The 141,253-nt window shown below is 53.2% G+C and overlaps 2 protein-coding genes and 1 non-coding gene across 7 annotated transcripts in view; 1 reads left to right on the top strand and 2 right to left on the bottom strand.

Moving 5' to 3' along the window:
• The first annotated feature begins 1,511 nt into the window (after nt 1-1,511).
• Nucleotides 1,512-1,587, top strand: TRNAS-GGA (transfer RNA serine (anticodon GGA)). The gene has a single exon. It is a non-coding gene; the product is annotated as a tRNA-Ser (tRNA).
• Nucleotides 1,588-6,097: 4,510 nt separating this feature from the next.
• Nucleotides 6,098-98,134, bottom strand: PPARD (peroxisome proliferator activated receptor delta). Of its 5 annotated transcripts, none has more exons than XM_066359570.1 (8): nt 97,997-98,134; nt 93,253-93,336; nt 19,933-20,163; nt 11,822-11,976; nt 10,716-10,854; nt 9,368-9,570; nt 8,776-9,226; nt 6,098-8,286 (listed from the first exon to the last, which is right to left on the bottom strand). In XM_066359570.1, exons 3-8 carry the CDS (start codon nt 20,060-20,062, stop codon nt 8,039-8,041), a joined length of 1,326 nt encoding a protein of 441 aa, XP_066215667.1. In that variant the 5' UTR covers nt 20,063-20,163; nt 93,253-93,336; nt 97,997-98,134; the 3' UTR covers nt 6,098-8,038. The 5 variants fall into 5 exon arrangements, with proteins under 5 accessions (XP_066215667.1, XP_066215663.1, XP_066215666.1 ...); XM_066359566.1 differs by having other exon boundaries at nt 10,716-10,960; XM_066359569.1 differs by lacking the exon at nt 93,253-93,336 and having other exon boundaries at nt 10,716-10,960; nt 97,997-98,122.
• Nucleotides 98,135-112,267: 14,133 nt separating this feature from the next.
• DEF6 (DEF6 guanine nucleotide exchange factor) overlaps nt 112,268-141,253 on the bottom strand; it is a 29,146-nt gene continuing 160 nt past the window's right edge. The window contains exons 1-11 of the mRNA XM_066359583.1: nt 141,230-141,253; nt 124,290-124,430; nt 123,023-123,208; nt 120,390-120,626; nt 120,154-120,300; nt 116,345-116,453; nt 115,847-116,145; nt 114,764-114,930; nt 114,454-114,652; nt 113,084-113,174; nt 112,268-112,860 (exon numbers count right to left, since the gene is read on the bottom strand). The exon at nt 141,230-141,253 is cut by the window's right edge and continues 160 nt beyond it. Coding sequence (XP_066215680.1) covers nt 112,637-112,860; nt 113,084-113,174; nt 114,454-114,652; nt 114,764-114,930; nt 115,847-116,145; nt 116,345-116,453; nt 120,154-120,300; nt 120,390-120,626; nt 123,023-123,208; nt 124,290-124,430; nt 141,230-141,253 — 1,824 coding nt within the window. The 3' untranslated portion in view covers nt 112,268-112,636. The remainder of the gene's footprint in view (nt 112,861-113,083; nt 113,175-114,453; nt 114,653-114,763; nt 114,931-115,846; nt 116,146-116,344; nt 116,454-120,153; nt 120,301-120,389; nt 120,627-123,022; nt 123,209-124,289; nt 124,431-141,229) is intronic.

The following is a 141,253-nucleotide window of genomic DNA, read 5'->3' on the forward strand; positions in this document are numbered from 1 at the left end:
CCTCGGTGATTTCTGAAAGAAACTGGGGGGTGGTTGAAAGACCTTAAGCACCCTGGAAGGCAGGGTGACTTGGGAGGGCCCCATGAGGACCAAGGACCTGGGAGGCTGGAGGGCTGAGTCCTGGGGTTGGATTCTCAGGGGAACTTGTAACCGAGCAGGCCAGAGGGGAGCTTCAGCCCACCTCGGGGCCGTGTGAAGCCCACAGGTGGAGCCAAGGTTGGTGGACAGATCCGAGGGCGGGCGGGAGCCTCCAGGAGATGGTGCCAGCCAGCTGAGGACCACAGGGAGGCCTCTCCCAGACTGGCCCTATGCTGGACAGACCCAAGAGGCTCTGGGAACCTGCCTCCAGGCCCAAGACGTTCTTTCTGCAAAGGTCACTGTGGCCTGGTCTGTGTTTGCCAGCTTGCTCTCCTGATGACAAGATATTAGACTAGTGTCCATGACTCCCAGGAGCCCCCCTGAGAGGTGACCAGGAGGCTTGCCTGAGGCTCTATCCAGTGAGGATGTTCCAAACTGAATGACAGCAAGTCAGCCAACCAGAGCCGCTCTCCAGGGAGTGTAAGTGCCGGGTAGAGTCATAGCTCCCCTGGGGAGAACAGTGGGCTGGGCCCTTTGAGGGTGGGGAGGTGGGGGGAGGGGACTGTTACTATCAGAGCCCTTCCAGCTCGGACTACTCAGACCCCCTTCACACCCATGTTACTTCTCTCTCCCCTAGGCACTGTCCCATGAAGGGGGTCAATTAGGAAAGTTAAAAAACAAATAAGAGGAATTTACAATAGTTAAAAGTTCAAGGAGAGATTTTAAAATTGAATGTAAACAACTTCCTAGCCTGACCAGTGGTGTCACAGTGGATAGAGCATGGACCTGGGACACTGAGGTCCCAAGTTCGAAACCCTGAGGCTGCTGGTTTGAGCGTGGACTCCTCCGGCTTGAACGCAGGTTCTCCAGCATGAGCGTGGGATCATGGACATGATCCCAAGGTCCCTGGCTTGAGCCCATGAGTTGCTGGCTTGTAGCCCAAGGTCACTGGCTTGAGCAAGGGGTCACTGGCTCAGCTTGAGTCTCCCCTCAGGGCACACGTGAGAAAACAATCAATGAACAACTGAAGTGAAGCAACAACGAGGTGATGCTTCTCATCTCTCTCCCTTCCTGTCTCTCTCTCAAAGCAAACAGACAAACAAAACAAATTTCCTCTCCATCAGTAAATTGAGATTCTAGATTGGGAAACCAATAGTCTTGGAGACCTAGCTTCTTGTTTTACTTTTGCCAGATCAAAATTATTTCAAAAAAATTTTTTTTCGTGGGTGCTCTCTTCTCGCTCTCCTGCAGGCGGTGCCAGCTGAGACTCCCAGTAGTGGTATAAGTGTGCCTGTTTCTGCAATTAGCCCTTTGTCTGATTATGTGACAGTGTTATTTATTTTTAACATGGTTGATTTAATTTCATTATGTTTTCCCTAGGAAGAAGTTTTAAATGTGTATAGGGTAAAATTTTAGCTTAAATAATTTTATGGGCCCTGGCCGGTTGGCTTAGTGGTAGAGCATCGGCCTGGAGTGCGGAAGTCCTGGGTTCGATTCCCAGCCAGGGCACACAGGAGAAGCGCCCATCTGCTTCTCCACCCTTCCCCCTCTCCTTCCTCTCTGTCTCTCTCTTCCCCTCCCGCAGCCGAGGCTCCATTGGAGCATAGATGGCCCAGGTGCTGAGGATGGCTCCATGGCCTCTGCCTCAGGCGCTAGAGTGGCTCTGGTGGCAACAGAGTGACGCCCCGGATGGGCAGAGCATCGCCCCCTGGTGGGCGTGCCAGGTGGATCCCGGTCGGGCGCATGCAGGAGTCTGACTGCCTCCCCGTTTCCAGCTTTGGAAAAATACAAAAAAAAAAAAAAAAAAAAAAAATTTATGGACTCGAGGTTTCATGATACTGCATAAAATTTAGAAACGGGATAGATAATAGACTTTTGAAAGGTCTATCCACTTGAAGATTATATGAATTTTTCCCAATGTTTTCTTCTTTTTATGTTGTATAAACATATCAAGTTTACCCATTCTCCTGTTGGTAAACATCTTGGTTGTTTCCAAGTTTTTGCTTTTGCTGCAATGCACATACCTACAAGGTGTAATGGGGTGGGTTTCACTCTGGGTACTGTCTTGGGTTGGTTTCTCCAGGGTAGATTTGGGGGTTCACCTGCAGGATACTCGTGTTGGAGTGCTTTTTGGAACAACACCTGCAGGAAACGGAAGGAAGCAGGACTGGGTAGCGAGTAAGGCTGGACTGCAATGTGGTTACAACAGGCACTTCAGTTCGGGGGCTGGGGTGATGCTTCAATTTGTCCCAAGTCAGGGCACGGAGGCTGGTGTGCTCCCCATGTTGGCTCTAGGCTGCCCGGAGGGGGTGTGTGTGCTCATCCTGGGCAGGGCAGCTCCCTCCAAGAAGGGCAGGTTCCTGCGAGAAACGCAGCTGAGGGCTCAGCAGTCCGTTCTCCCAGCAGCCATGGAGATTAGTGCCTGGGTCTTAAGAGGTGAAACCTGGGGGGGTGGCCACAGCTGCCCACCACATATTCTTTTTTTTTTTTAATTTAGTGAGAGGCAGGGAGGCAGACAGACTCCCGCATGCGCCTCAACTGGGATCCCTTTTAGCACATCCACTAAGGGGTGATGCTCTGCCCATCTGAGGTGTTGCTCCGTTGCAACCGGAGCCATTCTAGTACCTGAGACAAAGGCCATGGAGCCATCCTCAGCGCCCAGGCCAACTTTGCTCCAATGGAGCCCTGGTTGCAGGAGAGGCAGAGAGACAAAGGAGAGGGGGAGGGGTGGAGAAACAGACGGGTGCTTATCCTGTGTGCCCTGGCCAGGAATCGAACCCTGGATAGCCACACACCTAGCCGACGCTCTACTGCTGAGCCAACCGGCCAGAGCCCACAGTCATATTCTAACTTACTAGATTTTGCTGAATTGTTTTCAAGTTGTCTCCACTTCTCCCTTCTGCGCTGTATGAGAATTTGTGCACTGTTCTTCCACTCCACGCATCCTATCCGGGTTTTCCCATACTATTTTCTGGATGATTTCTCCAGGTCTTTCTGGATGTGCCAAAATGATCCCTTTGGCTGCTTCTAATCTGTCTTTCTAATTAATTGAGTTTCTTCTTTCTTTTTTCCTGGAAATTCCAGGCATTTCTTTTAAAATATTTGTCTTTTTCTTTTCCCTTAAAGAGCAAATTATTCCTTTCTTATGGTTTCAATTTCTTTGTTTTTACTGCTCTGAAACATCTCCTGTATTATCATCAATGTTTTTTGTTGTTTTTTTCAGAGACAGAGAGAGAGCCAGAGTGAGTGACAGGGACAGACAGACAGGAACGGAGAGAGTTGAGAAGCATCAATCATCAGTTTTTCATGCAACACCTTAGTTGTTCATTGATTGCTTTCTCATATGTGCCTTGACCGTGGGGCTACAGCAGACCGAGTAACCCCTTGCTTGAGCCAGCGACCTTGGGTCCAAGCTGGTGAGCTTTGCTCAAACCAGATGAGGCTGCTCTCGAGCTGGCGGCCTTGGGGTTTCAAACCTGGGCCCTCCGCATCCCAGTCCGAAGCTCTATTCACTGCGCCACCACCTGGTCAGGCCAATGTTTATATTTTTGAAGTCCCAGGGCTCTGATTCCTCTGGTTGGTGTTGTTTTTTTTTTTTTATGAAGTGTCTTTTTTTTTTAACTTTCTTATTATTTTATTTATTCATTCATTTTAGAGAGGAGAGGGAGAGACAGAGAGAGAGAGGAGAGACAGAGAGAGAGAAGGGGGGGAGGAGCTGGAAGCATCAACTCCCATATGTGCCTTGACCAGGCAAGCCCAGGGTTTCGAACCAGCGACCTCAGCATTTCCAGGTCGACGCTTTATCCACTGCGCCACCACAGGTCAGGCTCTTCTCTGGTTGTTTTGTCTCTTTATTGTCATGCGGGCTCGCTTCTCCGCATCTGTAATTTTTTTTTTTATTTTTTTTTTGCTTTCTTCTCCCAATGCCTTCACATGGGTTCTTTCTCTGGATGTGTCTGTGACCTCCGCATCTGTAATTTCATGGGAGTTCTGTACTGCCTGTGTCCATCACGCACTGGAGAAGTTGGCAGCTGCTGCTTAAAGGCTGCCGAGGGCTGTTTTCAGGCTGGGGCCTCATTTCTTTTTCTCTTTCTCTCTTTCTCTTTCTCTTTCCCCTTCCCCTCCCTTCCTTCCCTCCTTCCCTTCCTTCCTTCCCTCCCTCCCTCCCTCCCTCCCTCCCTCCCTCCCTCCCTCCCTCCCTCCTTCCTTCCTTCCTCCCTCCCTCCCTCCCTCCCTCCCTCCCTGCCTTCCTTCTGTTCTTTTTAATTTCAGAAGCAGTTTATAAAATAATTGCAAAGATAGTATCTTCTAATTCTCTTAATGTTGTTTTCTCCATTTTTTTTTCTTTTTAGTCTAAATATTTAATTCATTTGTCCCAAGTATCATTAAAAAGAGACCAGGTGAACAACTGTCATCGCCAAGGTTTTGCTCATGAGTCAGAGCGGAGAGTCTCAGGCCCCGGGTCAGTGCAGTCCTGGGGACACCTCTCCCCCGGCTGAGTGACCCAGGCTCACGTCTGTCGTCTTCCCTCCTCACCTGTACAACGGCAGAGGGGAGTATTTGCCTCGCAGGGTTGTGGCGAGGATTAGAGGTGACCTGCACAGTGCCCAGCAGAAAATAGGTGCTTACTAAAGACTGCCACTGAGTGGCAGCCACGGCAGGGTGCCCGAGGGACACGATGCTCTCCCTTTGCAGCCCCCAGCCCCCAGGTCACAAGAGGAAACTGGCGCGGAGACTTCGCTTCCCCTCTGGCCGAGTCACGCCGTTCTGCACCCCGCATTCTTCCCTCTGGAGGTTGCGAAGAGGACTGGCCTTGCACAGCTGACCACCAGTCCTCGGCTGGGCTTCCCCGTCCGATGGTGTGGGAGCGGGCCGGGAGGGGAGGAAACCAACCAAGCAATCCAGACGATTCCATCGTGGGCATGGCTACCAGTTTCAGAGGTGCCCTTCTCCCCAGCATCCTTCCTCCTCGGCTCCCCTGGGACCGTCCCTCTCCTGGCTGAGATGAACTATAGGAACTTGACAGAGCTCAGATGGCTCCACACAGCCGGCAGGTGTCAGACTTGACTGCTACCTTGATCTGTGAGCCTCCCGGGACGGTCCCCTTGGGCCAGGCTGGGCCGGGAGTGGCCCTTGGCTCTTCCCCTGGCTCCTCTACGCTGGCGGGCTGGGAGTCTGCAGGAGGCTCCCTTGTAGCTTTTTTGTCCGTGGGAGGCAAAAGCAACCGACCGAAGATGGGAAGAGGAAGACTGTCCACTCCCCCCCCCCCCATGGCTCTCTTGGCAGGAGCAGCTGAGTATGAACGAGCTCCAGGCGTCTTGCTCAAGTGCGAGGTCCGGGGGCAGCGGCCACGGGCACCCTGGCTGCCCCAGATGTCCTGCTCACTGAACTCTGCTCCCAGCCAATCAGCAGGTGGCTCTGGGCTCCTGCGTCCTGCAGTGTTGGTGATATTCTAGCCTTGAGGGCCTCTTGGTAGCATTCCCCGTCCAGCCCGGGGGTGAGCGGCTTCCCTAAGTTACCAATGCCGGGATCTTCAGTCCCTTCGATACTTCTGTAACCATCTCCTGGAGTAAACTCCCCACTTTGAAACGTTTAGTAGTCATTGTTTTCTGACCGGAGCCAAAACACACCCTGAACTTGCCTCACAGGCTGCAGCCGAGTGCTGGTTCCCGGAGCCTCTGTGAAGGAGGCACCCTGGGATGCGAAGGAAAAACCGGGGTGTTGGGTAAGGAGAGGAAAACCCCGACCGCTTGTGGGGGCACAAACCTGACAGCGAATGACAACCTTTGGGCTGGCAAGGCCTACCTCCCACTAGAAACCCAGGAGAGCTGCCTCTTGAGGCCCTTCAGGGACCCTCCCGGACCCCCACACCAGGCACGGCTCCACAAGCCCTCGTCAGAGTGTCTCTCCCTCACACCCCAGACTCCCCGCAGCCCTGGCAGACTACCAGCGCTGAGCAGAGGGGGGGGGGGGCCAGGGAGCCCCTACGAAGAACACACAGAGAACTGAGTCAGGCTAATCAACTCTTAAATATTTAATTCCCATTTATTTAAAGTTCCGTCAGTCTGTGTACACTATTTATATTAAAAACACAGGAAACTGGGGCTCCTAGCAAAAATATACATTTCCATTTTGGAGATTGTTCAGACACCAAGAATAGCATCTTCTCAGCACTAGAGCTGGCTGTATGTGTGTGTGTGTGGGGTAGAATGGGGCAGGGGTAGAGGCGGTGGGCCAGGCAGAGCGTCTCCCCCTAGACCCCTAGAGTGCTGCCCAGGGGGGCACCTAGCCCAGGGGGCAGGGCGGGAGAGGGAAGACTCTTGCCAGCAGGGAGTGACCATGGGCTCTCTGGGGAAGGCCACGCTGGCAGGGCACACGCTGGGCTTACCCTTTCTCTAGGGCACTTCCTCCCAGAGCTGCAGTTTTGAAGGACAGGATCCAGGAAGTGGGCTCTGACCCAGGTTCTGAGACCCTAGCCTGTCCCCATGGCTCCAGCCAGCTTCCTCCCCAGAAAGGAGCCCCCCTGCTCAGCACTGAGTGCAGCTGCGGAGGGGAGGGGAAGGCAGGGGAGGGGAGATAAGGGGCCAGAGGAATGAGACTGGCCTGGCCTGGCCAGGTCCCTGTCACTAGGGGCTGTGCAGGGAGAGTTGCAGGTGACCAGCTGAGCTAAGTAGAGGGGAGAGGGAGGGTAGCGGAGCTGCTGGGACAGATGGGTGCCTCCACCAACAGTATCAGTTTATCTCTGGCACCTTCCCCTTTGAGCAGGTGCTGGGCTGACTCAGCAGGACACCCTGCTGACCAGGGACCTGGCCCAGCCCTGCGAACAAGGACACAGCTCTGCCTGTCCCCCTACAGGCGCCGCTGGGCATGCATCCGCCTTGGGGGGTGGGGTGGGGTCGAACCTGCAGATAAAGTGAATTTAGTGCTTGTGGTGTGTGCTGGAGGGGGGCTCCAGGAGTGTGTGGGCACCTGCAGCTCAGGCCAGGGCCTGGTCCCCCGGCTGGAGAGGAACTGGTCGTGAGTCCTGGCCCTGGGGAGCGGGCGTGGAGCCGACAGCACAGGCGCGGTGCCGGCAAGGCTGCGGCAGAGTGGCCGGCGGCGGACAGGGGTGCCCACTGCTGGAGGCCTACCCCGGCCCGCTTGCTGCTTCACCACCAACCTCTGCCTCTCGAGAGGCTCACTCCTCTTCCTGGGGTGTGGGGCCCCCGCCTGCAGGAAACCCACCTCCTTCCAGGCTAGGGGAGGCCCCCAGCAGCCAGCGTGGGGGGCCATCAGCAACCACGGCCTGGGAGACCCGTGGAAACAACAAAAGGACGTTGGTGTGAGTGGGGCTGGGGCCTGTGGCTGGAGTGGGGTCTGCTGGGTCAGGGGTGCCTGCTTCAGCCCGGGGACGATGGTACAGTCCCCGCGAGGCACCATGGCCTTCAGGGGAGGCCCAGTGACTAGGGCCGCTGCCAGCCCAGGTCCTGCGCGGCTTCCCCAGGAACTGGGCCCAGGGTTAGTGTTTCTTTGGATGGCTCAGGTCCGTGCTGTGGAGACAGGAGCAGAACGAGGCCCTCACACCTGCAGGACAGGCCCCACACCCTCCGCGGCAGGGGCAGGGCAAAGCAGAGGTCCTATTCTATGCTGCTGGTGAAATAATACAAACCTCCTCACAAGAAATGGAAGAGGAACAGACGTGGGGATGGGGGAGAGAGAAGGAGGACGAGGGAGGAAGGAAGAGAGAAACCTAGAGAAAGGAAGAGGAAGAGCAGACGTTAGAGAAGAGAAGGGAACCGAGACTGAGGAGAGGGGGGGACCGTGGGAGAGAGGTGTGGGTGTGACGGCACCAGTGCGTCTCGCTGCTCTGCGCGACGCGAGTGTGCGGGGGCGGCGCCGGGGAAGTCCATCCCGTGGCGGGCCCTGTCCCGGCGCAGCCGCCTGCCCCGTCCTTGGCCCGCGGAGGCCCTGGGCCCACACGTCAGTACATGTCCTTGTAGATCTCCTGCAGCAGGGGGTGCAGCGAGGTCTCCGTCTCGGTCTTCTTGATCCGCTGCATCATCTGCGCATGCTCGGTGACCAGCTGCCGCAGGTCCGCCATCTTCTGCAGCAGCTTGGGGAAGAGGTACTGGGCGTCGGGGTGGTTGGCCTGCAGGTGGAACTCGAGGGCACGCAGGATGGTGTCCTGGATGGCCTCCACCTGTGACACGTTCATGAGGCCCGGCCGGTCTGTGGGGACACAGGACCGAGTGTGGACGGGCACGGGCACGCGTGGGCTCTCAGAAGGCCCAGGAGTGTCCATGCGCCCGCCCTGGGGGCACCTGGTCCGGGGTCATGGCGAGGGGCCCACTGCCTGCACTGACACCGGCTCTGCCCGAGGAGTGCTGCCGCCCCCGCACTGTCTCAGCCTCCCTGTGCCTGCGTCCGCCCCGTAACTGAGGAGGATGGAAGGACCCCCACACAGAGCGGTGCCCACCACTGTCAGCATGATTATTACTGTAATTATTGTGTTGGAAAGGAAAAATGTTGCTAAAATACAGAATATTCTCCACCAGCGTAAACGGCCCCCATCGACATGCTGGTCTTGCCCTCTCGGCCTTCTGTCTCGTCCCATGTCTGTAGACAGGGCTGCCGGACGCACAGCCGGTGTCCGCAGTGGAAGCCCAGTCCTGGAGGGCTGGCTCTACTGGCCTGGCCCACTGCCCCACCCACACTCACCCCCGCACAGAATGATGGCAGCTATGAAGAGAGCCAGGTCACTGTCGTCAAGTTCCAGGGCATTGAACTTGACAGCAAACTCGAACTTGGGCTCGATGATATCACTGAAGGGCTTGCGGAGGCTGCGCAGGAACTCCCGGGTGACAAAGCCGGTGCCGTTGGCCACCAGCAGCCCGTCCTTGTTGACAATGGAGGCCAGCATGGCAAAGATGGCCTCGTGCACGCCGTATTTGAGCAGGGTCACCTGGTCGTTGAGGAAGAGGCTGCCGAAGCTGGGGATGCTCTTGGCGAACTCGGTGAGCTCGCGCACGGTCTCCACCGTGGTGCACTGGCAGCGGTAGAAGACGTGCACGCTGATCTCCTTGTAGGGCGGCAGGCCGTTCACCAGCTGCTTCCACACCAGGCCCTTCTCCGCCTGCCACAGTGTCTCGATGTCGTGGATCACAAAGGGCTGCGAAGCAGGCCTGGTCAGAGGCCAGGCCGTGGGGACCCCGCCGGTGCGCTCCCCAAACCCCCGCCTGTACCATGAATTGGGGGAGGGGGCTGGCTCCCCCAGGAGTCAGGGCCCCGCTGTGCCGAGCCCGGCACTCACCGCTGTGTGGCTGGTCTTGCCGGTGAGGATGCCGCGGGCCTTCTTTTTGGTCATGTTGAAGTTCTTCAGGTAGGCGCTGTAGATGTGCTTGGAGAAGGCCCGCAGGTCAGCCACCTGCGGGCTGTGCTGGCTCCCCTCACTTGCCGTCAGCCCTGCCACCAGCTTCCTCTTCTCGGCCTCTGGCATCCGGCCAAAGCGGATGGCTGGGGGTGGGGGGGGAGGCAGTCATGAGGACTCCCCGCAGGAGCCAGAGCCTCTAACCTCCTCGTCTCTCTACAGGCGCATGGGCCAAAATGGAGACCCGTCCTTGGAACCCAGGGCCCTCCCTCAGAAGCTCCGGGACTGCAAGCTGGAGTGTTGGGGAACCCTTCAGAACGTGTGCTCCAGGGCTGTAGGGCTTCTGGACCACCTGGCCGGCAGGTGGCACAGTGTGACAGGCAGGAAAACAGTCTTCGGTGTCAAAGGCCTGAGCCTGAGTTCCAGTGAGCAGCTCACTCGCATGTGACTTCAGGCAGGCTACCTCGTTTTCCATCAGAAAAACGGGGCTGACACTTAAATCTCACTGGATGGTCAGAATAAATAATCCACATTACAGACTGTAGTCATTAGTAAAGGAGCAGGAAACCAATCTGGCTTCTCTCAGAGAAAAAGCAAGACTCACTCAGCCACATAAGGGGCCTGAGCAGACAGACTGAAGGAGAGACCACAGCCGAACCTGCCAGACCCCATCACCTAAAAAGGCTGCAGACGGAGCGCTCAGGCCCTGCCAGCCCCGAGATCCAAGGCAGTTAGGGGACGCACGGGTGAAAAGGGAACCGAGAGGCTTTCCCCAGAGAGGTAAAGAGGGGGCAGGTGGGCTTTTCAAAATCCCCCTCTCTGGGGTCTGAAGAGAGAGCCTGCAGGAGGCCCGGAGCACTGGGCAGGCTGTCCCCTCGGAGTGGCTGGCCTCCAGGGGACTCCTGCCTGGCTCCTGGCATGTGGGGCCACTTGCTGGCTCGGCCCTTGCTCAATAACCAATAAGGGCTGTGGGCCCGGCCTTCGCAGCAGCTTTTCATGCTGTGCCAGACCATTCGGGACAGGCTTGAGGTTCTGGGAGTGGTCTTTCCAACAGCACCAGGGCTGAGGTGATTCCCACTTCCCTTCTGGGCCGGAGGGAAAGCCACAGATAGAGCGCTGACTGCCCCGGTGTCCCATGGTGCAGAGGGCAGACCTTGGGCTAGGCTGTGCCAGCTCCAGGACTCAGGGTCCAGGTCAGCAACTGAGGCGCCCCCTGTCTGGGCTCCCTGGAACTGGCGCTGAGCGGTGCGGCATGCGCAGCGCCAGTGCAGAGCCGGGCGGCAGCGCTCACCGTTGTGGGACATGCCCAGCGCCAGGCACTTCTGGAAGCGGCAGTACTGGCACTTGTTGCGGTTCTTCTTCTGGATCTTGCAGCTGCGCTCGCACTTCTCGTACTCCAGCTTCATGCGGATCGTGCGGCGGAAGAAGCCCTGCGGGACGTGCGCGGAGGAAGCGCAGGGAAGGGACAGGCTTGGGGATCCTGCCGCCCACCAGGTCGTCCTAGGGACCCCGTTGTGCACGAAGATGTACAAACCCCTGGAATTTGGAAGTAGTGGGGGAACTATTTTGGAAGGAAGTGGGAGGAGGGTCAACAACTCCAAAACATTTGAAATAACTAAAATAATATACCATCATTACCCTAAATGTTTCTTTGTTAATTTGGTAACGAAACTGTACCGTGACCAATTGGCTTATTCATAAATATCTGGTTCTGCGTGTTTCCTAGGTGATGATTTAATAAAATAACACAGGCAGTCTCCGGGTTACCGAGATAGATTCTGTAGGTTTGTTCTTAAGTTGAATGTGTACATAAGTTGGAACAGGGACATTTACCTATTGAATGCAACTTAGGTGTTTGTTTTAAGGTAGTATTTATTTTTACCTTTCTGTGTACATAAATACTTAAACATTTTCAAACCAACAGAACCTATCTCGTTCGTGACCTTGGGACTGCCTGTGTGTGATCTGACAGGTGTGCAGTTAGGAGGAAGAACCCAAAATCACTACTGAAAAAAGAGATGTACCATTTGTTTTCTTTTTTCCTCAAAGAGCCCCCCTGTCAGGCTTTGAGGTGCAGGAACCCCTGACCTCAGGAAGGAGCCTCAGCCCAAGACCTCCCTTCTGTCCTGCCTGTCTTTTCCAGCCAAGCCCCCAGGGGGCGCAAACAGCCCAGGTAAGTGGCTGGGTCAGCGCAGCAGGTGCCCAGCAGGGCAGTGTGGACAAGGGATCCCTCCTCTCCAGCAGGACCCAGAGCTGAGGCCTGGACTGGGCCCAGGGCCCTGGCTACTGCCCAGGCAGGAATTCCGCAGTGGGGAGGGGCAGGGAAACCCTAGTTGGCAGGTCACCTCGTCATGTGAGCACGGCTCTAGTGGCCAGCCAGCACCCCCCTGCCCATACCTTGCACCCCTCACACGCATGGACGCCGTAGTGGAAGCCCGATGCCTTGTCCCCGCACACGCGGCACTCCATGTTGAGGCTGCCGCACGAAGCCCCGTCGCAGCCCATCTGCAGCTGGTCCAGAAGAGAGGGTGGGGAGGCGCTCCGGGAGAGGTCTGTGGACAACACAAGTGGCTGCACGTTCCGCTGGGCCAGGCTGCGCACTCACAGCCCTCGGCCACGCCATCTAAGAGTTGTGTGGCCACAGAAGTCAACCTTCCTGAGGATCAGTTTCTTCACCTAGAGCATGGGGTGAGCGACAGCTTCTCTCAGGGGGATGGCGGTTTCCATAGCACCCCCAGACCTGCCACCCAGCAGGCATTTCAAATGGCACCTGGGCTAACTGGGTGAGGCAGAGCCTCCCTGGGGGCGGGGTGCGGGGGGGGGTGTGCAGACAGAATCACTCCAGACTGTCCCTGGGAGGTGGCCACGTGGAGTTCTGCGGGAGGTGTGTGGCAAGGGCAGCAGAAGCGCAGAGCTCCGCAGAGCACCCCTCCACCGGGAAGCGATCCTTGCAGGGACTCGGACGTGCTGTGAAGTGGGAAGGACCTCCCAAGAGGCTCAGGTGCACTCCCACGAAGCTTGCTCACACACAGAGAGCATAGGTATCAGTCACACTGACTGGGCGGCTCATGAATTTTCACAAGCGTTTTTCTATTAAATGTACAGATGTTTGAACCAGGTGCTGAGTGTTAGCAAAGAAAGCAGGTGGCCATGGCAACGACTTCGGGGTATATATACCGTCTGATGAAAGTAAGAACTGCTAGGAGTCTCTTCTGAATCTCTCCCTTGGAGCAGAAAAGAGCCCTTCCCTTGGAAAAGGGACCCACACTGAGTTCAGGTCTCCTGACCCAGCCCAGTGCTGCATGACCCACCTGCCCTGCCCTGCCCTGCCCTGCCCTGCCTGCTAACCTGCCTTTCTCTGCTCTCCTCCTCGATAACTCAGCAACCTCCCTGGGGCCAGGGGCCAACCCCCAAACCAGAGCATCAGCAGTGTAGAGCAGACAGCCCTACGGAGACCCAGACCATGGAATAAGCCCAGACTTAACATTTTCTATCTGCAAAAGATCTAATTCTCGCCTGACCTGTGGTGGCGCAGTGGATAAAGCGTCGACCTGGAAATGCTGAGGTTGCCGGTTCGAAACCCTGGGCTTGCCTGGTCAAGGCACATATGGGAGTTGATGCTTCCAGCTCCTCCCCCCTTCTCTCTCTCCTCTCTCTCTTTCCTCTCTAAAATGAATAAATAAAAGATTAAAAAATTAAAAAAAAAAAATCTAATTCTCTGCACCATGGAGTGACCTCCCAGAGTGCACACCACTCCCCGCCACCTCCTCCACTCCCCGCCACCTCCTCCACTCCCCGCCCCCATCCCAGGGGGACAGGAGGAGAGCCCCTGCCGGCCACATCCTGGACTCAGCGGGGGCACAAGCAGCCCACAGCAGAGGACCCAGCAGCCGGCCACCCTCTGGTTGAGGAGGGCAGAGGTGACACGAGTCCCTGGTCCCTAAGACAGCCTGTCCTGTCCCAGAGCCTTAGCTCCCACCCTTCTCTCACTCCAGAACACGCACCCCCCTGCAGCCCAGACAGAGTGGGGGGCCTCCATCTCCTGGGCAAGGACTGCAGCCTGGCAGGCCGGGCCGCTGGTCTGCTCAGTGGCCTTTGTCACCACCCTCAGTGCGGGGCTCCCCCATGAGGACGTGCGGGCCCCAGGACAGGTGCCCAGAGGCTGTGGGATAGGTGGTCCTAAGGCTGGTGAGGCGTTATAATGGGCGGTAGATGGCGCTCTCCCAGCTGCGGGGAGAAGACCAGTGTGCACCCTCCCCTAGGGACCCGTGCAGACGCTGGTGAGAGGGTTCCGGCACGTCCCCTGATCCGTGTGGTCTGCCTGCGTGTGTGCTTTGTGGCACTTCCTGTGGGCACCAGGGCTGTTCCCGGGGCTCACACGTCTGCCCCTCTGCTAGACCCGGAGCGTCTCAGGTCATGTTCCCTTTAGATCTCCACGCTCCCTCAACAGGGACCAGAGGGACCTCAGAGCATCCACCTCTTGCTGCTTCCTCGTTCTCCCTCGTGGCCCTGGGGGCTCGGCAGGACTGGTCACGTGGTTGCCGTCGGTGCTGCGCGGCGATGCCACCCTCTTCATTCACACACACTGAAGAGCAGGGCAGGACCAGCCCCTGCCCTCCACTAGCGGAGCTGAGAACCGAAAGACACCGGGGCACCACGCGGCGAGGGCAGCGCTGGCCGAGGGGCTGGCCGAGCGGGGCAGGACTGCGGGGAGCCACCACCTGGCGCGAGGTGGTCGGGGAAGGTTACGGCCCCTCTCTCTGGCTCAGATGTGAGTGCTCAGGTGACCTCCAAGTGGCACCAGGTGCTCGGAGACGATGGGCACGGAGGTAAGAATGCAGCTCAGGAGCCGTGCAGCCCAACTTCAGATCAGGGTCCTGTGCTGAAAACCCAGCTGTGTCCCCGGGCCTGTTTCCTCCTCTGTGAAAGGGGGTCACCGTGAGGTGGGCAGGAGGTAACGCAGAGACAGCTCTCGGAGCTGGAGGTGCCGTGTGAACACCAGCCCAGGTCTGGGTGGTGCCCACGAACGCCGCAGTCCTGCGGGTTCCCAGCTCTGTGCCCCGCAGGCAGGGACCATGCCTCTCTCTTCCTTCTTCTGGGTGTCTCTTTCCCCCACAGCTGCACAGAAACCCAAGGTGTGTGTGTGGGGGGGTGTCTCTGCTCATGAGGCCTGGGGAGCCCCTGGAACAAGACCTAACCTCCTCTTGTGGTGCCTGGCCTGTTGCTGGCCTCTGCCTCAGAGGTGACAGGACCACCCCGAACCCTGGAAGCCAAGGTGTCCACCCTATTACCCACGGAGTCAGCCAGAGCTCTGGACTGAAGAGAAACGCTGGATGAGAGTCCGAGAGGGGCCCCGTCAGGAGAAGCTGCAAACTGGGTGGGAAAACAGGCCCAGGGCAGGGGCGACCTGCAGACGTCCTGCCCCGGGCGGCTAACAGGTGCAGGCTGCCGAACCCGAGAGTGGTCGGGGAGGTCTGGCGGCCTCAGCGGACAGGACAACGGCACCCCCTGCCTGTCCGAGGGAACAAGGAACCACAGTAGCTGATACACAGGCAGAGAGGCGCCTGGGTGAGCAGACGTGCACACGTCTCGCGGGGGGCTCTTGTTTTTGTTTTGTCTTTTTGACAGACAGAGCAAGTCGGAGAGAGGGACAGACAGGGAGAGAGATGAGAGGCATCACCTCATAGCTGCGGCTCCTCAGCTGTTCACTGATTGCTTCTCACCTGTGCCTTGACGAGGGAGGGCTACAGCAGAGCCAGGGACCACGAGGTCGTGTCTATGGTCCCACGGTTAAGCAGCGACCCCTTGCTCAAGCTGGTGAGCCCATGTTCAAGCTGGTGACCTCGGGGTTTCGAACCTAGATCCTCCGTGTCCCAGTCCGATGTTCTATGCCCTGCGCCACCACCTTGTCAGGCGGGGGGCGCTTTTGTTGCGGGGTTATCAGGGATACTGCAGTGGTGGCAGCTTGGGGGTGGATTTTCCAAAGATAAAGGTTCTGTTTCCTCTTTGCTGACCACCTGGCTTAAAGGTTTACTCTCAAATCACCATCACGTCCTCCCTGAGAGTACTGATGGCAGGATGCCCCGCCTCTCGGAACAAGTTCTGGAGGTTCCATCACCTCCCAGGACCCCCTGGTGGTCACTGGGTTCCGAGAGGCCCTCCCCCCCCCGAAAACCCCTGCCCTGGCCCCCCCCCAGCACGTCGAGTGAGGAGACCCTGGGCTTGTGTGAGGGCCGTCTGCCCTGGCCCCCCTCAGCATGTCGAGTGAGGAGACCCTGGGCTTGTGTGAGGGCCGCCTGCCCGCACAGCGCTGTCCACCCGGCCCGGCCCATCCTCTGCTCTCCAGAAACACACTTGCTCACCTGGTGGCCACCACGTGGACCTTAAGCCCTGACCCTGAACTTTACTCCAGCCACAGCCTGCCTGGCCCCCCAGGAGGGAGAGGGAAGCAGCATGCATCAGGCCCCACCGAACGCCCAGCATGTCAGTGTCTGCATGCTGTCAGGATCATCTGCACTTCGGGAGACAGTGATGCCACCAGGTAAAGACGGGGAGACTGACACATGGTGGGACCGGCACGTGAACCCCGCCCTGACTCCCCTGGGAAACGGTGTGTCTGCACCAACCGCACCTCTCTTTAGTGCGTGCCCGCTGTGTGCTAGGCACGCCGCGGACCCATCACACCGTTCATCTCGTGAACCTCAGAACCACCCTTCCCGCAGCTCTTCCTGCCCCCATTTTATAGGCGAGAAAACAGGCTCAGAGGCTAATTAACATGCTGACAGGGCTCTGCTGGTTACTTTTACGTGTCCACTTGGCCAGGCCTTGGTACCTGTAGGACCCAACTTCTGGCCAGACATGTCCTGGTGTCCCCGTGAAGGTGTTCTAGACGTGATTAACATTTGAATCACTCCTCTCCATAGGCCTCCCGAAGGGAGAAGGAATCGTCTCCAGGTGGCGTCTAGACTGGAGCTTCAACATCACTGTCCCTGGATGCTTCCAGCCTGCCGGCCTGTCCTACAGGATGTTGACTTGCCAGCCGTCACAATGGCCTGAGCCGAGTCCTTAAAATAACCCCCCACACTCACTCACACACATCCTACTGGTCTGTGTCTCTAGTCTAGAGAACCATCACACTGCAGAAAAGTGAGATCTGTGTCCACTGGGGCTGACTCCCCCTCTCAGCAGCCCAGTCTCCCGTGCATATAAACACACGTTCATTACCGCTGATCAGTCGTTTGTGATCCTGGTGAATGAGACGCGTCACTGCTGAGGCTGACACTGCCATGGTTCACGGCGTGGACTCGGCGCGCACTAGCCCTCTCACCCAGAAGGTATCAGCCGCACCGTCTTTGATTACAAGGTCGGCACACAGACACTGTTGACCTGACTCCCGTCACGCTGTGTGGCTGGGAGCGCTCCTGCATGTCTCGTCTCCCTGGCTCCGAGCATGCCGCTGGGACAGCTGTGAGGGGCCCGGAGAGGCCGGCCCTGTGTCCCCGCTCTGCTGGCAGAACCCCCCAGGCAGACAGCTTCGGAACTCAGGACCAGTTTACCAGGCAGCCTCCTTCCTTCTGCTGTGCTGTTTGCGTGGGCTGTGGGCTCCTCAGGGCAGCCTCCAGCTCGGCCTTCCACTGACCGGCTCAGGACACCCGCCAGGCGCTGGCTGAGACAGCGGAAGCGCCAGGCCAAGAGGAAGGACACTTCTCTTCCTCGGCCCCACACCGAGACCCCGAGCCCTTTCCTCGGTGTGCCTGGGGTGTCCATCACTGACGCAGCAGGGGACGCAGACAGGAGTGGGCTGTGGCACCAGCGGCCGCTGCCCTGCCCCCGCCCAGGGGAGGGACCTGGGCGCTGAGTGTCCCTGTTGCTGTCCCACCTGCCTCCCTGCAGTGGGGGCGGCTGGCAGGGGGGAGCTGTGCAGAGAGGCGGGTCTGCGCGGGACCTCTGGGCGCTTGGGCACGCTATGTAGCCTTCCTGCTGCTGCAGGCTCGAGCTGCACCCCATCCTTGTGGGTCCTGGGGGCCCCGGGGTCAGAGTCACAGACCCGTGGGTGGGGCAGGGAACCAGCAGGTGCTGAGACCTGGGCCGTGTCCGACAGCACCGTCTGCTCCTCGCCTGGCTGGCCGGGCAGGACGCAGCCTTTGAAGGTGAGGGGACTGGCGCGGAGAGCGCGCCACGGCTCCTAGTGGCTGCCCTGGACGCCTGCCCTGGTCTGTGTGGCCCCAAGACAGGATGAGGCTCTGTCTCTGGCACCCCTCACCTGCTGGCCCTTCCTTTAACCTATTCACGAAAAACAATTTAACTGCTTTTCAGCGTAAGTGAGAGCTGCAGGCTTGTTGGGAGAAACGGCGTACGGCAGCTTAGGACAGACCCTCCCGTCCTGGCCCTGCTCCTCGGGGCCCCCCCTCAGCCTGTGTCTGCTCTCCTAGGCTCCTCCTGGGTACAGGTGGTGTTTTAAACAACAGGATCCCCCATCGTGAGAAACGTACTTCCCGTCAGGACATGCAGACCGACCTTCGCCTCTAGTGGCCAGAGCGTTCCCCAGGACGGCTCTACCACAGGGCACACAGCTCGCTCCCCAGACGGCGCGTTCCCGTCCCTGCGTTTACGGCCAGCGCTGCAGTACACAGGCCACAGGCGTGGACATCGCTGTGCCTGCTGAGCGAGCGTGCGCAGGGGCCACACTCCAGGACGGACTGTGGGATCTGACTCTGTTTTCCTGTCGGGCAGCTTGTCTGGTAGACTTTGTGAGACGTTTTTATAAACTAACGCATTTAATATATGGTGATCGTGTTAAACAACCCCCTCCTGTTTCAATTATTGAACAAGGAGGTCTTTCTACCTCCACGTCACTGATTTACTGATAAACGAAATCTATCAAACATGGGGTGGCTGGGCACACTCTTGCCCAAACGTCTCCCTGTGTGCCCAGTGCCCACCCACGGACCTCCGCGAGATGCCGTTACACGCCCACCTCGCCCTGCGGGTGCGGCCAGGCACCACGCTCTGGTCTGCATGTGAACAGCAGTGCACTGGGGATGGGTCCCCACATGGGTATGCAGAAACCTCAGGGCAGGGCATTCGTCTGCAGGCAAGTTCTCTGTGCCAGGGCCCAGAAGACGTAGGGACGGTGGGCCGGGGCAGGAAGTGAGGCCGCGCATCCCATGTCCTCTCTTCCCTGTCACTCTGTCTGGATGTCCTCAGTGACATCACCTGCTCATCCTTAGCCCCCAGTGTCCTCCCTCTGCATCTAGCCCCTCCTCCCGTCTCAAGGTCAGAACAGGATGTGTTGTCAGTGCTGAGTGACCGACCACCCCCGGCTGACCACTCCTCTCTTCTGAGAAAGGCTGGGCTACCGAAGCCATCCCAGCCACCAGCCAACGGGGGCGGGCTTCCCTCGGGATGCACACCTTCTCCTAGGCCCTGAAATACACGAGCCCACTGAGGTCGTCCCTGGGTGTCGGGTGGGGTCCGAGGGCGGGTGCTGGCTCTCCCCACCCCTCCCCCACCACAGGCCCCGAAGAGGAAGAAATTGCAAAGCCCAGGACCTGCTCTGCAGGTCGAGGGTGCGGGGCTCTTGGGGCCAGGCCCAGGTGGAGCCTGTCTCACCTCAGCAGCCCCCCGCGCCCCCTAACTCTTAACTCTGACACGTCCACCTTCTTCTACCCACGCAGGCACAGGGGCCCGAGCCGTCCTTACAATGACGGGACAGGCCCGCTCCTCTGCCCCGGATCATCCCCGGGGGCCAGGCCTCTGTCAGCTGAAACCAGCAGCGAGAACAGGATGTCCCCCGCTCCTGCAGCAGGTCCTGACCGAGTCCCCAAGGGAAGGGCCAGGGTCAGCTGGACACGCGGGCGCTCAGGGGCAGGGGACGGGGGAAGCTGGGAAGAAGCGCTGGGCAGGGGACGCCAGGGGCTGGAGCAGTGGGTGTGGGTGCCCTGGACGGTGGGTACAAGGCCACGACGACGAGGATGGTGATGAAGATGGGGCGGAAGCACAAGAGAACAACGTCTACACTGCTGCTGACAGCGGGCAGTGAAGGGGAGCCGAGAGCAGGGGGCTGAAGCACAACAGCAGTGTCAGTCCGCTAACTGCCCGTGTTTACACCTAACGCCAGTGCACCCAGCGATGTGTGCCATCAGCACCGACTCAGCGGGGCTGTGTTTTGAACGATCCTCACATTCACAGGTGCAGTGATCTTTCTGGCGTGTGGTTACTGCAGACAGATCCCACCCCCGTGGCAGTGGCCGTGGAGAAATGACGACATGCATGGCACGTGCCGGTTCAGGTGGGTCCCACAGAAGTGTGGGTCTGTGTCCCCTGCGATCCCGCTGCTTTAGAGAGAGACGTGATGAACGGGCCCAGGGTCCTGCAGCGGGTGAGCAGCACACGGGCGAGAGCCTGGGCCGTGTGGCTCCAGCCCTCACCCACGCCACGACCCCACGCTCCCACGATGCTGCCTGCAGAAGGCGGCTCTCCGTCCGCCAGCCGCGCCCCCTCCTCACCTGCGTAGCTGCTGGAAGGAAGCTCGTGCTCTGGTCCCCCGTTGAGCCCGGGGGCTCCCTGAGTCTCTGCCACTTCCGCTTTCTCCTCCTCTTCCCGGACCTCAGGGGCTTCCTCCCGCGGCTGCTCCATGGCTGACGTCCCCTCGGCGCCACGCCTGCAGGCCCGGTCATAGCTCTGGCATCATCTGGGTCTGAGCACAGATGGACCTCTACAGGGCAGTTCCTGTCAGCCTGGCGGAGGGGAGACAGGAAGAGGCTGGGGAGGCCATGGAAGGGAGCAGGGGTGCGGCGGGTGGGGCACGGAGGAGGACCCCCGTCTGGGGCAGCCCAGGTGGGGCACGGAGGAGGGCCCCCGTCTGGGGCAGCCCAGGTGGGGCACGGAGGAGGACCCCCGTCTGGGGGTAGCCCAGGTGGGGCACGGAGGAGGACCCCCGTCTGGGGCAGCCCAGGTGGGGCACGGAGGAGGACCCCCGTCTGGGGGTAGCCCAGGTGGGGCACGGAGGAGGACCCCCGTCTGGGGCAGCCCTGGTGGGGCACGGAGGAGGGCCCCCGTCTGGGGGTAGCCCAGGTGGGGCACGGAGGAGGACCCCCGTCTGGGGCAGCCCAGGTGGGGCACGGAGGAGGACCACGTCTGGGGTAGCCCAGGTGGGGCACGGAGGAGGACCCCCGTCTGGGGGCAGCCCAGGTGGGGCACGGAGGAGGACCACGTCTGGGGTAGCCCAGGTGGGGCACGGAGGAGGGCCCCTGTCTGGGGGTAGCCCAGGTGGGGCACGGAGGAGGACCCCCGTCTGGGGCAGCCCAGGTGGGGCACGGAGGAGGACCCCCGTCTGGGGTAGCCCAGGTGGGGCACGGAGGAGGACCCCCGTCTGGGGCAGCCCAGGTGGGGCACGGAGGAGGGCCCCCGTCTGGGGGTAGCCCAGGTGGGGCACGGAGGAGGGCCCCCGTCTGGGGGTAGCCCAGGTGGGGCACGGAGGAGGACCCCCGTCTGGGGCAGCCCAGGTGGGGCACGGAGGAGGACCACGTCTGGGGACAGCCGGGCTCCCCACGCCCCGCAGTGCTACCCCATGGCCTCCACGCCTTACATCAGTCACTTCCCTCCCTCCCGCCCTCCGCCCGCCTGGCTCCTGCGGCAGGCCCGCGGGGTTCAGAGCAGTCCCCATCAGCCAGGCAGGGTGACAGGCCTGTGACACCCTTCCCCGCCTCCTCTGCTGCATCCTGGTTTTTGAGCCCCAGTCGACAGGAGACACAGGAGAACGACCTGAGGGGCTTTTGAAACTTTCTGATGCTCCAGTCCTGACACCCTGACAGGCACCCACGGCCAGCCCCCACGCTGTCCCCACCGGCACACAGGCCCCAGCACCACTGTCTGAAGCAGCCGTTGTGCAGGGCGACTTCAGGTACGCGGAAGAGACACGGCCTCGCCGGCCTCGCTCGCAGCCGGCAGGTCTGCAGCCAGACCCCAGTGAGAGCCATCAGGCGAAGGGGATGCACTGCCCCAAAGGTGGGTAATAGATGGTGACCGCCAGGCCTACATCACCTGGGGGGAGACAGTTCCAGCCTCAACAGCTAAGACATTGTCCACAAATGCCAGCCAGAGGCGGCAAGGTCCAGAGGTGTCATGGGAGCTGTCCGGCAGGGGACAGTGCAGGGAGGCCCTGAGAGTGGGTGGACGCTGGCCAGGGGACACGGCATGGCCCTCCTGTTGGGGATACAGCCCGAGAAGGACTTGGAGGCAGCGCAGTGAAGAGCGGTGTGGAGTCCTGCTGGCTGGGAGTGGGGTGGGGGGGCGGAGGACTTGGAGGGATGCCTGGGAGGGGGCTCTCTCCGGGCACATGCGCTGCCATGCCCCGGCCCTGCGAGGGGGGACGAGGTCTGTGCTACGTCAGTGCAGACCTGCACGATCAGGAGCGGAAGACACCTGCTTCAGGGAGACTGGCATCTGTGGGACCCCTCATCTCTGACGTCCTCCGGGCAGCTCAAACTCGGCCTGTCCCAACAGAGCCCTGCCTCCCCCAAACCCGCCTCCTCTGCAGTCCCTGCCCCAGAGAGCCACACGCCCTGGACCCAGCTATCGAGGCCGGAGGCAGAAGCCCTCTGAGCCCCCCTCCTGCTCCAGCCTGCGAGCTCAGCTGCACTGGAACCACTGGGAGTTTCTGGGCCCTTCCCTAGAGGGCCTCATCTGACTGGTCTGGGGCGTAGCGTGGACATCAGTATTTTTATTTTTCATTCCCCGAGGACTGTAATCGTTCCTTCTCATCAAGCCTTCGTCTTCCTGTTGGACTGGCACAATAACCCGAGCTGGTCTCCTAGAGGCAGTTTGGAAATCAGCCCTAGAGTCTAAGAGCTGGGGAACTGGCACTCTGCAGGGACGGGGGCCTCCTTGGTGATGTGACAGCCACAGGAAGGGATTCAGTTCACCAAAGAGACCATGACACCCCAAGGAAGGAGCACCGAGAGCAACGCACGGCAGTGGCCGGAGGCGGGAGGGACGCAGGACAGCCTGGCGTCTCGGAGCCAAAGGCAGGGCCGTCTTTGGGGGCAGGGGGCCGACCGCTCAGCTGTGGCAGTTTGCGGGGTGATAGACGGAAACCACCGGATTCGGGGACTGTGAGGCCATCCGTGACCTCGTGAGACAAGCTTCAGCCGAGTGCATGTGCGGGGGAGGCTGGGCTCTGAAGAAGCCGTTGCAGCAAGGAGGCTGGGACCGCGGGGGTTAGCCGCTCGGTGACCACGTCAGGGAAGGAAAGGCACACAAGCACGCTAGACCGAGAAACGGCAAAGCCAGGCCGGGGGTTTCAGGATAGAAAGAACTCAGATAAGCTACAGCCGAGGAGAGGTGTGACGAGGGGGTCGGGGAGGTTCAGGGGGAAGCCCGGGCACAGGACTGCTGGGGCCCAGGATACAAAGAAGTATCACAGCAGTGTGTGTGTGTGTGTGTGTGTGTGTGTGTGTGTGTGTGTAGGGGGGGGAAGCACACGTGTGTGTGTGTGTGTGTGTAGGGGGAAGCACACGTGTGTGTGTGTGTGTGTAGGGGGGAAGCACACGTGTGTGTGTGTGTAGGGGGAAGCACACGTGTGTGTGTGTAGGGGGGAAGCACACGTGTGTGTGTGTGTGTGTAGGGGGAAGCATACATGTGTGTGTGTGTGTGTGTAGGGGGAAGCACACGTGTGTGTGTGTGTGTAGGGGGGAAGCACACGTGTGTGTGTGTGTAGGGGGGAAGCACACATGTGTGTGTGTGTGTGTGTAGGGGGGAAGCACACGTGTGTGTGTGTGTGTGTGTGTGTGTGTGTGTGTGTGTGTAGGGGGGAAGCACACGTGTGTGTGTGTGTGTGTGTGTGTGTGTGTGTGTGTGTGTGTAGGGGGGAAGCACACACACGTGGACTGGCCTAGCTCTGAGCACAGAAGACGGGACTTGAAGAAAGCAGAGGGCTGGGTGGAACCACTTTGGCAAACAGGACAGGGAGTTAGCTGGAAAGAACAAGAGCTACAATAATTGAAACAGTGTGGCACTGTCCATGAAGAGACAATAGATGAAAGAGAATACAAAAGTCCTAAGCATGCCAACACATATGGAACTCCTCGAATATGCTGTAAAGACAGCACTTCAATCCAAGGGAAAAGGACCCTTCAATAAATGGTACACGCCGGGACCTGTGAGCAGCTAGCTGTCTAGATACCAAGACAAGGCCCGAATAAATAAAAGATTTTAGAGTTAAAACAAACATACACGAACTATACAAACAGTCTTGAGACGGGGAAAGGACTAAGAATGACTCTAAACCCATAAATCTTTACGGGTTAAAAGATTAAGGGAAACATTAATAAATTTCATTTCAAAAATAACCCCAAACTTTCTACACGATAAAAAAAAAAAACCATTAGAAGAAAAAACAAAGAAACAAACAGGTAATAAATTGAGAAAAATATCTGCGACTCTTATCAGAAAAAGGGTCAATTTCTCCCAAATAGTTCCTAAAAATTAATAAGCAAAAGACCAGCAATCCAACAGTAAAATGGGCCAAGAATATAAAAAACATATATGCAGACCAGGAATACTTTGGCTTCTACGTGTATGAAAAGATGCTCAACATCGTTCATAGATAGGGAACTGCAAATCAAAAAAACACTGAACTACACTTTTCACTGTCAGATGCCAGCACAGCCTCTACAGAGGCTAACCGGGCCACAGCTACCCAAATTCCAGGTACCTGTTCCCTCTGACCCAGAAACACCTCTTCTGGGTGGTTGACCTAAGCCACACTTCCGCTTGCGCAAAACGACACAGCAGATAACACCATGTATCCACACAGATTACTCATAACAGTACTATCTGACTAGTGAGAGGTGGGGAACCAACTAAAGGTTCATTCACAAGGGACTTACTAAATAAACTGTGATACAGAAAACATGGAATTCTATGCAACCCCACAGAGAACGATGCCGTTATGAACTGGGAACAGAAGTCAAATACACACGGAAAAATGCCAAAGGTAGTAAGAGAGCGTAAATAGAATGTACGATTGCCAAATGGCCACAGCAGAACGGGAAGACTTAGGAGAAGCATGTGGAATCCTAGCGCTCTGACCGGCGGCCAACGCAGCCCTGGAAGGCCCACTCCAGGGTCCGTTGGGTGAAAAATTAAAGGCCTGTTTTACCAGGTTCCTAGTGCACACGGCTGCACACGTCCTGAGTGAAAGGCAGTATGAGGACGCTTAGCTAAAGAAGAGAGCGGACTGTGGGGAGGAGGCTGGTGACAACACTGGCAAAGGGATCTGGCAATCACCAGAGCAGTCTGAGACTGTTGTGGCATTTGTTAAACTGGAAAATGAGCTATTATCCAAACAGTGAGGACCAGAGAGACACTGAATCTTCATGTTGCATGGAATGAGAAGTCTGGAGGTGAAGGCGGCATGGGCGGAGGAGGGAAGAGGCACCCAGCCAGGCCGACGGCTGAGGGCCACCGGAGGTTCCCAGGAGTAGGACCAAGAGGACACGCAGCAGGTGACGGGGGTCAGACAATGTGACACCTGAGAGCCAGGCGCACTGGCCACAGGGTACGTGGAATGAGACTGATCAGAACAAACTGTTTGGGGATGCGTGGACCTGGGGTGTCGTGGACATGTGGAGATGCACACCAGGCTGGGTGACGAGAGCCAGTGAGAGGGGACAGGAAGATTTGGGGGTTCCCTTGGCAGACAGAAACTACCACACTGCCTTCTTCTATAGGTACTTGACAAAGTGTTTTCTCACACACCCCCTCCGATGCCCTGAGTGACCCTGGGAGACGGGGCGGAGCTCAGTATCAGGACTGAGTCCTGGAGGGAGGAGCAGGGGGGACTGAGCCCTCACTCCACGCCCGGCACCTGCAGGGCACAGCACACACAGGCTCTGCTCCGTCCTCACATGGCCTCACATGGCCCCACACGGCCCCGCACAGTCAGCCTTGTGAGCTCCCCTGGGCAGCTGAGGGAAGGGACAGGAAGCCCAGGCCTGCCGGGCCGACCTGCTGTCTCTGTGACACACCAGAGGATGAAGCCAATGACCAGGGGTTTTGGACACGACGGAGTACGAGCCTGGCTGGGCCGGGACAAGCCTCAGCGTCTGCTTCCACACTGGCTGGTTGGTGTTTCACCAGGACCTGGGTCACGGTTCTCAGTCTCTGCGGGTGCCCATGGCTTGCTCCCTGGGATCAAATATGGCTCTGGGCTCTGGCTAGAGTTTTGGATTTGGGGTCAGGGTTCCTGGATTCCAGGTGATTGTTCCTCCCCAGCCTGGAGTTGTCTCTTCTGGCTGTGAGCTCTTACAGACAGACACCAGCTGCGGGGCTGGGGGTGCGGGGGCGGGGGGCGTCCCTTGGGATGGTTCACATTTAGACGCCGCCACTGCGCTGCGCCCGTGCCTGCGTTCTGCCAGGAGCCGCCCATGTCCACACAGCCCTGCCTGTTCCCTCCGCGGCCGAGGGCTACCCGCCCCACCACTGTACCAGCCTGTCAGGCCAGGAGCTCCTCGGACACCCCCTTCCCGACTAGGCCCAGTGCACAGGCTGCAACTCCGCAGGGAGCCCACCTGCCATCACCCTCGCAGCGAAGCCTATTCTCCCCCTGCAGGCCTGGCGCCAGGTGTAACTTCCCCGTGGCCGAGAAACCCTGGTTTCACCATGGCCCCCCACCCACCGCACTGGGCAAAGCCAGAAGCTCTGATCAGGCCACAGTTGCGCCCACTTAGGAGGCTGGCGCTGTCCTCAGACAGGACAAGGGTCCTGTGGCCAGCACGAGGACGGCCTGCGCTGCTGCCCCTGGGGGCCAAAGGAGAGTCTCTAGCAAAAGAATTCTTTGCAAAACAGATGCCTGGGCTGCTCTGATTCTGGTGTGCACAAATGCGCACACACGCACGCACAGCACACACGTGCTCAGTGCTCCCAGGCCAAGACCCACTCCCTCACCCTAAGAAGGAACTCAGGCCCTCTGGGAGCCACAGTGGGGGAGGGCCACGACTCCACTCATTCCCACGGGGCAGGGAAGTTTCCCGGGCGGAGCGAGTGCGCAGCTTAACATCTTAACCTCGGTGACCGAGAGCTCTGAGCGGCCCAGGTGGCCGGAGCAACAACGCAACCGGGGCCCTAAACCTTCCCGCCAAGTCCAGCTCAGGAAACGAAGCGCTCCTGACACCTGCACACTGGCCGGTGTGTACCAAGCGGGGTCAGTGATGTGCCAGGGCCCCAGCCGCCACGTGGCGCGGCTGGAGCAGAGCCTCAGACTCGTCACGTCCATCACAGTGGTACCCGCGTCCACGCCAGGGCACACAACACACCAGGCCTGTGTATACACATGCATCTCCTCACCACCACCCTGAGTCAGGTGCTATCCCAGCCCCGTTTAACCGGTGAGGAAACCACGGAGCAGGGCTCGAGCCCACGCAGGTGGGTGAGGCCCTGTCACTGTGCCGCGCACCTCAAGTGCGGTGCCGGTGAAGCCGGACTGGAGGCTGGCACGCCCCGCCCAGCCTGGGCCCCAGGGCTCTAGAAGCTGCTGAGACTCGGTCGAGAGCCATCACCCCTGGAACCTCAGTCCAGCTGCCGGCTGCTACCTGTTTCTGTCAGGAACACCCTGGTCAAAGCCCTCTGGACTGTCCCCGCCAGCAGGGAGCCACCGTGTGCTGAAGACGGCCCTGGGCCCTGGGCCGCGGCACCTTCACCAGCCCGTTTGGCTCACCCATGCTCCCACGTCATGTCACTCCCTGAACAGGGACGCTCAGCTGGCCTCTCCCGGTGGCTGCCCCTCTATGGGCTGAGGCCAACCCCTTCAGGCCCCTGCCCCTCCTCCTCAGGAAGCTCGCCTTCCTTCGCTAGCTCCATCTGCCCCTCCGGCCACAGCCCCGGCCCCGGCCTGCAGCTCCACAGCCCCCGTCACGGGGTTGGAGGTCCCCCGGACGGCGCCCTCCATTCTTGCTGAGGTAGGGCCCCAGCATCTGGCACAGCGCCTGGCATTCAGTGGGTGCTCAACAGACACTTGATGAATGAATAACCAGACTGAAAACAGTAACACCTGCCATGCTGCAATCAGTTGTGGCATCCGCCCCTGGGTCGATTCTCCTGTGTGACTGCCTGCCTTGAGGTGCAGGGCTCCACGGAAGTACTTCACTGCTGCCAGCCCGGCCTGGGCCCCTCCCTCTCGGGGGTCGGGGAAGACACTCACCCCACAGCATCTCTCAGCCCTAAAACTGGGGTGACACTGCCTAACCCGAGGAGCTGTTGTAAGGATTAAATAGCCACACAGCACCTGCTCGCCAGTGCTGGGGACACAGTGTGTCCCACCGAGAGGAACTGTAGCTGCTGCTATTGTCATCGCTGGCGGCTCATTTTATTTTTTATTTATTTATTTTTTTGTGACAGAGACAGAAAGAAACAGAGAGGGACAGATAGGGACAGACAGAAAGGGAGAGAGACGAGAAGCATCAATTCTTTGTTGCGACACCTTAGTTGTTCATTGATTGCTTTCTCATATGTGCCTTGACTGGGGGGCTACAGCAGAGCGAGTGACCCCTTGCTCGAGCCAGCGACCTTAGGCTTCAAGCCAGCGACCTTTGGGCTCAAGGTGGTAAGCCTGCACTCAAACCAGATGAGCCCGCGCTCAAGCTGGTGACCTCGCGGTTTTGAACCTGGGTCCACTGTGTCCCATTCCGATGCTCTGTGCCACCACCTGGTCAGGTGCTGTCAGCTCATTTTAGGGGACTGTGCGCAGCGAGTGCTATTCCAGGTCCAGAAATGCACCAGCCTACTGCATTCCAGGACCAGTACAAACATAATTCCCCAACTTCCTGCCTTACAATCAGCTGTGGCAACAGAGGACGGACAGGGAGCTCCCTACCCAGGCCCAGGCTGCGCTGTTCAGAGAAAGGAGTCCAGATCCTCCTCTGCCTCTCCCTCCCTGCCCCCTCCTCCCTCACCCCCCCATTCTCCTCCATGGCAGGGCAAGAGGGTCAGCAGCCTCCGGATAAAGGGCAGAGCTGTCCCACGTCCCTGGCGGGTGCTTTCAGGCTGGGCAGTGCGGGAGGCCACGAGAGAATGGCCTGGCTGACCCTCTCCCAAGCTTTCCAATCAATCATTAATCCGGGCGCTGACCCAGTGCCCTGGTTTCCCAGACAGGCACCTCCCGGAGCTGTGCTCCCCACTGCTGAGGCAGGCCGCCCCAGTCCCCTCAAGGCACCCCAGAGCCCAATGGCTCCAGCTCCGCAGTGCACCCCCAAGCACGGCCTGGGGGCCAGTTTCCTTCAGAGAGTGCTAGACCCTGAGAAGTGACACCCAGCAGGCCATGCTGCCCCTCACATTCTACAATTCCTCCAATCCCACCCACAGCCAGCCCTGCAGCCCGCTGGAGTGGGGCTGACCCAAACTAAAGGGAAAAGCCTGACCCCAGGGAGCCGCTGAGAACGTGCCCCGAGAGGAGATCGGAGGGGGTGGCCGGCCTTGGCCTCCTGAGAGGGAACGAGACTGACCAGCCCAGGAGAAACAGGACGCGGTTGGAGGGGAAGGGCACACAAGGGGCCTTCAGGGCTGAGTGACTTCTGAGCCCCCTGAGGACAGATGAGACAAAGAAGAACCCTGCAGCCAAGCCAGGGTCACTCAGTTCTGTCTAGGAGAAACTGTCGCTCCTAGATTCAAGCTTCACCTGACAGTGTTCATGTCCTCTGACCTTGTAATTCCCCTCCTAGAAAAATGTACCAGGCTGTTCAATGCAGTGTTATTTATAATCATGAAATAAATTTTTATAATAATGAAGAATAACAGAAATGACTCAATGTTCAATAATAGAGGAATGGTTAAATAAATGAGAGCACCCCTAGAAAACGGAGTATTATCCAGCCATAGACTGTTTCCCTAGACTATTTATTTTCCATAGACTATTCAGTAAACTTAAATGGAAATTAGCAGAACTAAATTATACAGCAAAAATCCCATAAAAAAGACCAGAGAAAGAATGAAAGTAAGTGCCCGTGTATGAATGGGTAAGTGATTTACTGGTTTTGTTTTTTTCCCTTCTTTTCTAACTGAGAAGAGGGGAGATAGACAGACTCCTGCAAGCACCCTCACAGGGATCCACCCAGCAGCCCCGGTCTGGGGCCCATGCTCTGCCCTTCTGGGGCCACGCTCACAGCTGAGCTATTTTTGGCGGGTGAGGCAGATGCTCCATGGAGCCATCAGTGCCCGGGGCTGATGTGCTCGAACCACTCATACCAGGGCTGCGGGAGGAGGCGACAGGGAGAGAGAAGGGGAAGGGGAGGGGTTGGAGAAGCAAGTGGTCACTTCTTCTGCGTGCCCTGACCAGGAATTGAACCTGGGATGTCCATACACTGGGCCAACACTCTACCGCTGAGCCAACCAGCCAGGGCGTGACTTCCTGTGTTTCTGTCACTGTGCTTCTTACGCTTTCTGTGCTCCACAGGTAGCAGCATCCTCACCTCACTTGACCCAGCAGAGCACATGGCACGCTGCTGAACCCTTCCTCCTTTAGCCTCGTCCTCACCAGACTCCAGGTTTCCCGCTGCCTTACCGGCTACCCCTTGGCAAGCATTTTGCTGGTGCCAGTGAGCCATTTCCTTCCCGGTCTCTTAGACTTAGGGTCTCTGTCATCCTGTACGCCCTCCCTGCATGACCTTAAGCTGGCTCGTGGCGTTCCACACCTTCACTATGCTGATGGCTCCCACATTTACCTCTCTCTCCAGTCCCAGCTTCTCCCACACCCCCATGTGGAGGCCCAAGGTATCACAAGTCCAACATCCAAAAGCCCTTGACTCGCCCCACCCCCCAACATCTTTCCTACCTCAGTAGATGTCAGAGTCAGCAAATCCTGTTGGCTCTGCCTTCAATAAATACCCAGAGTCTAATCCCTTCCCATCACCTCCCTGGCTAGGAGCCCGCTCCAGGCCTCACCACCTCTCGCCTGGATTACAGCAACAGCCTGCTAGCTGGCCTCCCTGCTACGGCTCCACTCCCTGCGCTCCACACAGCAGCTAGTGCTCCTTGCGGTCAGATTCTGTCCCTCCACGACCACATCCCTCCAGGAGTGGCCTGCCTCTCTTTCCACAGGCCTGCGAGGCCCTCCAGCACGGCCCCTGCCCACTCCCCCTTCCCGGTATACCAGGCGCCGGGCACACGGCCCCCCTGCCAGTCTGGAGCACAGCAGGCTGCTCTGCTGCAGGGCCTCTGCAGCCGAGACTGTCCCTCTAGTGCAGGGGTCGGGAACCTATGGCTTGCGAGCCAGATGCGGCTCTTTTGATGGCTGTATCTGGCTCACAGACAAATCTTTAATGAAAAAATAATGTTAACAATATAAAACATACTCATGTATTACATACAATCCATTCATTTCCTACCGCTCATGTTCATGGTTGCGGGTGGCTGGAGCCAATCACAGCTGTCCTCCGGGACAACACCAAATTTTTATTGGATAATGCATAATGTACAGGGGTCGTTGTATGGTTCTCACGGAATTACATTTTAAAGTATGTGGCGTTCATGGCTCTCTCAGCCAGAAAGGTTCCCGACCCCTGCTCTAGTGTACACGGCTGGCTGCCTCCCCTCCTCGGGGCTCGGGCACTTCCAGTTCCCTCTCCGCTTCACTTTCTCTGTCTCTCACCACTACCTGGAATAGTATTCATGCGTGCGTGCGTGCGTGTTGTGTGGGTACATGCACACACGCATACATACGTGTATATGCCCGTATATGGGGGAGTTGTTTTGGGGTTTTTTTTGGGTTCTTTTGTTTGTTTGGGGTTTTTTTTGACAGAGGCAGGGAGAGAGAGAGAGAAAGAGAGACAGGAACATTAAGCTGTGCTCCAGAACTACGCACCAACCAACTATCTGGCCAGGGCTTAACTTTTAAAAATTTATTTATTGTAAGAGACAGAGAGAGGAAGGGAGAGGGAGGGGATGGGGGAAGGGAAGCATTCATTTGGTGTTCCACTCAGCCGTGCATGAATTGGTTGCTTCCTATGTGTGTCCTGACCGGGGATCAAACCCACAACCTTGTCGTTTTGGGACGATGCTCTTAAACTCGTTTGTTTACTGCTTGTGTCTCCCCAAAAGAATATAAACCCCATGAGGCAGATTTTCACATGATAGATTCATATCCTTGTCTTAGAGGAGTGACTGGCAGACAGTAATTATTCAATAAGTATTTGCTGACAAGGATGGTTCAACCTACCTAAATCGATCAATGTAATACACCACATCAACACAACAAAAGACAAAAATCATATTCTATCAATAGATGCAGAAGAGGCATTAGATAAGATACATCCATCGATGTTTACCTCTCAAAATGGGTATAGAAGGAAAGTACCTCAACATACTAAAGGCCATATATGACAAACCCTCAGCCAACATACTATATACTAAATGGTGAAGGCTTTCCCTCTAAAATCAGAACAAGACAAAGCTGCCCAATCTCTCCACTCTTTCCCCCCCTTTTTTTACAGAGACAGAGAGAGAGTCAGAGAGAGGGATAGACAGGGACAGACAGACAGGAACGAAGAGAGATGAGAAGCATCAATCATCAGTTTTTCGTTGTGACACCTTAGTTGTTCATTGATTGCTTTCTCATATGTGCCTTGACCGTGGGCCTTCAGCAGACCGAGTAATCCCTTGCTCGAGCCAGTGACCTTGGGTCCAAGCTGGTGAGCTTTGCTCAAACCAGATGAGCCCGCGCTCAAGCTGGTGACCTCAGGGTCTCAAACCTGGGTTCTCCACGTCCCGGTCTGATGCTCCATCCACTGCGCCACCACTTGGTCAGGCTCCACTTTTTTTTTTTTTTTAATTTGTTTTAGAGAGAAGAGAGAGAGAGAAGAGGGGCAGGAGCAGGAAGCATCAACTCCCATATGTGCCTTGACCAGGTAAACCCACAGTTTCAAACTGGAACCATAAAAACCCTCAAATAGCCAAAGCAATCCTGAGAAAAAGAATGGAGCCAGAGGTATCACACTCCCTGACCTCAAATTACACTGCAGAGCCACAATAGATCATCTTTAAAACAGCACGGTAATGGCAGAAAACCAGACACACAGACCAACAGAACAAAATCAAGAGCCCAGAAATGCCTGACCTGTGGTGGCGCAGTGGATAAAACGTCAATCTGAAATGCTGAGATCACAGGTTCGAAACCCTGGGTGTGCCTGGTCAAGGCACATATAAGAAGCAATCAATGAACAACTAAAGTGGAGTATCTTGGTCAGTGGCCAAGACATGGAAACAACCATGGTGTCCCTCGACAGAGGACTGGATAAAGATGATGTGGTGGGCCCTGGCCGGTTGGCTCAGTGGTAGAGCGTCGGCCTGGCGTGCAGAAGTCCCGGGTTCGATTCCCGGCCAGGGTACACAGGAGAGGCTCCCATCTGCTTCTCCACCCCTCCCCCTCTCCTTCCTCTCTGTCTCTCTCTTCCCCTCCCGCAGCCAAGGCTCCACAGGAGCAAAGATGGCCCGGGCGCTGGGGATGGCTCCTCGGCCTCTGCCCCAGGCGCTAGAGTGGCTCTGGTCGCAATAGAGCGTCGCCCCCTGGTGGGCGTGCCGGGTGGATCCCGGTCGGGCGCATGCGGGAGTCTGTCTGACTGTCTCTCCCCGTTTCCGGCTTCAGAAAAATACAGAAAAAAAAAAGAAAGATGTGGTGCATCTATACAATGGAACACCACTCAGCCATAAGAAATGATGACACAGCACCATTTATGACAACAAGGATGGACCTTGAGAACATTATACTTAGTGAAATAAGCAAATCAGAAAAAGCTAAGAACTGTATGATTTCACACATAAGTGGGATATAAAAACAAGACTCATGAACACAGACAGAAATGAAGTGGTTACCAGGGGGAGGGGGGCAGAGGGGAGTAAAGAGGGACAAATATAGATGACAGAAAATGATCTGACTTTGGGTGATAGCACACAATACAATCAACAATTCAAATGCTATAGAAATGTTTACCTGAAACCTAGGTACTCTTACTGATCAGTGTCACCCCATTAAGTTTCATTTTATAACTAAAAATTTACAAAAATACCTGCTGAATAAATGAATAATATTTATCATTGAAAAGAGAGGTCTATTGGTGGACCAGCCTGAAGTAGCCCGGAAAGATGAGCCGTCCTCCGGACTCAGTTTTCCAGGGCATCCCAGCTGCTCTTCAGACTGTAATCTCATCAGGATTACAACGCAGAGCAGGGGACAGGAGGCAGGGAGTCCACAGGCGCCTCGGGGAGGCAGTTCATTTGTCTTGGACGGAGTCTGGGGCACGCCTGCCCCGCTTTGACTCTATAATCCCCTCTCTGAGCTGCCTTCGGGTAGTAAGTGCTCAGCGGCAGGAGCCTGGGTCATTCACAGGACTTGGCTCTTCTCGGGCCAGGGGTGGGAGGTGGTGACAGGTCCTCAGGTGCTTGGAAAGTGTTTACACTTCACTCAGCCAGGGAGGAAGATAAGACCAGCACCTGCAACCACCCAGGGGAAGGCTGCAGGCGCGGAAGGGAAGGAGGTGGCCGTGCTGAGGAGGTGGGAAGGGCCCTGCTGCAGGCCTGGCGGAAGGGAAGGAGGTGGCCGTGGTGAGGAGGTGGGAAGGCCCTGCTGCAGGCCTGGCGGAAGGTTCAAGGCCAAGGAGAGCTGGCTGATCCAGAAATGATCTTAAAAGTAAAATACGCTCACTAGAGAAAACAATGAAGTCAAGAAGCAGATTATTTTTGGAACACAGACTGAGGGGGGCATTCCAGGAAGGGGACACGCTCCGAGGCCCAGGAGAGGGGGTGCAGACACAAGAAGACCGAGGTGGCGGGGTCCAGAGAAGGCTGGGGAAGCGGTCACAGCCAGACCACACACACACACAGACAGTCCTGCGACTCTTCATGTGGTGCCTAGCCCAATTCTCCTTGAACCAAACAGCACATAGTGTTTCTGAGTGCCAGGCATTATTGTAAACTTCTCATGCTCCGTGACTCACTTAGATATCACAAGTGAGGGTTACGAAGCAGGTACTATTTTCTTCTTTTTTTTTAAGTGGCCGGGCAACGGACAGGGACAGACAGACAAAAAGGGAGAGAGATGAGAAGTATTACCTCATAGTTGTGGCACTTTAGTTGTTCATGGATTGCTTTCTCTCTATCTCTCTTAAAGATTTTATTTACTGACTTTTTTTAAGAGAGAGGACAGAGAGAGAAAGAGAAAGGAATGGGGGAGGGGCAGGAAGTATCAACTCATAGTTGCTTCTTATATGCGCCTTGACCCGGCAAGCCCAGGGTTTCAAACCAGCAACCTAAGTGTTCCAAGCCAACTCTATCCACTGTGCCACCACAGGTCAGGCATTGATTGCTTTCCCATATGTGCCTTGACCAGGGCGGGTAGGGATACTTCAACAGGCCTTGGGCTCAAGCCAGAGACCATGGGTCATGTCTGTGATCCTGTGCTCAAGCTGGCCAGCCCACGCTCCAGCCAGTGATCTCGGGGTTTCGAAGCTGGGTCCTCAGTGTCCCAGGTGGATGCTCTATCCCCTGTGCCTCTGCCTGCTCAGGCTGAAGCAGGCACTATTATCATCTCTATTTACAGAGGAGAAAAGCAGAGCAAGGAAGCGTGAAGTAATTTCCATGACCACTGAGCCAGTCTGCCTTCAGGGTGGGCGCTCCCAACCATTCCACTGTACCGCCCGCTGCTTCCGCTTGTGAACCTCTGATGCTAAAACGTATCCCGTAACCTGGCAAGCGGACCCCTCCTCCAACTAACTTCCATTCCTAGGCCGGTCCTGCCTGACCTCTGGCCACCACGTCTCAGCCTGCAGCCTCTTCATCCCCAAAGCCAGGGGTCGGGAACCTTTCTGGCTGAGAGAGCCATGAACGCCACATATTTTAAAATGTAATTCCGTGAGAGCCATACAACGACCCATGTACGTTACACATTATCCAATAAAAATTTGGTGTTGTCCCGGAGGACAGCTGTGATTGGCTCCAGCCACCCGCAACCATGAACATGAGCGGTAGGAAATGAATAGATTGTAATACATGAGAATGTTTTATATTTTTAACATTATTTTTTTTATTAAAGATTTGTCTGCAAGCCAGATGCAGCCATCAAAAGAGCCACTCTTGGCTTGCGAGCCATAGGTTCCCGACCCCTGCCCAAAGCCATCGTCTCCCAGTGACGCCTCTCAGTTACTGCGGCGTTTGTCCTTCGACAGCCTCCCAAGCCCACCTCTCCCTTAGTCTGCCACTCCCTCCTGATGTTCGGCTCTTACAGCCCCAACAACCAAGAGGAAGCTGACGTGCTGGAACACAATCCTCCACAGGTAAGAAGCACAAGTCCTATCTTTCTTCCTACGTCAACGAGGGCCGAAGTGTCACCTAGGCGCCATCTCTTTATCAGCCCTTGGATAAGGCAATTCAACAGACGACAGCCACTGCCCAGGCGCTGCCGAAACCCAGACTCCTGAATGTGGAGGTGAGGAGACAGGGACACGGTGGAGAGAGCGCCGGTGCTGGACTGAGTACAAGTATGCTCCCCACTGTCACACTAGGCTGTGAACCACTGCTCTGTCACTAGCCACATCCCCAACTGCTCCGTGGCTCAGTTTCCCCATCTCTAAGATGGGCCTGATAGCCACATGTGCTCCCTAATGAAGGCCGCAAGGCTCAAAGAGAGGAAATGTGAGAACGTATATTATATAATCCATGCACCGAAATGTTCATGAAGGATATCTCTTAGAGATAATTTTCATTTCTTCTCTTATGGCTTATCTGATTTTTCTCAATTTTCTATAAGGAACACATGCTGTTAGGGGGAGATCTGGAAGCACGACAGAAACGGGAGACAGCATTATTTAGAAAGCAGCAAGCGGAGCAGAAACGGCGAAGACAGCCGTCTCAGGATGCAACATGCTGGCTCGGCCACGGCACACAGGGCTCTCTGCCGACCTCCTCCCAGAGCAGCGGGCGGCCCAGGTGTGGGGCTCGGGCGGAGGCCCTGCAACAGCGAGGGGTCGGCTGTACGTGGGCCTCACGCCCGCTGTGTATAAGACCCCTGAGCTAACGCACACCAGCCCAGCAGCCTACACAACTGTGAGGGGACAGTCAGGACCGGAGGGAAGGAGGGAAGGAGGGAGGGAGGGAGGGAGGGTGTGATGGCGGGAGACGAACAGTTTTCATGTGTTCATAGTGGTCATTTGCAGCCTGTCGCTGTCTTCTGTACTGAAACTGAGTGGAAGAGCCAGGAGGCTCCTTCCCTGCGCCCTGCTTCCTCCTGCATTGAAGCTCGGGCTCCCACCGGAGTGAAATTGGCTCAGGAGGGGGCGAGGACTGACCCCGCGGAAACACAGCCTCACCAGCCACAGGACTGCAAAGACCTCTCAGTACCTGCAGCTGCTCTCCCCCGCCCCCAGCACACACCTGCCTGGCTGCCCTCCGAATCCCAGATAAGGGCCTGCTTACCAAATATTTGAAAAGCACGAGGTTCCCCAGGAGGGACGGGGGAGCCAGCGGTGAGGGAGCGGAAGGCCAACCCCAGGGCGCCGGAGCAGCCTCTCAGCACCAAGCACCGTGAGGGCCGCGGACTGGCCGGACTGGCCGTGCCCTCGCCTGGCAGTGCTCCCGGCTCCGACAGCAGGCGGCCTGCACTTCAGGCCGACGGGGCAGCTGCTCAGCTCTGGGCGAGAACACCGGCCAGACACTGCATGCTCAGCCCTCGGGCCCTGAGCCAGGGGCAGGGCTGCGCGGGGTGCGATGGGGAAATGCCCGCACTGGCACGACTTAGCGATGCCACTGGGTGCATTCGCTCAGAAAGCGGAAAGCCAGACACGTTGGGTCACGTCAGCCCCCAAGGAGGATTCCTGCCCCAGCTGGCAGCAGGGGGACCGGGCTCCCGCAAAGGGAAGCAGAGGAAGCCCTACCCCCAGTGACGAGGGGACTGTGCCCGCCTACACGACCTTCCCTCTGAGCCGCTCTCTCCGGGTGCCCGCCCCTGCCTATGGGCAGCAGTGCCCCAGTGGCAGGGGGTCCTCTCCAGAATGCACCTCAGGAGGAGGCAGAAGCCCCCAGAGTGCCTGGGGGCCCCCACTCGCTGCCTGCTCCCTGCCAGCCCGCCCCCTCCCCTGGAGGCCTGTGAGGACACACGGCAATGCTGGACCCGCGGGCCGCGGGCTTTCCGGGACTCGCAGCTCTGCAGCAACGGGACGAGAGGCCTCGATAAACCATATCCCCATCGAGCCAGAGCCACTGCTGTCCTCAAAACAACCGCTCCGGGGAGGAACACCACGGGCACACGAGCAGCAGACACTACTCACCAGGTGCCAGGTGTCTGCCCTTGGACAGCTGCTAACCAAGCAGGGGGCCGGCAGAGCAGCCCTGGAGAACTCGGTGTTGCTGCACGGCCCTCCCTGCTGGCTGCCTCACCGAGAACCTCCACCCAAACCTGGGCATGGGCGGTGTGTCCCCACCCACAGCGACCTGCTGGGCAGGGCCCGTACCTTTCCCCAGCAGTGCTCCCCTCCCCCCCCAGGAACCAAGCAGGCTCAGGGGCCAACGTGGGGATGCAGGGCAGGCCCAGGCTGGCACGGCGCCAACAGCTCACCTCCAGAACACCCGGACAAGAGCGTGTTCTCCAACGGTGGTGAGCGGGGCCAACAGCCCGCCTCCCGGCCTGCCTGGGGGAGAGGAGCCTCCCCCGTCAGCTCAGATCCCACGGGGCTGCTGTCCTGCTGCATTCTGAGCACGAGAACCTGGTGCCTGTGCCACCATCACGACGACCAGCCACCTCAGAGGAGGCAGACTGGCACAGGAGCAAGGGCAGGGCTTTGGCCCAAACAGCACTGGGTTTGAATCCCGGCTTTGCTACTTCCTAGCTGAGCGGCCTTGGGGAAATTGCTTCACCTCTCTGAGTCTGTTTCCTTATATGTGGGAGCACAATGGCTCAGCCAGGGAGAGGACATAACTTGTCTGCAGTCACGGGCGGGGCAGCTCTGGAGCTTGGTCCCGAGTCCCACTTCCTGGCTCCCGGGGCCGCTTGTGACTACATCAGCGATTCTCACCCACTGTGCTGCGGGGATTCTCAAAACACGCAATACCTGCTTACTGAGTCAGGGCACAGACCTCTTTTCCCTTAGACTGTTGAATAAAAAAGTGACAACAGCCAACACAACAGCCATCCGGTGTGAATGAGTCAAAAGTATACCTATTTTTTTGTCAGATTCACCAAAAAATATATTTTTGGGTGTGCCACAGAATTCTAGTAATTAGCTATGTGTGCCACAAGATGATAAGGATTGAAAATTACTGGACTACCTCAAGATGTTTCTCAATGGCAGGTACAATTGACAGAAAAATAGTGTCTTTTCCAAAATGGCTGTCACCCATTCCCAAAAGTCAGTGAAAAGTTCTTTCCAAAGTTCTCTGCCTTCAAAAACCAACTAACCAACCGACCGACCGACCGACCAAACAACAAACAACAAAACCCCGAAGTTCTCTGGTTCAAATGGAAGTCGTCCTCACAGACCACCAACTTGACCAGGTGACTAAAGTCAGCACCCCCTCTGCGGGGCCAGCTGGCCCCATCATGCTTCCAGGTGTGAAGTGGCAGGAAGCACTCATCACCTAGGTGGGCTCGCACCAAAACCTAAGTCTGATCACAAGGGAACAATCAGACAAACACGGAAGGTGGAGGATCTATGACAGAGTGTCAAGAAAAAGTGACAAGCTGTCAGCAATGGGTGAATCTTAGTGAAGGAGATACAGATGTTCACGCAGCGTTCTGTCCTTTTTCTATAGCTTTGGCCTTTTGATTAATAAAAAAAACCCAGAGAGTAAAAAGCTGTTCTGCCTTCAGCCCACCCCATGGCTCTGAGCCACAAAGACTTAGTTGTATCTTGTCTGACTCGTTCCCCAGTGTCCAGAATATAAAAATCCAAGCTTCTCTGCTTACTGTTCGAGGCTTGGCACAAACGGGACCTCCCAGAGTTTTGTAAGCTCATCTTCCACAAAACTACAACCAGAACCATCTTGTCAGCCAGCAACTCTCATGAAGCACCCTCCAAGGGTCAGGTCAGATGCCGTCCATGGGTCAGGCGCCAAGCCGGCCCAGAGGCAGTGTGATGGACAGACGCAACGCTGCCCTGTGGAGCTTTCCTTACAAGTCACCCGTCGGCACTTGGCTCTCATCAAATCCTGCCTATGACCTCTTGACCAGTACTTCCAAGCAAGACCTCCTTCCCAACTTTTCTTGGGAAATGAATGTTTTACTGAATCCCCAAACTCTGAGAATATTGACAAGTTGGGAAAACGGGAAAAAGTATTACAATCCTCTGGTGAGAATTAAAGCTGAACAATCAACCTAAAGATGTGATTGTTTTTTTGTTTTGAGGAATCCACTACCTTCAATTCAAAGCAAGAATAAGAAACGAACACGCAGAGTTGAAGGTTAAGACTGACGTTTCTGGGACACAGCATAGGAGTGGCCACAATCTAATCAAAGTTTGCTTGTAGCCACTGCCATGTGTCCGTGTGTTCAGGGCCCTGTCTGCTGCTAATGGTGAGTCATCCTTGCAAACATGCATTAATTTAATATACATAGTTTATGCAAACCCTACAAGGGATATTCTAAGACAGTGGTCCCCGACCTTTTTTGGGCCACGGACCGGTTTAATGTCAGAAAATATTTTCACGGACCGGCCTTTAGGGTGGGACAGATAAATGTATCACGTGACCGAGACAAGTGTCAAGAGTGAGTCTTAGACGATGGAACAGAGGGAATCTGGTCATTTTTTAAAAATAAAACATCGTTCAGAGTTAAATATAAATAAAATGGAAATAATGTAAGTTATTTATTCTTTCTCTGCGGACTGGTACCAAATGGCCCATGGACCGGTACCAGTCCACAGCCCAGGAGTTGGGGACCACTGTTCTAAGAAATATGTTTGGAAACAAGTCCTTCAACTGGCAATTTTGACATGTGATTCTGTATCGTGGTGTTAACTTACCTAGAAGATACACTTGTTATGATTATTCAACCACTACCCAATAATGCTCAATGGCACCATCTAGCATTTGACTACTTGCTCTAGAACAAGGGTCCCCAAACTTTTTACACAGGGGGCCAGTTCACTGTCCCTCAGACTGTTGGAGGGCCAGACTATTAAAAAAACTATGAACAACTCCCTATGCACACTGCACATATTTTAAAGTAAAAAAACAAAACGGGAACAAATACAATATTTAAAATAAAGAACAAGTAAATTTAAATCAACAAACTGACCAGTATTTCAATGGAAACTATGAGTCTGCTTTTGGCTAATGAGATGGTCAATGTCCAATTCCATATTTGTCACTGCTAGCCGTAACAAGTGATATGACACACTTCTGGAGCCGTGAGGCGTCTGTCCCGCGTCACTGGAAGTAGTACTGTACGTGAGCGATGCTGCGCTTTGCGGCGCCGCCACATAGAGTGCTCCTCTCACTGACCACCAATGAAAGAGGTGCCCCTTCCGGAAGTGCGGTGGGGGCCGGATAAATGGCCTCAGGGGGCCGCATGTGGCCCGCGGGCCGTAGTTTGGGGACCCCTGCTCTAGAAGAAGGGGCAGGAGGAGATGTACTGTGGAACTCGAGGACACAAAATCAGAATCAGTAAAAGTAGTTCTCGATTAGAAAAAGCAATAGCCAAACCAAAACTGGCGCAAGCAAAGTGTTTTTATCACTAAAAAAAAAAAGAGCTTATACAAAGTAACATATACATAGATGTCCAGACTGAAAATACTTGTGCCTGGCCTGTGGTGGCACAGTGGATAAAGCATCGACCTGGAACGCTGAGGTCGCCTGTTCATAACCCTGGGCCTGCCTGGTCAAGGCACATATGGGTGTTGATGCTTCCTGCTCCTCCCCACTTCTCTCTCTGTCTCTCTCTCTCTCCTCTCTAAAATGAATAAAGTCTTAAAAATAAATACCTTTGGACACACATTTTATTCAACCAACATCAAGTCAAAGAGAAAGAAATTTTTCTATATCTGGAATATTTGTCATGAAACAAACATCAAGATTATTAGAAAGGGTAATTAATGCTTTGTATATTTTACAATTTCATTTTAGACTCGCAAAAATATGACGAATTAATTTTTTACAAAAGTGGATGACAACTCAATAAAGAGAACAAATTGTTTTCAAACAATTGAAATGACTCAAATGGAAAAAATATTTTAAAAAGAACCTTGATCTATCTTTACACCTTTTATAATATAAAATTAACTAAAAATGGATAGATCTAAATGTAAAATTTTTTAAATGACAAGCTTTTAGAAGAAAACACAGGATAAATTCTTTGTTATCTTGGTTCTTGCTAAAGGTTCTTAGATATGACATCAAAAACAGGATTCATTAAAAACCTTTTGATAAATTGGGTTTCATCAAAATTAAGGACTTCTGCTCTTTGAAAGGCTCGGTTAAGAGAATGAAAAGACAAGCCACTGACTTGGAGAAAATATTTACAAATCACATACCTGACAAAGGACTTGTATCTAAGATAAACAAAGAACTCCCAAACCATAGCAGGTAAGAAAACAAACATCCCAATTAAGAAATTGGCAAAAGACCTGAATAGACATTTCATCAAAGAAGGTACCATATACAGATGACAAATAAACACATAGAAATGGTGCTCAGCATCCTCTGTCCTTAGGGAAAAGCAAATTAAAACCACAATAAGGCCCCGGCCAGTTGGCTCAGTGGTAGAGCGTCGGCCTGGCATGCAGGAGTCCCAGGTTCGATTCCCGGCCAGGGCACACAGGAGAAGCACCCATCTGCTTCTCCACCCCTCCCCTTCTCCTTCCTCTCTGTCTCTCTCTTCCCCTCCCGCAGCCAAGGCTCCACTGGAGCAAAGTTGGCCCGGGCACTGAGGATGGCTCCATGGCCTCGAATGGCTCTGGTTGCAACAGAGCGGTGCCCCAGATGGGCGGAGCATCGCCCTCTGGTGGGCATGCCAGGTGGATCCTGGTCGGGTGCATGCGGGAGTCTGTCTGACTGCCTCCCCGTTTCCAACTTCAGAAAAATACAAAAAAAAAAACCCCACCAAAAATAAAAAAAAACACAATAAGACAGCATCTATTAGAATGGCCACAACAAACAAAACAAAAACCCTGAAACTGACAACACCAAATGCTAATAGGGCTATGGAAAAAGAGGAATGCTCACACACTGCTGGTAGGGACACGGGGGAACAGCCACTTTGGAAAATAGTTGGTCAGACTAACGTATTCCCACCATTCACCCAGGAATCCCACTCCTAGGTTTCATTTCACTTAGGCACTGTATTTCCCATGTATAAGACACACCTTAATTTTGGGGCCCAAAAATAGGGGGGAAATGTATTACATAAAGTTATTATTTTTTTTAATTTTTATTTATTGATTTATTTTATTTTAATTTATTCATTTTAGAGAGGAGAGAGAGGGAGAGAAAGAGAGAGGAGAGAGACAGGGGGGAGGAGCTGGAAGCATCAACTCCCATATGTGCCTTGACCAGGCAAGCCCAGGGTTTTGAACCGGCGACCTCAGCATTTCCAGGTCGACGCTTTATCCACTGCGCCACCACAGGTCAGGCCTTATTTATTTATTTTTTACAGAGACAGACTGAGTCAGAGAGAGGGATAGACAGGGATAGACAGACAGGAACGGAGAGAGATGAGAAGCATCAATCATTAGTTTTTCATTGCGCGTTGCAACACCTTAGTTGTTCATTGATTGCTTTCTCATATGTGCCTTGACCGCAGGCCTTCAGCAGACTGAGTAACCCCTTGCTGGAGCCAGTGACTTTGGGGTCTCGAACCCGGGTCCTCTGCATCCCAGTCCAACACTCTATCCACTGTGCCACCACCTGGTCAGGCTACATAAAGTTATTGAACTCAAGTTTTATTCATCATAAAATTCATACAACTCCTCATCTGCGTGAAAAAAGCGGGAAATGCAAGTAAAAAAACCCTATAACCACTATATAAGTTGCACCTAGTTTTTAGGCCCCAAACTTCAGGAGAAAGGTGCGTCTTATACATGGGAAACTATGGTAAATTCCTATGTTTAAACCAGCATATGAATGTGTATTCAAAATCGACAAAAACCAGAAATAACCTAAATGTGCCTCAACTGAGGACTGCATAAATAAATTGTGGCACATCCTTACAATGGACAACTTAATAACAAAAGGAACAAACTACAAATACAGCAGCAACACTGGGTATATTTCGATACATTACGCTAAGTGAAAGGCTCAAAAGGCTACATACTTTATGATTCTGTTTGCATGATGTTCTAGAAAAGGCAAAACTATAGGAACAGAGAATAGATCAGGGGTTAGTGATACGGTGAGGTCTGGCACAAGGTAATGTCATTATTTTTAGCGGGTGACGGCGAGGTTCTTTATCTGGATTATGATGGTGATTAATGATTGAGTTTGCCTAAACTCAGAACTGCACACCAAACAGGGGTGAATTTTAAAAAAATTTATTGATTGGCCCTGGTCAGTTTGCTCAATGGATAGATCGCTGGCCCAGTGTATGGATGTCCCAGGTTCTAGTCCCCGTCAGGACACACAGGAGAAGTAACCATCTGCTTCTCTTCTCCTCCCTATTCCCCTCCTGCAGCCAGTGGTTCGATTGGTTCAAGTATCAACCCCAAGTGCTGAGAATAACCTGGTTGGTTCAAGCATATCAGCCCTAGGCACTATAAATAGCTCAGTTGATTCAAGCATTAGTCCCAGGCAGGGGTTGGTGGTGATACTAGGTGGATCCCAGTCAGGGCGCATGTGAGAGTCTTTTGCTCTATCTCCCCTCTTCTCACTTAAAAAAAAATTATTGATTGATTTTAAAAAGAAAGAGGAAGGGGAGAGGGGGAGAGAGGGAGAGGGAAAGAGAAAGGGGAAAAAGAGAGAAAGAGAGAGAGAAACATTTATTTGTTGTTCCATTTAATTGTGCATCCATTAGCTCAGGGGTAGTCAACCTTTTTATATCTACCACCCACTTTTTTTTTTGGAGGTTATTTTTTTCTTTTTTAATTTTTATTTTTTATTTTTATTTACTCATTTTAGAAAGGAGAGGGAGAGACAGAGAGAGGAGAGACAGAGAGAGAGAAGGGAGGAGGGGCTGGAAGCATCAACTCCCATATGTGCCTTGACCAGGCAAGCCCAGGGTTTTGAACCGGCGACCTCAGCATTTCCAGGTCGACGCTTTATCCACTGCACCACCACAGGTCAGGCCTCTACCACCCACTTTTGTATCTCTGTTAGTAGTAAAATTTTCTAACCACCCACCAGTTCCACAGTAATAGTGATTTATAAAGTAGGAAAGTAACTTTACTTTATAAAATTTATAAAGCATAGTTACAGCAAGTTAAAGCATATAATAATTACTTACCAAGTACTTTATGTCAGATTTTCGCTAAGTTTGGCAGAATAAGTCTTTATAAAACAACTTACTATAGTTAAATCTATCTTTTTATTTATACTTTGGTTGCTCCACTACCGCCCACCATGAAAGCTGGAATGCCCACTAGTGGACAGTAGGGACCAGTTTGACTACCACTGCATTAGCTGCTTTCCATATGTGCCCTGACTGGGAATCAAACCCACTCACTACCTTTGTGTTTCAGGACGATGCTCTAACCAAAAGGGTGAATTTTGGTGTCTAGAAGTTTAAAAAAATAAAGATTTTAAATGTCACATTAATAACTTTTAAATATTAAATATTTGTGGCATTATCCTTAAATCACTAAGTGATTTTTGACATTCATTTTGTTAATATTCTCTCCCGTTAACATTTTCTACTATTAAATATCTTTATCAGGTAAAGGTCATTTTTTACATGTTGATAAAAACATAATCTTGTCACAATATATTGTTCCTAAATAATAATAATGTATCTACTATTAGATCTTTCTTTTTCTTTTACAGGAGAACCTTTGAAACTTTTATCACATAAAAAAAAGAATTTGCAGTTTATCATGGTCTCTCACTCTTATTTAAAAACTCATTAATACGGTGTTATGAAAGCTATGATTTTGGGAATTCCCAGAAAATTCTTTGCCTTTTCCCCGAATCCTAAAAGTTAACAAGTGTCGGGAGTTTGAAAGCACCAGTCTCAATAGTTGCCCAGGCAACCTCTGCTATGACCCCATGGCAACCTTCCACCCAGAGCCCCCTTCAACTGACACACGCTGAAGGGACTGATCTGGGAACTATGTGACAGCAGTGACCTAGACCAGTGGTCCCCAATCACCGGGCCACGGACCGGTACAGGTTCGTGAGCCATTTGGTACCAGTCCACAGAGAAAGAATAAATAACTTACATTATTTCTGTTTTATTTATATTTAAGTCTGAACGATGTTTTTTAAAAAAAAAATGACCAGATTCCCTCTGCTACATCCGTCTAAGACTCACTCTTGACACTTGTCTCGGTCATGAGATACATTTATCTGCCCCACCCTAAAGGCAGGTCCATGAAAATATTTTCTGACATTAAACCGGCCCGTGGCCCAAAAAAGGTTGGGGACCACTGACCTAGACCGCTACAGGGTGGGATGCCAAAAAGGAGCTAGACAGCCTGACCAGGCGGTGGCGCAGTGCATAGAGCATCGGACTGGGACGCAGAGGACCCAGGTTCCAGACCTCAAGGTCGCCAGCTTGAGCGCAGGCTCATCTGATTTGAGCAAAGCTCAAAGTCGCTGGCTCGAGCAAGGGGTCCTTCGGTCTGCTGAAGGCCCGTGGGTCAAGGCACATATGAGAAAGCAATCAATGAACAACTAAGGTGTCGCAACGAAAAACTGATGATTGATGGTTATCTCTCTCCATTCTTGTCTGTCTGTCCCTGTCTACCCCTCTCTCTGACTCTCTCTCTGTCTCTGTTTAAAAAAAACCCCAAAACAAAAAGGAGCTAGACAGAGTCTGCCCTGGACAAGGGCGGGCGTGCTGGGGGCTGTGTGGCTGAGGCCACACAAGGCGTGGACAGCTCAGAGGGAGGAACACTTCCACTCTGGAGAGGCTGGGGCACTTCTGGAGTAGGGGCACGGCCTTCCTTTCAGCTGGGCCGGAAGGCTGGAGAGGCACTTCCAGAGGCCAGGGTGAGCCAGGCGTGGCAGCCCAGGACGCCGTGCACGTCCGGGAACGGCGCGCTGTCCCTCTGGCTGGGGCAGGCTGTGCTCTCCGAAGGGCAGATAAGGCACTTGAACGTGGCCTTGACTTTGCAGTTACGAAGGGTGGGCCTGATTCTGTGGCAGGAAGGAACCAGCGAGGAGCTCTGGAGCCAGTGCTCGTAAGAGCAGAGAGGCGGCCAGACCACCAGGGGCTCTGAAACCACAGTGAGCGAGGCCGAGGGGCTGAAACCCCATCTCTCAGCCTTCTGAACTCGGCACTCGGGTCACTGGACTGTCCAGCACACCGGCTCCAGCCCTCTGGGCCTTGGCACAGTCTGCTCTTTCCACTTGGGACACCGTGACACCTGCCTCACCCTCATCTCGCCTTCTGGATCACTTCCTCGGAAAGCCTCCCGCCGCGCACTCCTGCCATCTCTGGATTTCCCCAAGCACAGCCTTCCCACACCTCTGGCTACTGCAGTTTCCTTCTTTATTCGGAGATGTGCTTTATTGCCTGCTTGCGTGATGGCAGGGGTATAACACTCTCCCGGGCAGAATGCGTGGTCTGCTCTACCTTAAGCAGCATGCAGTGCCATGCTGTCCTACACCACAAAGCCCTCACCCGGCTCTAGACAGCAAACCTGCCCAGCACCCCAGAAGGCCCTTCTTGTCCCTCCCCAGCACTGCCCCAATGACAGGAGACCACTTTTCCGATGCGATCACCATCAGTGAGTTTTGCCTGTTGTGCAACCAGCATCTCCTGCTTCGAGTTTGTGAGCCGATCAAGGGCAGGCATGGAGTTGTCCCTGCTGCTCCCTGGACCCCAAAGGTGCTGGGTGCAGCGCAGGCGTTTAAACTGCTGACTGCATGACCGGATAGGGCTGGTGGTGGGAGGGACAGTGCCATGGGGCCCCGAACCTCTGCGGACGCTGCTATCCTGCCGGCGACGCCCTCCCTGTATCACTCATCTCACTCCTAACTCCCTCTGTTTTAAAGATCTCCTTCAAGTTCCATTCCTTTGCCTGACCGGTGGTGGCACAGTGGATGGAGTGTCGGCATGGGATGGTGAGGACCCAGGTTCGAAACCCTGAGGTTACCGGCTTGAGTGCAGGCTCACCAACTTGAGCATGGGGTCACCGGCTTGAGCCCAAAGGTCTCTAGCTTAAAGCCCAAAGTTGCTGGCTTGAGCCCAAAGGTCACTGGCTTGAAGCCCAAGGTTGCTGACTTGAGCAAGGGGTCACCAGCTTGGCTGGAGCCGCCTGGTCAAGGCACACATGAGAAAGCAATCCATGAACAATAAAGGTGCAAGAATTGATGCTTCTCATCTCTCTCCCTTCCTGTCTGTCTCTCTCACTCTCTGTCTCTCTTGCTCACTTAAAGAAAAAAAGTTCCATCCCCTCTGAGAAAGCTCGCCCCCAAGGCATCGCCACCCAGCACCCTGCCCCACAGATGCTGCTGGCACGATCTTTCTGGTAGATGTGTGCGCACCTCTAGACCCAGCTCCCAAACCATCTGAGTCTCTCAAAGGAGAGACCAGTTTTTACTCCTCATTACATGAGCACCGACCTCTCTCACCTCTTCACTGTCCGCAGAGAGTGAAAGAGTATCCTGAGCTGCAGAGAATTCCCTCTGGCCTGTCCTTCTCACAGGGCTACGAGGGTCACACCAGAAAACAGCTGGGACGATGCTGCAGACGCCACGGGTAACTTGACAAATCTAACACATTTAAATGTCCAGTTACATGAATGGGTGCTGGAAAATTACTGGTTAAACTACACATACTGTATGTCCCCATGTATAAGGCACTCTCCTGTATAAAATGCACCTTAATTTTGGGGCCCAAAATTTGAAATAAAATGTATTACATAAAGTTATTCAACTCAAGTTTTATTCATCATAAAAGTCATACAACTCCTCATCCCTGTCAAAACTCCCATCCATTAGCTCGTCCTCATCTATGTTTGATGAGGAATCACTTTCTTCTACAATGAGTGCAAAAACAAGCGCGAAAAAGCAGGAAATGTAAGTTAAAAAACCTAAAACCACTGTTTAAGACGCATCCGGTTTTTAGACCCCAAATTTTTTGAGGGACAGTGCATCTTATACACGGGGAAATACAGTACATCATATGTACAACAAAAAGTTTTTTTCTTGAGAGAGAGACAGACAGACAGAGACAGGAAGGGAGAAAGATGAGAATCAGTTGATCAATGATTGCTTCTCATACAGACCTTGACTGGGTGGGGGGCTCAAGCTGAGCCAGTGACCCTTGCTCAAGCCGGAGACCTTGGTCTTCAAGCCAGAGACCCTGGGATCACGTTGATGATCCTGTGTTCAAGCTGGCGACCCCGTGCTCAGGCTGGTGACCTAGTGGTTTCGAACCTGGGTCCTCGGTGTCCCAGGCCAACGCTCTATGCACTGCGCCACTGCTGTTCAGGTCAAAAAAAGTTTTTTTTAAAAAGAACAAAGTGAATGTGAACTTTTTTGTTGTTGTTGTCAACTAGACTTTAATTTAAAATAATAAAATAATTTTAACTATAGTCTTAAAATATAATTAACTGAGTATTCTTAAGGAAAAATATATGTTTAAAAAAAAAAAGAATGCAGATCTGTGCATGCTCATGTGAAAAAATTCCCAAAATACATTTAAGTGGAAAGAGCTAGGTGTCGAAACAAGTCAGTGTGCTCCCTGCTGCCACAGGGTACAGGAGGAGGAGGAGACCACAGACACACAGACACACAGACACCCGGGCATGGAAACTTCTGAAGGACAAAGAGGAATGACCACTGTCACCGTCACCCCTGGGAGTGGGGCTGGAGACCCCACATCTAGTTCCAGTCAGCCCCCTCCTGTCACACAGCTTTCTCATCTGTCTACGCGTTACTCTTCCTTTCTAAGGTTTTATTTATTGTTTTTAGAGAGGACAGAGAGGCAGAAAGGCACTGGCGGGGCGGGGGCGCCGGAAGCATCAGCTCCTTGTAGTTGCTTCTCCTCCGTGCCTCGACCAGGCGAGCCCGAAGTTTCGAACTGGTGTCCTCAGCGTTCCAGGTCAATGCTCTATCCACTGAGCCAGCACCACAGGTCAGGCTACGTGTTATTTTTCTAATAATAAACATCTGACATAAAAATAAGCTAAAACGAGGGGCTGAGCTCGTACCAGCACGGCTCTCCTCCTCCCCTGCCTGGAGTCCGTCCTGCGGGTAAACCACAGGTAGTGTTTGCGGGCTCAGGCCTGAAGGCAGAGAGGAAGAGCCAGCAGCCTGTGCTCCCCCAGGGCACCCCTTGGGGCTGTGGAGGAGCCGCAAGGACGCAATTCCATCCTTTGTCTGCTCCAGAGCAGGGAGCTGACAGCCAGGGCCCATGGGAGTGGGGTCAGGGCCTCAGGCAGGTCACTGCTGCCCACCCTGTCCTGAGCCGAAGGACAAGGGCCTCCAGGGGGCTGCTAGTCTTCCCAGCTCAGAGCTCCACAACACCCCGGGCAGGCTTCCTGCGGCCTGAAATAACCACAGGCCCCGGCCTCTCCTCTCCTGCCCCCTGCACCTGCTGCTCCTCCAACACCCCGCACCAGGTCCACTCTAGTCACACTGGCTGCAATGCCAACGTCCTTGGGCTGTCCCTCACTAGTTTATTTTCAACTCTCCACTGTCCCCTTTCCCTGACTTTCTTCTGGTGGCCTCGGCTCAGGCCCTGCCAACCCCTCACCTGAGCCCGCCTCTAGACACTTCCTTGCCCCCATCCAGACTCCTTATTCCTGCTGGTGAGACTCCTAAGACCAGACACGATCTGTCACACCCTTGCTCACACATCTCCTGCAGCTCTCTGTGCCCAAAGAATAAAATCCATCTCCTCAATGTGGCATCCAACACCTCTCACACTCGGGCCCCTACCTTCCAGGGCCCAACCACAGTGGGTAAGGGCAGTGATAACAGTCGAATGTACCAAGTGCCTCTTAATCCCTGTAACAACCTGGATTATTTTTTGACAGATGAGAAAACCGAACACAGGAGGGTTAAGTAACTTGCCCAGGGTCACAATCTAAGCTCATAAGGAGTGTGGGTTAGAACAAACTTTTAATCCTTCCATCTTCCCTGAAAGATTAAAACCTTAAGGGCTGGGATATGCCCTTTTTTTTTCTTTTCTTTTTAAAAAATCTTTGCAGAAGCTTGCCAAAGCAGACGGTGATGCAGTGCATAGAGTGTTAGCCTGAGATGCTGAGGACTCAGGTTCGAATCCCCGAGGTCTCCAGCTTTAGCGTGGGATCATAGCTATGACCCCACATTCGCTGGCTTGAAGCCCAAGGTCACTGGCTTCAGCAAAGGGCACTTGCTCTGCTGGAGCCCCCAGGTCAAGGCACATCCGAGAAAGCAATCAATTACTAAAGTGCTGCAACAAGTTGATGCTTCTCATCTCTTTCCCTTCCTGTCTGTCTGTCCCTGCCTATCCCTGTTTCCATCTCTCTCTCTCACTGGGGAAAAAAGAAATCTTTGCGGAGGCTCCCCGTTGCCTAACTTCACAGGAAGAACCGGGTGAGGGGTGCAGGAGAGAGGGCATTAGGTGTTCCTAAGATGGAAATCAAAGATAAATTATCCCTAGAATTCTCTTTTGAGTTCCAAGAAGGAATACAATGTTAAACAGCACAGGAATTTTATAGAAAGCAGAAGCTGTATTTTTTTACATGACTAACTACAGCATCTTGAGACACCTGATTAATCAATGCAGACGAAGCAGTCATACCAATTTGACGAGACCTGGAGAAGGATTTTACTACTATAATGGTTTCATTTGACGACAAGCTGTCAGGGACAGCCCAGCGCAGCGGATGCCAGGCGCCTGGCCAGGAACACGCCTCCTGATGCCGACCCCACGCCTGGAGCAGTGTCTCCCGGCACGGCCACGGCATGTCCAGGAACGGGCGCGTCCTGCACCAGCCCCGGCTGCTATGGGGCTGGGACTTGGCTCTTCAAACATGGCTCCAATCCCAGAGGGTGGGCGCTCAGATGCCAACTGTTCCCACTTCCTCAGGCTCTAAGTCTAAGGGCTTCTGCTGGGGCCAGAATGTGGGGCAAAAAAATAATGATGACAATGACAGAGAGAGGGCAGGAGAGGGCGCAGAGGAGCAGCATGGCAGGGAAGAGCGCTGCTGTGATCAACTCTGGGGGCTGCTCCGCCAGGCTCTGCGCAGGCGCGTACGGCCTGTTCTCTCACGCGGTCCCCCACGCCCTCTCTGCCACCCTCACCCTGTGCCGCCCTTGCCCACTTACCTATGTCTCCGCTCTGGAATGGGCACTCCTGGACTCGTCCTAATCACTAGCTAAGTCCGTGGGGAATGGATGGGGGCAGACCTGGCAGATGGTCTGCGCTGTGTCTGCGCCCCCTTCTCCCTTAGCTGGAGCACCCCAATTTCGTTCCAGGCAGTACTGGGCACGGCGGAAAGACCTCACAGTGCCTCCTGCAGCCACAGGAGGCCAGCGAGAAGAGGAAACTCCTGGTGGGACTTCCAGGAAAGGACCTTAAGAAGGAGACAAACAGCCAGATGTCCTTCTTGTCCCTCCTCCTTATTTCCGGAAACCTGACACGATGGCTGGAGCCCCAGCAGCCATCCTAGGCCATGACCCGACCCTAAGGGTGGCAGAGCAGAGCCCAGCTCTCGATGTCTTCCCCGGCACTCTTTTAAACACCTGCAGAGAACACAGCTCTTTTGGTTTAAGCCCCTGCTATTTCTGGTCTCTGCTTACTAACTGCCAGATGTAATTTCTGACTGATTCATGAATAAACCAATTAAACTTGTTTTTTTGTGTTCGTTGTTTTTTTTTACATGACTCATTGGTGGTGCAGTGGATAGGGCGGCAACCTGGAATGCTGAGGTCGCCGGTTTGAAACCCTGGGCTTGCCCGGTCAGGGCACAGATGAGAAGCAACAACTACAAGCTGATGCTTCCAGCTCCTTCCCCACCCCCCACCCCCAATAAAATCTTCAAAAAAATAAATTAGTCATTGTTGATTTAGTCCAAAGGCCAGTCACCACCTCTGACCTCTGGTCCTTGTGATATAATGACATTTTGCCATTAATGAGGGACATCAGGAAGAGCAAGGGACAGAAGCAATACAAGGAAGAGGTAGTAAAAGCTGGAGAAGCAGAGGGTGAATAAAGATGGTGACGAATGAGGCAGCAGGGGAGCAGGACAATCGGGGCAGAGAAGGGACATGGCGGGAGGACGGGCAGGAAGGGAGGGTCAAGGCCCAGAGCAAGGACAAGGGAAGAGGGGGGCAGGGTGGAGACCCTGGAGAGATGAGCAGGGGGGAGGGGCAAGGGGGAAGGGGGAAGGGAGGAAGGGAAAGGGGAAAGGGGAAAATGGAAAGGGGGAAGGGGAAATGGGGGAGGGGAAAGGGGGAAGGGGAAAGGGGGGAGGGGGAAGGGAGAGGGAAAGGGAAAGGGAAAGGGGGGAGGGAAAGGGAAAAGGGGGGAAGGGGAAAGGGGGAAGGGGGAAGAGGGGAAGGGGGAAGAGGGGAAGGGAAAGGGAAAGGGGAAAGGGGGAAGGGGGAAGGGGAAAATGGAAAGGGGGAAGGGGAAAAGGAAAGGGGAAGTAGGAAGGGAAAAGGGAAAGGGGAAGGGGAAGGGGAAGGGGAAAGGGGAAGGGAAAGGGAGAGGGGAAGGGGAAGGGGAAGGGGAAAGGAAAAGGGGAAAGGGGGAAAGGGAAGGGGAAAAGGGAAGGGGAAAAAGGGAAGGGAGGCTATTAAAGTGTGTTGCAGCAGCAGTGACCATCCAGTGCCCTCGCTGTGGGCTGGGCTTTGTGCCAGTACGCTCTATGCATTCTTTCTAACACTCCCCCTCCTGAGGGGCCATTATGCCCATTTCACAATTGAGGTAACTGGCTCTGAGATATTAAATAACTTCCCCTCACAGACAGGGGTAGAGACAGAAGACTTTCCTGAAGTATCCTAAAATGGGAATGACGGGCCCCATTATCCTTCCCTCTCTTTATTCTACCGCCTGGAATTCAGATGTGATGGCTGGATTCATGGTAGCCATTTGGACCATAGACAATAGCCACAGCCTAAGAATGACAGAATGGGGAAATGGAAGAAGCATGGGTCCTTGATGATCCAGTGGAGTTCCCACAATTGCTTGAGACCACAGACAACCTAACTCATTTGCAGTCCCCATCCATAGATCCTTCCAGAACTGCTTCAGATCTCAGTTGCTCCACTTTCCTCTAACCCTCAACAACAGCCCCTAAGGCCCGTTCCTGGAGAGCCTGGCTTGGCCATCTCTTTGCGGTGCACTCTCCTAGAAAAATGAAGTAAAACTAGAAAAGAAACGAGCTGAGGGTCCACAGGAAAAACCTTGATGCCTCCAAAGAAGCCACCCTGGTGATCTGCTCCCAGGGGACCTTGGAGAGCAGCATGTGACACTGTAACAGTTGACTGTCATTATTTAGAGAAATGGAAGAAAGGAGAAGTTCATCAAGATACCTGGGGTCACTCCTCAGAAACATAAAAGGTCCTAGGAATCTCTATAACAGTGCTAGCAAATCATCATCCAAGGAAACAAGTTGGTTGTCCAAATCTCAAAAAGAGGATAGCTCCTTCTGAACACACGCACCAGCCGGCGGAGGCAGGTCTGCACGCAACAGCATCCCGTGGAGTCGGTCCTGCACGGCTGGCTGCAGCTTCCTGTGTGCTCGGCCTTCTCTCCGACTAGATGCCGCTCGAGGAGAGCGGCGGTGCCATTACCAGACCAGCATTTTCAGCAACAGCACCCAGCAGAGCAGTAAACACACAGGTGCTGAATTCACGACCGAGAGCCGTTGGGAAAGGACTAATGGCAATCATGTGAGTGGCCTAAGCTGTCCGCCAACGACGAGCCTTGTGCCTGCCTCTGAGCAGAAGCTGACTCCCGAAGTCCCGGCCAGCGGGCCTGAGTCTGTGCTGTCCCTGCTCACTGTCTCCACCAGGTGATTGCTGGACAGCCTCGGGGGACCTTCAAGCTCTCCGAGACTATTTTTGTGCTAGAGTCCCAAGAGGCCAGAGAACTCAGGGGAAGCTGAGGAGGAGGGACGACACAGGCTGTGTTCAGCTCTGCCCGGAGCCTATTCGACCCACACTTTTGCGCTGTAGAAATCTCAGAGTATAGGAACCTTAACTGGGCTGGAAACAAAGGGCAGCCGTGGGTGACACTTGGCTCTAAACACCAGGATACTGAGCTCTCACACCCTGGTCTCCTTGGGGGTCCCGGGCATGTGGAATCCTCCACTCCTAAAGCGACAGTCCCTTCCGGAAGTGCAGCCTTATTTTAAAATTAAAGGTTCCAGCCCTGGCTGGTTTGCTCAGTGGATAGAGCGTCAGTCCAGCAATCAGACGTCCCTGTTCGACTCCCTCTCAGGGCGCACAATAGAAGCAACCACCTGCTTCTCCACCCCTCCCCCTCCCCCTTCTCCTCTAGTAGCCAGTGGCTCGAACGGTTCCTCAGTCCCAGGTGCTGAGGATTGCTCGGTTGATTCTAACATCAGCAGACAGGGGCTGCCAGGTGGATCCCGGTCGGGGTGCATGTGGGAGTCTGTGTCCTCTCCTCTCTCTTACAAAAAAAAAGGTTCTTAGGGCCCACTAGGGACTATAATTAGTGTGTATTCCTCTACCTGGCACTCAGAGAAGCTGAGTCAGGGGATGGAATGTGGGACATGAAGTCTTAAGGCCAGAAACCACTTTAGTCTGCAGGATGTAGTGGCTTTTTCTGGCTGCTGGCTGGCTGTGACTCTCTGGAACCTCAGTGAGATGGAGAACCGCTACCCTGTTCCAGCCACACTTCTACCAACCTGGCACACAACTCGCCAAAACACCAAGCCTTCCTGCTTTCTCTTCCTGCATTTATGTCTCAATCACCTTCCTACCTTCCTGCCTTCCCTGTACTCAACCAGAGAAAGTCAACACAACTCAACAACAGGCAACACCACATGTTGAATGCCAGCAGCTTTCAGCACTAAGAAAAGGAAGACGTTGTTCCCGAGTTCGATTCCTAGTCAGGGCACACAGAAGAACCTATCTGCTTCTCCAACCCTCCTCCTTCTCTTTCTCTCTCTCTCCCTCTTCTCTTCCTGCAGCAATGGCTCAATTGGACCCAGTTGGCCCCAGGCGCTGAGGATGGCTCTGTGACCTCTGCCTCAGATGCTAAAAAGAAATGACTCAGTTGCTGAGCAATGGAGCAACGGCCCCAGATGGGCAGAGCATCACTCCTTAGTGGGCTTGCCAGGTGGATCCTGGTCAGGGCGCATGCAGGAGTCTGTCTCTGCCTCCCCTCCTCTCACTAAAAAATTAAAAAAAGAAAAACAGAAGCCCTGGCTGGTTGGCTCAGCAGTAGAGCACTGGCCTGGTGTGTGACAGTCCTAGGTTTGATTCCCAGCCAGGGCACAAAGGAGAAGCGCCCATCTGCTTCTCCACCCCTCCCCCTCTCCTTCCTGTCTGTCTCTCTCTTCCCCTCCCACAGCCAAGGCTCCATTGGAGCAAAGTTGGCCCCAGGCACTGAGGCCGGCTCCATGGCCTCTGCCTCGGGCGCTAGAATGGCCCTGGTTGCAACAGAGCAACACCCCAGATGGGCAGAGCATCGCCCCCTGGTGGGCATGCCGGGTGGATTCCAGTCAGGCTCATGCGGGAGCCTGTCTGTCTGCCTTTCCGCTTCTACCTTTGGAAAAATGTCCCCCCCCCCCAAAAAAAAAAAAGAAAAAGAAAAACAGAAAGAAAAGCAAGACCTTGTTTTCAAGGAGCTCAGGGTCTGGTAAGAAAAGGAACATGGAAACAACAGCACCCACAGAGTGGCAATCACTATAGAAAAGACCCAGCACAGAAAAAGCAAAGGCCACTCTGCTGGAAGGGCTGAGGGGGGCTGTCACCGGGCGGCCGGCACCTCCAGCGAGGAAGAGCATGTGCAAAGCGCAGAAGCCCGAGCGTGTGCTGTTGCAGACGGCAGTGGGGTTACCACCTGCCAGACAGGGCCCTTTTACAGCTGAGAAGACTGAGAAACAGAGAGGATAAGCAACTTGCCCCAAATTACATGTTACCAAAGGACAAACAGGTTCTAAATCAAACAGTTGGACTCAAATCTGAGCTCTTAAAAGCATGAGTTGCCAAACTAGGAAATGAACACAAAAACTGAGCCAGGACCGCTCTGCACCTTGGTCCCGCCAGAAGCAAAATGCTTTAAGGAATGAAGACTTTCACAACCCAGGGCACAAAACTTGCCCATTATTTAATAGAGTCCATCCTGAAAAAGAAGAGCTCACAGCCCAGAGTTCCAAACCACACAAGCAAATAAACCCCTGAGACGGAGAAGCAGGCCCTGGCCGGTTGGCTCAGTGGTAGAGCGTCAGCCTGGCGTGCAGAAGCCCCGGGTTCAATTCCCAGCCAGGGCACACAGGAGAAGCGCCCATCTGCTTCTCCACCCCTCCCCCTATCCTTCCTCTCTGTCTCTCTCTTTCCTTCCCACAGCCGAGGCTCCATTGGAGCAAAGATGGCCTGGGCGCTGGGGTTGGCTCCTCGGCCTCTGCCCCAGGCGCTAGAGTGGCTCTGGTCGCAACAGAGCAAAACCCCGGAGGGGCAGAGCATCGCCCCCTGGTGGGCAGAGCGTTGCCCCCTGGTGGGCGTGCCAGGTGGATCCCGGTCGGGCACATGCGGGAGTCTGTCTGACTGTCTCTCCCCGTTTCTGGGTTCAGAAAAATACAAAAGAAAAAAAAAAAAAGATTAAGTAGCAGCGCAGAACCAGAAGTCCTAAAATAACCCGAAAGAGACTACAGAATGAGGAGATTTAGATGTCTGAAGAGATAAAGCTGGCCACAAAAAAACAGCTACGGAGACTCGGATGGCAGAATGGTCAACGTGTGTCTAAAGGAGTTCCAGAAAGCCCGAGTAGAGGGAAGGGGAGAAAACCAAAGAGACAATGACTGAGCATTGCCCAGAATTTAAGAAAAGAATTAGCCTGCCCTGGCCAAATAGCTCGGTTGGTTAGAGCATCGTCCGGAAGCACAGAGGTTGCTGGTTTGATCCCTGGTCAGGACACAGACAGGAACAGACCGGTGTTCCTCTCTCTCTCTCTCCATTCCTCTCTTTCAAATCAATAAAATAAACATTGAAATAATCATAATAATAATAATCAGCCTGACCTGTGATGGTGCAGTGGACGAGGTGTTGACCTGGGATGCTGAGGTTGCTGGTTCGAAGCCCTGGGCTTGCCGGGTCAAGGCCCAGACAAGAAGCAATGATGAGTTGATGCTCCCCGCTTCTCCCCACCACTTTTCTCTTTCTTCACCCTCCCACTCTTTAAAATCTATAAAGAAAACCTTAAAAATAAAAAGAATTATATGTAAGATGATAACATCACGGGAACCTGGGTGAAGAGATACAGAAACTCCCTAAATCTAAATTTATCTAAAATAATTCCAAAATAAAAGTGGGTTTTTGTTTGATTTTTGTGTTTTTATTTAAAGTTAAGACTTCAGGCCCTGGCCAGTTAGCTTGGCTGGGTAGAATATCATCCTGAAACACCAAGGTTGCAGGTTTGATTCCTGGTCAGGGCACATACAAAAACCCACCTCTGAATGTAAAACTAAACAGAACAACAAATGAATGCTGACAACCCTCTCCTCTCTCTCTCTTTAAAATCAATTTTAAAAAAGGTAAGTCTTCAGACAGAACTAGCACACCAATCCTGAGCACGAAAATGAAAAACAAACCCACACGTACCTTCAAACAGTTCTAAACAGAAGTATATAGAGGAATGTATTAACTACATTAGAGTAAACATAGCTGTACGATTGTCACGTAGTAAAAAGATGAAGGAGAAGAGGACAAGTAGGAGGAAGAATGGAAATAAGACATGTAATTTTCAAACCAGTAAAGGGAAGAAAGAAAAGTCAGTCTAACATAAGGCAGGAAAGGAGAAAAAGGCAAAAAAGAAAGACTTATGGAAAGGACTCAAACACGATCACATATTGAAACCCAATCCCAAAGATGTAAATAGATAAAATGCATTTAGAACAGATTTCCATAAACAGCCACATTCTGTTTATGAAATTTGAGACTCCTAGCACACGATGAGGCAGAAAGGTTGAAAACACAAGGCAAGATGATCAGACTTAAAGGCAAAAGCAGGAGAGATTGAGGAAGAATCAACAAGACATGGTGACTGATTAAAAGACACTGGAAAGAAGAGACAAATGATGACAACCACCAGGGACCCAGGGTGTGGGGATGCTCCCATGTCGGTCGAGACTGAGGGAAGAGCAGGTCTGGCCAAAACTATAAGGGGTCTTTGGGGGCATGTTGAGTTTCAGGAGTTCTGGACACCCCCTGGTGAAGATGTCCCATAAGCAGTTGCAGACACAGTCACAAGGTCAGTGGGTTATTCCAGTTTTTCAGAGAAGATTCTTAACAACACTCAGTATTAAGAATGTACATAATTCTTGCCTGACCAGGCGGTGGTGCAGTGGATAGAGCATCGGACTGGGATGCCGAGGACCCAGGTTCGAGACCCCAAGGTCACCAGCTTGAGTGCGGGCTCATCTGGCTTGAGAGTGGGCTCACTGGCTTGAGCATGGGATCATCAACAAGACCCCATGGTCAAGACCCCATGGTCGCTGTCTTGAAGCCCAAGGTCGCTGCCTTGAGCCAACGTCTCTGGCTTGAGCAAAGGGTCCCTCGCTCTGCTGTAGCCCCCCCCTCGTCAAGGCACATGAGAAAGCAATCAGTGAACAACTAAGGAGCCGCAACAAAGAACTGATGCTTCTCATCTCTCTCCCTTCCTGTCTGTCCCTATATGTACCTCTGTCACACACACACACAAAAACAATGTACAAAATTCTTGTTTGTTTCTTTTAAAAAATCCAAAAAGCAACCAAACCCGAAGCCCCAGTCCCAGGACTTATCATGATCATGACAGTAAACTTGTTTTTCCAACTGGCGCCTGGCCCACCCAAGCTCTGCCCCTGCTGGGTGGTGGGAAGGGGGTGGGAAGGGGGTGGGAAGGGGAGGCTCCCGCGAGGGGGAGCCTGGGCCCCCAGAGCCACCCTGAGTCCTGCAGACGCAGGGCAAGCTCTCTGGAGGGAGGTGCCCAGTCTGTGCAGCCACAGGAGACAGCGAGGATCAGGAGCCTGACTCCCTAGGGTTTGCTGCCAGTGGGCTGACCACCCCACTGCTGAATCCCCAGGTTCAACTCCAAGAGTCACTCAGTCACCCAGTGCCCAGTCTGGCTCTCGGGTAGAGTAACGCAGAACCGTATGTAATACAAGAAAGACCGTGACAAGCGCCCCAGAGAAACTCAAGACTCAGTGGTTCAAAGAGTGGCAAGCTCCCCTGCAGTCATGAGTCCATGCAGCAGACCCCATGGGAAATGTGCCCTGTCACATAACTCCGGGGGCGCCAGCACCCTGCAGCTGTGCGCCCAGGAGTTGGGCCACCAGGACTTGGGCCTCCGTGCCCCACCACGGAAGCCGGTCATTTCTATTAACACGTGTGAGGTGCTGAGGAGTCGAGGCACACTGTTTCCGAGCACTCTCTCATTGACCCCGCCCAGTTCCCTATGGGGCCGCACCCGGGGTCCTCCTGTCCTGCAAATGAGGACCTGAGACTCAGAAGCAAAGGAACTCTCCCCCGCGCACTGAGGGAGGGTGCAGAACCTGGCTCTGGATGCAGGTCTCTCTCCAGAGCCCACACTCTGAACAGCTTTGCCATATCACCTCACGTATGTCCACGTTCTGTTTACCCAGCCAGGCCCCGACTGCACTGCCCTGCCCTGGCCAGCATGGGGCACAGGGGACAGACGAGGACAGTGGCCGGACAGCAGCGGGAGCGGCTGGTGCTGATGGTCACGTGATGCCCGGGCTGAATGAATCTCCCAATGACAGAGCACACGGTGTCAGGCACAGTGCTACACACTATGTACTCTAATCCTCAAAACAATCTGTCAGACCCATTTTCCAGACGAGGAAACGGAAGCTCAGAGGGGCTAATAACCTGGAAAGACCCTCGCTAATGAGTGGGAGAATCAGGGTTCAAACCCCGACACACCCCCAAGGACCTTACCTGTGGCTGCTGTGCACACAACCCTGACCCTCTCCTTCTCCCTCTCCAGGCCTAGGAGCTGGGGCGCAGGGCAGGCGGGGGGCCCTGCCTCCGGACTTGGGGAGCCATGCGCACTAATCGCTGTCAAAGGAAAACACTGTCCCTGTTTCAGGCCCGGGAACCGACGTGCCAGAGGTCAGCGAGCACAGGGAAGAACCCTGCAAAGCCTTTCCCCCAATAAGGTCACATCCACAGGTTCTGGGGACTAGGATGTGGACATACATTTTGGGGCACGATCCAACCAGCTACATGCGGTGAAATCAGGACACTGAGGACAAACACTGAGGGAAGGGGAAGGACACCGTGGAAGGCAGAGAGGGGCTCAAGCTGCCATAGGCTCCTGGGAACACAGAGAAATGGAGACGTGGGAGAGGGGAGACAGCAAGCAGTTCTCCAGAAAACAGAGCCCTCCGGCAGGCAGGCGGCGTGTGGGCCCGGCAGTCCGCACGGAGGGTCAGGGCAGGAGGTCCGGTATCGGTCTAATAGGAGGTCACGGCCACAGGAAGGGCCGAGAGGAGCGGGCGAGAAGTGGAGAAAGGGCAGCACCTCCAGGATGCTCACACTCAGGTAGGGCCGAGAGGAGCGGGCGAGAAGTGGAGAAAGGGCAGAACCTCCAGGACGCTCACACTCAGGTAGGGGCGGGAGGAGCGGGCGAGAAGTGGAGAAAGGGCAGAACCTCCAGGATGCTCACACTCAGGTAGGGGCGGGAGGAACCGGGCGAGAAGTGGAGAAAGGGCAGAACCTCCAGGATGCTCACACTCAGGTAGGGGCGGGAGGAACCGGGCGAGAAGTGGAGAAAGGACAGAACCTCCAGGATGCTCACACTCAGGTAGGGGCGGGAGGAACCGGGCGAGAAGTGGAGAAAGGGCAGAACCTCCAGGACGCTCACACTCAGGTAGGGGCGGGAGGAACCGGGCAGGAAGTGGAGAAAGGACAGAACCTCCAGGACGCTCACACTCAGGTAGGGGCAGGAGGAGCCGGGCAGGAAGTGGAGAAAGGACAGAACCTCCAGGACGCTCACACTCAGGTAGGGGCAGGAGGAACCGGGCAGGAAGTGGAGAAAGGACAGAACCTCCAGGACGCTCACACTCAGGTAGGGCCGAGAGGAGCGGGCGAGAAGTGGAGAAAGGGCACAACCTCCAGGACGCTCACACTCAGGTAGGGGCGAGAGGAACCGGGCGAGAAGTGGAGAAAGGGCAGAACCTCCAGGACGCTCACACTCAGGTAGGGGCGGGAGGAACCGGGCGAGAAGTAAAGAAAGGGCACAACCCCCAGGATGCTCACACTCAGGTAGGGGCGGGAGGAGCCGGGCGGGAAGTGGAGAAAGGGCAGAACCTCCAGGATGCTCACACTCAGGTAGGGGCGAGAGGAGCCGGGCAGGAAGTGGAGAAAGGACAGAACCTCCAGGATGCTCACACTCAGGTAGGGGCGGGAGGAACCGGGCGAGAAGTGGAGAAAGGGCAGAACCTCCAGGATGCTCACACTCAGGTAGGGGTGAGAGGAACCGGGCGAGAAGTGGAGAAAGGGCAGAACCTCCAGGATGCTCACACTCAGGTAGGGGCGAGAGGAACCGGGCGAGAAGTGGAGAAAGGGCAGAACCTCCAGGATGCTCACACTCAGGTAGGGGCAGGAGGAGCCGGGCGAGAAGTGGAGAAAGGGCACAACCCCCAGGATGCTCACACTCAGGTAGGGGCGAGAGGAACCGGGCGAGAAGTAAAGAAAGGGCACAACCCCCAGGATGCTCACACTCAGGTAGGGGCAGGAGGAGCCGGGCGAGAAGTGGAGAAAGGGCAGAACCTCCAGGATGCTCACACTCAGGTAGGGGCAGGAGGAGCCGGGCGAGAAGTGGAGAAAGGGCACAACCCCCAGGATGCGAACACTCAGGTAGGGGAGAGAGGAACCGGGCAAGAAGTAAAGAAAGGGCACAACCCCCAGGATGCTCACACTCAGGTAGGGGCGAGAGGAACCGGGCGAGAAGTGGAGAAAGGGCAGAACCTCCAGGACGCTCACACTCAGGTGAGGGTGAGAGGAACCGGGCGAGAAGTGGAGAAAGGGCAGAACCTCCAGGACGCTCACACTCAGGTGAGGGTGAGAGGAACCGGGCGAGAAGTGGAGAAAGGGCAGAACCCCCAGGATGCTCACACTCAGGTAGGGGCGGGAGGAGCCGGGCAGGAAGTGGAGAAAGGGCACAACCTCCAGGACGCTCACACTCAGGTAGGGGCGGGAGGAACCGGGCGAGAAGTGGAGAAAGGGCACAACCTCCAGGACGCTCACACTCAGGTAGGGGCGGGAGGAACCGGGCGAGAAGTGGGGAAAGGGCACAACCTCCAGGATGCTCACACTCAGGTAGGGGCGGGAGGAGCCGGGCGAGAAGTGGAGAAAGGGCAGAACCTCCAGGACGCTCACACTCAGGTAGGGGCGAGAGGAACCGGGCGAGAAGTAAAGAAAGGGCACAACCCCCAGGATGCTCACACTCAGGTAGGGGCGAGAAGTGGAGAAAGGGCAGAACCTCCAGGACGCTCACACTCAGGTAGGGGCGAGAGGAACCGGGCGAGAAGTGGAGAAAGGGCAGAACCTCCAGGACGCTCACACTCAGGTAGGGGCGAGAGGAACCGGGCAGGAAGTGGAGAAAGGGCAGAACCTCCAGGACGCTCACACTCAGGTAGGGGCGGGAGGAACCGGGCGAGAAGTGGAGAAAGGGCAGAACCTCCAGGACGCTCACACTCAGGTAGGGGCGGGAGGAACCGGGCGAGAAGTGGAGAAAGGACAGAACCTCCAGGATGCTCACACTCAGGTAGGGGCGAGAGGAACCGGGCGAGAAGTGGAGAAAGGGCAGAACCTCCAGGACGCTCACACTCAGGTAGGGGCGGGAGGAACCGGGCGAGAAGTGGAGAAAGGACAGAACCTCCAGGACGCTCACACTCAGGTAGGGGCGAGAGGAACCGGGCGAGAAGTGGAGAAAGGACAGAACCTCCAGGATGCTCACACTCAGGTAGGGGCGGGAGGAACCGGGCGAGAAGTGGAGAAAGGGCAGAACCTCCAGGACGCTCACACTCAGGTAGGGGCGGGAGGAACCGGGCGAGAAGTGGAGAAAGGGCACAACCCCCAGGATGCTCACACTCAGGTAGGGGCGGGAGGAACCGGGCGAGAAGTGGAGAAAGGGCAGAACCTCCAGGATGCTCACACTCAGGTAGGGGCGGGAGGAACCGGGCGACAAGTGGAGAAAGGGCAGAACCTCCAGGACGCTCACACTCAGGTAGGGGCGGGAGGAACCGGGCGAGAAGTGGAGAAAGGGCACAACCCCCAGGATGCTCACACTCAGGTAGGGGCGGGAGGAACCAGGCGGCAAAGGCCCAATCAGAGAGGAAGGGACACGCGTCCCCTCCTAGAGGGCAGGGCCCGCCTCCTCCTGCGGTGCATTGACAGCACCTAAGGAGCTAGCACACAACTGCTGAAGTGACAGTAAATGAATGATGCTAGAGGCCCGACACAGGAGAGATTCCTGAGACGTGAAGAGAAGATGCTCAGGCATCCGTTGGCAGCGCAGTGGTCTCCGCAGCTATAAGCGGCAGCGCCGTGTGAGGGGGACGGGTAAGTGGGGGTGGCGGGTGGGGGGGAGGCTTGGGGCGCACACCGAGGGAAATGGGACGTGACCACCTGAGAGATGAATGAAAGGATGACAGCCAGCTGCTGCTGCAGAAGGAGAATTTCTAGGGCCTTAAGTGACCCCCAATCAGGGACAAGGGAGCTCTCAGCCACCCACAGCACTGCCCGGGCCACCCGGCTCCCTGTTCAGACCCCGAGTGCATATTCCTCATACGCATCTAAAACACGAGCAGATGCCACAGCGCGTCCCTGAACGGCAGGACTGCCGTGAGCCCGCGGGCGGGCGGCTGCTGTGGTGACCTGGGGAGACCTACCCGGGGTCCCTGGCCACGCTCCGCGTCCTGGGTGGGCAGCAGGCTTTCCCAGACAGGAGTTGTGTGGAGAGGGGCAGGGACCGAAGCCTGTGGGTGACTCAGGCAGTGTTTACCAGCAAGTGGGCGCCCACCACCTCCGAGAGGCAGACCAGGGATTGCATCAGACTTCCTGGAAACGTTTCTTCATTTCTATTTTTGAAGGCACACAACTCCCAGAGTGACAGCTCTCCTGATGACTGCGAAAGGCCTTCCCATCAGCAGCTGAAACCAACATCTTCTTACACACACTCGACCAGCCCAACCTGACTCACTCCCCGACGTGTCTACATCCACATGCGACAGGGGAAGTAATGCCATGCAACCGCCGTATGGGCAACAGGAAATGAGGCAACATCACAGGCCACGGCGAGGACGAAGGAGATCAGAGCTCCCAGACACCACCACCATCTTACCCGACAGGCAGGACGGGCAAGCCCAGCACAGGGGCGTGTGCCCACTGACTCCCAAACTAACTGGTTCCGAGCGTGTTCTATTTCAAAAGCTCACAGGACTTCCTTTATAATGAACTCAGACTCAGTGAGTCAGGCAGCTCTCATGCCCCGCGGAGAAGGTGAATTAGTGTAACTCTAGAACTTGGGAACGTGGCAAAATGTATCATTATCCTTACATTCTGATTCATTTGAAATGTACACACACCAGCACACACACACACGTAAAACACGTAAAACAATACCTACAAAGTGCAGGACTCTGCCAGGCAGTGGGAGGTAATGCTGAGAAGACAGACGTGTGTGTGAAACCACACGGTTCTCGCTCTCGTGCTTTTCCATCCGACTGCCTTCACTGAGCCTAACACTGTCAGGAGCCATCCACGTTGTCGCAAAGGACAGTATTTATCTTCTTTTCTTTTTAAGATTTCTTTTTTTTTTTTGTATTTTTCCAAAGTTGGAAACGGGGAAGCAGTCAGACAGACTCCCGCATGCGCCCAACCGGGATCCACCCGGCATGCCCACCAGGGGGCGATGCTCTGCCCATCTTGGGGCATTGCTCTGCCGCAATCAGAGCCATTCTAGCGCCTGAGGCAGAGGCCACAGAGCCATCCTCAGCGCCCGGGCAAACTTTGCTCCAGTGGAGCCTTGGCTGCGGAAGGGGGAAGAGAGAGACAGAGAGGAAGGAGAGGGGGATGGGTGGAGAAGCAGATGGGCGCTTCTCCTGTGTGCCCTGGCCGGGAATCAAACCCGGGACTCCTGCACGCCAGGCCGACGCTCTACCACTGAGCCAACCAGCCAAGGCCATCTTTTTAAGATTTTATTTATTGATTTTAGAGACAGGAAAGAGAGAGAGAGAAAGAGAGAGAGAGAGAAAGGGGAGGAGCAGGAAGCATCAACTCCCATATGTGCCTTGACCAGGCAAGCCCAGGGTTTCAAGCTGGTGACCTCAGCGGTCCAGGTAAACGCTTTATCCACTGCGCCACCACAGGTCAGGATTTTTTTATTGTAGTATTCTACTGTACATGCATGTCATATCTTTATCCAATCCTCTGTTGAGGACACGTAGGTGTTTCCATGTTTGGCTACTGTGATCAATGCTGCTGTGAACCTAGGGTTACATGTATCTTTATGAATAAGTGTTTTCAAATTTTTCAGCTAGATACCCAGAACAGGGATTGCTGTGTCTATTCTTAATTTTTTGAGGACCCTCCATACTGTTTTCCATAGTGGATACACCAAACTGTACATTTTAAACAAGTGAGTTTAAGATATTTGAAGGAAGGCCCAATAAAGCTGCTAAGTAACAGTATCACAAAGTGACCTCAGTGTGGTTGTCAGAAAGAGGGCGTGGAAAGGTGTTTATGTGGCGGGGAGGGAAGAGAACATGAAAGACTATCCCATCAAAGTACTAACTGTGGGCCCTGGCCGGTTGGCTCAGTGGTAGAGCGTCAGCCTGGCGTGCAGGAGTCCCGGGTTCGATTCCCGGCTAGGGCACACAGGAGAAGCGCCCATCTGCTTCTCCACCCCTCCCACTCTCCTTCCTCTCTATCTCTTTCTTCCCCTCCCGCAGCCAAGGCTCCATTGGAGCAAAGTTTGCCCAGGCGCTGAGGATGGCTCTGTGGCCTCTGCCTCAGGCGCTAGAATGGCTCTGATTGCGGCAGAGCGATGCCCCAAGATGGGCAGAGCATCGCCCCCTGGTGGGCATGCCGGGTGGATCCCGGTTGGGCGCATGTGGGAATCTGTCTGACTGCCTCCCGGTTTCCAACTTCAGGAAGAAAAAAAAAAAGTACTAACTGTGGCGATTCTCTGAGAGAAAGGTTCTAGGTCGTTTTTATTTTCATCTTTGTAGTATCCCTCTGTATTTTCCAAGTATTCTAAACTGTAGATGTTAGTTTAACTGACAAAAAAAGAAAAGAAAATTATATATATATCAGACGAGGTTTAAAAATCTACAACTACACCTGACCAAGCGGTGGTGTAGAGCATAGAGCACTGGCCTGGGACACTGAGGATCCAGGATCGAAGCCCTGAGGTCGCCGGCTTGAGTGCAGGCTCACCAGCTTTACCACAGGATCAGAGACATGATTTCATGGTCACTGGCTCAGCTGCCCCCTCCCCTCTGCTCAAGGTACATATAAGAAACAATCAGCCCTGACCAGGCAGTGGCGCAGTGGATAGAGTGTCAGACTGGGATGCCAAGGACCCAGGTTCGAGACCCCCGAGGTCGCCAGCTTGAGTGCGGGCTCATCTGGCTTGAGCAAAAAGCTCAGCAGCTTGTACCCAAGGTCGCTGGCTCGAGCAAAGGGTTACTCGGTTTGCTGAAGGCCCGCGGTCAAGGCACATATGAGAAAGCAATCAATGAACAACTAAGGTGTCACAACGAAAAACTGATGATTGATACTTTTCATCTCTCTCCGTTCCTGTCTGTCTGTCCCTGTCTATCCCTCACTCTGACTCTCTCTCTCTGTCCCTGTAAAAAAAAAACCAAACCAAACAATCAATGAACTAAGGTGCCAACAACTATGAGTTGATGCTTCTCATTTCTCTCTTTCTTGCTAAACAAGTAAAACAGAATCTATAACTAGACTTTAAGTAGGTCCACGGCACAGAACTAGAAACGTCTGACTGTGTTAACTTGGGTACATCTAGGATTGTCCTAGTCTTCGCACCAAAAGTAGCCAGGCAGCTAAGCACAGGAATGCTCTATTCCAGATAAACGAGGCAGCGGGTCCTGGTTGGGAAGGACGTGTCGGGGCCCCAGAGCTTTCTCCCCTCTGCAAACACTTGGAAAGAAAACCGTAGTCACCATAAAGCTCAGATACCACCAAACAACGCAAAAGAAGATCAGAGATGGGAACAAATGCAGCTGGAAACCTCCCAAACACTGTCAGGAATCGCTTCCGGGTTGTGAAGTGTGTGGCCCTCACGACCATCACGCACTGGCCCTCCATGACCTCTAACTCCAAAGGCCTCTCTCTGAGGAGTCATGGTTCCCCAACCAGGCTCCCCACTCAAGTCTTTGGGGAACTTGAAAATTCCTGGACTTCATTCCTGGAAATTCTCATTCAAGAGGCCTCAGGCGTGGCCAGGAATCTACCCTCTTCCCAAAACTCCCTGGTGAGTCTGCCAGCTAAGCCACGTCTGGGAAACAGGGGACTAGACACCATCTGGGATAACTCGCAACAGGGCCACCTGCGAGTCGGGCTGCAGGATCCCACAGGGCCAGCGCTATGGATCAAGAGGCTACTGAGTGCAGAGAGGGAAACTCCAAGGGGAAATTCCATGCGTGTTAGACAGTTGGTGCTGAAGCCTGAGGACAGCGAGCAAATCCCTCGGACAGAGCCTGTTTGGAAGGTTCTCTCAGGCCCCGTGATCTTGGGTGCTAATCTGTGAAAAAGGACTGATTAGTGTAACTTCCTCTGGGCGGTCAAAATAAAAATCCATTCCCTTTAACAACAACCATGAGCCAGCAAGCTCAGCAGCCCCCGTGGAGTCAGAAGCAGAAAAGGACACAGTGTGGTGTCACAGAAAGAGCCCTGGGTCTGAGTCACAGAGATCTGGGCTCAAAATCCCTGCTCTCCATTGCGTACTGGCTGTCTGTGGACTAAACATGACTGCTATCTCTCTGCCACTCCTTCCAGCAAGACATGAAGTCCAGTTCCCCTCCCTGGACCTGGGCTGGCCCAGCAGAGGTCCGGCCACACGGTCTCCAGGCTGCTGAAAGAACATGTGAACGCAGCGTTTGCTTGAACAAACAATATCCCCCTAGTGCCCTTTCACCAACAAGCACCCCTTTTAGAGCCCTTGTTGGCCAAGGGTACGTCTTCATACAAAGTACAGGAACTAAGCTCCCCCTACAACTGGGAAGCGCCCGATGTCCCAGAATGACTCACTGCCCCCCACCACACCATGCCTCACCTTCCGTGACAGTGGCTTCTTTGTCCCAGCCACACGAGTTTGAGAAGTCACCTTCTCAGACAGACTCCTCCACCTTCCTCCAACACCCAGGGAAGGACCAAGACCTGGCCTCCCAGAAACCCAACCTTTCCATTTCTGACCTTCCCATTCCCACCGCCACCAAAAGGCAGTCTTCAAGGCCAGGCAGACCGGAGTGTCCTCTGCAACTGACTAGCTGCGGCCCACACGCACGTCTCTTACCCTCTCTGAGACTTCGTGTCCTCAACACGCACGTCTCTTACCCTCTCTGAGACTTCGTGTCCTCAACACGCACATCTCTTACCCTCTCTGAGGCTTCGTGTCCTCAGCTGCAAACTGAGTATGAATCAGTACTGCCTTCTTTCTGTGGTCACTTCGAAGATAAGGAAAAATGCAGCCAGAGTACAAAGTACAGAGGTACTTGATCCGTACCAAGTGTCACCTGCAGGCCGGAAACTTTCACCTGGGTAAACACAGACACCCCTCGCCGAGTCCCTGCCTGCAGCCCTCTCCCACGGCAACCCCGTACACCGCTAGCGCAGGGACGGCCCCAGCTGACAGCGGTCACGTTTGCTCTCCTGAGCAGAGAGGCCTTCCAAGACGTCAGCAGTCCACAGATCAGCCCCAAGTTTTCAGACTAACATGTGAGATTATTTATAATCACGGCTCCATGCTGTCACCCAGGCCTGCAGCTTGCTGTTGGAGGCAGCCTTCTGAAACAGCTCACACCACCACCTGCCTCCTCTTACTCCCCTGTGTAACCGAATCCACAGAAATGGCAAGATCACAAATGTCATCATAAACCACTAAGTTTGGGATAATTTGTTATGAAGCAATAAATACCGAATACTCTTAACTTCCCCAATCTCAGCTGAGCTGCTGCTCCCTTACTCACATGTACCCCTTCCGCAGCATCTCTGCACCCCCCGGCCTGCGACTCTGCCCGGCCTGCAAGGCCTGCTGCACAGGCCGATGTTTGCTGCACAAGCCGATGTCCACCGCACAGGCCATGCCCGCCTCACAGGCCGATGTCCGCCTCACAGGCCACGCCCGCCGCACAGGGCGATGTCCGCCTCACAGGCCATACCCACCGCACAGGCCATGCCCGCCGCACAAGCCGATGTCCGCCGCACAAGCCGATGTCCGCCGCACAAGCCGATGTCCGCCGCACAAGCCGATGTCCGCCTCACAGGCCATGTCCGCCGCACAAGCCGATGTCCGCCGCACAAGCCGATGTCCGCCGCACAGGCCGATGCCCGCCTCACAGGCCGATGCCCGCCGCACAAGCCGATGTCCGCCGCACAAGCCGATGTCCGCCGCACAAGCCGATGTCCGCCTCACAGGCCATGTCCGCCGCACAAGCCGATGTCCGCCGCACAAGCCGATGTCCGCCGCACAGGCCGATGCCCGCCTCACAGGCTGATGCCCGCCGCACAAGCCGATGTCCGCCGCACAGGCTGATGTTCGCCGCACAAGCTGATGTCCACCGCACAGGCCATGCCCGCCGCACAGGCGGATATCCACGCTAAGCCTCTCTCTTCAGGCCCCGCCAGCCAGCTGCCAGAAGCCTCCCTCCCCACAGTATTCCCAGCAGATCTCCATCACGCCATCTGTCACACTGTAGCACTATCAATCTGTTGTGCAAAATGACACACATCGAGGTTACTCATTACAGCCAAAGACTGGAAATCACCTGCACATCCATCGGCAGGTGGGAATGGCACACCCACAGGAGAGAGAAAGAATGAGGAACTCCGCATGGGCTGGTATGCAAAGACGGACAAGGACCACACAACCCAAGCAGCGGGCCAGTGACTACAGCAGACGGCATCGGCCTGGAAAGCAATGATGTGATAAGAGATAGGGGTGCATGGTCATAAATGACAGCAGCTACGAAGCTGTCTCCATGAGGGGGGACCGGCTGGGGCTGAGAGGCGGGGGAGGGAAAGAAGGAATACCTTCTGAACTTGTAGCAAGTCAGGAATTTGTATTCAAAAATAAGCAGCTCTGAAAGACTAAGAGCTATCCCCCTAAGGTCAGGACTAAGACAAGGATGTCTAGTGTTTCCCCTTCTACTCATGCTGTACTAGAGATTCTAACGGGGCAATCAGGTGAGAAAAGAAAACAAGTTATCAAGATTGAAAAGGGAGCCTAACCAGTGGTGGCACAGTGGGTAGAGCATCAACCTGGGATGCTGAGGTCCTAGGTTCAAAGCCTTGAGGTTATGGCTTGAGCACAGGGGTTGCTGGCTTGAATGTGGGATCAGATATGACCCTATGGTTGCTGGCTTGAGCAAGGGGTCATTGGCTTGTCTGGAGCCCCCTGGTCGAGGCACATATGAGAAGCGATCAATGAACAACTAAGGAGCTGCAACAACGAGTTGATGCTTCTCATTTCTCTCCCTTCCTCTCTCTCTCTCTTGAAAAAAAATAAAAAGAGTAAGGGCATGGGAAGCCTTGTACATTGCTGATATAAATGTAAAATGACGCAGTCACTATGGTGGTTCCTTAATAAATTAAAAACAGATTCACCACGTGGTCTAGCAATTATACATCTGGATATATGCCCAGAAGAGTGTAAAGCAGAGAAATTAACAGATATTTGAATATTCGTGTCTATAGGAGCACACTCACAATACCCCAAAGGGGGAAGTAACCTATGAATGGATAAAGAAAATGTGATCTATGCAAACAATAAAATATTATTCAGCCATAAAAAGGGAACTCTCATATGCTACAACATGAATGAACCTTGAAGGCATTGTGTTTATAAAAGGACAAATACTGTAAGATCGCCTGACCAGGTGGTGGCGCAGTGAATAGAGCTTCGGACCAGGATGCGCAGGACCTAGGTTCGAGACCCCGAGGTTGCCAGCTTGAGCGAGGTCTCATCTGGTTTGAGCAAAGCTCACCAGCTTGGACTCAAGGTCGCTGGCTCGAGCAAGGGGTTGCTTGGTCTACTGTAGCCCCCAGTCAAGGCACCTATGAGAAAGCAATCAATCAACAACTAAGGTGTCACAACAAAAAACTAATGATTGATGCTTCTCATCTCTCTCTGATCCTGTCTGTCCCTATCTATCCCTCTCTCTGACTCTAAAAGAAACCACAACAAACAAACAAACAAACAAAAAATACTATAATATCCCACTCATATATTTGACATAGTTATAGTCAAATCCACAACTACAGAAAGCGTAATGGCGGGTGCGAGGGGAAGGGAGAGAGAATGGGGGGGTATTACTAATAGGCGCAGAACTTCATATCTGCAACATGAAAAACAGCGCTGGGGCTGAGTGGCGGTGACAACCACACCACAATGTGGTGCACGGAACACCACAGCACTGCACGTTTAAAACAAGGTTAAAATGGTAAATTTTATGTTATCTTACAATTAAAAATGGCCAATTAAAAACAACAAACAATTAATTAATTAATCGAGTGAATGAGGACATGGTGCAGCCACTCTGGAATAAAGTGGTCCCTCAAAACGTTAAACTCAGAGCTCCCATATGACACGGCAATGCCACTTGCGGGTCTATTCCCGGAAGAACTTGACGCGTATGTCCACACGAGTGTTCAGAGCAGGCCAACAGTGGGAACGCCCCAACACCCACCAGCTGACAAATGGACAGACGAAATGCAGTCTCGTCCATACCACAGAGTGTTGTTGGGCAGCCGTATGGACCGAAGCACCGTACGTACAACACAGACAGACGGACGGACAGATGGATGGACGAACCCTGAAGACGCTGCGCTGAGTGAAGGGAGCCAGACACAGAAGGCCTCATACTGTGATTCTGGTGCTACGAAATGTCCACAACGGGGAGGTCCCTACAGGAGGGCCGCTTTGTGGTCGCCGGGGGCTGGTGAGGGTGCTGCTGGACTAACTGCCTGTTTCAGAGGTGATGAAAATGTTCTGGAATTAAGACAGTGGTGGTGGCTGTACGACCTAGTACATATACTAAAAATCACCAAAGCATGTCCTTTAAAGTGGTGAACTTTCTTATGGGACGTGTATATCAGTTTGTAAATGCTGTGGAAATACAGACTATAAAAGAAAATGAACGGCTCGCACTGCCCCGGGACTCCGTGCGTGGGAAGCCTGTCCCTGTCCACGGCCGCCCACCCCACCCCCACTGGTCTGCCCGGAGTCTCCTCCAGCTCTGTGTCCCCTGGCCCCTGGCTGCCCGCCAGCCCTTCGCCTCTCGTGACTTCCCACTTTCTGACTCTTGGGCAAGGCCTGCCCCTGCCTCAGGGCACCCACCCCTGCTCTGGTGGGTCCCCACCTCCCACTCAGACCTATCCGAGGCCATCTGGAGGCTGGGACACCAGCCCCAGGAGTCACCCCAGACGGGCCGCCCAACGGCCAGGGCTGCGGTCAGCAGCGTGTGTCAGCTGAGGGATACGGTTTCACACAGGAACTTATTATAGCTCAGGAGCGGAGGAAGGGAGCAGAGCAGAGCAGAGCAGGCTTTGGGGAGACACACGGGAAGCTACCCTGCGCTGCGGCCTAGAGGTCGTCTGCCAGGTCTCGCCAGGCCTGGGACCCACAGGAAGACAGGTACGGGCCAGGGAGGTCCACAGAAACACACGGCTTACGGAGATCACCCATTCATAAGTGTCTGTGTGCGGACCAGAGTGCCCCGGACGTGAGGATGACAAGTCTCACCCCGGGGCTCAGGCAAGCCTTCGCCTCAACTCCTGCTGGAGACCCCATTTCCTTCATAAGAAGTAAAGGGGCCTGACAGAGCAGTGGTGCAGTGGATAGAGTCAGACTGGGATGCAGAGGACCCAGGTTCGAGACCCCGAGGTCACCAGTTTGAGTGCGGGCTCATCTGGTTTGAGCAAAGCTCACCAGCTTGGACCCAAGGTCGCTGGCTTGAGCAAGGGGTCACTCGGTCTTCTGTAGCCTCCTAGTCAAGGCACATATGAGAAAGCAATCAATGAACAACTAAGGTGTCGCAACAAAAAACTGATGGTTGATGCTTCTCATCTCTTTGCTCCTGCCTGTTTGTCCCTATCGTGTCCCTCTCTCTGACTCTATCTCTGTAAAAAAAAAAAAAAAAAAGGAAAGGTAGGGTTAGCCTATCCCTCCCAGAATGCCCTTCCTCAACTGCCCCCTGGCTCTGAGTTGTTCTTCCAAGGTGGAATTTGAGCTGTTGATCCCAAGCACGCTGAGAACATCTTCCCCTTGCCAGAGACTACGCTCAGATCCCACTGATGACCGAAGTGCCATGGGCGGCGGCTGGCCGCAGGTGTCAGTAGGGCACGATGGCCAGGTGTCCCAGACCTGTCAGACCACCTGCCTCCACACTGCCAGGTGGGGAGAGCCAGCCAGGCGAAGGGTCATGGAGAGAGCAGGGCCCGGTGCAGGAGCAAGCCCCATCAGGACACTTCCTCCTCCCCCATGTCTGGCCCATACGCGGGCCCCTTGGTCTGCAGGCCTCTTCCTGGCCAGCCTGCTTGCCAACTCAGCAAGAAGTCCTCACAGCCATCTGCTACACACGCTACCCCCACCCTCATCACCCAGTTTGTTCGCTGTGCAAGACAGAGCCAGGGACCCGGGCTGTCCTCTCTGTCATTCTTCTCAAGACCCCGCCCCCAGCCCGGGCATGACCCCGCCCCCAGCCCGGGCATGACCCCTCCCGTCTTCTCTTTGCCGCCCTTTCTTTCCCGAGCTCCCGAGAGGTCTCTCTAGAAGCTACAGAAAGACACTCTGACTTGAGGTGGTCTCCTTTTCCAGGTTTGTAAAGGAAGGCAAAAGGACAGAGGATGGGTAGGCACAGCAAATTGGGGGCGGGGGAGACAGGAAGGAACACCCGGGAGAGGCAGAGACAGACCCCAGGAACCCTCTGCCCTCACCCTTTAAGTGAGTACAATGAACGACCAGAGGGTTCTTTCCAAATGCCAGCCTCTGAGCACAGGCCCTTCTCTGCAGTCACAAAGGGCAAGGAGGGTCAGAGAGCAGACAGGTACATGATGAAACCACCTGAAAAACGGGAAAGGCAAGTCACAAAACTGAATGTTAAACAGTATCCCTTTTCTATTTATTTATTTTGTTTATTTATTTTTTTACAGAGACAGAGAGAGTCAGAAAGAGGGATAGACAGGGACAGACAGACAGGAACGGAGAGATGAGAAGCATCAATCGTTAGTTTTTTGTTGTGCATTGCGACACCTTAGTTGTTCATTGATTGCTTTCTCATATGTGCCTTGACCATGGGCCCTTTTTTTTTTTTTAATATTTTTTTATTTATTCATTTTAGAGAGGAGAAAGGGGGGGGGAGGGGGGAGGAGCAGGAAGCATCAACTCCCATATGTGCCTTGACCAAGCAAGCCCAGGGATTCGAACTGGCGACCTCTGTGTTTCCAGGTTGATGCTTTATCCACTGCGCCACCACAGGTCAGGCGACCACGGGCCTTCAACAGACCAAGTAACCCCTTGCTTGAGCCAGCGACCTTGGGTCCAAGCTGGTGAGCTTTTGCTCAAACCAGATGATCCCGCGCTCAAGCTGGCGACCTCAGGGTCTCGAACCTGGGTCCTCAGCATCCCAGTCCGACGCTCTATCCATTAGGCCACCGCCTAGTCAGACAGTATCCCTTTTTTTAAATTGACTTGAGGAAGGGGAGGTGAGAGAGAAAGACAAACACACAGAAAGAGAGAAATCGATTTGCTGTTCCATTTATCTTTGCATTCTTTGGTTGATTCTTGTAGGTGCCCTGACCAGGGCTCAGGATGACACTCTAACCAGTGAAGCCAGCCATCCAAGGCAACAGAGCCATTTTTGAAGGAAAAGAAAATACACACACACAATCGTGGTGAAATCCGAAAGAACCCAGGGCAGCGTTTACAGCCGTCGCTTGGCCTGGCTACATGTGGCTTTTATTTTCTCAGTACTTATCTATCAATATATTTTCTTTTTTTTTAATTTTTTTATTTTATTTATTTATTTATTTATTTATTTGGTTGGTTGGTTTTTGTTTGTTTTTTTACAGAGACAGAGAGTGAGTCAGAGAGAGGGATAGACAGGGACAGACAGACAGGAACGGAGAGAGATGAGAAGCATCAATCATTAGTTTTTCGTTGCGCGTTGCAACACCTTAGTTGTTCATTGATTGCTTTCTCATATGTGCCTTGACCGCGGGCCTTCAGCAGACCGAGTAACCCCTTGCTGGAGCCAGCGACCTTGGGTTCAAGCTGGTGGGCTTTTTCCTCAAACCAGATGAGCCCACACTCAAGCCGGTGACCTCGGGGTCTCGAACCCGGGTCCTCTGCATCCCAGTCCGATGCTCTATCCACTGTGCCACCGCCTGGTCAGACTATCAATATATTTTCTAATTGTCAATAGTGAATAAGCATTATTTATGCAATTAAAGCATTATAACTTAAAAATCACACACAAATAAACTCTTGTGCCTGAGTGTCAGCTCTGCTTTCTAAAAAGGAAAGTTTCCCAAATTCCCATGAGGCCAGCTACTGGTAGCATCTAATTAATTTCTAAAACCCCAAATACAAGTTTCCACTGTTACTAGTAAGATACACAGCTTGTCCTTCTTCCAAACCCCAGGCCTGAACACCCAGAACCACCGGGCAGTGTCTGCGCCCATGGGATACAAACTCCGACCCCCCCAGAGCTGACACCCAGAAGTCAGGGCCTCTCGGGGAGAGGGGACTGACATCCTCAGGCCAGAAGGCCCCTCACCTAACCCGGCTGCCTCTTCCAGGGCCCAGGCAGGGTGAGCAGGGGTGGGCGACAGCGGCAGCCACGGGACCTGCCTGTGGGGTTGAGTTCCACAGGTGTCACAGACTAGAGCCAATGCCCACTGCAGCCAGCATGACTGGCACCCCCCTATAAGCGCTGGGTCTCCGGGGTCCAGAGAGATGCAAACAGTAAAACAACCAACCCTCGCTGAGAGCCTCCTCTGTGCCCTCATGTCTGAGCTCTTTCAGTCCTCAAATCACCCCTGAGCAGTAGGGTCTGGGGTCCTCCCACACCCCCAGTTATCAGAGGAGGCAGCCGCTGAGGGACAAAGCCTCACAGTGCCAGCGCTTAGTCCCCTGCAGTCGGGCTCCCAACCCCGACCCTCCACATTCCCTCAAGTCCTTATTCTCACACAGCCAGTGAGCTAGAAACATGCGGGTGCCGCCCGCCGTCTCCTGCTGGCTCCAGGGGAAAGCTCACTCCCTTCGGGGGCCACTGCGGACCTGAGGACAGGCCACCAAAGCAGGCAGGTGGGCGCAGTCCCCAGAGCCCAGCCAAGGCCGCCGCTGAGATGCCACTATGCCTGCTCTTCTGAGTACCAGTGCCGCCCCCGTACCCCAACCCCTGCCTCCAGCCGGGAAGTGGAAGCAGAAATAGATACAGCTCTCCGAAGATAAACCAAGGACGGCAAGGTACAAGAAAGGAACAAAATGAAACGCCACTCTGGTCTGAGCCCAGGAAGTCCTGCTGGTCGAGGAAGGGCCTGCGCTGCCGAGCAGGACCCGTACCAGGAGCCCCGACTCCCCCACAGCCTCTGCCCCAGCCCGGGGGCACGGACCTGCACACATGTCGGCACCTGACTGGAAAGGGGCCCCGGGCTAAGGGGATCCACGCAGAAACCGCAGGTACTGAACAGAGAAGAGGGGAGGAAGGGCCCGCGCTGCCGAGCAGGACCCGTACCAGGAGCCCCGACTCCCCCCCAGCCTCTGCCCCAGCCCAGGGGCACGGACCTGCACACAGGTCGGCACCCGACTGGAAAGGGGCCCCGGGCTAAGGGGATCCACGCAGAAACCACAGGTACTGAATGGAGAAGAGGGGAGGAAGGGCCCGAGCTGCCAGCAGGACCCGTACCAGGAGCCCCGACGCCCCCCCAGCCTCTGCCCCAGCCCGGGGGCACGGACCTGCACACATGTCGGCACCTGACTGGAAAGGGGCCCCGGGCTAAGGGGATCCACGCAGAAACCGCAGGTACTGAACGGAGAAGAGGGCTCCAAAGGGCATTGTCTGTCAGCTGTGTGACTCAGCAAGTTACTGAGCCTCTCTGATCCTGTCTAGCCCTCCCCTCTATTAAGTGGGGCAGAACCAACACCCCCATCTTGCAGGCTGGTCCGAGGGCGAGTGAGCTCATCAATGGGGTGACAACCGACCGGCCCAGGGAAATGGGAACAAGGCAGTCTCCCTCCCTCCCTTCTCTCCGCACGCGCTCCTCTGGGCGGCCCCTCTCCTTCACCAGCTGAAAGCAGACGGGTTCCTCACTCGGAGGGGACACTGTTTTTCTCCTAGGAGCCCCTTCTACCCTACCTGGCTGACCCCCAGTTAGCTGGCTATTTCTTATGGTTCTAGAAGGCTGTTAACCGCCTTGGAGCAGATCCAGGAGCCACAAAGCACAGCCGTCCCCAGGGGTTCCTCTGGCCAGTGACCTGGAGGCGGCTCTGCAGGGGGCCTGGCGCCTGCCACCCTTTGCTTCTGCTCAGTGAACAGCAGGAGCCCGGTGCTGGAGAGCAGGGGTGTCCGCTGGGGCCCGCGGTGTCCGGCCCAACACGTGTTTTCTGAGATGGAAGAGTCAAGTCCAGACCGGTCCCCTCTGGGAAGCCCTGCAGGGGGCGGTCAAAAACACCGGCTTTGATCATTTGGGTTCAAATCCCCACCCTGCTGCTTACTCACTGTGAGGCTTTCGGCAGCGTTGTGACCCAGTCTGAGCCTCAGCGCCCTCATCTGTAACAGGGGCCCATGGTTCCCACCTCTCAGGCTGGTGTGGATGAAAACCAGGTGACGTACAATGATCAGCACAGAGCACGCAACCCATGGGAGTCACAGTCTATTCAGCTTCTGGGTATCAACTGGCCTCTGTCGGGAATGGGAAGGGGATTAGACACAGGCAACGACAGCTCTTCAAGAACGCAGACTCCAACGGCAGGGTCCAGAGTACAGGCAACAACCCCACCATCGTGGACCAGGCTCGGTGCCAAGCCGGAGGTGTGCGGCGGGGGCCTGACCAGACCCGCAGCGGAGAAAGCGTGGAGAAGGAGGCAGCTGGGGAACGCTGGCAAGGCCCAAACTCTCAGTACTCTCCAGCGAGCTTCAACCAGGGAGGGGAATGACTGGGAGAGGGGGCCCAGAACGAGCGCGTCAGCTTACGTTTCCTTCGACAGATGTATGACTGTCGCCCCACGAAATGACTTTCCAGACAGGGCTCTGGTGTCAGCCAGTGCCAGGACCGTGCTGTGGCCAAGAGGGCCATCCAGTCACCATTCCACCCAACAAGTGCTTGGTGACATCTCTGCACAAGGCACCTGCCCGTTAAGGAGCCAATCTCCAGAAAGATGCTCTCTGCTCACGGCTAATGAACACCTGTCGGGACTGAGGACGTGACCGTGCCCAGCATGCTGCTCCTTGAGACCCCAGCAAGGTCTCAGACTCCGAGAACATCAGATGGGTGAACCAGTTCTTTCTCATGACAGAAGGAGAAAACAGAACGGAGGGCAAGGTTCAAGCTGCCATCCACTGAGAGACAGACATAGCTGGGCAGAGGCTCTGGGCACGCTCCAGCCAGCTCGTGCAAGGCATGCCGTGGTTACTCACAACACGCCCAGCATGGAGGCACAGAAGTGATTCAAAAACAGATGGTCCGGCTAAGTGCGGGAGCAGACAAGTGAGCCCTAGGCTTGCAGGGGACAGAGGGAGGCCCTGGCCTGGGGGCAGATATGCCTGCTGGGTCAGGAAATGGGCTAGAAAACAGACTAAATATTTTTCTAAAAGGTGACACACTGCAAGGATATGAGAGGCGAACTGTAAGCAGATGTTGTAAACATGCTGGGATGTTAAGATGCCAAAAAACAAAGTCATAGGAATCAGACACTGGAACAATATAAACAGGCTGGATTGACTGATACAATTCTGACTGGGTGCATTCTGCAGTCTGGGAATAGCCTAGTGATTTTCACTAGAGAGACAGAAATTACCATTGGTCAGTTTGTTTATTGCCAAAAATGTTTTAGTTTTCTCTTCTTTTTTGTGTGTGTGACAGAGAGAGGGATAGATAGAGACAGACAGGAAGGGAGAGAGATGAGAAGCATCAATTCTTTGTTGTGGCATCTTAGTTGTTCATGGATTGCTTTCTCATATGTGCCTTGACTGGGCGGGGGGGGGGGGGCTACAGCAGACCAAGTGACCCCTTGCTCAAGCCAGCGACCCCATGCTCAAACTGGTGAGCCCACGCTCAAGCTGGCGACCTTGGGGTTTCAAACCTGGATCCTCAGCATCCTAGTCCGACGCTCTATCCACCGTGCCACCATCTGGTCAGGTATGTTTTAGTTTTCAATGATAATCAATTTGTTTATTACTAAAGATTAAGAAATTTTTTTCAATGACAATCTATTGGGAGCTATTATTAAAAATAGGTTCTGGGCAGAGTCACCTAGGACTGTGAAATCCAGGACACAGGTGGGGAGGATTTAGTCCAGGGGTCTCAAACTCGCGGCCCACGTGGATTAGTCTGCGGGCCGCACAAAATTGTTCGGCGGGCCGCAAGTTTGAGACCCCTGATTTAGTCCATACAGACGATCTGCCCCTGCCCCCAGCTGACAACGAGGCTGACCAGACTACTGACAGGCTGTAGTTCCAGCAAGGTGCCAGAGCCCCACAACTGTCAAGGGGTCACTATGCAGGGAGTGACTTTTCAAGCTGGGCTTACTTGACCCTTTGGGATCTAAGTCTTAGAAACCCAAGCATACTGTGAGGACCTACAGGAGGTGGACTCGTGAAGCGGCTCTGAGACGTGGGGAGGGGGAGGGACCCAGGTGACGACCATAACTGGATGGGGGCACCAGCTCAGGTGCTCCAGTCCCCTCTGGCAGCCCCCAGCACTGTGGGGAGTAACAGGGAACAGGCACTGCTCCGGAGAGACAGGGTAGGAAGATGGGGGGCTGTGAAGAAAGCACTTTGGTGGGCGACTGTGGGGCCCACACGGGGCAGACCAGGAGCACGGGAGTAAAAAGAAGTGGCAGGCTTGGGCCGAGAAGGAGGGTGAAGAGTGAAGACCCCGGACACCACCCCAAAACTGCCTGGCGAGAGTGGCCAACTGCACTCCTGAGTGCACAGCCCCAGACCACCAATGACAGTGGGACTTTTACTGGTCAGGAAGAGAAGGTGCTTTTACCGCCACTTCTAGTGTTTTAAGTTGACTGCCGACCTGCTGGTATTCCCTAGATATGAAGTGACAGATCTCTACGAAAAGGGACTGAGGAACACAGGCATAAAGACCAAGAGGTGTTGTGGGAAAAGAGAAAGGAAGAAAGAGACGAAGGGCCACGTGAAGTAAGCGATTTTATAGTGTTTCAGGGTCACAGGTGAGCTAGCCCCCAATTGCGTCTCAGACCTCATTTCTATCTTCTTCCTCTCTTGCTCTGCTCCAGCCACAATGGCCTCCTGACTATTTCTCAAATGCACCAGACATGTCCCTGCCTCAGGATCTTTGCACTTGCTTTCCCTCTACCTGTAAGATTCTTCCCACACATGGCCCAGTCTCCTCTTTCAGCTCAAATATTACTTTCTCAGTGAGGCTGTCCCCAAGCCTTCTATTTAAATCTGCCACTGCCTCTTTCCTGCTTTATTTTCCATATAGCATTTATCACCATCTGACATGTGATTTACTTAAATCTGGCCCTCTCCCCTGCCCCTCACTACAACCCCCATGAGAGCAGAAGATATATATATATATATATATATATATTTAAGATTTTATTTATTCATTATAGAGAGGGGGGAGAGAGAGAGATAGAAGGGGGGAGGAGCAGGAAGCATCAACTCCCATATGTGCCTTGACCAGGCAAGCCCAGGGTTTTGAACTGGCAACCTCAGCATTTCCAGGTTGACGCTTTATCCACTGCGCCACCACAGGTCAGGCCAGAGAGCAGAAGACATTTTTATCTGCTTTGCTCACTCCTTCATCCTCACGCCTAGAACATAAGAGGTACCCAATAAATACCTACTGGATGAATGGAAGGAAGAAGAGATGAGGGAAGGTAAAATTAGAGCCAGATTTAAACCAATCCTGGATCATCAACAGCCTGAGAGAAACCCTTTATTAACAACTTAATTAAATGTGTGGGATGAGTTCCAAAAGCAAGGACCAGACACCATGTGAGGCCTTCTCTTTTGCTCCCAACTAGTCACTAGGACTCCCCTGGGGGCACAGTGTCTCAAATATTGTTCTGGAAAGAGGCTGAACTTAGATCTCCAACTGCCATGAAAGGGATGCTCTAAGACAGACATAGCAAAAAGCAGGGTTGGCTGGGTCACCTGGCAGGGGATGAGCCCTGCCGTCGTTTCCTGTTGCCACTGAAACAGATGGCCACAAACTTGTGGCTTAAAACAAAGTATTTTATTCTCCTACAGTTCTGGCGGTCAGAAGTCCACAGTCAGTTTCCCTGGGCCGAACCAAGGTACCGGCTGGGCATGCTCCCCCCCGCCCCCCCCAGGTCCTAGGCTGGCTGGGCATGCTCCCCCCGCCACCCCCCCAGGTCCTAGGCCGGCTGGGCATGCTCCCCCCGCCACCCCCCCAGGTCCTAGACCGGCTGGGCATGCTCCCCCCCACCGCCCCCCCAGGTCCTAGGCTGGCTGGGCATGCTCCTCCCCGCCCCCCCCAGGTCCTAGGCTGGCTGGGCATGCTCCTCCCCGCCCCCCCTCAGGTCCTAGAACAGCTGGGCATGCTCCCCCCCGCCACCCCCCCAGGTCCTAGACCGGCTGGGCATGCTCCCCCCCCCCCCCCCCCCCAGGTCCTAGGCTGGCTGGGCATGCTCCCCCCACCGCCCCCCCAGGTCCTAGACCGGCTGGGCATGCTCCCCCCCGCCGCCCCCCCAGGTCCTAGGCCGGCTGGGCATGCTCCCCCCCGCCACCCCCCCAGGTCCTAGGCTGGCTGGGCATGCTCCCCCCCGCCGCCCCCCCAGGTCCTAGGCTGGCTGGGCATGCTCCCCCCGCTGCCCCCCCAGGTCCTAGGCCGGCTGGGCATGCTCCCCCCCGCCGCCCCCCCAGGTCCTAGACCAGCTGGGCATGCTCCCCCCCACCGCCCCCCCAGGTCCTAGGCCGGCTGGGCATGCTCCCCCCCGCCGCCCCCCCAGGTCCTAGGCCGGCTGGGCATGCTCCCCCCCGCCGCCCCCCCAGGTCCTAGGCTGGCATCTGTTCCCTCGCCAGCCTGCCCAGCCTGCTGCCCTTTTCCAGCCTCTAGAGCTGCATTCCTCACATTCCTGGCCTCTTCCTCATCCTCAGAGCCCCAGAAGAGCATCTCCCATGGAAGTCACACCGCCTTCTTCCCTACCAAACCTCCCTTTGCCTCCATCTTAAAAAGACACTTGTTGACTGCACTTAGGGCCCACGCAGAAATTCCAGGATAATCTATCTCTCCATCTCAAGATCCTTAATTTAATAGCATCCACAAAGTCCACTTTTCCATAGAAGGTAGGGAGCATCCCCCGGGCCCCGGGTTTACAGCCTGGATATCTTTGGGGGCCATTACCCCATCAACCACCACAAAAGACAGACCCTAAGAGTTTGGAAGAAACCTAGTTCAGACCCCTGGGCCACATGAAAGAAGAGTCAGCTCAGCGGTCCTGGCAGCACCCCAGGCCAGGTCCTCATTTGGCCGCACTGCTGCTGGCCTTGCCAACCTTGCTCTCAGCCCGGTGAAACTAATTTTGGACTTCTGACCTCCAGAACTTTAGAATCTGTATGTTTTGTTTTAAGCCTCTCTCCTTAGAAGAGAGGGCAGTCTTCTCTCCTCTGACCTGAAGCCCCCGATGGACCACTCAGGAGTTCCCCTCAGGGTGCACAAGCTGAGGGTCAAGGGGAGCCCCTCAGGCTCACTGGCCCGGCCGGAAGACTTTTGTAGGCAGAAAAGCTGAAAAAAAATGTCTGGGTCACACGAACAAGCTTGAGCTCAGGGATGGTGGGCTCCAAGCACCCCTCTGGGTTTGGAGAGGAAGACTGCTGTGATCAGGGCGCCAGAGCAGCTGGAAATGTCGGACACCGGGAACCGACAGGTAAAGGACAATCCACATGCCACACGTTACCAACTCTGCTCTGCATGGCGCCACTGGGAGCTGTGGGAAGGGGGCTCCTGCCAGACACTACAAGACCCGGAGAACCACCACCACTCAAGGACACAGCATCAGACCTCAGACACTGCCCCTCTGTTGTGTAGACGTCACGTGGTTCCCTACGAAACTGGAACACGCTGCTCGTTGTGAATGATTTCATTCCACCTCCAAAACCCTCGGTGAGGTGACTGACTAGGGTAGCCTTCCAATGTAAGAACTATACACTTATCTTATAGCTTTTATTGACAGGCCACCAGTGGACCCAGCCAGCCAGATATATTTAGTGGGGAAATGACAGAGCAGTGGTTCTTGACCAGAGGTGATTTTGTCCCCAGGGGGCCTGTGGCAATGTCTGGAGGCATTCTTTGGGGCTTTAGGGGATACTGGCATCTAGTGGGTGGATGCTACTACACATCCTACAATACACAGAAAGTGCACGCAACAAAGCATTACCCAGCCCCAAATGTCTACAGAGCTGGGGCTGAGAAACCCCGTGCAGGAGGAAATGAAACTGGAGGCAAAGAAAATCAAGTAAGAGTTCTGAGCAAGGAAATGTTTTAGGCCAGTGGTCCCCAACCTTTTTTGGGCCACGGACTTGTTTAATGTCAGAAAATATTTTCACGGACCGGCCTTTAGGGTGGGATGGATAAATGTATCATGTGACCGAGACATGCATCAAGAGTGAGTCTTAGACGGGTGTAACAGAGGGAATCTGGTCATTTTTTAAAAATAAAACATCATTCAGAGTTAAATATAAATAAAACGGAAATAATGTAAGTTATTTATTCTTTCTCTGCGGACTGGTACCAAATGGCCCACAGACTGGTACTGGTCCGCGGCCCAGGGGTTGGGGATCACTGTTTTAGGCGATTAAGGGAAGTTGAGGCACATGCTTGCTTATTTGGGAATAGGGATAATGAGCGCTCTGGGTTCTGTTAAATTCAAGGGCGGCCTGTTTGTGAGGAGGGTGGGCCCACAGACTACTGTGCACGCAGGGCGGCCTGCCTGCTCAATGCCGCTGTTGGGAGAGTGAACTTGGCCTGTACTACCATCAGATTGGCAGCCAACAACTCTTGTGCCTCTGAGTCACAACTCGTGGATGAGGAAAGTGCCAAAAGCAGGAATCAGATAAGGATCAAGAGTTAGAGCAGCCCTGGCCAGTTGGCTCAGTGGAAAGAGTGTCGAGCTGGCGTATGGACGTCCTGGGTTCGATTCCCAGTCAGGGCACACAGCAGAAGTGACCATCTGCCTCTCTCCCCCTTCCTCTCCCTTATTCTTCCCCTTCCCCTTCCCCTCCTGTAGCCAGTGGCTAAACTGGTTCTAGCGTGGGCCCCGGGCACTGAGGGTAGCTTGGTTGATTCGAGCATGGGGCCCCAGACCGGGGTTCCCAGGTGGGTCCCGGTTGGGGCGCATGCCGAAGTCTACCTATCTTCCCTCCTCTCACTTAGAAAAAAAAAAGAAAGACAGAGCAGATTACAAACAAAAGCAATGAAAATCTATTTTAACCTAATAATGGAGAAAGGAACTTAAGCATGACGTGGTTTTACCATGACACTGGCAGCCTCTCCCTTCAATATCCTCCTCCCGAGAGGACGCTTTCAAAGCTGTGTCACTATTAGCTGTGGAGATGTGGCCATGGTCTCGGGAAGCCCCCGAGATGACGACACGACGGGGCAGAAGTGAGGCTTTACATTCTGGGCTCGAAAGAAAAAGGAGGGGCGCCGCAAGGCACCGTGAGCACCGCCCGGTTCAGCAGATGCACAGAGAAGACCCCCCTCATCCCCCCCAGCCAGGCTGCTGTGCCACAGCCGAGCATCGGTGCATCGGGGAGGACCGGCTCAGGGAAGCATCACTCCCGGTCCGCCACCTCAGCCCCGAGCTCTGCAGGAAGGGGCCGCACCGGCAATCACGGAGGCTCGCTCTACTCTTTAAAGCACAGCACCGCTCTCAGGAGCTAAGTCACACCCAGGTCTCTGACACTGGGCCACTCCAGCCCTCCCCGTGGCCTCTTCACAGACAGGGAGGCAAGGGTGAGCAAGGACAGGAGGTGCTCAAACCCAGGGGCCGGGCCCCAGGGAGCCCCAGAAAGCCCCAGGAGGTGCCAGCTGTAACACAGTCCATGTGGAGCCACCTCTGTCTCAAGTCGTCCCTCCAATCTCGTCCTTCCTCAAATGCTTTTTGGCCTGACCAGGCGGTGGCGCAGTGGATAGAGCATCGGACTGGGATGCAGAAGACCCAGGTTCGAGACCCCAAGGTCGCCAGCTTGAGTGAGGGCTCATCTGGTTTGAGCAAAAGCTCACCAGCTTGAGCCCAACGTCCCTGGCTCAAGCAAGGGGTTCCTCGGTCTGCTGAAGGTCCACGGTCAAGGCACATAAAAAAACCAACCAAACAAAAAAACTCCAAATGCTTTTTGCTGTTCTCCCCCCGTGACCTCTTCTTTTCCCTCTCTCTGTCTCTCTCCCGACCACTCTAACTTGTCCTTCTCACTTCCCAATGGTCTAGGACACTGAAACCGAAGTGCATTCGAAACACTGTTAGCGGTGTTACATGAAGTCCTGTACCTCCTGCTTTTTCCAAAATAAGTTATGATTAATTTTTTAATGTGCCTTGACAATAAAACCTACATTTAGTTGCCTCTTAATTTTTGTGAGCCCTTATATCTCTCCCACGTGTCAGCGTCCAGTAATAACGAAGGTGGGGTAGAGGGGCTGCTCCGCCTATGCCTTGGGTACTTAACCTGTGTGGCAGATAGATCAAAAGCAATCATTTTAACAGCGACCAGAAAAACTCAGTGAACCTGAGGAAGAATTTCCTAACATTTAAATTACTGCAGTGGTCTTTTACCTGACCCCTCCACCTCCATACTGTCTCCAGTCAATCCACATTATTGCAATATTAACACAATCGCGCCCTGCTTCAAAACCATCAATGGCTTCCACTGCCCAAAGAACATATAGTGCCAATTCCTTCATCTGGCTTTCAACAGCCTCTATCAACCTAGAAATTCCCAACAACGGTTTCCAGGAATGGAAATCAAGAGAAGACGCACTTGTCTCCTAGCGGTGTTCAGATCCGGGCCAGGTGACCTCACACAGGGATGCTGGTCTCCAAGGAGGCCTCCCTCCCTCCCTCCCTCCCTCCCTCCCATTAAACCAGGCCTCTTGGCATTCGCACCCTTCTGTAGTCCCCTCCTTGAACCTGAGCATGTCCTACGTCAAGGAAACACAGAGAAAGTGACACTGTGTGGCTTCTAAAGCGTAAACAGCAAGGTTATGAGAAACCTCGCCATCTCTGCCTGGACCTCTCAGGACACTGGGACGTTCCTGCTCAGAGTCCAGCTGTCACACTGTAAGAGGCCCAGGGCACATGGCGAGGCCGCCTGCCGGCACTCAGTGCACAGCCAGCGTCCAGTGCCAGCCATGTGACTGAGTCAGTGTGGACGGCCAGCCCAGCTGAGCCTTCAGATGGCCACGGCTCCAGCCCCCATTTGACTACCACGATGTGAGCCACCAAGTGAGAACTGCCAGCAGAGCCCGCTCAACCCACAGAGCCATTCACGATAACAAAGTGCCACTTTACTTCAGAATGTCTTAGATGAACCAACAAAAACTAACATCAAATCCTGACCCTTCAGTGCAAGCCTTCTAAATGTCTCGTGTTAACAGCCTGGCCTGTGGTAGCACAAGGGATAGAGAGAGTGTCAACCTGGAATGCTGAGGTCACCAGTTCGAATCCCTGGGCTTGCCAAGGCACATACATCGAGTAAGCAATGACCAACTAAGGCGAAGCAACTATGAGTTGATACTTCTCGCTCCCCTCCCCCATAAAAATATCAATAAATAAAATCTTTAAGAAATATCTATCTTGCCTGACCAGGCGGTGGTGCAGTGGATAGAGCATCAGACTGGGATGCAGAGGACCCAGGTTCGAGACCCCAGGTCGCCAGCTTGAACGCGGGCTCATCTGGTTTGAGCAAAGCTCACCAGCTTGGACCCAAGGTCACTGGCTTGAGCAAGGGGTCACTTGGTCTGCTGAAGGCCCACGGTCAAGGCACATATGAGAAAGCAATCAATGAACAACTAAGGTGTTGCAACGAAAAACTGATGATTGATGCTTCTCATCTCTCTGTGTTCCTGTCTGTCCCTATCTATCCCTCTCTCTGACTCTTTCTCTGTGTCTCTATAAAAATATATATATATATATATATATCTTGTGTACCAAAACAGAAATTATACAAAAAAGCACTAGTGATTGAGTTGCAAGCTAAACTAGCCATTTTTCTCATGAAACACAATTTTCACTTGAAAGAAAAGATGAATAGACTTTTCCTTGAAAATGAAGTGACAGTCACTTCAAGAAAAAAATCTTGACTGACCAGGTGGTGGTGCAGTGGATAGAGCATCAGGCTTAGACACAGAGGACCCAGGTTCAAAACCCTGAGGTCACCAGCTTGAACATGGGATCGCTGGCTTGAGTGTGGGATAATACACATAACCCCATGGTCGCTGCCTGGAGCCTAATAGTTGCTGGCTTAAAGCCCAAGGTTGCAAGCTTGAGCCCAAGGTTACTGGCTTGAGCAAGGGTCACTCGTTCTGCTGTAACCCCCCACCCCCGTCAAGGCACACAACAACGAATGGATACTTCTCACCTCTCTCCCTTCCAGTCTGTCTGTCTCTATCTGCCCCTCTCTTTGTCTGTCACAAAAAAAAAAAAAAAAAAAAAAAAAAAAAAAAAAAAAAAAAAAAGACCCGCCCTGGCCGGTTCACTCTGTGAAGAGTGTCAGAGTAAAATTGCCCGTTTCGATTCCCAGTCAGGGCACACACAGGAACAGCTCATTGTTCCTCTTTCTCTCTCTCTCTCTCTCTCTTTTTCTCTCTGTTCCCTTTCCTCTCTCTCACTATAATCAGAAGAAAAAAAAAAGAAGAAAGAAAGAAAAAAACTTGACAGTATATTACCAATGATACAAATCAATTTCCATGAGTAATTCAAATTACGGAAAAGCTGTAGCCACCACTGTGAGTTCCACAACTCCCCAATACTGCAAGACTTTTGGGATGAGCTCAGTGGGGATATTAATGAATATTACTTACTGATATTATAAAATGAGACATCAACATTTAGAAGACCTCTATAACTCAGTGAACTAATGACCAATTCAAAGTAAAAGATCTAATTCAAAGTGCAAGATGAATTTTAACGTCACAAAGAATGGAAAGTTTGTTGATGAGGTTTTAGACACCACATTCCAACTAACCTTGAAGATATCTTGTCAAGTTTTGGTGTCATATCAAAAAGAACATCCACAATTATCTGCGAAACACATTAAAATAACCCTCTTGCCCTTGCCGGATGGCTCAGTTGTTTGGAATGACGTCCAAATATGCCAGGATTGTGCATTTGATCCCCGGTCAGAACACATACAGAATTCAACCAATAAATGCATAAATAAGTGGAACAACAAATAAATCTTTCTCTCTCTCCCTGGCCCCGCCTCTCTCTCTAAAATAAATACAAAATCATTCAATAGAATAACCCTGTCATTCTCAATGAGGTATCTGTGTGAAACCAGGATTTTGTTCATATCCTTCAAATACGATGTATTTTTAGAGACTGCACATAGAAGCAGTTATGAGAATTCAGCTCCTATGAGACCAGAAATTAAGAGATTAGCAAAAAAATGTAAAACAAAGTCAATCCTCACAACTTGTTTGTTCTGAAAAATAGTTAATTTTCATTAAAAATGTCACTGCCTGAATTGTGGTGGCGCAGTGAATAAAGCCTCAGCCTGGAACATTGAGGTCATAGATTCGAAACCCTGGGCTTGCCTGGTCAAGACACAAATGGGAGTCGATGCTTCCTGCTCCTCCCCCCTTCTCTATCTCTATAAAAATGAATAAATAAAATCTAAAAAAATTAAAAAATTTTCACCTATGATAAGTTTCACAGGTTTTTATTATTACGGTAAATGAATTAATTCTTAAAAATTCCTCTGGTATTTCTGATGGTAAACAAAAGTTCTTGGGGCCCCTAATAATATTTAGGGGTGTAAAGGCTTTCAATTTCAAGGCCCCTCAGAAATTTTGAGAATCACTTTTTTATAACAGTCTAAAGTTGACTTCAAAATAAACCAACTCCCGGCCTGACCTGTGGTGGCGCAGTGGATAAAACAACCTGGAACACTGACGTCGCCAGTTCAAAACCCTAGGCTTGCCTGGTCAAGGCATATATGGGAGTTAATGCTTCTTGCTTCTCCCCACCTTCTCTCTCCCTCCCTCTCTCTCTCCTCTCTAAAATAAATAAATAGGTAGAGCGTCGGCCTAGCGTGCGGAGGACCCGGGTTCGATTCCCGGCCAGGGCACACAGGAGAAGCGCCCATTTGCTTCTCCACCCCTCCGCCGCGCCTTCCTCTCTGTCTCTCTCTTCCCCTCCCGCAGCCAAGGCTCCATTGGAGCAAAGATGGCCCGGGCGCTGGGGATGGCTCCTTGGCCTCTGCCCCAGGCGCTAGAGTGGCTCTGGTCGCAACATGGCAACGCCCAGGATGGGCAGAGCATCGCCCCCTGGTGGGCAGAGCTTCGCCCCTGGTGGGCGTGCCGGGTGGATCCCAGTCAGGCGCATGCGGGAGTCTGTCTGACTGTCTCTCCCTGTTTCCAGCTTCAGAAAAATGCAAAAAATAAAATAAAATAAATAAATAAATAAAATTTAAAAAAAATAAAAAATAAACCAACTTCTGTTCAAAGCGCCGTCTGAACCCAGCTTCTCCAGGGACAAAGCCGACTCCCAGTGGGGACTTGCCCCTCTCAGTGAGGGTCTTTGGACAGCAGTGTGGTCTTAGTCCCCACCAGGTCGCTGATGTCTCAAAACCCTGTCTGTGCATATGTCTCCTCTCCCCAGCTAGGTGCCACACATCTGGGGCGTCAGACCATATGTGAGACCTCTGTCACAGCACAAGGCCCACAAAAGCGCCTCAAGGAGGAAAGACTAGGATGGCAACCCGCAGTTTTTTTCATTCACACCGGAAAATCTGATAAAGCTATAGCCTCACCTTTGCCAGGAGAAACTAAAAGAGAGAGAGAGAGAGAGAGAACTTCTAGCTGGAAGTAGCTCAGGGCTCGACTGGACAACTGGCCCCACGACGTGCACACGGCTGCCACTGTGGCTAGCTGTGGCAAAAACAAATGACAAAGAAAATCAACTCAACTCAGCAGCTCTTCCTGCTCAGGGGAACTTATACTTCATCCCCTCTCGGGGAACAGAAGCCTCCCAACTCCCCTTCTTCCTCCTTCACGTCTCCTTCGGAGGAAAGGACTTGGTGTGTGGGTTTGAGAACAGGAGGGGCTCCTGCCTGAGGCCTTCCTGCAAGGCCCACAAACAACCTGAGCCCACAGACAGACACCCGGCACTGTGCGACAACAGGAAAACGCACAGGGTGTTCAAGGCAGAGAAAGGGAAGTGAAGCCCATAAACAGTCATTGGAACCACCGAAACTCAGAGATGAAAACGAATCAGACAGGATCCCCATGTTTCTCCTGGCCCCCAGCGTGGACCCCCACCCAAGCTTCCCAAATCGCTGGGACAATGAACATCAGATTCCCTGGGGCTCCCTGTCTGGAGTTTGCAAGTCCAGCCAGGCCTCCTGAGAACAGGGAGGCAGCAATGGGAGGCCCGGAGCCTTGTCCAGACCCCGGGAGGACCGCTGCCCGGGCAGACACAGCAGAAACGAGTCTGTTTCATGCCCTGTTGGGGACCAAACGCCAACAGGGCCTTTGCAGTGTAGATTTTGGGGGGACAGAGGCGTGGGGAACTGGCAGTAAGCTGGCAGTCTGCCCAACCCCCCACCTCACTTGTTCTGTGAAGTTGCTAAAGGCTATTTTTTTCCCACACCTTCATGTTAGCTGTGGTGCTGGATTGTTTATACTCATCCTACCCCCCCCCCCATGTCCCTCAGAAAGACTGCAGGCAGTTTCTTTTTATCCTTTGTTTTGTGAAGTTAAGATGTTCTATATGGTGGGGTTTTCTAAACTTGGTAGAATTCTTGGGATGCCTCGGAAATGTGACTTTGCTTTAATGATCTCTTTGATTTGCTAATAGCCTCACTTTGCCCTATAAATAAAGCAGGTAGGGGGGTGCAGGTTTGCTTTTTGAAAGCTATCTCTAGCATTGCAAAGAGACCTCCCGAGCTCATCCTTTTTCTCTTTAAGCCTCTTTTTCTTAATTACACGCCCTTCCCAGGACCTGGAATTACTAGCCGCTGGTTCGTGCCAATGACCGGTCCCCCTTTTGCCAGCAGACTGATGCACGAGACAGGGACCGATTCTGCTTTCTCCACTGTCACTGTTCCCCACGTGCCAGTATCGTGACTGGCACATAGTGGACAGTCAAAAATGTTTGTTGCGCCTGACCAGGCGGTGGCGCAGTGGAAAGAGCGTCGGACTGGGATGCAGAGGACCCAGGTTCGAGACCCTGAGGTCGCCAGCTTGAGCGCGGGCTCATCTGGTTTGAGCAAAAAGCCTATCAGCTTGAACCCAAGGTTGCTGGCTTGAGCAAGGGGTTACTCAGTCTGCTGAAGGCCCGTGATCAAGGCACATATGAGAAAGCAATCAATGAACAACTAAGGTGTTGCAACGCACAATGAAAAACTAATGATTGATGCTTCTCATCTCTCTTCGTTCCTGTCTGTCTGTCCCTGTCTATCCCTCTCTCTCACTCTCCGTCTCTGTAAAAAATAAATTAAAAAAAAAATGTTCGTTGCATAAATGAAAAAGAACGATGAACACCATCTTTGTGGTCTGGCAACCATATGGGTAGAGAAGGAAGCATGTACATTTATTTATTCAACAAATATTTACTTAGCATCTTCTGTGCCAGGCATGGTACTAGCCACAATAGGAAACAAAGTAAGTCCCTTCCTTTGTGGGGCTTATGTTTTAGTGGGTATAAAGGTGAAAATCTCAATGTTTCTCCCCCCCCCCCGAAAAGCTATAAACATGATAGACATTCAATAATTATTTAGTAAGTGCCTGCTATGGGCCAGTGATGAGTCCCAGATGCTAGGACAGGCACCTGGGCTGGGGCTCACCCCCACTGAAATGACTGCGCGTCCTACACCAGAACTCCAGAGCTCTAGATCTGGGACGTGTGCATCAGTTGTGAAAGACCCCGGGCAAGGAGACGGGATTACCTCTTTGGTGCATCTGTCTTCATCTGTTGGTGAGCAGAAGCCACTGTGTGAGTATCACGTACATGCCCAAAACACCACGCAGCACTGCAGAATAGAAAGAAACCCAACAGCTTTAGCTGACAGGGCTCAGAAAAACAGCTTGCGCATGTTATTATTAAAGGCGCAGGGCTCAAGGAGAGCTCCTGAGGCGAGCTGGCTCCTCCTCTGTTCCTCATTCACACACCCTGAGAGGCTGTTATCCTGAGCCGGAGTCAGCAAGTATTTCCCAATCCTGGAAGTCAAGTCGCCTGCTCATTTCCAAGTAAGAAGACACCAGCTTCACTGATTGTACCAGGGTGGGGCAGAAGGAACTGGAGCAATACCCCCGTGGGCAGCAGTTCATACGCGGAGATGCCCTGAGCCATGCCTGATGCTTTGACCAGGGGCCCGTGGAGACAGGACTGGAGTCACACCCTAAGCGCCAGCCTCTGACCGACAAAGGCCAGGAACTATCTACCAAGTAAGAAGACCCACATGTCTGCAACCTGATGCGCAGGGACACGTCCAGCCTGCCAGACGCAAGCAAGTGCCCAGCTCTCCTCTTGACCCCGCAGAACTCAGCGGCTGTGAGGAGCTCCTGCCCCCAGATCCACAGGCACAGAAAACTGATCAGGGACATCAAACTCTCTACAAGCAGCAGCCACTGGGCCATCTGGGACAAGATGGCACAGCCAAGGGCATCACATACAGAGCTTCTGACATGACACACGCAAGGGCCCAGCAGGACAGACAGAGTCCAGAGACACGCTGTGCAGGGAAGAAGAAGACTGTCCCCAGCGCGGACAATGCTGGACTGCTGGGCGGCTCCTGGCATTTCCAGATGGCAGGGAACACCCCTGGAGGGGGAGCCTCAGGAGAGCATGGAGCCGAAGCCTTTAGAAGTGACAGGTCCAACCTCCCGAGAGAGACGCTGCACGGTCCTCACGGTCCTCAGACAGGCCAGCATCGCAGGCCCTGAGACGCCCGCAGGGCAGCCAGGACAGGCTACCCCCACGCAGGGGCCCCCTGGCCTCTCAGGCCAGCCCCCAACACGGACTGCCCTCTCTCAGGGTCCTGGGGAAGGGACCGCAGGTGGAGTTGGCAGGCTGAGTGAGGGCAGTTCTTCCTGAGTGGCCTGAGGCACACACCAGAGAAGGAAGAAAGCACTGTCAGAGAGGCAGGGAGAAAGGCGGCCAGATAAAAGAGCTGTTTAGTAAACTTGGTGCATCAATAAGGAAGTGATGGGCTACACCATCTGTAGAATAATGTCCGAGGCCTCACTGCTCACACCTTGAAAAAGAGGGACAGGCTGACCCAGGCTGTAAAAATCAATGAATGGAAACTTGGTAATTGGCAATCATGACCACCCACATAGAAATAAACAGACTGGCCTGACCAGGCAGTGGATAGAACGTCCGCCTACGATGCTGAGGACCCAGGTTTAAGACCCCGTGGTTGCCGGCTTGTGTGGGCTCATCAGCTGGAGCGCGGAGTTGCCGGCTTGAGCCACAAGCTCATAGACATGACCCCAGGGTCACTGGCTTGGCTGGAGCACCCCCCCCCCCCCCGCATCAAGGCACATATGAGAAAGCAATCAATGAACAAACTAAGCTGCCACAACTATGAGTTGATGCTTCTCATCTCTCTCCCTTCCTGTCTGTCTCTCTCAAAAAAAACAAAAAACAAAAAAAAAGAGACAAAAAAAACAACCGAGTGGACTAACTGCAAGAAGCTACCCATCGCTCTACATTCGCTTGGAAAAAAAAGAGAGAAGCTATCCAGCCAGGGCTGCTGGTGGCCAAGCTGCTCCACAAGCACTGGACTTGACCTCTTCCCCAGCCCTTCTCACCCACCACCTCGACGCACAGAACAGGTGGGCAAAGACAGAAGAATCGCAAACTGCTCCATGTCAGGAAAAATACTCTGGAACCAGAGATAAGACTAAATTACCACCAAACACACAAACTCAACTTTATTAGAATGACCATTAAAACCCTAGGGAGATGTTTTTCATAGGAACAAGGGATCCCTTTCGGTCCATTCTGCCCAATCCCCCCCCCCCCCAGTGCTATTAGGAGGGGGCCCAGCGGGTCCGTGGAAAGGGGACTGTCTCAGCCATCCATGACCCTATTCCTTTCACAGAAAAGTTCAGTGCACAAGAGGAGTCCAAAACTTTAAAGTCTGGTCTGGCTGGTTCAGTTGGCTCTCCACCAAAGCTCCTGAAAGTTACCAATTATATGTCCAATTCTGGCTCAAAGACAGAGTGCACGATCCTCAAAAGAGACCTAGAAACCCAGAGCCAGGTGAAACAACAGGCGTCGTTTCTAAACGTGAGAGTGAGTCACACCTTCTGAATCCTCCAAGACCAGACTGGGCAGAAACAGAGGATATATTATTTCCTGACAATCTCTCCAGGGAACCAACGCCAAATAAAGGAGTCCATGTTAAAGACATCTGAAAAAAACTTTCTGCCTGGCAAGAAGGTTAAACACTCAGACACACCACCAAGGTGGTAGGCTCTCTAGCCCAGAAGTTTTCAACATTTTTACACTTGGAAACCACTGAAAATAGAATTATTTTTGGGTACCAGTAAGGCAGAAGTCACCCTGAGCATAAACAAATTTGACTAAGATCATTGGGTCTTATCATCTTCATACAACATCGGGGTGGTGAACTCTTTTGCGAACCCGCACAAAATTGCTGGCAGACCAGTCCTCGGATAGGTGGTCAAAAACACCGCTCTAACCTGACCAGGTGGTGGCACAGTGGATAGAGCGTCAGACTGGGATGTGGAGGACCCAGGTTCGAGACCCCGAGGTCTCCAGCTTGAGCAGGCTCATCTGGTTTGAGCAAAAGCCCACCAGCTTGAGCCCAAGGTCATTGGCTCGAGCAAGGAATCACTTCCTCTGCTGTAGCCGCCGCCCCTCCTTCAAGGCACATATGAGAAATCAATCAATGAACAACTAAGGAGCCGCAATGAAGAACTGATTTTCTCATCTCTCTCCCTTCCTGTCTGTCTCTATCTGTCCCTCTCTCTGACTCTGTCTCTGCCACACACAAAAAAACAACAAAAAACACCGCTCTAGCTCCAGAGAATGATCTCTATGACTAGAAGCAACTTAAGTTCCTGACATAGTCTAATCAATGCAGCCCCACAAACTGTCCGAGCAGGTATTGACCTGACATTGGATGTAAAGCCTAGGCAAAGGAAATAGGACTTGAGTGTCAACTTCCCTCTTGGATCCACAGGAAAACACGTCCCCAAGGGAAACAGTAGGAGAAACTTAGAGAACCTGCCAACAGCAGAGGCACAAAGGAAAATCAGCAGCTGGTTCAAACCCCCAATAATAAAAGGGACGGATGCCTGCCAGCCCTAGAGCTATCCAGCGGTAATCTATTTAAAACTCAAACAGGAAAAAAAAAATTGTCTGGAGTCAAGTACAGAGGGGGAAAAAAGGGTTGAGGGCCACACTACAGGCCTTCCCTGGGGCATATTCTCTGGAGACTTCCCTTCGCTCTCCGGATTGAGGCTCAGGACAGAGAGGGTGGGAGTCAGGGCAGAGACGGGCTGGGGGACAGTTCCGTGTGTGCAGTACACCCAGGGTGGAAAGACACAGCGCCCTGTTTCCTGGAAGGGGAAAAGGGCTGGAAGAGGCCTCCAGCTACGCCTGGCGCACGCCCAGCGAAGCGGCCAGTCTCTTCCCAAGGGTTCCTGGAAGTCAACAGACCCATAAAAAAGAAGTATTAAAGCTGAGATTAGAAGCATGGTCTACATATCCGAAACATCATCTCTGATGCAACAGCAGCGGAGCAAATTCTCCCACACAGGCCATAACCTGCTCTTTAGCTCCGACGTTCATTCAGCTCCCTACTGGGTCAGGGGCAGAACACCCTCACCCCACCGCTAGATCCACGGCAGGTCAAGGGGAAAACACAGTAAGTAGTACGTGGAGTAATGCTTCTTCTTGAGGCTGAAAGCACAGGGCGAGAAGGAGAAGTAGGTGACCGGGCTAATAAGAAAATCAGAGAGAGGAGCTAAAACAGGGCCCCCGCGGGCAGGCTGGGGCGGAGAGGCTTTAAGTAAACAGGATCGGGAGGCGCGGGGCTGGAAAAGCTTGGTAACACCGCGAGGAAGATGATGGGGGAGCATTCATATCGAGAAGGCTCTCAGGCCCCGGGGGGAAGAGGGGTTAGGGATGAGAACAGAGAGCAAAGGCTGAGACGGCAAGGACGGAAGGACGAAAGCAGGCGACAAGGATACCCAGGGGGGGCAGAGAAGATCCTCAAGGCGACCCTGGCAAGAGGGCACTGCACTCGAGGACAGCAGAGAAGAGATGAAGATAGAGGTCAAAGGCAAGGGTGGGCCACGGGAGAGGAGCACACCGCGCCCGAGACCGGGTTCTCTCCCAATACTGAAGTGGGAGGAGACGGAGCCACGAGGCCCAAGTGGGGTCACAGAGTCGAGTGGGGGAGGCCTGCAGTTCGGGCTCACGCGGCAGTGAAGGTCCAAGAGGCGGCGGGGTAGCGCCAGGGCGGCAACGGACCCCCGCGGACCGGCCCAGGTCGGATCGTTGGGAGGCGGCACCGGCTGAGTCCGCCGACCCCTGCCGCTCTTCCCACCCGACTCTCCTCCCGGGCCTTGCGCCCCGACTCTGTTGGCCGCCTCAGCCCGGGCCGGCCGTTGACCTCCGCTGCTTGCCGGCCGCTTCCCCCGACCTGGACTGACCTGTCCTGGCCGTGCCTCGCGCCACCGCCGCCGTCCCGCAGGCTCCGCAGGGTCCTCCGGCTCCTGCCAAAACTTTTCCCATTAATCCCCAGCTCCGCGGCGGGCCCCGGCGTCACACGCTGCGCGGCCCGGCCCCGCCCCCGACAGCGTGATGTCACCGCGCAGCTCGGTTTCTCTCCCCCCAAACACATCAGGCCACGCCCCTTTCCGCCACTACCGCGGCCAATCACCGCGCCTCCCGGAGACTCCTCGGATTCTGCCGCTCCTCCCACCGCACGCTGCCCTGGGCCCGCCTGCAGCGCCCTCTAGTGCGGGAAGCGGCCCGGCAGCTAAGGGAGGAGCTGGGAAGGGAGTTCGAGGCCAAGTAAAAACAAGTCTAGAAAGGATCACAAAAGGGAACGGAAAGCTGGAAGAGAACTAGAGACAGTGGTGGGATTCAAATAATTTAACAACCGGTTCTCAGCCCTAAAGACCATTTTTTTGTTTGTTTTTTTTTTGGTGACAGAGACAGAGAGACAGAGAGAGGGACAGATAGGGACAGACAGGTAGGAATGGAGAGAGATGAGAAACATCAATTCTTCCTTGGGCTCCTTAGTTGTTCATTGATTGCTTTCTCATATATGCCTTGAGGGGGGGAGGCTATAGCAGACCTAGTGACCCCTTGCACAAGCCAGAGACCTTGGGCTCAAGCCAGCGACCTTGGGCTCAAGCCAGCGACCATGAGGTTATAGCTATGATCCCACGCTTAAGCCAGCGACCCCCATGCTCAAGCTGGTGAGCCCACACTCCAGCCTGATGAGCCCACACTCAAGCTGGGCGACCTTGGGGTTTTGAATCTGGGTCCTCCGCGTCCCAGTCGGATGCTCTATCCATTGCACCACTGCCTGGTTGGGCAAGACCGTTTTAAGTATAAAATAAATGATACACCGAAAGGTAGTTTATTATTTCATGCGTTTAATAAATAACAATGAAAGAGGCACACAAAACTAGATTATGTTATAAGAAAGAGTTTTAAAATATTAATGAAAAAATATTAAATACCTGACCAAAAAAAAAATAAAACTGTTAGGATGTTTCTGTATTTCTTCTTCTTTTTTTATATATTTTATTTTTTACAGGGACAGAGAGAGGGTCAGAGAGAGGGACAGACAGGGACAGACAGTAATGGAAAGAGATGAGAAGCATCAATCATCAGTTTTTCTTTTTTTTTTTTCTTTTTTTTTTTTTCTGAAGCTGGAAACGGGGAGAGACAGTCAGACAGACTCCCGCATGCGCCCGACCGGGATCCACCTGGCACGCCCACCAGGGGCGATGCTCTGCCCACCAGGGGGCAATGCTCTGCCCCTCTGGGGCATCGCTCTGCCGCGACCAGAGCCACTCTAGCGCCTGGGGCAGAGGCCAAGGAGCCATCCCCAGCGCCCGGGCCATCTTTGCTCCAATGGAGCCTTGGCTGCGGGAGGGGAAGAGAGAGACAGAGAGGAAGGAGGGGGGGGTGGAGAAGCAAATGGGCGCTTCTCCTATGTGCCCTGGCCGGAGTCAAACCCGGGTCCCCCGCACGCCAGGCCGATGCACGCCAGGCCGATGCTCTACCGCTGCAATCATCAGTTTTTCATTGTGACACCTTAGTTGTTCATTGATTGCTTTCTCATATGTGCCTTGACCGTGGGCCTTCAGCAGACCAAGTAACCCCTTGCTCAAGCAAGCGAACTTGGGTCCAAGCTGGTGAGCTTTTGCTCAAACCAGGTGAACCCACGCTCAAGCTGGTGACCTCAGGGTCTCGAACCTGGGTACTCCACATCCCAGTCCGATGCTCTATCCACTGCTCCACGCCTGGTCAGGCTGTATTTCTTCTTGATTGGCATCCTTACTTGCAATTTTCTTCGCTTTGATCCGAGCATCATCAGCTGTGTGATTTATCTTTAGTCATCTTTTCACTGTAGGAGTAGGATCTCATTCCATTAAAGGTAGGCCAATCAGACTAATAGTCATTGTGTTTGATATATTAGAAACAGGAGACTTCTCATCTCTGAATATATTGTGTTCATCTTTGGAAAAATCCACCTTATAGAGAAATTTATTTTTCTGGACTTCTTTCCTATTTTTCCATGTACTGTACTTATCTAATAGGCTTGCCACATAAATGGGGAGCATCCTCCCTACTGTTGTAGAAAATTATGTTCTTGCTTCTTAACCCAGGCGTTTAGGACCTGGAAGGGACCTGTTATCCCAACCTGTCATTTTAGGTATACTATAAAAAGGTACCTGGCCCCTGGGATGCAGTCTAATGCAAGAGGCTGGGTTTGTTATCTTGACTCAGGGGTATAAATCAATGGTAACCTCATCCTCTCCCCCATCTTTAAAGTAGAGATTGCCCCTCCCTAGAGGCAGATTAAGGTTAGTTGAGGCCCCAGGTGCAGAAGAAATTATTGGGCCCCTTAAAAAAGAGAGAGAGAGAGCCTGACCTGTGGTGGCGCAGTGGATAAAGCTTCGACCTGGAATGCTGAGGTCGCTGGTTCAAAACCCTGGGCTTGCCTGGTCAAGGCACATATGGGAGTTGATGCTTTCTGCTCCTCCCTTCTCTCTCTCTCTCTCTCTTTCTCTTTCCCTCTCTCTCTCCTCTTTAAAATGAATAAATAAATAAAGTTTAAAAAAAATTAAAAAAAAAAAAGAGAGAGAGAGAGAGCCCTGGCCAGATAGCTCAGTTGGTTACAGCATCATTCCGAATCACAGAGGTTACTGGTTCAATCCCTGGTCAGGGCACATACAGGAACAGATCGATGTTCCCATCTCTCCCACTCTCTCCCTTCCTCTCTCTAAAATCAATAAAATATTTTTTTAAAAGAGAGAGAGGCCCTGGCCGGTTGGCTCAGTGGTAGAGCGTCAGCCTGGCATGCAGGAGTCCTGGGTTCGATTCCCTGCCAGGGCACACAGGAGAAGCACCCATCTGCTTCTCCACCCCTCCCCCTCTCCTTCCTCTCTGTCTCTCTCTTCCCCTCCCGCAGCCAAGGCTCCATTGGAGCAAAGTTGGCCCGGGTGCTGGGAATGGCTCTATGGCCTCTGCCTCAGGCACTAGAATGGCTCTGGTTGCAACAGAGCAATGCCCCAGATGGGCAGAGCATCGCCCCCTGGTGGGCATGCCGGGTGGATCCCAGTCGGGCACATGCGGAAGTCTGTCTGACTGCCTCCCCATTTCCAACTTCAGAAAAATACAAAAAAAAAAAAAAAAGAGAGAGAGAGAGAGAGAGAAAATAAATAAAAATAAAATAAAAAAGAGACAGGGAAAATAAAAATACGTGTTAACCATATTTTTAAATAAATAAAAAATATTATGTACTATTAATGTTAAAATTGCACATATGAAACTGTTGGGCAGATAAAATATATTATGCTCACTTTGTTAAAGATGGCACTGCCCACGTGGAAACCCGTCGCCCAGGTGATGGTTTTGGTTGCCCTTCTTGCTTGGGATGGTCGTGATTATATTAATGTGTGTTGGGGGCAGGCTGTGGGTAGGCAGGATCCTTGTAGCCTGGGGCTTGGTTTTGGGACTAAGCCTTTCCCATCCTTTTTGATGTGGGGTGGTGCACTCTCATGAGGAATCCCATTATGCCTCAGATAAGTGACTTTGTATCGGAGACTTCCTTGTTTGTATATTGGATTAAAGATTTTGGTTTCTACACTATAAAGTGGGGCAGACCGGGAGCTTGCTTTCTCTCGGTTCCTGAGATTAGCATTAGAGAGGAGAGCAGAGAAAGGCCACATGGAGGAGAGGAGAGGTAGCCAAGATGGCGGAGTGGTGAAGGATAAGCCCAGTTTGTGCAGAGAAGGAGATGGGAAACAGAGGTGAATAAATCTGGTGAGCTAGAAACCTTTGATTCTAGGAAACTCAGATAAGTCAGTAGTTTTGTGAGCACTGAATGAGTGGGTTTTGGAGCCCAGTGTGTGTTTTTACTTGCCTGCCGGGTGCAAGCTAGGATTAAAGGTGATGGCCCACCAGTTCTTGGCTCCATTGTTTCATTACTGTCCGAATCTAATACGAACCTGCATGGGCCAGGCGGCTGTGATGGTGGCCGTGGCTACTGGCTTTACAGAAACCAAACGTGGTGTCATTAGAAAAAAATGTAAAGTTGGGGTTTTGCAGGGCCTTTCAGAAGTCGGGGCCCAGGACACGTGCCTGGTGTGCCTGACCTTTTTTTTTTTTAAAGCATTTTTTTTTGAATTTTTATTTTATTTTATTTACTCATTTTTAGAGAGGAGAGGGAGAGAGAGGAGAGAGAGACAGAGAGAGAGAAGGGGGGAGGAGCTGGAAGCATCAACTCCCATATGTGCCTTGACCAGGCAAGCCCGGGTTTTCGAACCAGCGACCTCAGCATTTCCAGGTCGATGCTTTATCCACTGTGCCACCACAGGTCAGGTTGCGCTTGACCTTTGAATCCACATCTGACCTTCCCTCTTTCATATACTCCTCAAGCCACACCCTCAGACATCTGGATGGTAGAACTAAAGTGATTTTTCTTTTCTTTCTTCTTCTCTTTTTATTTTCTATTTTTTTATTATTATTTTTTTGTATTTTTCTGAAGCTAGAAACGGGGAGAGATAGACAGACTCCCGCATGCACCCGACCGCGATCCACCTGGCACGCCCACCAGGGGGCGATGCTCTGCCCCTCCGGGGCATCGCTCTGTCGCGACCAGAGCCACTCCAGCGCCTGGGGCAGAGGCCAAAGAGCCATCCCCAGCGCCCGGGCCATCTTTGCTCCAATGGAGCCTCGCTGCGGGAGGGGAAGAGAGAGACAGGGGAAGAAACCGGCCAGGGCCTCTTTTTATTTTCTATTTTTAAAAAATTTTAATTGAATATTGGGATGACATTGGTTAATAAAATTATGTAGGTTTCTGGTGTACAATTCTGTAATACATAATCTTGTGTGTTCGCCACCCTAAATCAAGTCTCCTCCCATCACCATTTTCTACTGTTTAAAAATGAATTTGCGGCCCTAGCCGGTTGGCTCAGTGGTAGAGCGTCGGCCTGGCATGCAGAGGTCCCGGGTTTGATTCCCGGCCAGGGCACACAGGAGAAACGCCCATCTGCTTCTCCACCCCTCCCCCTCTCCTTCCTCTCTGTCTCTCTCTTCCCCTCCCGCAGCCGAGGCTCCATTGGAGCAAAGATGGCCCGGGCACTGGGGATGGCTCCTTGGCCACTGCCCCAGGCGCTAGAGTGGCTCTGGTCGCAATAGAGCGACGCCCTGGAGGGGCAGAGCATCGCCCCCTGGTGGGCAGAGCGTCGCCCCCTGGTGGGCATGCTGGGTGGATCCCGGTCGGGCGCATGCGGGAGTCTGTCTGTCTCTCCCTGTTTCCAGCTTCGGAAAAATAAAAAAATAAAAAAATAAAAAAAATAATAATTTGCATTTACTTTTGTAATTTAGATGTCAACCTCCTTGTCCTTTGAGATTGAAGTAGGAATGGATTGTGGAGGTCAAAGTCTTCCCTAAGATTTCTGTAAATTTCTGGGAATTAATATTTTCCTAAATCTCTCTGCTTCTGGGATCCTGCTTTAGCCCAGCTGTGGGCAATCCCACAGTTCAAAAATATAGAGCTGAAACTCCACCCTCCCTAAGGACTGCCCACAAATCTTCCCACAAAAAAACATTCATGGGTATAGAAGTCATTATGATAGTCTGGACCCAGGGGCAAGGTCAAATGATGCACTGCAAACAGTTTAAACTCACAACAGGCATTCTTTAACATCCTTTCCTGTCCCCAACTGAGGTTTTCTAACTGGCCCTTTGCCACTTAGGACCTGGCCTTTTACCAAATCACAACCTCTTCTCCCTGCCCCCCTATTCTCTTCTTTATCCCACTGTCTCCAGAGAAAAAACAAATTCCTCTGGCTTTCCAGGCAGAAGGAGACTTCTTAGCTATGTTTCTTCATTGCTAGGTTTCCTGTCAAAATGCGTGCCCTGAAGATCCTCCTTTCTACCCTTAACAGGCTTACTTCCTCTGATAAAGACAGCTGTCTCGGCTCTGGCCGGTTGGCACAGCAGTAGAGCATAGACCCTGCATGTGGAAGTCCTGGGTTCGATTCCCAGTCAGGGCACACAGGAGAAGCGCCCATCTGCTTCTCCACCCTTCCCGCTCTCCTTCCTCTCTATTTCTCTCTTCCCCTCCCCCAGCCAAGGCTCCATTGGAGCAAAGTTGGCCCAGGCACTAAGGATGGCTCCATAGCCTCTGCCTCAGGCACTAGAATGGCTCTGATTGCAGAGCAACGCCCCAGATGGGCAGAGCATTGCCCCCTGGTGGGCATGCCGGGTGGATCCCGGGTCCGGCGCAAGCGGGAATCTGTCTGACTGCCTCCCTGCATCTAAATTTGGAAAAATACAAAAAAAAAAAAAAAAAAAAAGACAGCTGTCTCTCTAAAAGAAATTCCATGAGCACTGTTAAGATGCTACACTTTACCTCATTTCACTTTTATATTTAAAAGAATAAATATAATATTTAATATAATATATTTAATAAATGTATATTTAATGTTTAGACTTTATAATTCCATTGCTCATTACAATATTATTTAAAACAACAATGAAACAACAAAAACTGGAGATAACCTAATTGTCCATCAGAGAAGAAATGTGTGAGTAAATGATGCTATATGCTCCTTGTGGAATATTATGTAGGTATTAAAAATGACAACTACAAAGATTAGTTTAAAAATGAAAAAATGTTCTGATCTAATTTTCAGTGGAAAAAAGCAGAATCTGATTATATGTATAGCATATATATATATATGTACATGTTTGGAAAACAAAAAATTAGGATAGAAAAAAATGTTAGGAAGCACACTAAAATGTTATCTGCACATCGCCCCCTGGTGGGCAGAGCTTCGCCCCTGGTGGGCGTGCCGGGTGGATCCCGGTCGGGCGCATGCGGGAGTCTGTCTGACTGTCTCTCCCCGTTTCCAGCTTCAGAAAAATACAAAAAAAAAAAAAAAAAATGTTATCTGCAGTTGTCTTTGGGCTGTGAGTTTTTATCTTTCTACATTTTTATTCTGAGCATCCCCCCCCACACACAATGGAAGCAGGGTTTGTTTTTTTAGGAACAACAACAACAAAATCTTCCTTATAATAAGGAAAACTTTGTATCCTCTGGTGCTCCATCCCAGTAGTCTTAGTTCTAGTTCTTGGAGGTATACTAAGTCAAACTGTCTTCCATGTAAGAGTCCTTTTGATGTCTGACCCCATTCCCCATATATTTTTTTTTCTTATTTAATCTATAACATCTATAAAATGATCGTGGTGCCTTTTGCCACCCAGATTCCTGGCCTTAGAAAGTGTCATTTTATGTATACCCATTCTCTTTAAGGCTTCCCTTGGTTTGGGCCTCCTAACTTCTGAATCGCCTTCCCATATTTTGGGATTCTCCCACCTTAGAAGCCAAAAATGTCAGGCATCTGCTTCCAGCCTCCTTTGCAGCTAGGGCAAAGCCACATGACCTAGGCTCCACCAATCAGAGGCACTGGAAGCTGGAAAGTGGAGAGCACAGATCATCCCTTCAGGTAAGTGACAGAGCAGCAGCCCCACCTGATGTCCAATCGTAAGAAGCCGCATCTGTGAGAGCAGAGCCCAGCGCTGGTGATACAGCCATGGAAGCAGCAGCATCGGTACCTAGAGGTAGTGGTGGCTGGGGTGTCGTCACAAGAACTGTTGTGCGCCATGATTTTTGATATCGCTCCTCACTATAAAGCCTCCAGGCTGGCTCTTTCATCCTCCCGATTACTTCAGGAAACTCTTCAATACTCTATGAATGAAGTCCACGTTTACTTACATCCGTCTGTACCTTGAATCACAAACCCAGGCTAATACAGCTTCCCGGAATCTTCATTTTGACTAGATTTTCCCCTCAGGCACAGCTCAAAGTGCGCAAAGCCGGCTCCTACCAGACCTCTGCAACACGTTCCAGACCCGCTGGAGATCTCAGCTACGAACACCTGCTCCCGTGCGCAATTCCAGCATCACTGAAGGCTGACTCGCAATGTGGAGTGAGCCGGCCAGCCAGGACCGCTGTGGGTTCCCACCTCCTCTCCAGCCATGTCAGGCTCCAGCCAGCAGGTGGGGCCCTCCTCAGCCAGCAGAAATCGGCCTCCTTGGCATCCCCCGCCCCCCCCCCCCCCCCCATCTACAACAAGGGACAGAGGCGAACTTTCAGCTTGCATCTCTTTGCACTGGGTGGGCACCGCGCTTGAGGAGGAGGTGCCTCGCACATCCTGACAACTGTTTGCACCCAGCTTCTTGCTCTCCTGCCAGTCACACCTCCTCACGCACAAACTTCAAAGGGACGACCTAGGACCACGCAGCCTGTGCTTTCCAGGTGCCCCGAGTGTATGAGTACCTCTGAAGGCATTAAAGATAGGATACACTCGGCTTTGTCCAGAATGCTGGAAAGAGCAGAGGAGTTATTTTCTAACCTTGGCATTTAAAGACAGGGAAATAAATAGCCCTAGCGGGATGGCTCCATTGGTTGGAGTGTCCTCCTGATGCACAGAGGTTTGTGGGTTTGATTCCTCTTCAGGGCACATACAGGAACAGATCATGTTTCTGTCTGTCTGGTTCTCTCTCCCTTCCTCTCTCTCGAAAATTAATTTAAATTTTTTTTTTAAAGACTGGGAAATATCTTCTCCTGCCCCCTCGTAATGTCCCCAAAGACTGATAGTTTCTCCTTCCAGTCCCATGATAGAGCATTCCTGTGTCCCATCATAGAACATTCAAAAGCCTGGAATGGACCCCATTTAGAGAGGAGGAAACTGAGGCTAAGAGGTTGGCTGGGCACCTCAAGTCTAAACTCTACCCAGCTTCCAAGAATGTCTGTAGCCAGGTCTCGTTTTACCTTTCTAGTTACAAATCCTTCATAGTAATAGTCTTCAAAACTCTGCCCCTCTACTCCTAAAAGAATATATAAGATCTATGTGACTCTTTACACATTTTATTTATTTAAAAAAATTTTTTAAAGACTTTATTCAATTTAGAGAAGGGAGAGAGAGAAGTAGAGGACGAGCAAGAAGCATCAACTCCCCCCCAGGGAGTTGACCAGGCGAGCGTAGGGTTTCACACCAGTGACTTCAGTGTTCCAGGTTGACGCTTTATCCACTGCGTCACCACAGGTCAGGCTCCTTACACATTTTAAAGGTAACATCTAATATTTTCCTCATCATTAGTTTAAAATTTAATAGTTGCAGAGGATGGAATTTCTATTTAATATATATTGACATTTTAATATAAAGCTGCTATATTACCCCTTTAAATGTATTGAATAAAACTGAAACCTTTGAAAATAACTTTAGTCTCTTTTTCTCCTTATACTTGTATTTCTATTTCTTTCCCCTCAGCAATCTAAATATAATACCTTTTTAATTATTATTATTTTTTGTTTTGTTTTGTTTTTACAGAGACAGAGAGAGTCAGAGAGAGGGATAGACAGGGACAGACAGACAGGAACAGAGAGAGATGAGAAGCATCAATCATTAGTTTTTCGTTGCGCATTGCAACACTTTAGTTGTTCATTGATTGCTTTCTCATATATGCCTTGACCATGGGCCTTCAGCAGACCGGAGTAACCCCTTGCTCGAGCCAGTGACTTTGGGCTCAAGCTGGTGAGCTTTTGCTCAAACCAGATGAGCCTGCGCTCAAGCTGGTGAGCTCGGGGTCTCAAACCTGGGTCCTCCGCATCCCAGTCCAACGCTCTATCCACTGCACCACCGCCTGGTCAGGCAATTAAAAAATTGTTTTATTCATTAATTTGAGAGAGTGAGAGCAAGAGAGAAACCTCAATTTGTTGTTCCACTTATTTATGCATTCATTGGTTGATTCTTTTTTTAAGTTTATTTATTGATTTTAATTTTTTTTTTTTTTTTAATTTTCCAAAGCTGGAAACAGGGAGAGACAGACTCCCACATGCGCCCGACCGGGATCCACCCCGCACGCCCACCAGGGGGCAATGCTCTGCCCACCAGGGGGCGATGCTCTGCCCCTTTGGGGCGTCGCTCTGTCGCGACCAGAGCCACTCTAGCGCCTGGGGCAGAGACCCAAGGAGCCATCCCCAGCACCCAGGCCATCTTTGCTCCAATGGAGCCTCGCTGCGGGAGGGGAAGAGAGAGACAGAGAGGAAAGAGTGGGGGAGGGGTGGAGAAGCAGATGGGCGCTTCTCCTGTGTGCCCTGGCCGGGAATCGAACCCGGGACCCCTTGCATGCCAGGCTGACGCTCTACCACTGAGCCAACCGGCTAGGGCTATTTATTGATTTTAGATAGAGGAAGGGAGTGAGAGAAAGAGAGAGACAGAAACATCGATCTGTTTCATATGTGCTCTGGCCAGGATTGAACCTCACAACTTTGGGGTGTTGGGGTGATGGTCTAACCAACTGGGTTACCCGGCCAGAGTGCACTAGCATTTCAAGTTAGAATTTTGATAAGTGTTCCAGGAATTTCACCCCTTTGAGAGACAAGTTGATGGGTGAATGGTGAACCTGGCTACTGAAAGCAGGGAAGGTGAAATTGTGAAAGAGGAAAGCACATTTGGTAAACAGAGCTTGGAAGCTGAAGATCTGCAAATTCATTTTCTCAAAACGCCTTGTACCTTAGAGATGTGCCAATAGAGGACCACGGATCCTCCCATCCGACGCCCACATTCCAGAGCTCTTGGTGCCCATGAATGTATTATGCTTCTTTCTGCTTGTATTGTTCCCTACTCTTTTTTTTTTTTTTTTTTTTTCTGAAGCTGGAAACGGAAAGAGACAGTCAGACTCCTGCATGCGTCCGACCGGGATCCACCCGGCATGCCCACCAGGGGGTGACGCTCTGCCCACCAGGGGGCGATGCTCTGCCCCTCCAGGGCGTCGCTCTGCTGCGACCAGAGCCACTCTAGCGCCTGGGGCAGAGGCCAAGGAGCCATCCCCAGCGCCCAGGCCATCTTTGCTCCAATGGAGCCTTGGCTGCGGGAGGGGAAGAGAGAGACAGAGAGGAAGGAGGGGGGGGTGGAGAAGCAAATGGGCGCTTCTCCCATGTACCCTGGCCGGGAATCGAACCCAGGTCCCCCGCACGCCAGGCCGACGCTCTACCGCTGAGCCAACTGGCCAGGGCCTCTTTTTTTTTATTATTATTTATTAAAAATGTTAAGGGCTGCCCTGGCTGGGTGGCTCAGAGGATCAAGTGTCATCCTGGTGCCCTGAGGTCACAGGTTCAATCCCAAGTCAGGGCACTTACGAGAGACAGTCAATGAAGAAATAAAAGGAGATGACGTCAGCGTAACGGCGCGGTAGGAAGCGATACCAATAAATCTCCCCCAAAACTCAACAAGATCTTCAACCAGAAACAGAAAAACCTATCCTTGGAGCCTCCAGATGTTTTGCAATACACGCGAAGGTATGGTCGAGCGAAAAATTGGCTAAATATATAATCAAACCCCGAAGAAAATAGGGAGTAAGAAATGCTCCGCTTTCCTCACTAACCTAAACAGGGCGGCTTTCACTGGGAACTGAGAATATAGAAACTGAGGCAGGCAAAGGGGGTGAATAGATCCAGGCCATGGCACAAACGGCCGAACCAGGCTGTGGCACGGAGATCCAAGCCGAGGAGAGACAGTCAATGAGAGCACAACTAACGTGAAATAATGAGTGGGTGCTAATCTCTCTTCCTTTCCCCCTACCCTCCCCCTTTCCTTTCTCTCTCAAATCAATGGGGGAAAAAAATGGAAGGGCCATCACAAATCCCAGCTTCTATCTAATGGTTCCCTTTTTCCTGATTTTCTACTGCACTTAGAGCTGGAAACTTACTTCCCATCCCTGAAATACACATAGTGTTACACTGACACTTTAAATAGATTATTGTAATGAGGTTCTTTGCAATAGAGTTTGGTGTATTGTACTTGCAAAAGGCATGAACTTTGACATCAGGTAGCATGGAGGTTCCAAGAGGGAAGCGGTTCTGTTTCGTTCTGGGCCATATAGCCAGCACCTAGCACAATACCTGGTGTAGAACAAGAGCCTAGTTGTTGAACAAATGAGTGGACTGAATTTGGATCTTACTTCATCCCTTTTAAGCTGTGTGACTTCCAGTGATTCATTTTAGAATGAATTTATTCATGAATATATTTTATTTTATTTTTGAGACTTTATTGATTGATTTTAGAGAGCGGAGGGAGAGAGAGAGAATGAAAGGGGGATAGGAGCAGGAAGCATCAACTTGTAATTGTTGCTTCTTGTATGTACCTTGACCGGGCAAGCCCGGGGTTTCAAACCGGTGACCTCAGCATTCCAGGTCAAAGCTTTAGCCATTGCGCTGTGCCACCACAGGCCAGGCATGAATTCCTTTTTTTTTGGTATATTGCTTTTTTTAAATTTTTTTTAAATTTTTATTTTATTTATTCATTTTAGAAAGGAGAGAGAGAGGGAGAGAGAAAGAGAGAAGAGAGAGACAGAGAGAGAGAAGGGGGGAGGAGCAGGAAGCATCAACTCCCATATGTGCCTTGACCAGGCAAGCTCAGGGTTTCGAACCGGCGACCTCAGCATTTCCAGGTCGACGCTTTATCCACTGCGCCACCACAGGTCAGGCCATGAATTCATTTTAAAAAACATGGGTTGCATGCTTCCTAAGAGTCAAGCACTGTGCTAGGCACTGGGGACCTAGGTTGAAGAAGATATGTCTCTGTCCTCAAGAAACTCAAGCATCTAGTTATGGGTGCTGTTAGATCAAAGAAGTTGGATAGAACAACCCCCGTGAAAGCTTTTACCCACCTCGTGAAAGGGAGGTGAGGAGAGCCAGAGTGAGGCAGTGGCCATGAGACCCGGCCCCCAAGAGGGCAGATTTGAGAGTGACAAGGAAAATCCAATCAATTGGATTTGGAGACGAATTAGATATGGGGCAAGATGGAGGAGTCAAAGGTGAGCATTCCAGTGGAAGAGGCAAAGGCCTTAGCCATGGCAGTAGCTGTGGAGGTGGAGAAGGAGGGATACATATGAGTGAATGAAGGAGAGAGAATCTACCGGATTTGATGATGGGTTGCATAAGGTGGGTGAGAGGGTGAGAGGGAGGGAGAAAGTCATCTTAAATTCTCAAGTCTCTCTCTCTCTCTCTCTCTCTTTTTTTTACAGGGACAGAGAGAGAGAGTCAGAGAGAGGGATAGGTAGGGACAGACAGACAGGAATGGAGAGATGAGAAGCATCAATCATCAGTTTTTCATTGCTATATCTTAGTTGTTCATTGATTGCTTTCTCATATGTGCCTTGACCGTGGGCCTTCAGCAGACCAAGTAACCCCTTGCTCGAGCCAGCGACCTTGGGTCCAAGCTGGTGAGCTTTGCTCAAACCAGATGAGCCCGTGCTCAAGCTGGCGACCTCGATGTCTCAAACCTGGGTCCTTTGCATCCCAGTTCGACGCTCTATCCACGGAGCCACCGCCTGGTCAGGCAATTCTCAAGTCTCCTGACTTTGGTAACAAAGTCAGAGAAGCAAGTTTAGAGGGCTTTGTACAAGTCACCTGACATTTCTGAGCCTCAATTTCTTCAGATGTAAAAACAAGAATAATATCTACCTCTCGCCTGACCGGGTGGTAGCGCAGTAGAGTATTGGACTGGGATGCGAAGGACCCAGGTTCGAGACCCTGAAGTCACCAGCTTGAGCACGGGCTCATCTGGTTTGAGCAAAGCTCACCAGCTTGGACCCAAGGTCGCTGGCTCGAGCAAGGGGTTACTTGGTCTGCTGAAGGCCCTCGGTCAGGACACATATGAGAAAGCAATCAATTAACAACTAAGGTGTCACAACGAAAAACTTATGGTTGATGCTTCTCATCTCTCTCCGCTCCTGTCTGTCTGTCCCTATCTATCCCTCTCTCTGACTCTCTCTCTGTCTCTGTAAAAAAATAAAATAAAAATCTACCTCTCAGAGCTGCCATGAGAATTAAACCTGGGAAATTGTGCGGCACAGAATAGATGTTCAATAAAAATTTTTGGGTGCTACGAATAACAGTGCTTGGTTATGTGCCAAGCACTTGACCCTCACAACAACCCAATAAGGTAGGTGCTATTACTATCCCCATTTTATTAACATGGGGACTGAAGCCTGGAAAGGTACAGAAACTTGACCCAAGTGCCCAGTAAGTGGCAGAGCGCGCCCTCCTAGTCTCTGTACCATATCCCTTGTTCTTTCTTGGACCCGTTACCAGACTTGAGGGAGGAAGAGAGGAAATGTCAGGAGAAATGAACAACAGACGTGATCAATAATTTACTCCAAGCACAGTTTTTATTTGGAAATGTGACTCCACAACTTGGTGACAGTCTAGGGGCAGATGGCCCCTGGCAGGTTTGTTTCCTCTTTCCCAGCCCGGGGCACAGGATCCTTGGGCTGGGTTAAGGCACAGGATCAAGTTCTCAAGAATCAACATCCTAGATGGCCTCAGTGGCCTGGACCCTGGGTCTGATGCCAAAAAAAAATAAAAATAAACCAGGTTCCATTCTGGGCTATTCCACGGTCTGAGGGCTTCGGCCTCAAACACCAGGTCCTCAGCTCCCGCTTTGGTAGGGGCCAGTGTCACCCACAGGCCAGCTGTGGCCAGGTCCTGGAGGGTGGGCATGAGATTGGGAGCAAAAAGGGGCTAGCAGAGGCTAATTTTCTGGTTCGGGGTCCAGTTTATTTTCCTGAGGGGCGGAAGCCAAGATGGGCGCCTCGTCCGCACCATTGAGGGACTTCTGCTGTTCGGCGGTGCTGGGCGAGGGGGTCCTGTTGCCCTGGGACCCCCAGCGGGTCAGGCGCTTCAGGGAGGAGTCACGGCGGGCGAGCGGAGGGGGCTGGAAGCCCGTGAAGGAACTGCTGGTGGTGGGACGTTTGTCTGGCGGAGACAAGGCAGGCAGGAGTCAGGAGAGAGGTAGGTGCAGAGGGGACAGGTGGAGGGGCCTGGCCTCAGCCCCGGGGGAAGGGGAGAACCATCTGACCTTCGCTCTTCAGTCCTGCGAGCTCTGTAGACCTGGACGTATCCCTTTTGCCCTCCCCTCTCCCCCTTCATCCCAGGGATAGCCCCTGGGTCTACCGCCCCCCCCCCCACGTCCCCTCACCTCCAGGCTTAATTGGATGCATGAGCCTGTTCATCTGGACGTTCCAGTGTTTCACGTTGGTGCTGGCCTGGCGCAACTTTTGCTGGGCAGCCTGTGGGGCAGAGCCAGTGGGGAATATGTCAGAGCCACCATCCAAGACAAGGTGTCTTGACCTTTTCAGGTACACAGGCCCCTTAGAATGTGGCAAAGGCGATTGACCATCTGCTCAGAAACTCCTTCACAGTTATGTGTGTGTATAGAGTTGTTGTCCAATTTCAGGGGACTCTTTGTCATCATCGTCACCCCTTCCCTCCCCAAAGGGTAAAAAATTACCATAATTATAGTTTCCATTTATTCAGCAGCTAAGATGTGCTAAGTATATTTAGTATCTTATTTAACCTCCAGAGCAGAAGTTAACAACAAACAAGTGCAAAAGAGGTTAAGTGACTTGCTCAGGGTTACCCATTGACCTCTACACCACCTCTCCAGGAACTAATGCAAAAATCTCTGCTCCAGGACCTGGCTGGTTGGCTCAGTGGTAGAGTCTCCGCCTGGCGTGTGGATGTCCCGGGTTTGATGCCGGGTCAGGGTACACAGGAGAAGTGCCCACCTGCTTCTCCACCCCTCCCCTACTCTCTCTCTTCTCCCTTGCAGCCATGGCTGATTAGAGCAAGTTGGCCCGGGTGCTGAGGATGGCTCCATGGCCTCCGCCTCAGGCACTAAAAAATGGCTCCAGTTGAAACAGAGCAAGGGCCCCAGATGGGCACAGCATCGACCCCTAGTGGGCTTGCCGGGTGGGTCCCAGTGGGGGCACATGCAGGAGTCTGTCTGTGCCTCCCCTCCTCTCACTAAAATAAAAACAAAACCAAACCTCTGCTCCAGTGTTCAGCCAGCCATTGCAGTGGGATGGTGGGATCATAGAGGAGCTTTCCCTTCCTACGTTACATATTTCTGTTTGATTTTATTTTACAATGACCATGTAAGCCAACACAGCAAAATAAAATAAACAATATTAATAAAAAGAAGCCATCAAAATTAAAAACCCCTTTTCTGGGGAGATTGGGGCTCCAAGGAGCGGATATAAAATACAAGGAGAGAAAATATGGTCTTGGAAGAGTAGGAGGAAAAATTTTGCCCAGATTAATAATAATGATAAAAATAGCAGCTAATGTTTCTTCAGCCCTTACTATATACTGTACTAAACATCAGGTATTATCTCATTCAATCTTCATAACAAAGCTGTTACCAGTCTCCCTTTCCCGTGCAGGACTTGAACTCAGAGAGGTCAGGCAATTCACCGGGAGGGGGGGGGTAAGGTTTTGAGGCCCCGAACCTGAGTTTATGCACGCGCTCTGCATCCCCCGCCACCCCGGTCCTACTCCGGGTCTCACCTCCACGTCCTCGTCCGCCCTCTGCCGGTTCTGCCGCACCTCCTCCAGCTGCTGCTGGGCCCGCTGCAGGGAGCGGCTCTGCTGGGCCATCTCCTGCTGCAGCTCCTGCTTCTCCTGCTGCGCCCGCTCGATGTAGCGCTCTTGCTCCTCCTTCAGCTGCAGCAGCTGCTTCAGCTTCTCCTCCTCCTCCTCCAGCAGTCTGCCGGGCGTGCACCTTGTCGTCTCCAGAGCCAAGGCACTTGACAGGTGCTCAGCAAGTGGGGACGGCCGGGGAGTCAGGGAGGGGAAGCGGAGGGTCCCTCCATCCTACCTGGTCTGGGCGAGGCGCACGGACTCCTCATCCTGCCGCGCTTTCACTTCCAGGTGCAGAGCCTCTTGAAGCTTCTGCTGCATCCCCTCCAGCTCCTCGATGCGCTGCCGCTGCCGGGCAGCCTCCTCCTCCTTCAGCTCCATCTCAGCCTGCATGGAGGCCCGGGCCTGCGCAGGGACGCACAGCCAGGTCAGTGGGGGCGGCAGGTGTGCTGCCCTTGCCCCAGGGTTCTGCTAGGCCAGCGCAACCAGCTCTTTGCAGGTGTTCCTCCATGACAAGGTTTCCTGAGCCGATCCCTCTCTGAGAGCCTGACTTGGTCAGATAATGATCAGTGAGCCGATGCTGCGTGGGGGAAGGGGCTCAGATTATATATTATAATGTTATCATTATAATTAAGGCCGGTGCTAGGAAGGGAGTGACCCTAATTATAATAATTGTTATAACAACTGTTTCTTCATTTGATTCTCACCCTACCTCCATGAGCATCATCATGTCACTGGTAATTGAGGTACAGAGAAGGCTAAGTAATTTGCCTGAGATCACAGGGCTCCTAAGAGGCGGGGCTGGGAATGAATCCACGTGTCTCTAGCTCCAGTTCCAGCTCTCTTAAATCCTAAATTTAATCGCCTCTACACGCTTAGTCCCCCGCCTTCCTCCTATCATGCATTCCCCAAACTGGTGTCCTTGTACATTCAGATCAAGTCTAGTGCAACCTATTCCAACCTTGATCCAAACTCATCCCTAATAACTTGGTCTTGAGCAGCTCCTCAGTCCAAGCCCCGCCCCCAACCGGGCCCCAATCTACACCTAACACTCAGCAGCAGTCCCACCCAGCCGCTGGTTCGGGCCCGCCCCACATCATCACATTCCTCAAGCCACCCCCTGCGCTCCTCCGGAGCCCCACCCTCCCTACCCCACAGGCCCCGCCCCATACCCATCTTCCTAGCCTACCAGCTCAGCCCCGCGGGCTCCTCCTTTGGTCCAGGCCCCGCCCCCTGGCCCAGGCCCCGCCCCCTCCGGTCCTGCGGGACTGGGCTCGCCGCACCCCTCAGCCGGCGCCTTCGCTGCGGGGTGGGGCATCACCTGCTCCGCTTCGCGCAGTTGGCCCTCGAGCGCCTGCTGCAGCTCGCGGTGCTGGCTGCGGCGCCGCTCCTCCTCCTCCTGCAGCAGGCGCTCGGCCTGTCGCTGCGCCTCCTGCAGCAGCTCCAGCTCCTGCAGCTTCCGCTCCTTCTCCTCCTGCAGCTGCTGCAAGCGCAGCACCTCCTCCTCCTTGGCCGCCCGGCGCCGCTCCCGCTGCTCCCGCTGCTCGCGCCGTTTCTGCTTCAGGTCCTTGTGCAGCGACGTCTTTCCCTCGGCCTGCAGCCGGATCGCGGTCTGGATGGCTGCGGGGGGGATCGGGAGGGGATCAGCTGCGGGCTGGCCCAGGGCAGGGCGGCTCGAGGTGGGCCACCGATGGAAAGGGGCCTTAAGAGTCGCTCAAGCCGTCTCCAGCCACCCGCTGGGCAAAGTGTCATCACCCCCTGTAGACAGATGATGCTACCGAGGCCCAGCCAGACCCAGGCCATCCCGTAAGCAGCTCACCCGTCGTCCACTCCTGGCGCTGTCGCGTGTCGGAGGCGCTCATCTCGTAGGTGCGGGAGGCCGTCTTCACGCAGAACATGCAGCGCTTTCCCTCTCGGTCCGGCAACACCTAAGAGGGCGGGTGGCCCCACACAGGTTGGCTTCACCGGAGTCACGCTCACACCCGTCCTGCCCCAAGGGTGCTCCAGTTCCAGCCCCTAGACTTCCTGGCTGGCCATCTTCCACGGGACCCCTCTCACTCTGCCAGAAACCTGTGTGACCCCGCTCAGAGGTTAGTTATGAGGTTACTCGTGTCCCCACAACTCTTGTAGCCTTTGCTCTTTGCAGGTGGGGTGGGCTGTTTTCATCTTGATATCTCTCCATCTAGTTGCCCCTGGGTCTTTTTTTTTTTTTTTTTTTAGAGAGGAGAGAGACAGAGAGAGAAGGTGGGGAGGAGCTGGAAGCATCAACTCCCATATGTGCCTTGACCAGGCAAGCCCAGGGTTTCGAACCGGCGACCTCAGCATTTCCAGGTCGATGCTTTTATCCACTGCGCCACCACAGGTCAGGCTGCCCCTGGGTCTTTATGAAGATCACGCTTGAACGCTCCCTCTCTATCCAGACCATTCCTTCTTTTGTTTTTAAGATTTTATATATTCATTTTAGAGAGGAGAGAAAGAGAGAGAGAGAGAGAGAGAGAGAGGGGGGGGGTAGGAGCAGGAAGCATCAACTCCCACATGTGCCTTGACCTGGCGAGGCCAGGGCTCCAAACCGGCAACCTTAGCATTCTAGGTGTACGCTTTATCCACTGTGCCTCCACGGGTCAGGCCAGACCATTCGTTTTGACACGGCCCTGCCTCCTATTGAGAATGTTCTCCAGTCATTCATTTCACAAATATTTTGGAGCCTCTACTGAGTACCACTCATTGCTCTAGACATTTGGGATACTGAGGTGTATTTAATAGACCAAATCCTTGCCTTCCTTAAGCCACACTCTCGTGGAAAATAATAGCTACCACCTATTGAGCTACTTAGTAGGTTCTAGGGTCTGTACTAGTGTTTCTTTCTTCTTTCTTTTTCTTTTTTTCCAAAGAGACAGAGAGGGACAGATAAGGATAGACAGGAAAGGAGAGATGAGAAGCATTAATTCTTCCTTGTGTCACCTTAGTTGTTCATTGATTGCTTTCTCATATGTGCCTTGACCAGAGGGGCTACAGTAGAGCAAGTGACCCCTTGCTCGAGCCAGCGACCTTGGGCTCAAGCCAGCAACCTTTGGACTCAAGCCAGTGACCATGGGGTCATGTCTATGATTTCACGCTCAAGCCAGAGACCCCATGCTCAACCTGGTGAACCTGCACTCAATCCGGCGACCTCGGGGTTTCGAACCTGGGTCCTCCGCATCCCAGGTTGACGCTCTATCCACGGTGCCACCATCTGGTCAGGCTGTACTGGTGTTTTATATGCATCATTTCATTCACTTCTCCCAGCCAACCTTGCCAGGCAGGCATAATTTTCTCCACTTTACAAAGAAACAGCCTCTAAGAGGTCCAGGAACTTGCCAATTCACACTGCATGTTAGTGGTGGAGTTGGGATTTCTGCCTAGATCTGTGTTCTTTCCAGAGCGATGCCTGTTTCCTCATTTGACAAAACTGGACAGAGCCTAGGGTGGCTATAATAATTTTTTAAAGTGTTAAATAACAAGTGTTGGTGAGGATGTAGAGAAATTGGAATCCTCATACACTACTGGTAAGAATGTAAGATGGTGCAGCCACTATGGAAAACAGTTTGCTATTCTTCTAAAATTTAAACAGAGTAACCATACAACCCAGCAAGTCCACTCCTAGATATGGACCCAGAGAAATAAAAACATTTCCACCCAGAAATTGGGTACATGGGTCTTCATAATAGAATTTTCACAATAGCAAAAAGATGGCAACAACAAATGAATGAATAAACGAAATGTGGTATATCTGTAATGGGATATTATTCAGCCACAGAAAGGGATGAAGTCCCGATCCATGCCACAACATGGATGAATCTTGAAAATGTTATGCCAAGATTAATAAGCCAGACACACAAGAACGCATATTTATATGAAGGACCTAGGATACTCAAATTCATGGAGACAGAAAGTTGAGGGGGTTGGGATGAGTTATTGCCTAATGGATACAGTGATTCTGTTTGGGATGATGAAAAATTTTTAGAAATAGAGAATGGTGACGGTTACACAACATTGTGAATATACTTAATGCTACTGAATCGTACACTTAAAATGGTTAAAATGGCAAATTTCATGTTATGCATTTATTTTTACTACAGTTTTTTTAACTTGTTGCCTGATCTGTGGTAGCACAGTGGATAAAGTGTTGACTAGGAATGCTGAGGTCACCAGTTTGAAACCCTGGGCTTGACCATTCTAGAAACATAGGAGAGGTAACTACTATGAGTTGATGCTTCCTGCTCCTCCCCCCTTTCTCTCTCTCTCTCTGTCTTCTCTCTAAAATTAATAACTTACAATCTTAAAATAAATAAATAAAAAAAAATAAAAATGTGAAAAATTGTTGTTTTAAGCCTCTAAAATAATAGTGGGCAGCCTGGTCTGTCTGTGGTGGTGCAGTGGGTAGAGTGTTGACCTGGAACGCTGAGGTTGCCAGTTCGAAACCCTGGGCTTGCCTGGTCAAGGCATGTACGAAAAGCAATCAGTGAACAACTCAAGTGAAACAACTATGAGTTGATACTTCTCAGTCCCTCTCTCTCTGTAAAATCTGTAAAATTCAATAAATAAAATCTTTAAAAAACAATTAATAATGGGCAGAGCCAAGGGAAGAAAGGAAGGGCAAAGGGGAGAGGAGAGGAGTATGGAGAAAGAATAGAAAGGTATAGCGCTGCCAAAGAGAATGAGATTTGGGTGAAGAAGAAAGACCTTTAAAGGGGAGTTTGAGGCCCTGGCCGGTTGGCTCAGCAGTAAAGCGTAGGCCTGGCGTGCGGGGGACCCGGGTTCGATTCCCGGCCAGGGCACATAGGAGAAGCGCCCATTTGCTTCTCCACCCCCCCCCTTCCCCTCTGTCTCTCTCTTCCCCTCCCGCAGCCAAGGCTCCATTGGAGCAAAGATGGCCTGGGCGCTGGGGATGGCTCCTTGGCCTCTGCCCCAGGCGCTAGAGTGGCTCTGGTCGCGGCAGAGCAACGCCCCGGAGGGGCAGAGCATCGCCCCCTGGTGGGCAGAGCGTCGCCCCTGGTAGGTGTGCCAGGTGGTTCCCAGTCGGGTACATGCGGGAGTCTGTCTGACTGTCTCTCCCCATTTCCAGCTTCAGAAAAATACAAAAAAAAAAAAAGGGGGAGTTTGAGAAAGCTTTGCCGTGTAGTGTGAGACATAAGCCGTCTTCTCTGAAATCTTTAGCAAAATCTACATTATTCACCAACGACTTTAGTATTTGATTTACAGTTTGTTTAAAAAAAAAAAAAAGCCTGACATGGCTTTGGTGAGTAGTTCAGCTGGTTAGAGCATCATCCTGATACTCCAAGGTGGCGGGTTTGATCCTCAGTCACAGCACATACAAATCAATCAATGAATGCATACGTAAGTGGAACAACAAACTGATGTTTCTCTCTCTCTCTCAAATCAATAAAAAACAAAACAAAGAAAAAAACGGCTGCCATGAACGAGAGTGGCCTTGAGGTACCCAGGTATATTTGGGTTACACTCATCTAAGCAGAGGTCTGTCACTGTGGCTTTCTCCACTCACCTTCCTCCTGACCCTGGCGCCCTCCCTCCAAACGGAAGGCCTTCCGGAACCTGAAAGGCGCTCCACACCCTCGCGCGCCCCCTTACCTCCACACAGCACTGCGCGTCCAGGGAGATCACGCCCCTTTTCTCTTTGCACTCCTCACTCCCGAAGTAGCAGAGGCAGCTGGGCTGCAGCTGGAACCAGCGTTCGGCCCAGTTCCGCCTCAGGTGCCCTCGCTTCCACAGGTAGCCCTGCCAGCCAGAGCGAGGTCAGCCGCTTCGCTGCCCCCGCCCCTCCCTTGCTCCCTGGGGCCCTCCGATGGTTCCCAGCTGGGCCTGACCTGCTTCAGGACATCTTGGATGAGCTCCTGGTAGACCTCGTGGATGGCCATGCTGAGGGCGTCCCGCCCCACGCCGCGCAGACAGCGGCCGGAGTTGAAGAGCTCTAGGAACTGCCAGACGCTGAGCCCTCCGGTGGCCTGGGCTGCCTGGGCCTCCTGGGCCAGCAGTTCCTCCAGCTCGGCCAAGCCCACCTCCAAGCTCATGCTGCTGAGCACCTTCTTCAGCAGGTATTCCACCTGCGGGGGGAGAAAGGAGGCCTGGTGACCGCTGCCGGCGGTGTTGCTGGTACCACCACTAGGGGGCGCTTCGGTCTGGCCCCCAGAGCCTGGGCAGAGGTGATCAGAAACAGAGGGGGTTGGGGGTGGTGGCAGAGGACTAAACTGATGGTCAGCAGGGTAGATATTTGGGAGGGGATCCTAGAGGCCCAATCCCAATTGAAGCATCCTCTCCTTTTCCCCTAACCTCTAATCCCATTCCTTCCTGCTGTAACTTAAGGGGAGCGGAGGGCTGGGGGCCAGGCAGAGGCGGCAAATCAAAGAAAATATCAGAGGGGTGCAGGGCCCTCTCTAACACCCTCACGTAGCTGATGACATAACCCAGGCCCGAAGCGGTTAGAGACTTGTCCTCAATCCCACAGCCAGTGTGTTGGGCAGCCAGCACTTGATTCGGATCTCCCGAATCCCATCTGAATCCTACTCCAAGCCCCAGCCCTGGAGGACCCTCCTTTAAGGGAGGGCAGGGGGGGTGGGGATGGGGGTAAGCAGGGCAGGGACAGGAAACGTGTTACAGAGGAACAGGAAGTGGTGGTTGGGGTACATCCTGCTGCAGGTGTTCTCACTGCATGCTGATCAGAGCAGCGAGCCGCCCTCCAAGCTAGCGAGAGGCCACCGTGCCCTGACTGGTAGGTGTCCGGCCGGGGCACGAACCCAGGTTTCTGCGCAGATGGACACATGTCCTTCTCCTGCCCCAGCAGCCGCGTGGGAAACCCTCATCAGGACTAGCACTCCAGGGGGACCTCAGCTGGGACTGGGGTGGGGCACGCAGGTTCAGGGCACAGGTGGCTGCCCTCGCTCTTCCCGCAAACAGAAGCAAGGATAACACATCTGAGCGCCGTTAGACATGCCAGTCCTCCGGTAAACGTTGAGGAGCCCGCCCCTGTATATCCAACCCTAAAGACCTAAATTCACCCTGGCATCTTCATCGCCAAGAGGGTCAAGGTCCGGAGAAGGCTGAGCGGATGGGGGAGACGTAGAGAACAGAGGGAGGGTGTAGGTGGTCTGGGAAAGGGGAGGGGAGCGTCTGCCCTGGCTTCACTGAGTTGGGGAGGGAAGTGTGGGCTACTAGGCCTTTACTCCAGGACCCCTCTCTGGGGCCCCGAGCTGAGCCCGCCCTGGCTCTCCCCCGTATTGCAGAAGGCAGGAAGGAAAAAATCGGGAACCGGGACCAGACTTGGTTGTCCACCTGGAATGATGGGAGAGATGTCCCAGAAAGGTCTCCCTTCCCTTCACAGAGCACCCTTCTCCGATCGCCCCAGTGCCTAAAACCCTGCCATTTGAGCTTAAATGTGGTTTGTTTGTTTTGTTTTGTTTTGTTTTACAGGGACAGAGAAAGAGTCAGAGAGAGGGACAGAAAGGGACAGACAGACAGGAACGAAGAGAGATGAGAAGCATCAATCATCAGATTTTCGTTGTGACACCTTAGTTGTTCATTGATTGCTTTCTCATATGTGCCTTGACTGCGGGCCTTCAGCAGACTGAGTAACCCCTTGCTTGAGCCAGCGACCTTGGGTCCAAGCTGGTGAACTTTTTGCTCAAGCCAGATGAGCCTGCGCTCAAGCTGGCGACCTCGGGGTCTCGAACCTGGGTCCTCGGCATCCCAGTCCGACTCTCTATCCACTGTGCTACCGCCTGGTCAGGCTTAAATGTTTTTTGTTTGTTTTGTTTTTTTATCAGGCATTTGCACCTCTGTGGAAATAGAATTAAGAGACCATTTCCCTCCCGTGAGGGCCAGCAGAGCCCTGAAGGGACTCTAGTTTTGGTTCTCCTGGGAGAAGGCACAGGTGCTCTGCTATGAGCAGTTCTAGGCACCTGACACAGCTGAGTGTGGACAGGCGCCTGCACAGGGAGGCAAAGAAGAAAAGGGGTGTGGGAGGCCCCGGCCAGTTGGTTCAGGGGTAGAGCATGGACCCGGCGTGTGGAAGTCCTGGGTTTGATTCCCGGTCAGGGCACACAGGAGAAGCACCCATCTGCTTCTCCAACCTTCCCCCTCTCCTTCCTCTCTATTTCTCTCTTCCCCTCCTGCAGCCAAGGCTCCATTGGAGCAAAGTTGGCCCGGGCACTGAGGATGGCTCCATGGCCTCTGCCTCAGGTGCTAGAGTAGCTATGATTGCAAGAGAGCAACGCCCCGGATGGGCAGAGCATCGCTCCCTGGTGGGCATGCCGGGTGGATCCCGGTTGGGCGCATGCAGGAGTCTGTCTGACTGCCTCCCTGCTTCTAACTTTGGAAAAACCCCCCCCCCCCAAAAAAAAAGAAAAGGGGTGTGGGAAAGAACAAAGGCAATTTGGCTTCCTCCGTGGTTTTGCGAAGGCCTGGCCCCAAGTGATTCAGTCCCTGGGGCTGCCCTCGCCCTCACCTCATCGGGAACCATGATCAGAGGGTACTTGTCCTCAGACAGGAAGTTGAAGAGGCACCAGAGGCGGAAGGCATCCTGGTTGGAGAGCATGCTGTTCCCATTGCTGTCCACCCGGTAGTTCTTCTTGGCCGTCAGGGTCCAGCACAGCTCGTCAAAGTGCTCCTTAACGAAAGCCCCCTCTTCCACCTGCCACCAGGCCTGCCGGTCAGCCAAGAAGGCTGCCCCATCCCGGTTCCACCCCCACGCAAGGCTCCAGCTGGTTTCCGGGAGTCTGATTCTCCCACCAGCCCCCACCCCCACCCCCACCCAACCAAGCTCAGGCTCTAACTTGAGGAATCCCTGAGCTGATTCCCAGGGGACTCGCTGGTGCCAATCACCCTGTCCCTCTCACCCCCTGACACACACACATCCACACCCACCCCACATTCCCTGCCAACAGAGAAACTCGAGTCCCGGAACCCAGAGGAGAAAGACAGGGAAGCCTAGGAGGAATGGACAGTCAAGAACTTGAGGAGAGGCCCTGGCCGGTTGGCTCAGCGGTAGAGCGTTGGCCTGGCATGCGGGGGACCCGGGTTCGATTCCCGGCCAGGGCACACAGGAGAAGCGCCCATTTGCTTCTCCACCCCCACCCCCTCCTTCCTCTCTGTCTCTCTCTTCCCCTCCCGCAGCCAAGGCTCCATTGGAGCAAAGATGGCCCGGGTGCTGGGGATGGCTCCTTGGCCTCTGCCCCAGGCGCTGGAATGGCTCTGGTCACGGCAGAGCGACGCCCTGGAGGGGCAGAGCATCGCCCCCTGGTGGGCAGAGCATCGCCCCTGGTGGGCGTGCCGGGTGGATCCCGGTCGGGCGCATGCAGGAGTCTGTCTGACTCTCTCTCCCCGTTTCCAGCTTCAGAAAAATATTTTTAAAAAAAGAAAAGAAAAAAAAAAACCCGAGGAGACAGTGACAGCTGGGAGGAGCAGGGAGAACCATACTGGGGGGAAGTCGCGAGCTCTTTGTACCGGTCAGAGCTGGAAGCCGGAGGGGGCCTCGGCAGGGCAGGGAAGGGCTGGGAGGTGCTGGGAATGGGAAAGAAGGAAGCTGGGAGAGAGATGAGGGAGACTGGAGGTGAGCTGAGGGGGCGGGGAGGGGCGTGTGGCCGGGAGGTGAAGGACAGAAAGGGGGCAGCAGAGGGGCAGAAGCGGGAGCTGAGAGAGGGAGGAAACGTACCGGGGGCGCGGGCTGGGCCGTGGGGAGAGGTTAGAGGCGCCTCCCCGTCGCTGGAACCCACCTTGTCCAGGATGTACTTGTTGAGGTAGGGCATGTATCCCTGGCTGGAAACAGGACCGTCGTCGTCATCTCGGAAGTGCTCCTCCAGAGCCACAGGGTCGTGGGGGATGTGCAGGACCGTGTACAGGTTGTGGGACAGCACCTGTGACAGAGTGACAGTTAGCCTTCCTGAACCCCAACTGAAGCCGGGCCAAGGGACAGCTCCCAGGCCAGCTTGCTGGCCCCGTCCCCGTCCTGGCAAGGCCTCTGCACACGTTATTCAATCCAATCACAACCGGAACATACGTGCACAGCGGAATATTTATTATTCAGCCATAAAATACAGTGTGTCCGTAAAGTCATGGTGCACTTTTGACCGGTCACAGGAAAGCAACAAAAGACGATAGAAATGTGAAATCTGCACCAAATAAAAGGACAACTCTCCCAGTTTCATACCTATTCAGTGCAGTTTGATGTGGGCTCACACACAGATTTTTTAGGGCTCCTTGGGTAGCTATCCCGTATAGCCTCTACAGACTCATCACTGACTGATGGCCTACCAGAACGGGGTTTCTCCACCAAACTGCCGGTTTCCTTCAACTGCTTATCCCACCGAGTAATGTTATTCCTATGTGGTGGCACATCGTTATAAACGGGCCAATATTCACGTTGCCCTTTGGTCATGGATTTGAATTTAGCGAGCCACAGAACACACTGAACTTTCCTCTGTACTGTCCACATCTCCACTGGCATGGCCGTGGGCTGCTCCGCTGTATACACAGTGTTACGTCATCATCTGTGTATGCGCACATGCTGCCACATCATCCTACAGAAACTGGGAGGGTTTTCCTTTTATTTGGTGCAGATTTCACATTTCTATCGCCTTTTGTTGCTTTCTTGTGACCGGTCAGTGTGCACCATGACTTTACGGACACACTGTAGAACGGTCTGGCCACTTTGCAACAACACAGATGGAGCTTGAGGACATTATGCTAAGTGAAGTTCGTCAGAGAAAGACAAATATGGATACAAAACAAAACAAGCCTGACAGGTGGTGGTGCACTGGATAGAGCATCGGAGTAGGACATGGAGGACCCAGGTTCAAGACCCCAAGGTCGCCAGCTTGAGCGTGGGCTCATCGGGTTTGAGCAAGGCTCACCAGCCTGAGTCCCCCAAGGTCGCTGGCTCAAGCAAGGGGTCACTCGCTTTGCTGTAGCCCCTGGTCAAGGCACATATGAGAAATCAATCAATGAACAACTAAGGAATCGCAACTTGATGTTTCTCATCTCTCTCCTTTCCTGTCTGTCTGTCCCTCTCTCTGACTCTATCTCTGCAAAAACAAAACAAAACAAAAAAGCCCCTCACAGATTCAGAGAACAGACTGGGGGTCTCCAGAGAGAGGAGGTGGGGGTGGGAAAAATGGGTGAAGGGGTCCGAAGGTACAAACTTCTGGCTATAAAATCAATCATGAGGAGGTAAGGTACAGCATGGTGATGAGCGAGTAGTACTGTATCGCATATTTGAAAGTTGCTAAGAGTCCATTTTCCCAGCAGGAAGGACGCTGGTGTTGAGGAGAGTAAGTAAGGGCTTCCAGCGCTTTGACAAAACCTCAGGCGCGTGGCCTTCTCGTTGAGTGTCTGCATTTCCACACTGTTGGGGCGATCGCTGTATCCCTGGGGGTCGCAGCCAGTGGTGGATTCAGCTGGTTTGCACCAGCTCGGCAGAACGGATACCTAATTTTTTGTTGAGTTCGACAAACCGGTTGTCAAAATGGCACTCGTCACAGGGTTCTCTCTAAGTTGGGCGCCTGGGCAGCCGCCTGATGTGGAAATCACAATTTGACATTCCTTCCTCTTTTTTTTTTTTTTTTTAGATTTTTTTAAATTTATTCATTTTTTAGAGAGAGGAAACAGAGAGAGAGAGAGACAGACAGACAGAGAGAGAAGGGGTAGGAGCAGAAAGCATCAACTCCCATATGTACCTTGACCAGGCAAGCCTGGGGTTTTGAACCAGAGACCTCAGCGTTCCAGGTCAATGCTTTTACCCACTGCACCACCAAAGGTCAGGCCCTTCCTCTTTGTTAACGTTCATCTGTGCAACAGCGTATTCTAAGCACTCGTTGTCATGTTTATTCCGTCCATAGGTGAAAAAAATTTGACAGAACGATACTTGTAATATTTATTTATTCATTTCATAAAACTCATTATATTGATACCTTTGATGAAAGACTACATTTTATTTTTTAATTTTTTAATTATTATTATTATTTTTTATTACAGAGAGAGAGAGAGAGAGAGTCAGAGAGAAGGATAGACAGGAACAGACAGACAGGAACGGAGAGATGAGAAGCATCAATCATTAGTTTTTCGTTGCGCGTTGCCACTTCCTAGTCGTTCATTGATTGCTTTCTCATATGTGCCTTTACCATGGGGCTACAGCAGACCAAGTGACCCTTTGCTGGAGCCAGCGACCCTGGGTCCAAGCTGGTGAGCTTTTTTGCTCAAACCAGATGAGTCCGCGCTCAAGCTGGCGACCTCGGGGTCTCGAACGTGCGTCCTTCCACTTCCCAGTCCAATGCTCTATCCACTGCGCCACTGCCTGGTCAGGCTATATTATTTATTTATTTATTTATTTACAGGGACAGAGAGAGGGATAGATAGGGACAGACAGACAGGAACGGAGAGAGATGAGAAACATCAATCATCAGTTTTTTGTTGCGACACCTTAGTTGTTCATTGATTGCTTTCTCATATGTGCCTTGACCGCGGACCTTCAGCAGACCGAGTAACCCCTTGCTTGAGTTAGCAACCTTGGGTCCAAGCTGGTGAACTTTTTGCTCAAGCCAGATGAGCCTGCGCTCAAGCTGGCGACCTCGGGGTCTTGAACCTGGGTCCTCCGCATCCCAGTTCGACGCTCTTATCCACTGCGCCACCGCCTGGTCAGACTGGTGTATCATTTTTTTATACTTAAAACGGACATGAGGACAGGGAACCGGTTAAGTTATTTGAATCCCACCACTGGTTGCAGCTTTCTATAGGCTTATTGTGGCTGAACTGAGAAAGGAGGCTGTGCAGACTTCTACAGAAACGACGATTCCAGGAAAGTGTGAGGAGATGAAGGAGGCTGGTGTGTTTCGGAGTGCAAAGTGACTTTGGAATGTAAAGAGTTTCTTTGGGTTAAATTCCATGAAAGTTTGTCACTGTCCTCTGCTCCTGAACTGTGAAGCATGAATGTTGAAGCTACAGAACAGTTTCTCTTGGTAAAAAAATGAGAAATTAAAAAAATATTTTTTGCTAAGACAGTAAAATCTTAAAAGTTCTCTTTACAAGAAGAACATTTTTTTTTGTATTTTTCTAAAGCTGGAAACGGGGAGAGACAGTCAGACAGACTCCCGCATGCGCCCGACCGGGATCCACCCGGGGCGACGCTCTGCCCACCAGGGGGCGATGCTCTGCCCCTCCGGGGGGTCGCTCTGCCGCGACCAGAGCCACTCTAGCGCCTGGGGCAGAGGCCAAGGAGCCATCCCCAGTGCCCGGGCCATCCTTGCTCCAATGGAGCCTTGGCTGCAGGAGGGGAAGAGAGAGACAGAGAGGAAGGGGGGGGTGGAGAAGCAAATGGGCACTTCTCCTATGTGCCCTGGCCGGGAATCGAACCCGGGTCCCCCGCACGCCAGGCCGACGCTCTAACCGGCCAGGGCCAAAGAACATTTTTTATAACTGTGAATGGTGACAGTTTATTTTTTTTTAAGATTTTAGTTATTCATTTCAGAGAGAGAAAAACAGAAAGAGAAAAGGAGGGGAGGAGCAGGAAGCATCAACTCCCATATGTGCCTTGACCAGGCAAGCCCAGGGTTTCACACTGGTGACCTCAGCGTTCCAGATCAATGCTTTATCCCCTGCGCTGCCACAGGTCAGGCTGCTGATGAGTCTTAACTGGACCTACTGTGGTGATGGTTCCGCATTACAGTTGACCCTTGAACAACATGACATTAGCAGCTCCAACATCCCCCCCCCACACACACACATCTCTGCATAGTCGGAAATCTGAGTCAGTATAACTTTTGACTGTTAAGTAAAAACAACAATTGTCCCTTGGAATCCAGAGGAACTGGTTCCCGGACCCCCGTGGGTAGGTACCCAAATCCACAGACGCTGAAGTCCCCTATATAAAACGGCAGGGAAGATGCATGCAGTCAACCCTCTACCTCCGCTGATTCCAGCCAGTGGTTTTGATCCCTGGTTAGTTGAATCCACAGATGGAAAACCCGTGAATAGTGAGGGCTGAACGTACACTTACTGACAAATATCCGTATCTCAGTGAACCCGCACAGCTCAAACCCACTTCCAAGGGGCTATCCTGTATGTGCAAATATTAAAAGCATTATGTTGTACACTTGAAACTAATAAGTTAAAGGTCAATTCTACCTCAGTAATAATAAATAAAAAACTAAACTAAAACTTATACACTTACTATGCACCAAGAACTGAGCTAAGCACTTTACATCTAAATCACTTAACCCCCATAATAATCAATATCCCCATTTTATTTTATTTTATTTTATTTCATTTTATTTTGTGGGAGAGACAGAGGGAGTCAGAGAGAGGGACAGATAGGGACAGACAGACAAGAAGGGAGAGAGAGGAGAAACCTTAATTCTTTGTTGCGGTTCCATAGTTGTTCATTGACTGATTTCTCATATGTGCCTTGACGGGAGGGGCTACAGCTGACCGAGTGACCCCCTGCTCGAGCCAGCGACCTTGGGCTCAAGCTGGTGAGCCTTGCTCAAACCAGATGAGCTCGCGCTCAAACTGGCGACCTCGGGGTCTCGAACTTGGGTCCTCCGCATCCCAGTCCGCCGCTCATCCACTGCGCCACCGCCTGGTCAGGCTAATATTCCCATTTTAGAGATGCAAAAATTTCAAGGCCCTGAGCCCGGAAGTAACTCACCCGAGGTACAAGAGCTGGCAGAGCTGGGATCGAACCCATGCTCTTAGCCACTTCATTAGGTAGGGGATCAGTCCCCTTTCTGCACACGAGGACACCGAGGCTCAAGAGATTCAGTAATTTGCCCAAGGACCTATCATGTGCAAGAGCCTGGGAGTCTAACACAGCTCCACAGGTCCCAAAGCCCCGGCACTTTCTTTTTTTTTTTTTTTTCCTTAATTTTTCCGAAGCTGGAAACGGGGAGGCAATCAGACAGACTCCCGCATGCGCCCAACCGGGATCCACCTGGCATGCCCACCAGGAGGCGATGCTTTGCCCCTCTGGGGCATCGCTCTGTTGCGTCCAGAGCCATTCTAGCGCCTGAGGCAGAGGCCACGGAGCCATCCCCAGCGCCCGGGCCATCTTTGCTCCAATGGAGCCTCGCTGCGGGAGGAGAAGAGAGAGACAGAGAGGAAGGAGAGGGGGAGGGGTGGAGAAGCAAATGGGCGCCTCTCCTGTGTGCCCTGGCCGGGAATCGAACCCGGGACTCCTGCACGCCAGGCCGATGCTCTATCGCTGAGCCAACCAGCCAGGGCAGGCCTGGGCACTTTCTACGAGGCCGGGCTGCCTGCGGGAAGACAGCCTGTCAGCCCGGGGCCGACACCCATGATTTATCGGTTTCCATCACAGGGCTCGGGCTGCAGTGTGCCTGGACCCAGGTGTGTCCGCCTCAGTGAGGCCGAGAGCGACTCCAGTCACCGCCCTTCTAAAGGTGGAAGGGAGCTGGAGGGGGCTCAGAGGGAGGGGCATGACAAATGTCTGCGGGATGTGGAGGACAAGGCCTACAAGGGACAGTGGCCATGACAGGCCGGAGGGGAAGCATGGGCTGGTTAACAAACTCATGATATTATCAATAAAACAAAGAGGTTGAGTCTGGCCTGTGGTAGCAGAGTGGACAGAACAGGGACCTGGAATGCTGAGGTCGCCGGTTCGAAACCATGGGCTTGCCCAGTCAAGGCACATACAACAATTAAAGTGAAGCAACTATGAGTTGATACTTCTTATTTCCCCCACCCTCCTGTAAAATCAATAAATAAAATCTTAAAAAAAAAAAAAGAACAAAGAGGTTGAAGTTCGAACAAGGAATCAGGAAAAAAAATAAAATCACCCTGGGGAATTTTTTTTTTCAAATGAGAGGAGGGGAGACAGAGAGACAGATTCCCAGATTCCCACATGCACCCTGAGGGGGACCCACCAGTAACCCCCGTCTGGGCTGATACTCGAATCAACCCAGCCACTGGCTGCAGCAAGGGAAGAGTGAGAGAAGGGGGAAGAGAAGCAGATGTTACTTCTCACGTGTGTCCTGACCGGGGATCGAATCTGGGACATCCGCATGCCCGGCTGATGCTCTACCCACTGAACCATCCGGCCAGGGCCACCTTGGGGTCATTCTTACAGCACTTATCACTGACTGCATTGTCACTATTGCACAGATACTATGTGCTGGCCGCTGTATGGGGTGCTTTCTCTACCCCCTGTCTGATCTCCGCGGCTGTGATACACAGACACTACATAAAGACACCGCGCCTTGGAGCGGTTAAGAGGAATAAATGGCAGAAGTGAGCTTGGAACAAGGTGTCCCTGGCTCTGAAGGCCGCCTCCCTGCCAGAGGACTGGTCCTCAGCCTCTTTCCCAGCTGGACTATGAACTCTGGGGACAAGGTCTCTGTCCCTCTTCACGGCCCACGACCCCTCTGTCCTCCTCTGCACACCCAGGCAGTCAGCGAGGCCGTATTTCATGACCGATTCCACCACGGTCAGTTCACCTTGGGGTCCGTTCTCTGAGGCAGGGGCTGGCAAGGTCTAGAGCTGACTTTGTGGGCCAGGTCTACACTTCTTTATTCTCTTTTGTGAGAGGGAGGAGAGAAAGGATTGAGACTTCTCCCCAGTGTCCTCCTGGGTCGCGGGTTCCACTCGGCAAGGTAGGCTGTTGGGGGGCTGAGTAGGGAGGGCATCAGTGGTCTTCTTTTCCCTCACTGTCCTCTGGGCCGCCTCCCCTATCCCCATCCCAACCCTCTCTCCCACACTCCTTAAATGATCTCATATGTCATCTCGGCTTTCGCCTCTTCTTGATTCTGGAGCACAGCTGAAGTTCCTTCTCATGAACTCCGCCCCCCCCCCCATTGTGGTCATGGAGACTTGACTTCCCTTTGAGAAGCCCTTCTCCTCCATTCTTTGCACACCCCCCATCTGCACCCCTACCACACTTGTCTGCAAGGGCGGGCACATCAAAGTCATAGGAAGGGTCCGTGACCAAATCTGGGCCAGTCAGCATCGGCCTGAGGGTGTTTGCTTCCTCTAGTGAAAAAAACAAGTACACTCTTTTCACGGAACGGTGAAGTGTTGGAAGCCAGATGCAGCGGACGACTTTGTCCCTGTGTGGGAAGCACCTGCTTTAGAATAAAGCCATCAGTGAAAAAAGCAGAGTCAAGGGATAGAGTCTTCATTTCGGAACCTGGATCCAGCCATGCATGCCTGAAGTCAGTGCTATGCTTACAGTTTTGGTTATGCGAGCCAATAAAAAACATCTCCCTTTAGCCTGACCAGGTGGTGGCGCAGTGGATAGAGCATCGGCCTGGAATGCTGAGGACCCAGGTTCGAAACTGCAAGGTTGCCATGCAGGATCATAGACATAACCCCATGGTTGCTGGCTTGAACAAGGGGTCACTGGCTTGGCTTGAGCTCTCTGGTCAAGGCACATATAGGAAAGTAATCAACGAACAACTAACATGCCACAACTATGAGTTGATGCTTCTCATCATCTCTCTCCCTCACTAAAAAAATCCACCAAATTCTATTTATTTTAATTAATGACAGAGAGACATAGAAAGAAACAATAATTTGCATTCACTTAATTATGCATTCATTGGTTGACTCTTGTATGTGCCCTACCCGGGGACCTAACCCCCAACCTTGGCATCTCGGGGCCGATGTTCTAATGAACAGAGCTACCCGATCAGGGCTCCCTTCGGTTGAGTTGGGTTTCTGTCATTTATATCCAGGAAAGTCCTGACTAATAATACATCTGTGACCACAGGATACCCATCCCCACTCTAAGAGGTGCCACTGACTCTCTGCCCCTTAAAATTCACAAGAGAAATACCCACTTCTGAAGTGACAAGTGTTACTAAGAGTTTTACATCTCTCTACCTCTCCCGGCCTCTTTTCAATGTACCCATGTTCTTATCTCCCTGAAAGCCCCTGAAAGCCCCTCTCTAAGAAGCTTCTTGCTTAATCCAGCTGAAGTGCTACACAGTGGCAAGGCTGAGGGGGGGACGACACGGAAGACCAGAGACCTTCACTCTCTAGTTGTGGGGCCTTGGATAAACTCCGTCACTCTCTGAGCCTCAACTCCGTGGTCAGTACAAACGGGATAATGCCTGCCATGCAGAAGGGCTGTGAAGATGGAGGGCCGGGCTTAGTAGGTCTACACTGAGCGAATGTTAGTTCCCTTCTTGTATAGAAAATGTGATTTGAGCCCTGGCCGGTTGGCTCAGTGGTAGAACGTCGGCCTGGCATGCAGGAGTCCTGGGTTCGATTCCAGGCCAGGGCACACAGGAGAAGCGCCCATCTGCTTCTCCACCCCTCCCCCTCTCCTTCCTCTCTGTCTCTCTCTTCCCCTCCCGCAGCTGAGGCTCCATTGGAGCAAAAGAAGGCCCAGGCGCTGGGGATGGCTCCTTGGCCTCTGCCCCAGGCGCTAGAGTAGCTCTGGTAGCAACAGAGCGGCGCCTCGGAGGGGCACAGCATCGCCCCCTGGTGGGCGTGCCAGGTGGATCCTGGTCGGACGCATGTGGGAGTCTGTCTGACTGCCTCCCCGTTTCCAGCTTCAGAAAAATACAAAAAAAAAAAGAAAATGTGATTTTTTTTTTACCTAACAAATTGACATAGGTGCAAAATACTGGTGGTGGAGAAAAGAAGACTTGACTACCCTATTGGTGTTTCCAGGGGGCAGGGCAAGAACCTACAGGCGTGAGCCCAGCCTTCCTAATCATGCAACCTGCAGATGCTCAGGGGAACGCCGCTACAGGTGGAAGAATGTTCACTGAAGCGTTGTCTAAGAGGAAGACTTGGAGACAGCCCGAGGCTCCTTCAGTATGGGACAGGTGCAGTGTGTCACAGGCCTGTGCCTCGTTGAAAGGATTTTACTTTTGCTACGTGTGTGTGCTCGTGGGCAAGTAATTTAACTTCTCCGAGACCTTAGTCTTCTCTGTGAGGACCACAGGAGAGTTTTTAGAATGCAGAGCCTGGCACAGCACCTGGTGCCTCGTCATTGCTTAACAAGAGCTGTGCGTTATTTATATATACGGACAGACATGGAGAGCTATGCAGAACGTACTGGCAGGTGAGAAAAAGTAAGTGTAGGATAAAACGTGTGTACAAAGATTAGGTTGAGCCTGACCAGGTGGTGGTGCAGTGGTTAGAGCGTCGGACTGGGATGCGGAGGACCCAGGTTCGAAACCCCAAGGTCGCCAGCTTGAGTGTGGGCTCATCTGGTTTGAGCAAGGCTCACCAGCCCAAGGTCTCTGGCTTGAGCAAGGGGTCACTTGCTCTGCTGTAGCCACCACCCCCCTTCAAGGCACATATGAGAAACCAATCAATGAACAACTAAGGTGCCACAATGAAGAATTGATGCTTCTCATTTCTCTCCCTTCCTGTCTGTCTGTCCCTATCTGTCCCTCTCTCTGTCTCTGTCACGCACACACACGCGCGCGCACACACACACATACAAAATTAGGTTGAACCATTCAAACTGCTATGTTAGTAGGTCAAGACAGTTAAATGTCAGCAATTTCATATGGTTCAACCTAATCTGTTTAAAAATCTAGAAGAGCGAACAAACTGTTAACAGCTATATCTCATCTCTTCTCCCAGGGAGAGGAAAGGCTTTCATCTTCTTTAACATTACATTTCTTTTTTTTAAAGGTTTTATTGATTTGAGAGAGAGAGAGAAAGAGAGAGAGACAGAGAGAAAGACAGAGAGAAAGGTGAGGAAGAGTGGGAAGCATCAACTTGTAGTAGCTGCTTCTTGTATGTGCCTTGACTGGGCGAGCCTGGGGTTTGGAACCGGTGACCTAAGCAATCCAGGTCGACACACTTTACCCATTGTGCCATGACGGGTCAGGCTATATTTGCCTTCTAACTTGATTAATTAGTAATATGTTTTACTTTTATAATAAATGTAATATGTTAAAACATTGTATTCTTTTGCACTGATTTTTTAATTATTAAAATAATTTATTGATTTTAGAGAGGGAAGGGGAGGGAGAGAGAGAGAGAGAGAGAGAGAGAGAGACATGATTTATTGTTCCACTTATCTACGTGTTTATTGGTTGATTCTTGTATGTGTCCTGCCTGGAGATCAAATTTGCCGCTTTGGTGTATGGGGACAACGCTCTAAGCAACTGAGCTACCCAGCCAGGGCTGCATTTTGATTATTACTATTATTTTAACCAGGAGCATAGACTGTTTTTATGACAAAAGTTTAAAACTATAGGTGAAAAAAAAAAAAAAGCAAAGGGTGCCATTAACCACTGTTATTACTGTGCCCTGTTATTAAGCTGCCCCGTGATCACACCCTTCTGCTGTCCCGTCTGCGTGAGCACGGCCGGGTGCTGGGCGTGCGCCATGCCGGAGGGCAGAAAGGACTCCAGCCTCAGCCCCGACCCCAAGCTCAGTGCCACGTCCCCCACACGCTGACCGTTGCCGTCTGATCCGCAGGTCTAACTTAAACGCTCCAGTGGTTTCCCCCGTGCTCTCCGAGTCAATCCTCAAGACCTTCCAGAAACCGAAGGCCCCGTGGGCCCTGGCCTGCTGCCCCTTCCTTGCCCTCACCCCTCTTGCTCACGTCTCTCCAGCCGCCACGCTGGCCCCCTTGGCATCCCTCAGACCAGCCGGACTCCCTCTGGCCTCAAAGCCTCCGCGCTAGCTATTTCCTCAGCCCGGAGCATTCTTCCCTTTCTCCTGGGCCACAGCCCGCGGCTCAGGCCCTCTCCTCCTGGGCTCTGCTCAGCTGTCAACCTCCCAGGCAGGGCCTCTCTGACCACCTCATTTGCATCTCTAACCCCACCCTCTCTGACCCCCCCAGACTCTCATCCTCCCATCTCTCCTTCCTTTGCCTCCAGGTCGGGTATCATCTTCCTTTACTCACAGGTTGAGAACCGCTGCTTTACAGGAAACCTTTTCCCTAATTTTGTTTATCATACGTGTTCTTTGACTGCAAAGTTGCCACCGTGAGGGCTGCGGATTATTCGTCTTATTCACTGCTAATCACTGGGTCGGGCCCATAACGGACACTCAGTACATCTGTCAGATGCACTCAAATGCTCCATGGGGAGAAGTAGGAAAAATACAGGAGTCAGACAGCCCTGGGCTCCATCTCTGAGCGAGTTAACCTCACTGGACCTATTTTCACCTCTTGAAAAAACGGGGTTCAATGAAGGAACGTGCGAACCCCCGCCAGCCCCAGGAGAGAACCTGCCACTCAGCCAGCGGCACTCACATCATTTGAGCTGTTTTTCTCCTGGGTTTATTTGCCCACACCTGGGAGACCCACCTCCCTCACCTGCGCCTTTTACTTGTGGAACCGGAGGGGCCCAGGGCAGAGCACCGGACCCCGAGGAGCTGTCAGGTGTCAGGACAGGGAGGAATTACGGGCTGCAGACACTCGGGGCTCAGGGCCTCTCTCCGGTCGGTGTGCAGACCTCAGACTGCCAGGCTTCCGGTGCCCGGGTCCGGTGGGGGCTGGGCTGGGCTGGGGCGGGGGCGGGGGCGGAGAGCAGGTGCGACCAGAAGAGGGGCACGCTGGAAAGGAAACGGCTGGGATGCAGGTCAGCAAGAGCAGGTCAACCCTCAGCCCCAGAGACAGGAACTCTCATTATCCTCATCGGTGAGAGGTTGAGGCTCAGAGACGCGAAGTGTCTCGCCAAAGGAAGGACTCGAAAGCCCCGCTCTTGATCTCTAAGCTCCCTTGGTCCTGGCTGAGCATTAAAATCACCTGGGGGAGCTGGGGAAACCGAAACAGGCCGGCTGCCCAGAACCACTGACTCATTGTTTCCAGGGGTGGGGTCCAGGTGCCTGCCGTTTTCATAAGCTGCCGTAAGGCCCCCCTCAGAGAGAAGGCCCACCCAGGCTCCTCCACCCACCCAGGCCCCCCAGACTGACAGCCATCGACCTAGAAGAGGCCTCCTGTATTCACTGTTTCCTCGGGAGGCATGCGGGGGAGGGGTTATCCTCTGGGTCTGGAGTTCCCTAAAAGCTCAGGTGCAGGGATTGGGCTGGTGCCATGCCCACGGTTCTGCTGTTTCCAGCCTTCAGGGGTAGAGGTAGATACAGGGGGTATGAGAACCCATACCAGCACCAAACTAGGACTGCAGAATCAATCTCTCTTCTCCCCCTCTCCTACAGTCTTTAAATGTATGCAGCTGCTAAGCGATTCTTTTACAATATGCAGATCCTTTTTAAGTTACCAAATGTATTTTCCTCAACCAGTGGGGCCTGAAGTTTAGCTACAGTCAGGAGGGAGGGGCCGTGGGAATTCTAAAAGGTGAGACTCTGCTCTGTGCCTGCGGAGAGCAGAAAGGGGCCGGAGGGTGGGCGTGGGCAGCAGAGGAGGGGCCCAGGCCGGGGAAGGACAGGCTGCAGGAAGCTCGGGTAGCTTAGTGATTCCCAGTTCAACCTGACGGCTTTACGGATGAGAAACTGGAGGTTCCAAGATGATGGAGACTAGCTCAAGGTCATCCCGCTGGGGAGTAGTATAGGTCTAAACCTATGTGGCTTTTCTTTTCAAATGTGTATTTTCATTGATTTTTAGAGAGAGGAAGGGCGAGAACAGAGAGAGATAGAGACGGGAACATCAATCTGCTCCTGTATGTGCCCTGACCTGGGATCGAACTGGCAACCTCTGCCTCCGGGACGATACTCTAACACAGGGGTCCCCAACCCCCCGGGCCACGGACTGGTGTGGTCCATGGGCCATTTGGTACCGGTCCACAGAGAAAGAATAAATAACTTACATTATTTCCATTTTATTTATATTTAAGTCTGAATGATGTTTTATTTTTAAAAAATGACCAGATTCCTTCTGTTACATCTGGCTAATACTCACCCTTGACGCTTGTCTCGGTCATGTGATACATTTATCCATCCCACCCTAAAGGCCGGCCCGTGAAAATATTTTCTGACATTAAACCGGTCCGTGGCCCAAAAAAGGTTGGGGACCACTGCTCTAACCAACTGAGCAAACCTATGTGGCTATGAGTCCAGTGGTTTGCACCTCATTAAATCATCACACACACCCCCTCCTAGCCTGAGGAGACCCACTGCAGGTAGGGGTCAGGGCAAAGCTGACGATCCCGCCAGCAGACTCCTAGACTGGAGGTGTTCTCAACCTCCCCTCCACCAAGAAGGTGTTGCCTGGAGGAGTGAGGCCCGTCAGGGTGTCTCATGGGCAAGCAAGCCCTCCCTGCCCCGAGAACCGCCCTGAGTGCAGGCCACGTAGGAGGGGCCCCAGTGGGGCCTCCCTGTCCTCCCCAGCTGTCAGTCAAGGGCAAGTGGTAGCAGGCTACCTCCTAAGATCCTCATCCAACCATAGCCCAGATGTTCCACCCACGTCCCTAAAATAGGCCCCTCCCTTGGGGCCTGGCAGCCCAGGAGGAAGGATGCCCAAGTCTCAGCAGATCCCCCATTAGCCCTGAAACCAAAGCTGCTCCCCGAGGGGAGAGGGTGTGGCCATACAGAAGCCCAGCCTTCCCAGGGCTCCCCCCCCCCCCACAGCCCTGCCAGGGCTACTAGTGCCTAAAATTATTCATTTATTTATTTTTTTAAATTTAAGTGAGAGGAGGGGAGATAGACTCCTGCACGTGCTCCAATCCACCCTGTGACCCACATCTAGGGCCCACGCTCTGCCTATCTGGGGCCCATGCTCACAACCAAGCTATTTTTAGCACTTGAGACGGAGGCACCCCGGGGGCCATCCTCAGTGCCTGGGGCCTGTGTGCTTGAACCAATCGAGCCATGGTTGTGGGAGGAGAAGAGAGAGAGAGAGAGAAGGGGAGGGGAGGAAAAGCAGATGGGTGCTTCTCCTATGTGCCCTGACCAGGAATTGAACCCAGGACTTCCACCAGCTGGGTCGACACTCTACCACTGAGCCAACCGGCCAGGGCCTAAAATTCTTCAGAGAAGGAGGTTCTGGAGAACCTACGAAAACTCAGTCTTCAGCTCCTGAGAAATGTTGTGTTCAACCCAAGTCCAGAAATGTCATTCCTCTGGGTCTGTGTCTGGTGTTCCCAACCCAACCGGACAAAGGCCATTGTATACGGCTCACAAAAATGAGGGGGTATTCTATCGCTTCATATGAATTTTGAAACATCCCCTCATTTTTGTGAGCGGTATACTTTCTACAAGAATTCACAGTGAATAAAGCGTCGACCTGGAACGCTGAGGTCGCCAGTTTGAATCCCTGGGCTCGCCTGGTCAAGGCACATAAAGGAAGCAACTACTATGAGTTGATGCTTCCCGCTTCTCTCTCTCTCTCTCTCTCTCTCTGTCTCTGTCTCTCTCTCTCTCTCTCCTCCTCACTCTAAAAATCCATAAATAAAATCTGGAAAAAAAAAAAAGAATTCAAAGAGCAGAAGACTCATCTGACCTCTCCCCCAGCCTTCTGTTCTCTGGAGAAAGCAGTCCTCACCCCTCGGGCTACTTCTCAGAGAACCCGCTGTTCCCCCCTCTCCCTCTGGCCTCGTCACGGCTTTGCCCAGGAGAGCCGGTGGCAGCCCTTCTGTCAGCAAAGCGGGGCAGAGGTGGTGACTGTCACCGACAGACAGAGCTTGCTCTGGCTGGCTCAGGTCTCCTGCTCAGTCCCAACAGAGGACCTCAAGGCCAGGGACGGTTGCAGTGAGGAGAGGCGAGCTCCAAGCTCCTCCCTGCTCCCCGGGTTCTCTGGGCAGGGAGGGTGGGCCCCGCTGGTCTGTCTTTCCTCTCGGCTGCTTTCTTCCTCTGCCTCTGACCACTTCTCTGTTGCTTCTCCGCCTTTCCGGCACCCCCACCCCCTCCACAGGACTTCCTCCCACCCAGGCACCCACCTCTCCTCTGATGAGCCGGGCTCTGCGGTTCTCTCCCTCTGCCCACCCGCCCCCACACCGGAGACTTCCACAGCTAGCTCAGATTCCCAGAGGAACCCGTTTTCTGTCCAGGGGAGGGAGAAATCCACCATTGATCTCGTATAACCAAAGAGGCCGGGGGCAGTGGGCTCAGTTTGAGCTCTGGTGTGGTACAGAGAGCCAACAGTTCAAGGACGTGAGCGAGCTCCCCACGGGGTCTTCCCTGCAAATAAATACGCAGCCGGTGGGGGTGGGGGGCAGGCAGGTACTGGGGCCACGTAGAGGCTAAGTAAGACAGAGGCTCCAGCAGAGAGGGGTTCTGGAAGACCTGTGTTTCTTCTGTCTAAACTAAACAGCCCACTATGACATGATCGGCAAGAAAGGAATTAAGTAGCGTATAAGGGAGTCCCTGCTTGCAGGGACGTTAATCAAAGCCAGGAGTGGACTCTGCTTCCCCAGGACTCAAGAACCGTTAATTGGATGCTCACAAGCCTGGCAAAGGGGTCGATTATGGCTAGGACCAGTTGGGGACATCCAATTACATCACCTCCAAGTTCGGCAAGGGGAGGGTAGGAATGGGGCATGGGGTGTGTGTGGGGGGAGCGGGGAATAACGTCTAACCAGTTCCATTCATCTCTCGGGGTCTCCAGGCACCTCCTACCTTGGTCATTAAAAAATGGAGGTTTCCTTGAGACTGCACCCCTATTTTGGGGGGTGTCCGGTTGGGACACCAGGAACTGACAGCCTGAGCCTCATGCCTGGTACATAGTTGTGGCGTGAATGAATGAACCCGACATCGGGTCCCAGAGAGTGGAGGCACACCCTGGTCCTGTCTCCCACTGTCCCGTTTCCAGCGGCTTAGGGCAGCCTTTTAAACCTTTTTCGTCTCACGGCACTCATAAACTAATTACTAAAATTCTGCGGCACTGACAAAAAAAAAATAGGTATCATTTTGATTTCTTCACACTGAACGGCTATTGTGTTGGCTGTTGTCATTTTTTAATTTGACAGTCTAAGGGAAAAAGAGGTCAGTGCCCCTGACTGCACAGTCAGGTAGTGCGTGTTTTAAATATTCCCGCAGAACAACGGTTGAATATCGCTGGTTTTAGGGCCCTGCTTCTTCCCCACGAACCAGGGTGGAGAAGACACTCTAACCCAGGATTGGAGGAATTTGGGGCCTGTCAGGAGTCGTCTAGGGCCAATGGACTGTAGGGCAATCACCCACAGCTCTTTCTGGGCTCGGATTCCACACCCTCCCTCTGGGGCCTCAGGGCCTAAGGTAACAATTTCCTAACCTGGCCTGTGGGGGAGGGGCAGGGGAAGCTGAGCAGCAGAACAATGGGGTCTTCAGTCCGCATCCCCTCCGCGATGTCCCACCTGGGAGACAGGCTGCAGAGGGGCCGCTCTACCCCGTGACCTGGCTGGCCCGGCTTGCACTGGGCCGGGCTCCGAGCCTCTCTGAGCTCCCGGAGGAAGTGACTGACAGGCAGGACCTAACTGTCTCTCTGCACAGCCCGGAGGAAGTGGCAGGAAGGAGCAGGGGACGTGCCCCAGCCTGACTCTGGGGAGATGTGTGCTCATCACATGGAGTCTGGGATGTGCCTGGCCTGTGGCCCTTGGAACCCCACGGTGCCACCTCCACCCTCCGGACAGTGGAGGGGCAGGGCCCTGGGCAATAGCTCTGCGCACCCCCGCCCTGGTGTCTGAACAGGGGGCAGCAGCCCCCACCAGGCCGCCAGAGGCGGGGCACTGGCCCCCACTCCAGGCCCGGGACTGGCTGGCTGGCTGGGTGCCCGCGAGCAGCAGCGTACACGCCCGGCCCGGGAGGTCGGGTCCGATGGGGTACGTCTGCCAGCCTCCCCGGGGCCCCAGGCGCCCCTCACCTTGAGCTGGGACTTGGACACCTT

This window comes from Saccopteryx leptura, chromosome 1 (assembly GCF_036850995.1).
Source record: "Saccopteryx leptura isolate mSacLep1 chromosome 1, mSacLep1_pri_phased_curated, whole genome shotgun sequence".
NCBI lineage: Eukaryota > Metazoa > Chordata > Mammalia > Chiroptera > Emballonuridae > Saccopteryx > Saccopteryx leptura.

What these genes read in the sequence shown, in the direction of transcription:
- PPARD (XM_066359566.1), bottom strand. Translation starts at nt 20,103, where the DNA reads ATGACCGGGCCTGCAGGCGTGGCGCCGAGGGGACGTCAGCCATGGAGC. An exon ending in ATGCGTGTGAGGGGTGCAAG is followed by an intron (nt 10,961 to 11,821) that starts GTATGGGCAGGG and finishes TCCAAATTCCAG; the next exon opens with GGGTTTGTACATCTTCGTGC. An exon ending in GCAAGACCAGCCACACAGCG is followed by an intron (nt 9,227 to 9,367) that starts GTGAGTGCCGGG and finishes CCTGCTTCGCAG; the next exon opens with CCCTTTGTGATCCACGACAT.